This window comes from Perissodus microlepis, chromosome 12 (assembly GCF_051167445.1).
Source record: "Perissodus microlepis isolate ML-2025 ecotype Zambia chromosome 12, ASM5116744v1, whole genome shotgun sequence".
In the NCBI taxonomy this organism is placed as follows: domain Eukaryota; kingdom Metazoa; phylum Chordata; class Actinopteri; order Cichliformes; family Cichlidae; genus Perissodus; species Perissodus microlepis.
In genome coordinates, this window is record NC_140472.1 from 25,187,357 (window position 1) to 25,321,468 (window position 134,112).

Below are 134,112 nucleotides of genomic sequence, written 5' to 3' on the forward strand. Positions count from 1 at the left end.
AAGAGTTTAGAAGAAGTGCTTGTGTGAATGTGTGTGATTGGGTGAATGAATTAGTTGTATAAAGCGCTTTGAGTGCTCAGACAGAGTAGAAAAGCGCTATATAAGAAGCAGTCCGTATACCATGTACGTACGACTACATGCCTCTGGAGAGACAGTCGCAAGTTTGATTCCCACCTGGGGGTGTCTGTATCCAGTAAGGGTCCTAGACTAGACCCGCCCATGCTAACCAAGCCTACCTACCTACCGCAGACATGAGCGAGAGACAGAAATATGAAGTCATATCAGCTCGGATGTTGCCCGGATCAACAAGGTCTGTGTCAGGTGTCGAGGAACCGGGGAACCCGGATCAGAATTGGGCTACTGGGGGCATTGGTGGGCAAGAGATGAAATATATATAATCGCCATAGCATAATGTACATTATTTATGAATAAAAGGACATGAAACATGAGACTTAAGTTTGGCTGCTTTGACAGTTACAGTCTGCACTTTGAGTTGTTGTTTTTTGTGTTTTTTGTTTTGTTTGTAGAAACTGTTCTGTGGTCAACCCACAGAAGGGACACAAAGAGGCAACCTGTATTTTAGACCAGTGTACACCGGTAGCTGTGAATCCTCTTGGTCTTGGCAGCCTCAGTGACTCTGCTGAATTCAGTCACAAACGTCTCACCAACACTGCACATATAGTGATGGTAAAAAATAAATATAGAACTTAAATATATTAAAAAAATACTTTTGTTTTATGATGTTGTCAAAACACCCTTTCCCCTTAGCGTGTCCAGTGGTGCCAGTTAAGTTGAACACTGTTGCTAATGCCTGGAATGCCACTGTGGTATCACAGAGTGAGTATGAGAGCTATTCCTTCTTGGCACTTGCTTCCCAAGTAGACCTTACCAACCGTTAAAAAAAAAAAATCAGTAATTTGTGCACATTTAACTTAACGCAACATAAATGTATTTATAAATAACACTGAAAAACAACTCACATTGCCAAAAGAAGGTTGATTTAAAATGTATTTAGTGAAAGTAATGATTTTATCTTTCTAAACTCTAGGTTGAATGCTTGCAACTGAGTTAAGTGTATTGTTTGGAAGTCTGTAGGCAACCTTCTGTAAGCATGAAAGGTATTTTAATGATGAAAGAGGCCTGTTGAAATATAGTTTCCCATATATATTCTGTTTTAAAAATAGATGCAATTTTGTATACTTGTTACTTATAGTTTAAACAATTTTAACAAACACACCCACACAGAGAATTTTTAAGCATAAGATGAAGCTAAATGTGGACACACAACAGAGAAAAATAGCGGTGTGCCTTGGTATTACCAGGTTGAACCATCAGGGGAAGTAAGGAGCGAAAGGCAAGAAAGGCAGAGCCACAGTGGCTCAAAGTGGCCTCCAGAAAATGCAGTCACCAAGAGGTGGAGTGGCTCAGAGGCAGAGGTCAGCCAGGTCAAAAAATTTAACAGGACGGTCAGATGAACTAGTCTTATTGATTAACGTAGTAGATCCTTTAATCTGCTGTCATGGTGGCATTAAAAACAAGTATATGAACTTGCAGCAATGGAAGACGATACCATGGCAACCTACTGACACACCTGAAACTACCACTGAAATCAGACAAAGGGAAAGAGCGAGTGAGGGACGGAAAGAACGCCTACTTAGAGGGGAGAGGCTGAATACTTAAGCATTTAAAATGGTGTGGCATTTTTCCAAACAACATCCATTTGTGGTTTCCTAACTGGTGAAAGCAGATAAAGCTAAGCTGTAAATGAATTAGAAGTGCCAGTGATTCATCATCCACAGAAGCTGGAGAAACAGGAGATGGGGAAGAACTTACAGTAAACACTCTATATTCACATTAAAAGCAGTAAACAGAATAAACACTTGCTAAATGTATTTTTTTTTCTACAAACTCCAGACTTGGAATTTCGAGAACCACACCCAAGGTTGCCAAACCAATAACCAGGAGATAAACATTTTCCTGCTGTTTCCATAAACCAGCCTGTTCTGTTTAGACACTTTTGGCAAATTTAACTCCCTTATACAGTAATGTACACATATCAACATCATTAAACATCTGGTAGTCATACTGACTTTGGCAGCAGAGGTTTCCCTGAACTTCATCGATTGTGAGAAGACTGCAAAAGAAAAAACCCCAGAAGTGGTGTGCCACCCACAGCGCCAAGATCTTGACATTATTTCCCAGGTTTTTGTAGAGAACAGACTGAAGAGATTGTTTTTCTACATTCTTAATAATTCCTAATAATTCTATACCATTGCCTTAAAATACACATTTATTATTACACTTTGTGTGATGATAAATGGATAAAATCAGCATGTCTGTCCATCAGTCTGCACAGAACAATATAACAAAGATTTTCTTTTTTCCTTTTTTGTATTGAAAATTAAAACTACTTTACAACAGTCTTCAGTCTCTCACTTTAGAACTTTCTAGAATGCATTTGGATTTCGTTACAATTTTGCTTTTGCTTTTGAATCGTTTGAATGGGATTTATGATTTTCTGTTTTCGATGGGTCACGCAGGGCGAATCTGAGACTTTTGCCAGCACTAATTCCATGTTGTGTTGGTTGTATGATTTCGGGTTACCTTTGTCAAGTTTAACACTCACAAAAATCAAAGGTCATTTGTTTTCTGGCGGAAAGACTTTCTTTAAGGATTGCGTCTGGCTTCCTCATTTTTAACCAGTCTCTGGTGCTGAGAAGCATGCCCATGCCATGATACTACCATCACTATCCCTGAAAGGATTCTCATTCTTTATCCATCCCTTACGCTTCTGAGAGCTCTGTCACAGTTTTCTACAGAGAGCTCCTGGGCTTCATACCTTGTCCTGACATCCAGTGTGAATTGTTTGACCTCGCAGGTCTAAAGGTCTCCTTTTTCTAAACTATGTTCAATCAGTCTATTTGGACTAAGCTCTGGTCCAATCTAACAGATAACTAAAGCAAAGAGAATGAAATAATAAGTGGAAGAATTTTGTTTTAGTACAACATTTAGCCTATTATTTCAAATGACTGAAATTTGTGGAAAAATAAAAGAAATGCTTAAAAAATGTACACTTTAAAAAAAACCTCAGTTTTTTTTAGGGTTATATTTCTTGTGTTTAATCTGGTTTTATATGCGTTTTCTCTCTATTCTTCATTTTTTTACTTAAAAAACATAAAACGCCCAAAAGGGTTGGGCTTTTGATTTTGTATTAAAAAACAACAACAAAAACATTTTCATCAGTTTAAACAAAATGTTTAAAAAGTGTTATATGGATGTCTTTGGAACCACATGACACACGCACAAAGTGAAAATAAATAAACAATTAATCAGTTCAATTTGCTGTGAGTTGAAAAAACAGGGATTTCACATAACATCACATCTAAACATCGAGGATGATTTTTTTTTATTATTATTATTTTTGGTATTTTTTGTACTATCATAGAGTAATTGTTTTCTCGGGTTTGTCCTGTGTGTCCTGAACGCGGCACGACAACGCCCTCTCCCTGTGTGAACTGCAGGTTACAAGAATCCTATTGGCTAGTCCAGACGTCTACTCGCGGTTCGCTGTATTCCAGTAATCCCAACCCACTCGGGAGTCACTGGGCACGGTCCAACAGCACGGCAGGGACAGGGGCTGGATCGAGAAGATATCGTGGCTCTTTAATTATTTATCACGTCATTAAGGAGCAGGATTAATTGAATATATATCCGAAACATCAACGAAAACCAGTTCTCGTCGCATCAGAGGTAATTTCGCTGTTATTTGTGTTCGGACGTCCTGCTAGCGATAGTTCGTTTAGGGCAGCTACTCCAGCTAACAGTTTTCCAAATATCGGTGGCCTGTCTGCGTGTGTGTGGTGGGTGGCTTCTAAGTGACTTTACAATGACTGTTGGCTGACTTTATCCCCTGTTATTATCATTAAAACTATTGTTAAGAAGTCAAGGGAAAATGAAAAACAGTTCATATTTAGTTACCGTGTAGTTACATATAATTACAGTGTGTGCGTTTTTAAAGATGCGTTTGCTGTTGCGGTATTCCCCATGCTTCTCACTTGCTAATGCTAATGATGCAAACTGTCCGTCCTGTGATGGTGCAGTTGGGCTGGTCTGTTAAACTGAATCAGCCACAAATTCACATAATAGTTTAAAAACGAATAAATGGATGACGGTTACAGCTTTTGATTGTTTTGCTGTGTATTTGGGACCCACAAATTTGAACTGTGTATGGTGATAATTTATATTTTGTAATTATGGGATTATGGTTTACAGATTGAGAGGTCAGTTTCTTAATCAGGTAGTCAGTGTGTTGCAGTATGGATTGGGTATTTGCCGCCTCTATCTTGTGTCTCTTGGTATAAAACAGGTCCATGTTCATTTTGAAACTAAACTGTGAACAGATAAAAAAATATGCACAGACAGGTAAAGAGACCCCCTATCTGGGAACATACAGCATGTTCTTACAAAACCCTGGGTGGGTATTTTATGATACTCTATCATACCCTACCCAGTAGCTGCTTAATATTACAGGCAACAGTTCATACCATTTGTGACACCTAAAATCAGGGATACAGGCAGCGCACAGTTAAGGTGCCAGTGAATCAGCAGGCGATCCTTCTTAAGTGTTAAAGTATCTGCACATGACAAGTGAGGCAAATGATCCCTTGTTGCATTTTATTTATTTATATCTATTTGTTCAAACCTAACAGAAAGCTGTCACCCTGTTATTTTTAACTTCTTCATCTTTTCAGTGGTAGTAATAAGAGTTATCTTCTGTATCCTCTTCGTACGTTGCTTTTATTAAATTCTGATGGATTTAATAAAAATAGATACATTATTGCATCATGTAGTCTAGTAGTTTTATGACTCAACATGGGACACACAAGCAGCAAACACCATAACAATCTGGAAAAATATGTTTCACCTACCCCTAACTGGGAGGACAATAGGTCCCCTGTTGGTATGTTTGCTTTGCAAATGGTCACTTGGTTGTGTTTCTGCTAGAAGCTAACCTACTGCTAGTTTGCACAGTTCTCCTTTTGGCTTGCTTGATTTAAACTGTAGCCAGTGTGTGTTTATTTGGCTTAAGTCAGAAGCTAGAAAGCAAAAACGTAAAAACAAATTATATGAAGTGAGCTGTACTCACTTCCAGTTGTTTTTTTAGATTAGCATTTTCATCCATAAAGAACTACAGGGAATAGGGAAGGAAGGAAATGCCTTGTGGTTGACATCCAAAAGCTACAAACACACACACACACACACACATACACACACAGAGGACTCAATGTCTTCTTTCCACTGAGGTCAGAGCACCGACATTTCACACGGACATTCATTTGGTAACTTTCCCTGTTTTTCACTTATTCTCTAACAAGCATCCGGTCTTCCCCTCTTCCCATTTAAAGGTCGGACATAAGTAGCTGAAGCTTTAGCTCGTGTTTCAAAATGTCACCTCAGCTACATAGAGCCACTCAGTGCTTACTTCTTTGGTCACAGTGGTCACTGTATGACAGAGTAATGGCAGCTTTGCTGAGCGTAGGCTGAGAACAGGCAGACAACTGTTTCCCTGGATTCGGCAAAGGAAAATCTTATCAAAGGCTTTAATTGCCTTTTGTTCAAATAGTATGCATCTGTATGTACATATGAGCAGACATAAAAATGATAAGCTCATGCAATATAGTCCGCTACCTGGGACAAAATGCCTATTGACAAAACATTACAGCATATAAAAGGTTTATCAAACAAAGTTACATCTATTTAGGTAGGTGTGGTATTTTTCTAAGCTTTTTGTAATGTTTTGCTTGAGTAGTTGCTTTTTAGCTTAAAGCAGTGGTGGTTTGGTGTAATTTTGGCTTTGGCTCTCATTCATTTTTATTTTCGTCCTGGTCTCAGTTCTAGTGGGAACAACGATCCCTTTATATGATCTTTAAACGTCAGGATGTCTTTTGGTACATTTACAGGAGACAGATTAATAACTGTTACTCTTACTGTGAAAAGCATTTCTCATGTTCTGTTGGTGTGGGGAAAAATATTGTTGGAATCTGGAAACTTGTAACTATAATAATCTTATTCTTACTTTGTGTCATATGAAATAAAAAAAAAGGTTTAATTATTAACTCCCCTGGGCAAAGGACAAGTGCACTAGCCAGGACACATACAAACAAACCCTTGGGAGAAAACAAGCAGCCAACTTTGCGTCTGTCAGTAACTGTATTATTTGTGACTTGTGAAATCCCTGAAGCACTAGAAATGGGAAATGGATGTTTGAATATTAATTGACATTTTAACAATTTGATGTACGACATGTTGGAGAAATAGTTGCATCACATCAGCAGCCAGTCCTGCATGGTGTATGGAAGTACACTTGGATATTTTCCATGGCTTTCCCCTAAATGTGGCTTTACACAGCTGCACAGTGTGGTGGTGTGGATAGAGGCGCAGGCTCAAATACAATGGCTTGTGTTTCACTGATTGTTCATTTCTTTGGTCCCGCTGTATTAAAAAGCAATGACAGCTCTGCTGACTGTAGGCTGGAACAGACACAAAGATTGCCTCCACATTTGGCTAAAGATAATACTATCAGTCACAGGGCCTCATTGCTCTTTCCAGTCTGTATTTATAAGGTCATTTGTGCAAATGAACAAGGGCAGAAATCACACAACCACAAAGTATCTCCCATCGCCTGAGGCAGATTAAAGTGTAATTCATCATAATATTTATGTATATAGACAATAAGATTTTTGTAATATTTTGAGGTGTTTCTGTCCAAGCCCAGTTAATTCTGTCTCTGTCTTCTTTTTCAGTTTAGTTTTCAGTTTTTTTTCAGTTTTATTTTGTCTTCTGGCCTTGATTGTAGCATCAATAAGAATCACATAACAATAACAGTTTTTCTTCATACTTTTCTCAGTTCTTGTGTTTTTTTGTTGTTGTATTTTTTGTGTTTTAGTTTGACACTAGAGTTAAAAGAGTCAGTTATGGTGGCCCTGAAAGATCAAACACACTGCAACTTAGAAAAACACCAGCAAATAGAAAAATGCTGCAAAATACACAAAAAATGGAAATTAGCAGAAGTATGTTTTGGGCTGTGAGGGAGAAAATGATGCAAGTTAATTTGTGTTTTAATTGCGTGGTTCATATAATACTGTAGATCCATGTTTGCTATGACTGTTAGCTTATCTCCCCAAAAACACTTCCTTTGTGTTTTGTGAGGCTTTTTATGAGCTTTTCTATGTTTTTTTCTCTTTCTGTTGTGTTTTAATCAGTTCTGTTTTGCTTGCTTTTGCAGCACTTTTCTTTTTTTGTGTGTTTTGCTACATTGCAGTGCTTTTGACCTATCAAGGCCACTACAGTTAGTAGTATCAGTTAGTAATCGCCAAGTTTTAATAGGTCTCTGTGGACAAACATTTGTCATTTACTATAATCACAGATCAGTTACAATCTACAGCTTGTCAGACGCCGCATGTAAATTCCCAGATGGGCTCTCATGTATACATAGATGTACTGATTCTTGCCATGGACATGCCAGTAACTGTGTTTATGGCGCAGTCCCTAAAGTACCAGTAACTGGAGTACATCTCTCCTGTACTTCTTAGAAATGGTAGCTTCATTTGACAGTCAGTCCTGCCTGTGGTATTTTGCGTGGGAGTATACCTGGACAATCTTCATGGCTTTTCAGAGCCTCTTTACACAGCTGCATATACAGCCGGGAGCAAACTGTGGTGTGGAAAGAGGTGGCAACTTGAAGTCATGGTGTTGTCTTTGAGGTGAGTCTGCGCTTTCCTAAAATAGGGTTACTGCAGACATACAGATGAGGTTTAGGCTTAGTTTTTAAGTAACAACATCCTTGTGGTTTTTGTTGTTTGTGGTCACATTCATCACTGCTCCAAAGACAAGAGCCAGAGCTCAGCAGAGAGGTATTGATTTGTGTCCTGATGTGCATTTTTAGCTATCAGTTTCTTGGATGAGATTTCCCAGAATGTACAGACCCCCCCATGCCCCCACTTCCCATCAGTGCAGCCTGTTTAAAAAAAGAAATTGTTGTTGTTTTTGTCTTGTACCCTGAGGCCCAAATAATTGTGTTGGGGCTTGTAAAACATTTCAACGTGGTGTGAAAATTTGGAAAAATAATCCTCAAAGAAAGGCGAATGCCCTCTCATGTGGGAAACCACAGAACTTGGAATAGAACTGTTGTTTTGGTGCACAAAAATGTGTAATAGACTGACTCCACTCAGCTGTATTTATATTGAGCAGTTCCTCTGAATTTCATGTGAAGTGCACATTAATGGCAGGAACAAAACAGAAGATTTTTGAACTGCTATAGCCAGCTCTGCAGAAAGTCCCATTCAATAAATCACATTAATACTGCTGGGTTTAGTGTGCTTTTTGAATGCAGAAGAAGCAGCTGCTTAGAAAGGAAAATGCAATTGCTATGGATGCAGAAAGAGCTAGATTGATGACCGCGAGGTTTATTTATTCACGTGTCATGTCTAAATCACAGCCAACAAACAAACATGAAGATATCTGTAACTGCTTTAGGAGTCAAAAGAAAAAAACTGATGTTTAAAATCCACTGACTGCTGGTCTACTGTGTAGATTGATGTTCCAGTTAATGACTGCCATAGCCTACAGCTTTAACAAAGAACTGTAGTGTTAAGAAACAAACACAAGGCTTTCAAGATTTGAAGCAGATTATAAATTTGTTCTAATTTATTCCCTCTGCCAGGATAAATAGAATCTTTTTCTTATCTTATTTTGAATCTGTCCTTGACACAAAAGAGTTATGAAATCCAGTAGCTCTCGTACTCTTGTTGTATTTGCAAAGTTTGCAGTGGGCCACGTCATGAATTAATGAAACAGCCATCTAAAAATATATCAGCATGATGCTGCACGGTCATACTCAATGTCACTATGGAGTACTGACAGGATCACTTATTTGGCAACGAGGCTTAAGGTTTTGGCAGGAATTGTTTACTCATCTATTTGAAACATGTCACGTTATTGCTGCAAAGGGCTTGGTTGTTTTTCAGAGGCGTATTTTTGTCAAGCTAGAGAGACGTTTGAGGCCTGCCCCAGCCTGTCTCGAGGGAAACCAGATGAACTGCAAATGTCAGTGATGGTTCAACACACAAGAACTGAGATTTATATGCGTATACAACCACATGCAGGTTCATCGGGGTTAAGACTCGATTATTCCGTCCCTGTGCACTGCGACACATTTTGTGTTAAATTATCTAACTTTGAGAAGAAAATCAGGCACCCAATGTACATCATACATGAGTCACGACTTAAAGTTTATGTTTGCAGGTATTTTTATGTATTTAATCATATTTTAAAGGGGATGCAAAAAATATTTTTGTTCTCACATGTTGTGAAATGATAAATGCCTGTCTCATTCTTCTTAAGCTGCTTCTGCCAGACAAGCTGGCAGTTTTATCTAGCAGAATGAATAAGCTGTTTGCTGTAGAGCTATCTAGAATACCAATTTATGTACTTGCATATTTGATAGCAATCTACAATAAGCTTTGGTCAGTGGGTGGAAAGAGTCATGTCTGATTAGCTGAGAAAAAGAAAATCGTCACTCAAAGACAAATTTAGAAGCAGCAGAATGTGTCATACTCTGCAGCGCTGGCCTGTGTCTGCTCTGAGCCTGGTAGAGTACAATGGGGATGTGAACATCACTCTTGATGACAGCACTGCTGTCAATTCTTCAATAGGGACTAGGAACGCTGGCCAAATCTGTTAACAAAGCTGCTAAGTTGGCAACAGAGAAGTCCCGTAAGTTACAGGGAGGTCAGGGGTCAAACTGAAATGTAATGTATTACACAATTTAACAAAAAAAATTAATAAATAAAAAATCAAAAAGTAGAATTCAAAATCCCCAAAATTTGAGTGCAGCTGTGGTTTACCATAACAGCTGTGAACGATTTGTGTGGTTTTAGAGGGCAGCCAAACAGACGGTGAGCAGGCCGAGGTGGTACAGATTTTTGACTGGCAGTACCTGTGGAAGGAGTTTTGTTGACATTAGAATTGAATACACTCTGACATTCCATTTAGTGAAAATAAATGGTTGGGTTGATATTTCCCTGGAAAACGTAGCTCTGCGTGGTTGTACAAGTTATCTTCAGCTCGATCTACACTGCTGCCAGCTGCCTTTACATGCAAGTGTGTCTACTCAGCTTACATTATTTTCAATCAACCCAAGTCCTGGTAGGAATAGTTAAATGGGCTCGTCTATCATAGACTGTATATAAAAGTTGGACATAGGTTGGAGGTCTGTCTGTTTGTATAGAGATGAATGGAAAAATGACCTGTTGGCTCATTTTATCCATGATCTCAGTAAATACCTCCCCAGTGGTTTTATAGTCTCAGCCCGTAGTTTAAAGTTTTATTTAATACAACCTAAAGATCATTTATTAAATTGTTAGAATAAAAAAGGGGATAAAGCAGGGCGTACTTTAGGGTGGACCTGCTTTCTGATTCATAACTCACTTTGTGTGAGCACACATTGGCCCACAGTGGCTCAGTCGTAATGCCCACAAAGCTCAGCTCAAAGCCTCAAGACAGGACTAACTGGTAATGTTGCCATAGCTACATCAATCTTTTATATTGCACAATGATTTTAGTCAATGGCTTTAATCTGTAGGGTCAAGCAATGCAAGATTATATGTAGAGCACCTGTTAAATGCACAAAAAGTTCCAGCTGCATGGCATACATGTTCTTGTCTTGTCTGACCCACAGCTGTGGGGCTGTATGGTGCTGTGGATAACGTGTGCAAAAGATCCTCATTTCGAAACCGGGAGGAGACACAGAGTCAGCCTTGGGGCGTCCAAAGCTAGTGTACTGGTAGTGCCGGTTCCAAGCCTGGGTAAGTGGGAGGTTTGTGTCGGGAAGGGCGTCAGGCATAAAGTCTGTGCCAAATCAAACATGCAGATACGTCCGGCAGCCAAAAGAACCTGCAATGCTGGTGCCACAGTTGTCTTTGTATCCAGTTTGCCTGTATCTTTCTGATTGTTCATAAGTCCGGTTGATAGGAGCAGTGTTAAATCAAAAGCCTCCAAAACGGCTTAGAAAAAATAAAAAACTAGGACCTTTAAGAGGAGGACAAGTACAGGATAACCCAAATACCAGGAACAGGAGGATTTTCATAACCAGTGTGTGTGATGTGTGTGCTTAAACAGCTGCCACGGCAAAGTTTTTGGGGGGGTTTTTCTCGTTACAGTTGACTTTTCTTGGCAGTTGTACATCTGGCTTTGGCAAGAAGTAACATAAGAATGGCAGCTTGCAGTGAGGTATTGCAAAAATTGAAGTCAGTTCAACACATTGGTCCCCAGTGAACCCAGCAGTGACAGAAACAAACCTAAAGCACATTTCTTAAAAACACTGTGCGTGCCAGAATATTTTCATGGAAAAAACATTATGTTTACATGACTTCAACCCAGACAGCTTCACAGTGTCCCCAAGTAACTCTCGGTCATTAGCATTATTTTTTTTTCACAGCCAGGCTGTTATTTTCTTTTTTAAATAATATCTATGTTTTAACATGATACATGATACGTTTATCGTTATTTTGAACTCTGTGCTTCTGGGTTTTTCCACAGGCCTTCCTCTGTATAGGTTTTGCCTCTCAGGATGTTTTAACACGGTAGTGTAGTGAAGAGGACCATCACTTCATCAGGATCTGTAAGCGGACGCTTGGCCAGTAGATAAAAATGGCTCACTTAAGTCTCACTCCCACCTCAAAGCTTATTAGCAGTGGCTTTGTCTGGCTCCTGTGGATTGTCCTGGGGTTTTCGACTTCACACACTCATGCAGATACTGGTAAGAACTGAAACACGTGAAGGAAACCTTAACTTTAATAAATCAGTTATTCTGCTCTGCTGAATTCATCTAATGTTGAAGGTTTCTTTAATTCTAAGAAGCCATTTAGAGTTAAACTGTGTGTCCTATAATCACTAAACCCTGATGGGATTTTTTTTTTCCCCAGGCCTTACAGTACCTCAGCGGGTGACGCTGTCTCCTAACTGGTACACACAGGAACTCTCCATATCCTGGTTGGGCGGAGGCGCGACGACCTTTGACCTCATCATTCTAAGAACTGAATTCAATGAAACTGTCTTCTATGTAAGAGCACTTCATTTTCTATGAACTTGTTTTGTCATGGAATTTTAAAGCAATTCTAGTAAATTATGAGTGTAGGAAGATTTGCTGTACTGGTAACATTGTTTTGAAAATCATCTTTGGTATTTGTATAGTATTTTTTTTTTCAAAAGGGAATCATTATCTTGTGCTGCATATTTTCCTGTAGTGATTGCTTTGATTTTATGTAAACTTTAGGTTTTGTGTGCACTAAGTAGGTGATTTCTTCTCTATGACGGTCGCAATATTTCACCAGTTACTTGTTTTAACTGTGCATTCTGTGTATGTTCTGTAGGAGACAGTCTCTCCGACAGTGAATAAGGTGAGTGGTCTGCACCAGTGGACGTGGACTTCAGTTAACCCTCTGGAGTGTACCTCCCTGTCAGTCAAAATCCGCTCAAGAGATGGGCACACTACAAGTGAATGGAGTCAGACTGAGACACTTCAAGGTCAGTGGCACGGATGTATAGACCATCAGTAATTAGTTAAAACCCAAGTACCCAGTTAGTATCCTGTTGGCATGTTCTCATTAAGGCCTCATTCTCTTAAAATGTATACCTCCTAAAATATTTGCCTTGTGCATATCCGTGTCTTTTTACACCTTACTACTCTCTTAGCTCAATTTTTTTATTCTCTCTCGATCTGTTTTCTATTTCAGGAAAGGATCACCCCAATAGTGAGCAGAGAGTTAAGGTATTTCCCCAGGACAAAGTTTTACCTGTGGGGGCCAACATCACCTTCTGTTGCATTATGGATGAAGGGATGGTCTTAGATAAGATAAAGTACGATGGGAACACCACGAGCGTGACACGACTGAGCAGGCGGACCTATTCCACTACAGTGTCTAATCTGGTGGCCTCTCGTCAGTCAGGGAGCAACATGCTTTGTTTGCCAGAAGACAAGGAAAAACTGTATGGAGCCGTTGTGTTTGTTGGATGTAAGATAAACACGTTTGAAATATGTTTAGATCTAATCTGGGTTAATGTTTTGGGCATGGCAGAAAAATACATTCATTTATATCTTTTAATATTTCCGACTCTAAAAATGTGACTGAGATTTTTTTTTTTCTTTTGCCCACATCCCCAGATCCACCACTGCCCATTGATTTTAAATGTGAGACTCATGACTTAAGATCAGCTGTGTGCCAGTGGGGTAAAGGACGAGACACTCACTTGTATGGCAGTCAACGAGGAACTCGTTACTTTGTGAACAACAGGTACGCAGTCTCACTCACAAAAGGGAACAGTAGAACTGTACAATCACTCATTCACAGAAAACATCTGCAGGTTCTAGAATACATGGACATTACAGGGAACCATTACCTGTATTTTTCAAACAATCCTACATCCGTCCAAACCTGTCCAAACCGCATGTTGGATGTTTCTTTTTTGCCACCTAAAGCTTTTTATCCAGTGTCAGCACAAAAGCTACGCCAGTCTTGAAAAAACGATTTGTCAAGTAGGTCACAGAAGCAAAAGAGTCCAACTGCAGTGCCTTAAACCTCTCTCCTCAGGCAAGAATAACATATATAAAATGTACACGTGTGCTGCTCATCAACTAGCATTACCTGCATGATTATAGGCAGAACTTTTTCAGTGAAGAGCTGCGATGATGCTCTCCACAGTACCGTGCCAGCAGTTTTCTTCCAGATAAAAATGCTATGAACCCAGGATGGAAAGAAAACAGAAGATTGTTTTACAAAGTTAGATGTGAAAGCCCTTTCAGCTTTTATGTCCAAGACTTTGCTTTTAGCCATCATCGGGTCACACTTAGTTTGTATTTGAACAGTGTGTTTATATTATTTATGACAGTTCCTCTGCCTTTCTCTAAAAATCCTTTTTTTTTTTTTGTATGGAAAAAAAAAACTAGCCGAGAGAGGAAGACGAGAAATATAAAACACTTAGGCAAAGAGACCACTTGCCTCTGTGAGTCCATTTGATAGCAGATTGGCACACTTCCAAGCCTTTTACAGGAATAGCTTGAACGCTGGCCAAAATGTTTTTCATCCTGTGCCTTTTCTATACGTTAGAAAGACAATTTGAAGTGATTACATTTTATTGTGAATTGCTATACTTACAGCAAATCTAATTTTTTGTGCCTTTTTTTTTGTTTGTTTTTTTAGGGACTGCAGTGAGGTCAACCAAGATGTGGGACAGAAAGAAGCAACCTGTACTTTAGACACATGGGAGGGTAACTGGACACTGGTAGCTAAGAATCTTCTCGGTCAGTACAGCCTCACGGACACTGCTGAACTCAGTCACAGAGGTAGGTGGCTCAACCTTAGCTTCTCACCATCACTGCACATACTCTTCTGGTAAAAAAGACATATAGAAATCAAAAATATATAAAAAATACTTTTTTCCTTTTCTGATGTTGTTGAATCTTTCTTCCTCCTCAGTGTGTCCAGTGGCGCCAGATCTGCTGAGCATCGTTGCCGATGCCTGGAATGCCTCTTTGTCGTGGCATTGGAAGTACGACAGTTATTCTTCCTTGGCACTTGTCTGCCAGGTTGAGATCACCGCAACAGAGGACGAAAAACTAATAAAGGTGAGAAGTCTGCGCTTGTGTATGTTGTGCAATATGTCAGACATCATCACTTTGATTCTTCTAGGACTGCTTCCTACCACGTTGCCCTCAAGAAATGCGAGGTCATGTAGGATGTTCTCTCATTCGTGCTTATAAAATCGAATGTCTGTTTCCAGCGTGTTTTCTCTGGTGTGGGTCTGAGGTCTGTGTTTCTGTCGGACCTGTATCCTGATGAGCACTACAGTGTTAAAGTCCGCTGCGGTGCCCAGCAGAATTTCTGGAAGTGGGGAAACTGGAGCAAACTGTCTTCCTTCAAAACTAAAACCTATGGTAAATTATTTATTTGTGGTATTGCTTATTTTGGCAGAATTAGGGACGCAAGTGGTTATTATTTCCTAATTTTATCAATCAGTAATTTTTTAGTGATTAATTGTTGGGTGTCTGCCTGAATTAATTCAACTTTAAGGAAATCTAGGAAGTAAATTTGTTGCTAAGTACTGGAAATTTGAAGTCCTTATTTCTATATGACTAGAGTCTCTGAAATGTAACATAACGTTTGTATGTTTTTGACTTTTCTCAGTTCCCGATACCCCAGATGCTTGGATATGGTTGAACACAGATAACACTGGGAAGGTTGTTTGGAAGGTAATGTGTGTTTGTTTGTTTTTTTCATCTTTGACTTGAGCTGTTTTAGATTTACATGGTCATTTTAGACATTTTGCTTTATGCATGTATAATTGTGGAGAGCACAGATTCATCATGTTGACTACAGCTATAATGCACAGACAAGTAACATGTGCATTATCCTGTTTCGTTTTACCACTTTGACACAGGTCACTGTTTAACGTACCATGAAATGTACCCCAATAAGAAGAAAGCGATTTAATATAATTTCTTTCCTGATCTCCTTTAGCCTCTAACACGAAGACAGAGCCACGGTAAACTGACACAATATGAAGTTTTCCTTTGGAGCCCTGAAGAAAATCGAGCACTTGCGCCGGCTGTAACCTTGCCACCGAATACTTGGTCTATGCCAGTCAACCTCACAGAAATCGCTTTCTTCAGCAATAACGGCAGCGTCGTAGCAAAAGTCACTGCAAGGAACGATGCGGGATCTTCTCCACCTGCAAGAGTACATTTGACAAGTATGTGAAAGTGGAGGGAGAGTGTGTGTGAGATGTTTATCTTATATTTCAACAGCACACTTGACCTAATGCGACATTGCTGGCAGCTTCTAAGGAGAACTTTCTGGTGTTTTAGCGTCTGCTTTCACTTGTATAACATGCGTCGTTGTTGAAACCCTAAAGTAGCACTCTGTTGTGTAGAAACAGTGAATAGATGTGGCTTCTACATTGCTAAGCTTGTTTTCGATTTTCCAGGTGTGGAACCCCTTGCTGCGCCCAGGATCGTTTATACAGACCAAGGTTTTCCCCTGTTCTGGGAAAACAATGCCAATGCCACCTGTGGATATGTGGTAGAGTGGCTTGATGCCTTCTGCCCACAAGACTGCCCTGTAGAGTGGATTAAGTTGCCTGCTGGAACCACTAATGTTTCCATTGTCTCAGGTATGCAGCAACTGTCAGCCTGTGAAAACAGAGCATTGATTTCAGTGGATTTTAGCACTGCGCTGTATGTGTTTTGATTGTTGGTACAAACTTTGTTGTCTTTCTGTTAGTATTATTCTTGACTGTGTATAGTAATTTCAGGTTTTTTCAGACACGGAATAGATAATATTGCTGTCTTCTAGTTTTCAGAGATGAGCCATTTTTATACTAACGTTCCTCATAGCTCCATTCAAAACAGCCAACAGCATTGATAGGAGGCAAAATTACTACAGTATTACTACAGTATTATGTGTTGTATTATTATGTGTTGGCAATTATTAAAATCTAACTGTATGTAATTGCTCACCTGATTGAAGTGAATTACACATCAAGTGTTTTCTTGCAATCAATCTTGTCTCCATGTCTCTTGCAGGATAATTTGTTAAAGTTACTGCTCTTGTGCTAGATACACAACTCTCAAACTTTGTTACTGATGGATTCAGGAAGCTGCAACTATGTGATGAATTGTTAACTTGCTAATCTGACCTGTCACTGGTACTGTGACTGAAAGCATGTATCTCGTGGCAAAGGTTTGTTTAGGCATTCTCCAAAACACTGATATGTTTTAATGAGCTGGGAAACTCAAGATGTTGGAGGGACACCCGTGCAGTTGCAGTCTTGTGACTGCAAGTAGCCACTCTTGTGCTAAAAATGTTTGCGTAAAATGTGCTTGGCTCGAGGTTTATGGAAAAGTGGTCAGAGCATGCATTCTGATATGGAGAGGTCACATTCAGATTAACAGGAGAGAGTACGCGTCAGAAAGAGGTTTAAGATATTAATACGATTTTCAGCTTACAACAACCTCAGTTACCTCAAATAACTCTACTGAAAAGGGCTGTCGAATTTTAAATTGTGTTGCATAACACACAATAATCTGTTTCTCTGTCATCAGCTACGTTCCAGCCAGGTGTGAGATACAACTTGTCCTTGTACAGCTGCTCCTCAGATGCCAGGGAACTGTTGAAGCGCTGGCAGGGATACACGCAGGAGCTGGGTAGGGATACCGCTGCACACTGAAAGCTTATCTTTAAAAAACAGACAAACAAGCAAATAAACAAAAACAGTGGCACTGTGTGTTTTAATCGCGGACAACTTTTCTCCTTCTCGCCATGCTCCTCCAACCTTTTCCCACCTTTTGTGGTTTCCACAGTCCCTTCTGTTGCTTTGACTCTGTCAGCCAGTCAGCAGAACGCTGATATTCTTCTCACCTGGAAAGAGATTCCACTGGTGAACAGAAGAGGCTTCCTCCTGGGCTACAATATTTACAACAGCACTGGTTACCAGTTCAAACTACTAGGTATATTTATGATTCTCCTCCTGTTTAACCAATAAAACTGTTACGGTACGATGCTTTAAAAGGACAAAGATCATGAATAATTATGATTTTGCAGTTCATCACAATGTGTGCATTTTGCTTCTGGTTAACACTTTTCTTCTTCTTTTCTCTACTTACTCGTTCATTACCCTTTGAACAGAGAATGTGTCTGATCCAGAAACGATGAGCTACACAGCAAAGGGTTTCACTAAGGGGACCTTCAAATTTACTGTCAAGGCCTACACTGCAGCAGGGGAGAACACAGGCACCACTGCCACTGTAACAATAGAGCCCTACAGTACGTAAATATCTAGTTTTATTTATTATGTCAGTCTGTCAGCATTTATAAAGATTCTCATGTATGATGCATGCATTTATGTGTGTATGTATATATGTATCGATAGATAGCGTAATTTGTACTGAGATGTAGGTAAATTGGTAGTGTAGCATTTCTAATACTCTCATTGTCCTATCCTGACAGCTGATTGGCTCATCTTGGAGATCTTGACTTCTTTGGGGCTTGTAACTTTATTACTGGCCATCGTCACTTTCACTTGCTACAAGAAAAGGAAGTGGTAAGACTGTTGTGCTGCTATTTTTGCTAGTCTTTCTCTCTTGTTTGCATGTATGCAAGAGATGATTTTATAATTCAAGGCAGCAATGCAGAGCATCTTTTTTTTTTTTATTCAGGCACTTGATATTCTAAATGTTAAAATTAAAATTCTGCTCCTACCAGGGTAAAGAAGGCATTCTATCCAGATATTCCAGAGCCCAAGCTTCCCAGTGATTGGCCCAGGACACGGGTACAGTATTAGCTTAATCCAGTATGATCCTTAGAAACTTCCTTGTGCTTCCTTTGTGATTACAAAAGCTCATTCCCTGTTTGTTATGTGTTATTTTTTTATGCTGTCTTGTGAAACAATATCTAACTGACTCTTTGTCTCTTTCAGGGTCCGTTGGACGTGAAGCCATCTCCCCACAGCATGGTGTGTGTTGTAGAAACACCTGAGTATGATTGTATTAAAGAAATGCTTGTCGCCATTCCTGAGGAAGATGAGGATGATGCAGGGCAGGGAATAGGAGATGAGTCAGTTGACACAGATGAACCAACGTCATTACGCTACTATAACCAAATGGTAGATGAGCGTCCCATAAGGCCACGTTTCCCAGACTCGTCTGCTTCTTCTATATCGTCTATGAGTTCAGCTCACACCGATGTGACATACACAGGGATCCAGACCTCAGGGTCTTCTTTGGTCCTCCAGCTGGATCCACAGGGTTCTTCTGAGTGCCACCAACCCCAGCTTGATCGGTCGGTCAGCTATGGAGGAGGAGGCTATCGACCTCAGATGCAACCTAGAGCCCCAAGTGATGACATGGGCCTGCCTTCACCCGAGTCTTTCCTAGAGCCACAGGCTGCCTGTTCTGGGGGCTACAAGCCCCAGGGCTCCTGGCAGTTGGACTCCCCCGTGGATGCTGCAGAAATGGGCAGCCTGGCACCTTCACTGGGATCCCCTACCTCTGTTGCTTCCACTCAATTCCTTCTCCCGGATGGAGAGGAGAATACAGGGGAGAAACGACAGCTGTCGTCTTCAGCAGCATCCTGGCTCACAAACCTGCTGTCATCAACAAAACCATGAGATCATCTCTCTCTCAGTACTAGTCGCCAGGTCAGGGGGTTTAATGTGAAACTATTTTCATCATTACTGTTACCAGTGTCATGTATCGCAAGGCTAAGCCACATAGTCTAGCTAAATATCCCTTCTGATGTAGCACTACATGATTGTTGCATTTCGACAGCAGCAGTTAATAAGTCATTTTCTGACGTTTATGCCAAACACGTAGAAATATGTCTTGTTATTTTCTCGTCCTTGGATTATGAATATAAATCTGTATATTTATAAATCAAAACATTTCTATCATGGCAGCAAAACTCCTCAAATGATTTGTTCATACCTCTTTCTACCATACTATATATGCACCCTCTGGAGACCCGGTGTCTGATCTGTGACTTTGTGTGATGGGCATTTCCAAATGGCATTTCCTGTGTTTAGTGTGCTTACCTTTCTTTCTTTCTTCCTTTCTTTCTTTTGGTGATGTAAGCTTTACTACACTACAGAGAAAAACTGAATGCAAAACAGCTTCAAACTTTATAATGGCACCTGAAAATACTTTATAAATACCTTTAGGAAAGGAGCAGTTTTAATTGTTCATGTCTTCTGCTGTTCCACCATTGGTTTAATCTTACCTGCTTTGAGACAGCTACAGGACTGAAGCTCAAGTCCTCTCACATGTGATTTACAGTTCACAAATAACTGTTGAAACAGGGAGATATCAGTGGAACTATGCACTTATTGATGAGAATCATCTTTAGTTTACACAGATGTGGGTGTGGTGCTTTGTATTATGGTCTGGAAATATATGGGTGATAAACCCATCGGATATACACTGTTATAAGCTAAAAACATGAATACAAAGTGATGTATTATAATGAACAAACACACTAATATGTAATGTTTTCTTGCCTTCTGTTTTGCCTTCATTACCAGTAGAGTTTATTTTAATTTTTTTATTTGGTTTTTTGTTTTTTTTGCCATGAAACGGATTTCACGGTCAGGCTGATACTTGTATTATCCTCCGAGATGATGATTGATATTATACATTTTTAACTGATGCGAGTTAGTTGGGTGGGCAATCAAAGTTTTCAAAATTCAACGCTTCCAGTGATTTGCACCATCAAATGATGCTGTTAACAATGACTTACACTAATGTGATTCAGAATTGACTGAAAGTGCACTGTATTTCAGTATCTGGATCCCACCCACACTTTAGTTTAATGTACAGGAGATGTCATTTGTCATCAGTTTTAGTGAGTGCTATGGCTTCTCGGTGTGTCGGTGTGGATTGCGAAGATTTCTTTGGTTTCTTTAGAGAGTTCTGCACAAGAACTTGATATCAGTTTGGTAGGCTGTGTTTATGTGTTTACTGTCTTTTGGTCTGCAGTACATTTAAACAAATGTTTTATAATAATATATATATATGCCGCCTTTAAAAATTCTATGGTTAGATAAAGGGACCAAAGGAGAGAAATGATAGATAATGACTAGAAATGCTCATTGAATACAAATGAGTATAAAAAGCTTATAATTTGACACAATAAGCAAGATGTATTGTTTTCTTTTCTTCTTTTAGAGTCAGGCCAGGGCTTGCCCGCACGGCAGATGTGGTCTGTTGTTTCTCAGTGCCTCCAGCCAACAAGCTTTAAGCAAACCTACTGTGACATGAATCATGACGTAAACGAACTTTAACTCTGTCTTCACAGACGAACTGATAACAGGCAGGCAGTCAGTCCTCTTTGACTACTGAGAAAATTGTATCCCCCCTTTCTTTCTCTCAGAAAACTGCTCTGAATTTTGATTTATGAGGCGACAGCTTGCATCAGTACTGAATAAGCCACTTTCAGTATTGGAGATCATCATCTTTCAAGATTATTTTAAAGAGGGGATGTAATTCTGAGTATTTAAACGTGGCTGCATATTCTGTTCCTTTGAAGCTTGCTTTTTTTTTTTTAAACAAGCAGTGCTTCGAAGGTTATAAGTTACACAGTGTGTTACAGGATTTATGTTGATTTTGATCAACAGACTGGCACCTTTTTATTGTCCTGGAAATCTTATTATTAATGCAACAAACTGTACATAAGTGTGATTTTCTGTTTTTCCCTTTCTTTCTTGCAATACAAAATCTCCTGATGTTTTATATAAAATGGCATTATATTCCCTCTACTATTTAGTTAATGAGAGGAAAATTCAAACAGAGTCAGATTTGAAATATATATTTGTTGTATATAAAGTGAATAAGAATTGTGATCCTGTTTTTTCTTTTTTTTCGGGTTTTTTTTAAAGCTTACTCCGCTTTGCATTGCTATCTTACCATAGGAGATTCGCTTTGCCAGACAAAGTGTATGTAAGGCTAGAGATCTCTTCCTTGCAGCTGCAGACGAGCAATTTTGCTTTAAAGTTTCCGCTGTTTTCTGAAGTTCATCTTCATTTCTAATGAGTGTTTACACTGTAGAATTTTTGGATATGTGCTTTGTATACCAGTGTAAACTTGCTGCTTTACACATCTTCCTCGCTGGCCTCGGATGTCTTTGTGAAATTGATGCATGCTATCTAAAATATCACAACAAAACAGTGGCTTGTAAACTCCTCGTTTATGTTGCCATATGGCTTGGAAACTAACACTTAGTGTTCTGCATGATAACAGGACTGAAAGTATTGTGCATTAAAAAAGTACCTTATTTCAGGAAATTGTTCTTAAATTCGTGATATCTAGCAGATTATTTTATCCGTTCATTTTATTGAATGAAAACACTACATTTTGTCCGAGTGGAAAAAATAAACGTTAACACTACTAACACAAAATGGTATACTATTTGTTTCAATGCAATAAAATGACTTGTCTGGCTAACTGTTAGTTTGTCGGCGTGGTTCTTTTTTTCCATATTTTTTTTAATAAACATTTTAACCATAATCAACGTGCCCAGTGTGCTACTATTAAGTCCCCATTACAAGTTATTATTTTCCTTTAATGTCTGATGATGGTTATGTAGCTAAAAATACTTTTGTCCCTTTAGTATTAAGTAGCACAGGTTCTGGATCGGTTAGCAGTTATTAATTCTAGTTTTTAATTACACTTGTTTGTGAAATAAAAACTGATCCAGGGTAAGCTATACTGAGGCGTTCTAATAACGCCACCGGTAATGTTGATAGGGCGCCATGGCAACGGTGTACCAGTGGGATATGCTCCGCTGTTTTTTCTGACGTTAACCTGGGGCTAAAATGTCATAGTCTTAGTAGCGTTAGGTGGTGTGTTGTCTGAGTATAAATGTAAGAGCTGAAAAAGTACGATGTCGGATATATTGTGCCGGTGGCTGAACCAGGAGCTCCAGCTGTCAAAGGCTGTAGGTAAGTTTGTCCAACGAACTAGCTGCTAGCTTAATGAAGCTAAAGTTCGGTATAGATGTTGTTATTAGCTCCTGGACGCTAAAAAGACAAAGGGCACGTCCATCTATAAAGTCAACAACCCAAGGGATATTATTTCAAAGTTAATACACAATACTCATCAACACGTTAACTCATTAAGCCAATAGTTTGTCTGGACTGCTCAAAATATATTATACCAGTCTTTGTTTGGGTAAATGACTAAATGTTCATCTCTACAGAGCCAAAGACCATTGCCAAAGATTTCGCCAGTGGTTACCTAATGGGGGAAGTTTTGCATAAATATCAGCTGCAAAACGATTTCAATATGTTTATGAAGAAAGAGTAAGTTGCCCCTTTTTTTCTGTCTCTTAGCTACAGGTGCTTAATTCTGCAATTCATTTAAGGTGTTCATAATAAGTGTAAATCACACCTTTCGTTTTAGCACCTCTGTCTCCAAACTGAATAATTTTACCCGCCTTGAGCCTACTCTCCAATTACTTGGGATCTCCTTCGACATAAACACAGCTCAAGACCTAATTCAGGAGAAGCAGGGGGCTGCCACACGCCTCCTATACCAACTCTATGTCTCACTTGAGAAGAACAGGAAAGCAGAAATTAGTGGGACAATGATGGAAATTATGCAGCCAGCAGGATGTGCAAGCCTGCACAAAAAGGAGCATCAGATCTATTCTGACGTAAGAGGGCTGTTTGTTGAGTTTTGTATGTGGTTATTAGAGGCTTTTTTCCTTTTGAAGCAGGCTTGTTTTGATCGGTAAGAAACATATTTAGAGTTTAAAAATGTTTTGCTTTTTATGAATAATGAAAAATGAAATCTTGATTTGGGCCCTTAGGTGTATTTTCAAGTGTTTTTTCCTTTCACATAGCGACTGCGTCAGGTGGTGAAACGTGATACAGAATTGAAACTTCAGAAAATTTCCCAGCACTATGAGGAGAAATTCCAGCAGTTTGTGGTGACCCCTCCGATCGAGCAGAAGAGACAAGTCAAAGTCCAGGATGAGAAAAGACTGAAGAATATTGACAAGGTGCTGGAAGATTAAATAGAATATTAGCTTACTTAAATTGGTCTATAACTAAAACCCCTTTCCAAATTCTTTCTCATTCTCAGATGGCACACAGTATTTTCCTTTTGTACATTATCTTATATTATGCTATTGCAATAAATAAAGTTTGAGATACTTACTACTCTGAACTGTGTATGTTGCAGTTGCAGGCATTTCATCAGAAGCACAAAGGCATGACTTTTAACCAGACCACTTATATGCAGGTGCCTAAGCCACCTCCATACATTTCACAGCTCAGCCTAAAGAAGAGACAGCAGCAGCAGAAGCGCAAAGAACAGCAAGCACAGGTGTGATAGAGCTAAAAATGCTGTAATAATTTCCTAACCCATAGAGGAAATTTATTTTTGGTCTGTTGTCTCTTGGGTGTTATTGTGTTTTGTTCACATAGATAGTCCAGACTGAAATAGCCCAGTTTGAGACAAACAGGAAGATGGTAATTACTGCTGGGTTATCATCAAGGTAAGAGAAAAGGAAAATATTTTATTTATGAACTAAGCATATTTTTAAATGTCTGTTTTAATGGACATTTGTTCCACTCTTAAATCTTTGCTACCATATAACTTTTTACATATGTTTTTTCTTTCTTTCTATTTTTAGTGGTCAGTCCCCCATAGATTTTTCCCTTGGTAGCAGCAGTCAGGGCCGTGATTTGCTTGGACGTGGAAATAAGGTGATGTTACAGTCCAGCAACAGATACATACAAGAAATCCGAAAGAGGCTGGAGGAAAATGCTATAGCTTGCAAGGAGAGAGAGAAAAGACAAGACAGATTCCTGGTGGAGCAGCTCAAGGTCCATGAAGCTCAGGAGGTGAAACATCTCGCTGAGAAATATTAATAGCCTTTGTTAGATATATTTAAAAAATCCAGTGGTTCTCAAATGTTTTTCCATCCCTCCTATTTTCTTTGACCTCAAATAGTCTGTTATTTGACTGTCATTTGTCATTTTAACCCCTAAATCAGCTAATTAGCCTCTCCTTCCCCACCCTTCAGGAGGCACGACGAGAGGAGCAACTGGTGAAGCGACTGACACGTCAGACTCAGCAGGAGCAGCGTTTGGCAACCCAGCTACTTCAGATACGTATGCAGAAGGAGGTCATCCGAGAGAACCGCCTGTTCAGAGAACAGCAGTACCAGCAGCGGAGAGAGAGAGACTTCCAGGAAGCTCTGGACAGGGAGGCGGTGAGATAGGATGATATATGAGGACGGATGTCTCACTGCTGTTGTTTTGTATTAGGCTTGGTCAGTAATAGTATTAATTGTCGAGTAGGGATAAAAATAAGAGGCCAGATTTACACAGGTTGTATTGTATCAATAGAATTTGTTATCTTGAAGAGAAACAGATAGACTTGAGAGGTATAGCTAAAGGATATACTAAGAGTGTATGAATCATGTCCATTCAGTGGTCACAGATACACTACAGATGACAGATTTAGTGGAAAACAAATTAGTGATGTTCATGGTTCACTATGGTTTCAGTGTGAAAATATAGCTTTTTTAATAGCGTATAATTATTAGCAGTGGTATAGATTTACAGGTTAACTGTTATCACTTTATAACATTATAAGTTTAATTGTCAACAAATCTCAATAAAAGACAAAAAGCAAATATGATGAAACAGTATGGGGGTGGAGCACTGTGGCACAGACGAATAAACGAAACCAGGCTTTGAATACATGAATACACAACAATGCTAAATACTTTAATTACTGTTTTTTTTAATAGTTTTTATGGGATTTGATGACAGTGGCACGAACATAGAGTCACTTAACTAAATGTCAAATATTTTGTATGTTGTCACCATTTTGTGCTGGTTTTATCACTAATTTAATTTCTCAGGGAACATCAGAGGAGAATTTTGTGAAAACATTTTTCAAATTCAGCTGTTATTTACAGAAGAAATGTAGAAAATCATATAATTAAATGTACACAGAATCTCTTATAGGGTCTTTTTGTGCCTTTTTGTACACTAGGCAGTAGTAGTGATAAATTCTCCTTTTTGTTATTTTTTGTCTTTGTCTTCAGAACTCTTTGTGAATAAAACTTAGTACTAAATTTTATGCAGTAAATGATGAAATGTAATATTTAGCATCTTCCCTAATTTCTTAAAAACACTGGTGATTAGCAGGAACCTTTATACCTTCTCCACTGATTCCCTCTTTCTGACTGGGGTCTCATATAGGCTCTGGCTCAGCAGGCTAAGTTGGATCGTGCAGAAGAGATCAAAAAGGAGCTTGAATTCTGTAACAGGATTGCTGTTGAGAGAGCTCAAAGGAAATATAAGAAGCATTTTGAGAACTGCAGGGGCATTTTGGAGCAGATAATGGACTTGGCCACAAAGGTTGGAGAATATCGACTGCTCAATGGAAAGTACGTAACATAGTTGCTTTGTAAAGATGAAGTATAAATGCAGCAAATGGTGTTTGGTTTCAAAACGGACCTCTTGGTCATTTGATAAATGTGTGAAAATTCAAAAATGTGTTATGTATGTTTTCAGAGGGTACCACTAATAAGTTGCAGAAATATTTTTACATTGGCAACTTCATGATGTGAATAATTGGACTAAGGGTGAAAAGAGCACGTACTCTGCTCTATATACAGATTTAATTTGTTTAAATTAGAACACATTTCAAACTCAAAAAAAATTTACAGATTTTTTTTCTGAAAAAGTAAGTGAAATAATTTGGGCACTTTTTAAAATATAGATTATATTTATTTTAGTTTCTTTTTACTCAAAAACAATATAGAAAGTATTTTAGGAAAGTACTGACAAACTGAAATCTGACTGAAATTTTGAAGTTGTTTTTAATGTTAATGCCAAAGCACTGCACAGTATGGTGCAAATGCTGATGTGAGTTTAAACCTGTGAAAAAATACCAATATTGGAAACTGTCATTGTACAACGGACCAGTGGTCAAATAAAATCGGGCCATGTAAATGTCCAGACTGTCTTTTCTCATGCTCATCATGCCCCATATTTGCTTTTTTGATCTATCCGTCTATCTGCAATGCTGTATGTATGTTATACTAGGTTTTACATGTCTCATGTCCTGTGTCAGCGCTCCTACTCATGACCAGATTAAGCATCCCTGCAGAGTTTATTTACAGCATTTTCCACCTCAGTGAACATTGATTGACTAAATGAATACATTTAGACAACATTAAGAAACGTATTACGGTTGAATTAAGAGACTGGAGATTGTTCAGATTTATAGTCCATATCCAACCTCAGAATTCAAGCTTTGCCTCCTGTCATTTTCTGCTATGATGTCCAGTCGGATTCCAGAGAAGCTGATGAGAGAGTGGAAGGAATTGCTGTTCAGTGGTCTTCCACTTTACGAGCCAATAAAGGACCGCCAGCCAGGGTTTGGGTTCCGTGAACCACTAGACACTATAGAGCTTCAGAAGCAGGAGATACTCAACAATCAGGACTATGATGAATACACTGTGAGTTTGAAATATGAATGCAGTGTTTCAAACATATTTTGTATGCACATTTGCCTGCCCTTAGCTAACTTTTGTTGACGAGGTAACTTTATTTAGAATAAAAAGTGGCATGGCGATTGTGCTACATTTTTGACATTGAAGAAGTGTGTATCTAAATTCAAGTACCCGATGCTGTCTGAATGCCTAAGGTCCTCTTTGTCTTTGACATACGTTTGTCAGAATATGGTGGGTGAGTGGGGATGGCCAGAGGAAGCTGTGGAAGTGAAATTACCCGTGACCAACAATGATATTCTTGGGTACATTGTCCAACGACTGAGGAACGTTGTTGATCCACCCATCACTGAACCATCATCATCCCTATTTCCACACTTTATCCTTAAGGCCTGTGTCCTTGGAAAGTTTGGCTCTGGCAAGACCACCTGCCTGTCCAAGATTGCTGAAGGCATGATATAAGAAAAGATATTTACTGCATATACAAACACAAAGTTAATCTCCACTTAAATCTTTACTTATATTATACTTGTATTATAAATGGATATTGGATATAATTGCATGGTTAGTTGTCACTGTATGTATTGTTTCTGCTTCAGCACATGGCATCTACGTCTTATCGACTGATGCTTTGATTGAAGAGGCACTGAATGCTCACAAGAACGGAGAGAAGGTTAGTTAGAGACAGTAAAATGAGTACTGTAACTTTAGTAGCATCCATTCTTATTATAAATAGACTTTAAAAGATTTTTCACGGCAAACATTTCAGTTATTTCTGCTGTCATTTCAAACAATTATTTTGGACAAAATTAACAGGGCACAGCGCAGCAGCGTGAGGAAGACAATGAGCAACCTCTTGCAAACACATCAGTGAAATCTGGTGGGTTACTGAAGGTCTAATGATTTTATTCTACTCTGTTTTGTATTATACACGATGGTGTGTTTCTTTGCTTAGCTGTTATCATCACTTCTTTTTTCATCTTTTTCCAGATCTTGAAAACCAAGAAGAAAATAGAGCTGGTAATGCAACAGTAAGTGCTGTTTGTGTACTGTATGTGTTGTATTTATCATCTTTGAATTTACTTATCATTTTTCTATTTACTTATACTACGTAACAGCCTGTATCCATTTTATAACACCAATCTGCCTGAGGGAAATTGTTTTTGATCTTTGTTGTTAAAAAATACAAATATATATTTGGAAAATCGAATGATTTGGAATTTGGGTAAAAGCTTTTCTTACTTTTCCAGCTTTCGAAGCGAGCCATACAAGGAGCTGCTGTGGAAAAAGAGCTGAGGAAAGGGAACACTATCCCTAATGAGCTGTTAGTCGACATTATAGTAGAGGCGATCAGGTGAGAAATATTGAGGCCATTGTCTTAATTTTACCAGTTAATGTCACGTTGGTAATAGAAATCCAAATATTCATATACAAAATGAACAACAAATCACACTCTACATAGTGAAATAATTATTCTGTCTGCATTAGTCAGCTTCCATCTCAGTCAGGTTGGATTCTGGATGGATTCCCATTTGACATCACTCAGGCACATCTTCTAGAGAAAGCCCTTGGTGGAGCTGTATCCTTAGAAAAGGAAGTTGTTAATAGCAGGAAGAACCTTGCTAAAGATCCCAATCCACCAAAACCTCCACCACCCCCTGCACCTGTGCTGGACCTGGTTTTGCTCCTGGATATCCCTGATGAGCATGCAATCAGTCGTGGATACACTAAAATGGGTTTGATAAACTCTTAGGAGCTTAATAATGTGTATTAACATTCACCCAAATATTAACTGTTAGGCTGTGTTTACATGAAACAAGTTAAATCTTAGTGTAACGTTTATGTTGTGCAGATCTGGACGATGCTCCTAGAACCTCCCAGCATGCAGACAAGAATGTGTATCTGGCACAGATTGGACACAGGTACAAAAGAAGAAAATAGGGAGCTTAATTTGAAGGAATAACCTTTGTTCTGTGTCTGTTAATATCCAACATGATTCCTTCCCTTCAGGATAACAGCTTTTCAGGATACCTGGCCAAAACTGGAGAAATGGTTTGGCGAAAAGCAAAACATTTTGGTCCGTGTTGATGCAGATGTAGATGTTCAGGAGCTTTACAGTAGGGTGGAGTCTATCCTGCATCAAGCTATGTTGAAAACACAGGGAGGTGAGTGGTTGGTGTTTTGTAATTCAGCTCAATTTAGTGAACTTGGATTGTCATCGTCCTTGCCTATGCTTCCAGGATTAGCTACAGTACTTTTATTTATATAGTAAACTAAGTGTTGTAGATCACTTCTTCATAGCATTTACTTTCAAAATTATGACATATTCTCTTATCAGCTTTTTCCAGTCCTCCTGTTGAAGATGCTGTACTAGACAGTGCAAAAGCTCCCAAGTTGTCCTCTTCAAGTGTACCTTCAGATATAGACCAGCCTACAGCTCTCACTGAAGAAACTATTGAGCCCACAGAGTCCTGCTCCAGCCTTAAAGAGGAAAAGGTCCAAAGTCTCAGAGGTGACTTGCTCAGGATTCTGCTAATTTAAACAATTGTGTGTGTCTTTTCACTGACTTGTTTTAGGTCATTTGATATTTTTGACAAATAAGTATTTTAAGGTGGTTTGGCACTAATTTGTGATTATTTACGTATTTTTTCTTGCTTTCTCAAAAGGGCCCAGTAGGAGTGCATCAGTATCCTCAGTGTGCAGTGTTAGCTGTCAAGGAGCCCCCCAAAACTCACCTAAGTCTAAGTCTTTCTGCCCCCGATCATCTGTCCAGCTCTATGTGAATGAGCCACTTCCTCCAGTATGATACGACCCTGTATACATTTGTTGTCTTCCCTGAAAGATTTAGTTTTGTTAGTTAGCGGATATGACTCACTGGAGGTAACTATAGGGAGGCTTTATTACACAATTTAGTCCATGAGCAGTTTCAGAGTTAATGAGATTTATTAGATGAAATTCGTTGCTATATATCTTCTGCTGCAGAGTATTTTGTTTGGTTTTGTCTTTTTTTACTCTGTCCTCTCATACTTCCATTTGATCCTGTCTAGGAGATCCCAGAGTACCTGTGCTCATACTGGGACACATTGTGCGATTCTTATGTAGACGGTGTAAAGACGGTGATGCAAGAGCTGCGCTTGCAACGCTCTGTTATCAACCATCACCTGTTTAATATCAGGTATTCTGCCAAGCCTTTGTTTAAACCTATAGGTCAGAAATGTTTTACAAATAAAAGATGAATTTTCATTGAAAACAATCATTTATGAAAACTGGTGCTATATTAATTTATTAATGTGCATTCTTTGGTTTTTGGTGTCTGCAGAGAGCATTACAAACATTATTTGGGGCGCCCAGACTTAAAGCAGGAGTTAGTGTCTCAATGGCAGAAGAACTTCAACAGCATACCTGATGATATGAGAGAAGATGAGGATACCAAAGAAGAGCTACATCTGAGATTGGATGTAAGACTTTACAATACAAAACAAAACAAATATTCCTAAAATCATGAAATTTGTATTAAAAACCAATGAAATAAACTTAAAAAACAAACAAACATATATTTATGATTTAATGATTTGCGGGCATACAGGAGCTACGTGAACGTTTGTGGGACATTACTGACAAGCGTAAGGAGCAGGATGAGCAAGAGAGGGCTTCTCTCATGAGTGATGGTTGGTTGGAGGAGCACATTGTTGTTCTCGTCAACCACCACTCTATACTTACGCAGGTAACATTGTAGTTTTTGTTTTGGCTACGTCTCTTACATAAAATGTTTCTTAAATATCACCATAATCTTTGATTGTTAATGTTGTGTAGGTGGAGTTGAACCGCTTCCAGGAGATGCTCTGTATTCTCAGGGTGTACTATTTAAGCATGTGTGGACAGATGCTTCCCAAACCACTCTCAACTTTTTTTTATGTTCCTTTAATGGAAAACACAGAAAATAAGGATCAGGATGAGAGGCAAGACAGATATTATTATTAGCCGCTCAGACATATTAATACATATTAATTAGTGAAATGATAGAATGCTAAACATTTACACATAATGAGCACAGAAAGTTTTTGTTTCATCAGTAGTGAACCACCAGGATCAAGTTTGTGCAATCTGGATGAAGGAGAGGACAAGAAGAAGTTACATTTGTAAGGGAGAAGCACACTTGCACTAGTTTTCATTGTTTGTTGTTCAGTCATAGAAACACTTCCCTGTTTTGTTTTGTTTTTTTCTTTAGTACTCCACTCACCAGACATCCTGACGCCTCTGGAAGGGTCTCCAAGACAAAAGGCCAAGATCAGCCAGAACCTGTTCAAGTCAGATTTCCTGTCTCTCTTTATGTGCCCTTTATTTTTCAGCGCACACACACACACACACATAGACACATCTTGCTAATGTTAATGGATTTTAGATGCGGTTTGTGAATTTGTACCTTAACTTACATAAAAATGTTGATGTTATTGACCATTTCACTTTTTAAAAAAATGTTTTTTTATAATAGCCACCACACGAAAAACTGATATCTGGCTATGAGGAAGCACTCACAGCTATCAGCAATCTGGTAATGGTCTATGTATATTTCTAAAAAGATTCATGGAGGTATTTTTATGGAAGTATATACTTGATTTCTGAATGGAATGGATTATATATTTCTATAGGTGTCAGGAGAAACAGACCGGTCGGAGATAAAAGAGCAGGACGAGAAACTACCAGAGAAAGAAAAGGAGAAAGCCTCCACAAGTGAAAATAAAACCAACAAACAAAAGGAGTCATCCAAAAAAGGCATGTCTCATGTAGATTATTAATAAAGTCATAGTGGTGCCCACACAACTTTCACTGTTCATTTTGTTGCTCCAGATCAGTCATCCCCACCACAGACACCCAGCCAGGCAACAGCCGAGGAGAGAAACTCAGAGAAGCCTTATAATCCTAAAGTTAGAGAAAAATTGCACAGAGAATATTCAGCTGCAGTAACTCATGAGGGTATACACACACACACACACACACACACACACACACACACACACACACACACACACACACACACACACACACAACACACACTAAGAGAGGCAGTGGTTTCTCTCTCTGTCTCTTATATCCATCTATTTATGCATTTTGAGTTGTGCACATACATGCAAATGTGTTGATGTCCCTCTGTTTGTGTGCATGTGCCTGCTTTCTAGAGGATGCGGTAAAGGCCCGCATTGCACTGGTGAAAGCTCATGGTCTGGTGATGGTACAGTCTCTGCAAAGCACAGCAGAAGAGATTTTTGGCAACATGGAGAAGTGGCTACACGAACGCTATCTTGCAGAAATGAAGAGGTATGGTACAGTGTGAGCATCAGCTTGAAACAGTCTTCAGATCTAGTAACCTGTCAGTGTAATTGCGTTATCTAAGCCTCACAATTTGCAAAGGGTATCACCACACGTTTGCCCCTTGATGTAATTTTTATTTATTGTGCGACAAATGATTTTAGTATGTCATTGTTACCATAATGCTATACATGTATGTCAATAGGTGCTTTTGCCACTAAGATAAATGTTATACTAATGGTCAACTTTTTATACACTATTTTTGAATCAGAGAGATTTTCTGTCATAAATGGCATAAAAGAAATTCTTCATATTTTATGAGTCTTTCTTCTTTTCTTTAGCATTGACCAATTAACAGAAGTGGTTCACCACCATATAGAGACTGGTGGTAAGTTGAAGAATGAGCTGGTGTTGGTAAGTAATGACTTCTTTCTTATATATATATATATATATATATATATATATATATATCTCACATTTTAATAAATTATTCCAGAAGAATCTGACACTTCCATCATTTTCCATATTCTATTCATCAGGAGTGTTTTGACTTCTATCTGAATGGAGACTGCCGTGTGGTTGCTAGCCCACTTCCCCCTCCCCGTCCACCTCCTTTGGAGAAACCCATGAGGTCCACCCCAACCATAGCTCAGCTAGAGTTACTGTACCAGCAGCTATACAGCATTTCTCCATCAGGTGCAAATTGGAGAGACAAGCTCTGGTGTGGAGCAATTAATTCTACAGTAATGTCTGTCAGTTAATCCATTATTTACTTCTCCTCCCTGCTTACTTTAAGGCTTCATGTCTACGTCTGGGTTCTTCAGTTTGCTCAAAGATATCATAACTACTAACATGGGCAAAGACACCTTGCCTGAGCCCTGGATGGACAAAAGTGAATCGCAGGTACAGAAACTTTTAGAGTTGAGTAATAATATATGACAGTGTGGTTTAAAGACTGCAAAACATTTCTGCCTCATGTTGTTCTGTCATATTATGCAGATTTTGCAAACAGTGTTATTGTCTGTTCTGTTCCCAGTTGATGGAGATTGTGTCTTCATTGACGGACAGCTATGAGCTGGTAGACTGGCGTCGGTTTCTGCTCAGTGCTGCTCTTCCTTGGCCATTTCCTTTGTTAAGTCAGCTGCTGGATGTGCTACAACAGTTCAAGGCAGCAGATACTGGTGACATAGGCTATATAAATGAGGAGAACTACTTGAGAGTAAGTCCATTTGTTGCCTTGTTAACTGTAACATTTTAACTGATTTTTTAAAAATCACATTAAATCATTCTACTCTAGATAAAGCTACCCTCACACTTTCTATGACCCTTCTTGTTCCGTGATCAGGCCTTGGTTTGAGTTATAATATCACATTTAGACTGTATTATGTATTTGGTAGAATATAAAATGAAATGCATACCTCCCTAAAAAGAAGTGATTAAGTAGCTTTTCTTGCCTCTTTGTCATCAGACAGAGTTGTGGTTCTCCACTGAAAGTGTCCAGACTGTTCCCGAGGACCCATCTGAGCCTGTACCTTATGTGCGTCTGGCCAACCTTCGCAAGGTGACTTCCTATCAAGCCTAAAAACTTGGTTGGGTTGTTTCACTGCCACAGTGGTAAATTTAGATGGGCGTAGTGCACAAGCAACATAAATGAAAAAAAACCCCACACAGTGTAAAAACATCAAAGGTGCTATAGAGCATTTTCCAGCTTTTGAAATGTTACAATAAAAAATGCCATTTTGTTCATTTCCATATTGTAAAAATCATTAACCTACAACACAAAAGGGAGTGGATCCAGTCATTCTGATCATTTTCTAATTCTCCATCATCTTTTTTCAGGTTAAATGAGCTGCAGTTAATAAATGAATTAACTGTAAAATGTGGTCTTTTTTCTTTCCTCAGTTCTTTTTCCACATGTTTGCAGACCACTCCTTCTCTCCCTCTCGATTGGATTATGTGTCCATGCTGAAGTACTTTGCTGCAGACCCCAACCCCACACAGGGCTTCATCCGAGCACTTAGCGTGGTCCTTGGTCAAAAACTCACGCATTCCTCACTGAGCCATCTTGTCAAAGTGAGTATGTAAAAGGAAAAGTATCATGCAAAATCACTGCACTGCATTTCACATTATCATTGTGGGTTGTGTATTCAGTCTATGCCCATCATAGAAGAGAATGCAGACCTCTCCTCCTCTGAACTTGACTACAAGGAAGAAGGGGCTCTCAGTGCATCAAGCATTTTGGGGGATGAGCAGGAAGTGTCGATCCCTGCTCTCCTTTCTGTCATCTGCCACAAAATCACTAAGATGGAAGACAAAAGCCACGTTCCCTCCGGCAGCCCGAATCAGAAGGAGCACACTGCGGTATAGATGCCTATGAGAACTCAAACTGAGCATTTAGTAAATTTAATAAATAAAAATTACAACTAAAATAAATGAAGGATTAGATTAATTTGGAAAATGAATAAATGTAGAAAAATAGGTGAGGTCTTATAATTTTTGTAAGTCTTACAAGATCACACACTTGTTACCTTCCAGGCACTATGTTTAGTCTTTTAATGGTACTATGATTGAGGTGCTGTCAAAATAAGATGGACCCCTGAAGAAAATCTCCAGTATAACAAACTGTTAGTTGTTGTATGTGTGTAATAGCAGAACTGAAGAACAGATGCATTTCCAAGGACAGGATTAGGAGCCATTAGGAGCAATGCTAACAAAGCGTATCATGACCATGAGCATAAATATTAACCATAACACTAAGCACTTCTCTAATGATAATACTATTACTGTCTGCTGGCCTGCAGAACCTGGTGGAAGTATTCAGAGAGCTGGGATATGATCCTGAGGACCATGTCCCTTTTTCCATTCTCTCTCAGCATCCTTCTGTTCTGTCGCTGATGGAGAGTTGTACACACCACCAGCTTGTGGTAAGTTTCTACTTACTGACTCACCAGTATTGATCATAGTTTGTTTTTTACTCTGACCCATGGCTTCAGTGAGAGTCCAACATTGCATAACCTTTGTCCTCTCCTACACTGAGTCATGTGTAGGAGTCATGCCTACTTATCTACAGTTGTGGTTTACGTGCACTCATCATGAGTTATTTGGAGCTCTTGATGATTTCTTTGAATTGTTCTTTTACCACGGTGGAATGATTGCACAGTATACATCTTTAATTACTTTAAAAAAATGCGGTGCAAATATTTGGATTTTTAAAAAATTATTATTTTCTCTAATCACACAATTTCAAAAGTATGCAAACAGGCATACTCATATACGATATTTGCCTATTTTTCGCTTAGCAAGTTGCACCTTGACCAAATGACCAAATGCTTTTGATTACCATCAACAAGCTTCTGACATAATTCTGGCTGGATATTTGACAACTTTTCTTGGCAAAAACTTCATCCGCCCTGGAAAAAGAACACTTTAAAGAAATCATTAAATGCCCAAAATGATGATGGCTGTAAACTCAACTGTATATTTAACATAATGTGCAAATGTATTCTCACTGAGTATTCTCTCACTGTCCTTCAGAACATTCATGGAGTGTTACTGGACAGTCAGCATGGAGGAGAGACTAACAGCTCAACACTTTCATAAAGGATAAGATAAAGACATAATTCTGGCCGCACTGTGAAGAACTCTAACTTGGGAAATGCACATGTGGATGCTTTTGAAGTGTTCTAATTACTTTAATGTTTAAAATGCTATGTTAATAGGTGTGCATCCATACACTGGTGTTGTACTACATATTTGAGATGGGAACAATAACATATGGTGGTGGATTGAACTTTCATGACTGAGGTGCTTCTTTTTTAATGAACTCTGTGCATTGTCCAGGATAATTCAGATGTCAAGCCTGACTTGTCCGTCACTTCCTACTGTGGCACCAACAACCCTATCATAGTTCATTCAGGATGTATGTGTTATGGTAGCAGCTTTCCACTTTTTTCATAAACGGAGAAGTATGAATAAATGATATTTCAACAAATAATGTAGATTGTTAGACAATTTGTTTTACTAAAGGCAAAAAAACATGTTATTATACCAATACTATGTTCTAATAATAGGACCTCTCTTTGTAAAAGGATGATTTTGCCAAGCATGAGGCATTTCTGGTTTTATGGTGATAATCCATTTTGTTCTGCTGATATCTTCTGGAAATTTGTCCATTTGTCTTGATCATTACTCAGTTTAATAAGATGCCTGGCTCATTAAATTGAACTTTTCCATAAGGAATTGTTTTAGCAGCAAGGTTTTTATTATCTGTTTCTAATGAAGGAGAATAATTTTGTTACCACATAATACAAACAGCACGGGTAATGTATTTTGGACTTTTTTGCTTCTGGCTATCTCCGTCCTTTAGTCTGCCAAGATCCTGTTTGTCTGATTGGTGAGTAATGGAGTGTCCATCCATCCCTTTTCTTCCACAAATCCAATTCAGGCTGAAGCTTTTCCCAGCTGCCACAGAGCAAGACTTTTGGTACACCTTGTACAGGTCATCAGTCTGTCGCAGGGCTAACACATAGAGACATATTCACACCTACAGGCAATTTAAAATTACCAATTAACAAACAACAAACAAGATTTTTACTGACCAGGTATTACACAAATTTTAGACGACTTGTTTACATATACAAACATGACAGGAGACACAGCTGATAAAGTCTCAGGGATCTTAAAAACAAAACAAAACAAAAATGTATGCCCATTTAGTCTCTGTTAGACTTTCTTTGAGCATTCTTGAGTTAATGGTACTGTAAAATAGAAAGTCATTATAGCTTCCTCTCTCTTTGTCTCAGGCTCAGGGGGTTGGGAAGCGTATCTGTAACCGGAAGGTCGCCGGTTCGATCCCCGGGCTCTCTGTCCTGGTCGTTGTGTCCTTGGACAAGACACTTTACCCTACTGCCTACTGGTGTTGGCCAGAGGGGCCGATGGCGCGATATGGCAGCCTCGCTTCTGTCAGTCTGCCCCAGGGCAGCTGTGGCTACAACCGTAGCTTGCCTCCACCAGTGTGTGAATGCGAGAGTGAATGAATAGTGGCATTGTAAAGCGCTTTGGATGCCTTGAAAAACGCAATATAAATCCAATCCATTATATTACTGACCTTGATGCTTGTAACCCCTGCTCCTTCATCCTGGAACACAAACCCAGTACGTCAGGGTTATTGTCATCCTTTCAACCTTTACATTACCTCAGTAATATATCATAACAGTATATAGGTACTCTCCCAATAGCTCAATATAAATAAATCAGAGGCTCAAAAGCGTTATGTGACTTTTTATATGGTTTCTTGATTCTCTCCAGGTGTCCATTATATAACTTTCTATCCTGGTACTCTGAAGGGTCAGGATCCATCCAGTATCCTACATTCCAGTGATCAGTTCCCAACTTTCTGACCACTCAAACATCTGGGCTCAGGCAATGAACCTTTTTTATTCTTTACTGACTTCTACAATAAAGGTAATATCTGCACATCATCCCTGAACACTTAGTTGTCAGTAGCACTTTAGAAATACTAATATTATAATATCTAAGCATCTGATTTCAGTTATACTTACTCTGTAGTAGTACTTTTAACTTACCTCAATTATCTCTTGATTTACTGAGATTTCTTTGTTATCTAAGATCAAAAACTGTTTCCATTAGCAGACAGTCTAAATACTGTGCTGGTGGGAGGTCTTTTTTATCCTTTCGCTAATAACCAATTAGGACAGCTTTTACTGTCCATTCAGTGCGTTGTTGCCTTTTCTCTTTGTTGTCTAGCAGTTAAATTGCATTCATTTAAATTTGATTTTATTTATATGGGACCAAATCACAACAACAGTTGCCTCAAGGCCAATCAGTGGCACCTGTGCTAGTTACAAGTGCCCCTGGGTCTTCTCTCTGCCTTGTGTCCAAACTGAAACAGAGGGCAGAAAAAACACTAAAATCATGACAGGAGGGGAGGAAACAAGGAATATATAAGAAAATTAGAAAGCTGCTTAAGATTGTAGATGAACAAAGCAGAATCCTGGAATTTCACAGTGCAGAGAAGAAAAACAAAACATAATAGTGATCAGAGTACATGGAACAAACATTAGTAATATATGTCCAAAATAATGTAATAAAAAAAACCCTTCTACTTTATCTTAAATTTTATGTTTTTCATTGCTGATTTAAGATGGAATTTCTGTATTTTGTGCATTTTTACAGCAATTATTATGAAACCAAACCAAATTTACTACAGGTCACCTGCAGTGATAAAGAAACCAGCAAACATATAATGATTTTTAAACAGTAAAATTGTACAACAGAGGGAGTGGAAGTTAAATAATGATTAAAACATTGGAGAAGTTTAATCTCTGAAATCTAAATGTATGTATTTATTTTTCTTTAACTTATTAGAGGTCAAAAGATTAAGCTAGTTTGGACCTTTCTGCCGGCTCATGGTCTGTGCGAGAAAGGATGGACAGCGAGGCAGAAAACAGCAGTCTCTGTGCATGAATCTGTTGTTGACCTATCATTTTGTGAAGTTCAAATCTGGGATGTTTTTGTGTTAGAGCCCCACCTAGTGACGTGAGGTGAAGACTGCACTGAGAGTGAGCCACCTCTAGCAACTCATTAACAGAAATCTTATAACCACGTGTTGTTAAAATAATTTCTTTTAGGAGGTTTCTGCCATCTCATTATTAATGTTATTGCTGTTAGGAATACCTGTAACATTTTTCGTTCTCTGTTAATAATCATGAAGTTTCTTTTACGTCATAAGGATTATTTTGCTACTTTGTTTTTACTCTGGTATATTTCAGAGAGATATTATTATTGGCGTTATGAACAATTGGCCATGGCTTGGATACTTATCAGTAAAGAATAGAAGTTTCGTCCTCCTGGGTAAAGGCATCCGAAGTGTAGAACAGCACAAAAAATATAAAGAGCTTTATTAAATTTGCAGCGTTTGATTTGGTGTTGATTAGATATTTATTTATTAAGCTGCATTACACATTGTTTTTTTCTGTGTTTGTTGAAAAAAAATGGTAAAAATGAAACAACACCCACTGGACACTTCATTAATTACACTTTGCTAGTACTGGATTGGACCCCCTTTTGAGACGACTTTAGCTTTGTGGCATGGTGCATTAACCTGCTGGAAGAAGTCATTATAAGGTGGGTGCACTTTAGGCATAAAGGGATAGACGTGGTAAGCAACAATACTCAGATAGGCTGTGGTGCTTGGATGATGCTTAATTTGTTTTAAGGGGCCCAAAGTGTACCAAGAAAATACCCCCCACACTGTGACACAACCAGTACCAGCCTGAACTGATGATACAAGGCAGACTGGAACCATGCTTTCATGCTGTTTATACCAAATTCTGACACTACCATCTGAATGCCATTAAGAAATAAAGGTTCATCAGACCAGGCAACTTATTTTAAACCACTTTTCATCCAATTTTGGAGGGCCTGGGTGAATTTCAGCCTCGGTTTCCTGCTGTTACCTGAGAGCAGTGGCAGCTGCTGTGGTCCTCTGATGCTGTGGCCCATTTGCTTCAAGGTTCAGTATGTTACCTTGGTTTTAATGAGTGATTATATAAAATGAAAAATAGGACCATTGTGCACAATGGTTACTCCTTAAAAGTATTTTAATTGTGGTGCTCTATTTTCTCCCATAGTGATCTTTTGGTTTGGACTTTTTTTTTTTTTAAATTTAATGCCATGTTTTGTCCATCAGCCGCCACGGGGGCGCAATTTAATTTTTAGAAGGCACTATTCTTATAATCGACGAATCCAATTGGCTCAACTTCTACAGTTTGATTGGTCAGTCTTGACAGCGTGGGCGTGGTTAGATGTCAATGTTTTTGTGGCTCGCTCCGTGTATGTAACCGCACCAAGGACTCTGCAATGTGATTTCCTGACATTGATTTGTTTTCGTATCATTTAACCCGCTGTCTTCACCGCATGATGTACCAGCTTTCAACGTGGGGGATCACTAGAAGGTGAAAGACGGAAGTAACCGAGGAAAAAGCCGGAATGGCAGGCGCCTTTGGCTTTAAAGGCTGCCAGAAAATTCGAGGACCTCAGATTAGAAATCTGCTTGAGGCGAAGGACTTCTTTCTCTTCGACTGCGACGGGGTCATATGGCACGGAGAGAACGCGATAACGGGCGCCGCGAAGGTGGTGAGCTCGCTGATCCGGCGCGGCAAAAACGTGGTGTTCGTCACCAACAATTGCACCAGGCCGCGGGAGAATTATGTGCACAAGTTCTACCGGCTGGGCTTTACCGACGTGATGCTGGAGCAGATCTTTAGCTCGTCGTACTGCTCGGCTCTCTACCTGAGAGACGTCGTCAAGGTCCCCGGCCAGGTGTTTGTCATCGGCTGCGACGGACTGCGCAGAGAGCTGCAAGAGGCAGGCATCCCCTGCGTGGAGGAGGCGGATGATCCGGACGCCACTATCTACGACTGCGCCCTGGCTCCGGACGTCAAGGCAGTGCTGGTTGGACATGATGACAAACTGACTTTTCTGAAACTGGCCAAAGCCTCCTGCTACCTGAAGGACCCGGAGTGTCTGTTCCTGGCCACCGACAACGACCCCTGGCACCCTCTGTCAAGTGGAAGGATACTACCAGGTATAATGGGGATGAGGTTTAATTACCACATAGTGTTGCTCATTCACGTCACGTTAAGATATTCGTTTTTCTGACAGACATGGATAGATTGCTAAAATGGCTTAGCGGTCAAGGGACCAGGATGTCAAGAGGTCAGAGGGCCCTAAAACTTACTTATTCTGCAAAAATAGCTGGGCTTGTGCATCACAGGTTTCTTTTCACATGTTCATCAGCATGAATCTGCAGTGTCAGGACAGGTCTGCAGAGAACCAATGGCTAAAACAACAAGAGCTCCGGCTTGTTGCGTTATTTAAACTTTTTTTTTGTTCACTGCACCACTCTTCAGGGGCCCACCACTGCACAGATACACACAGAACGCACCTGGAAGCTTCACTGCAGTATATTTAACCCACAACCCGAGGCACAGCTACCTCCTGGCCTCAGGCTTGTATCAGTTCATCATAACTTGTTTGCAGAGCTTTAAGATAAGGTAGTAATTGGGTTACCCAGAGACCATAGGGTAAAAGATGCTGGTTCAACTCAAGCTCAGGGCTCTGGTGCATGTCATCAGTCCTCTCTGCCCTCATTTCCTCCTGATATGTTTAAGATAAAAAAAAAAAAAAGCCCAAAAAACATGTAAGAGCAGTTGTCAGTTTAGCTCACTCAGTAATCCATTTTAGATTCCACAAATCTGAAGGGTGATTTTTTTATTTTTTTTTTCCCCCCAAAAACAAGTGGCCCTCTGGAAAATATTTATGGCTTGTACCTACTGACTGCGCAGCTTATATGAGATGCTCAGAACTATTAATAGCATGCAGCTGGAAATGAAAGTGGTTGGTGGTGATTCAGTCATCTTTACTCCGCCTCTCCCCCTGCAGGTTCTGGCTCCCTCACAGCAGCCTTGGAGGTGGCCTCAGGACGCAAGGCCACTGTGATCGGAAAGCCCAGCCGCTTCATGTTCGAATGCATCTCCAGTCAGTTCAGAGGGGTGGATCCCGCCCAGTGCCTGATGGTCGGGGACCGCCTCGAGACGGACATGCTGTTCGGGTCCAACTGCGGCCTCGACACCATGCTCACTCTCACTGGTGTGTCTCAGATCGAGGAGGCCCAGGAGTACAGGAATAGTGACCAAACCACCAACCACAGCTTGGTGCCCGACTACGTGGTGGACACCATTGCTGATTTCTTACCGGCTTTTGAGGAACTGGACGAACAGAGCAACTGAAGAGTCTGTTGTCTCCTGTACAGAGCACAGATTGCTTCAAGTGCAATGTTGAGTCTTTAGTTTCTTAATAAATAACAAGGCGCTGTTTATGTTGTGACCAAGACTGATTTAAGGCAAATCATTTCCATAATCACAGTAATCCAGTGCATACCTCAGTGTTTCTTCAAGTGTTGTGCTCATTTTGTGACTTGACAGTTTCTGTAGCTTTACGTGTTTATAATAATCTATGAATATACTGCAGTTTTGTGTTCACACAGATCATACCGTGTTTGATATTGAGTTTTAAACATCCAGAGGTATTTTTGTAAAGCCATGAATTGTTCTGAATTCATGTGTTTAGAAGCTGGCTGTTTAAAGTTTGTTGCCAAACAGGAGACATGTACTTACTAATGCTGAATTATCTTCAAGTGTGCTTGCCTAGGTGTCACTTCTAATTATAACCACAAGAAGATAAAAAACTAACAGTGTGAGCTTTTCTCAGCTCTGGTAGAGACTAAGCTGACAATCTGCCAGGCAGACAGGTAAAGTGTTCATTCACTTCCGGCCTTTCTGTCATGTCTGTGCTACTTGTGCCAATATTCATCGGAGTAAACGGCTTACTGAAACTCATAGCTAGAAAGCCAATAATGGTTGCCTATCATACTGCACTGTTGTGAACTTTCAGTGTTATTAATGTTTACTATATAGAGCATGCCAGCAATGGTAACAATAAATACCTTAAATTAATTTTTTCTTGAAAAGAGTGGTGGCCTGTTACTAGAATTCCCTTTATGGTCTGCTTGTTTAGAATCTGCACAATCAAATTCCAACAATAAACTAATCCAACATTATTTTAATCATTTAAATCCAGCCGTTCACATGAACTCAATGTAATTTCATGCAGCATTGTTGCCTCAACTACCTCACCAGCCTTTTAGCTCCAAAAACCATCAGTTCAAGTGCAGCGAGAGACATGGAAAGTCTGATTTCCTTCTGTATACTAGAGCCTCCTGCTTGGATTTTAGTCAGCAGGTAAAATTAGATAAACTGGATGAAAAAAATAAAGATGAGTTGATGATTTTGTTTTTAAACTAAAATTGATTAAAAACAAATCTTTGAGAAAAATATGCAATGCCAGGTGAATAAAGACAAACCAAGGCGCTAGTGTGCCTTTGCAGCGTGTTTTACAGTGAACATCTGTTTGTATGGAGTTCATATACACTTAAACAACTAACAATCAACATATATACATTTTAACAGGATCCATGTAATACTTTATTCTACATGTGGCATCGGGTTCTCTTGTGCTGAGGAACAGGATTAAAGACATACTGATCTTCAACATATAAGGACTTTGGCTGCAGTGATGGCGTCACTTCATGTCACTCTGGTCCACCGCGCTGTGGCAAAGAAATGATATAGAATACAAATAAACACAAATACCAGCCAAAATATATACTTAAATACTCAAAACTTTTAGATTCTACTTTCAGTTTCTATAGCTAGTTATGCACCAGCAACAAGTTACAGTAAGTTTTCCTAAGTTCTCAATCAGTCCATACACTTAACCTTTGTACTTTTGAATCCTACTGCTACGAGTTTATGATCAGTCAAAGGTGGGTCATATACTGTTGCCAACTTTGCTTGACATTTGACATTTTTCCGTCTCTTTTGTTATTCCACTCTGCTCAATTTTAAAGAACCAAGTAGTTCTGTGTAAAAACTCTGGGTACAATTAAGATTGCCTCACCTGGATGTAATCCATCTCATCTGCTGTTAACGGTCTCCTGCGGTACCTTGCAGGAAGTAGCTGAATAGAGGCCAGTGTGTCTGCCGTGCCTGGGATTGGTGTTAAAGGTGCATGCGGTCTTGATAACTGAGGCGATGCTGCAGCTGAAGTGGGAGCATTATGTTGAGGAAGGTTTAGTGCTAATGTTTTCAATGCCTCCTGGGCTGGAGGATGAAAAGAAAAAGAGTAACATAATGAAATAATCACCAGGGAAGGCATTGTTAATGATTACATTTGTGATAAATGTGAACCTAAAAGAACACATTCTTTCAGCTGGGAAAAACAAAGGCTCACCATTAGGTCTGGGCAGGCCTTGTCTGTTGGGGAATTTGATCAGGGGAGTATGAGGCCGTATTGCCTGAGAAAACACAAAATCAAGCAGCAGTCAGTTAAAGGGTAGGCATCCTGACATGACAACAAATGGACAGTAGTTTTTTTTGTCTCCCACACATGCTAAAACAGAGTGAATGAGCTTTAAAACAAACACAGCTGCTAGAAAAATATGATGAACAACACTAGGGTGAATTAAATTTTTTATTTATGTATGGTATGACCTGTGACTTGTGACAGTATTTTTGTAAAATCAGGCGCTCAACGTTAAGTTAATGTAGCCTTCTAACAGCAGTTGATAGGAATATACCACAAAACATACAACAGAGCAAACATTATACAAAATACAAGTGCATCTAACACAGTGGTTCCCAAACTTTTTTTGCTGGGCCCCCCTTTGTTTTACAAGAAAAATGTTTGCTCCCCCCCGCACAAACATATCCTCCAACCATACACACCCATATTTTGTTTTCAAACTCCATTGCGGTTTATTTCACACCTCAATCAATTAGTAAACAAATAGGCAAATACAAGTAATCTGCAATAAATTACAGGTAGTAATAAAATAATCTCCAAACTCTTTTACGCTACGTCCACACCTACACTGGTATTTTTGAAAATGCAGCTGTTTCTATGCGTTTGGACCTATTCGTCCACACGTAAATGGCGTTTCGAATCACCGAAAATCTCTGTTTTCGGTGATTCAAAAATCTCCGCCTCTGCCTATGGTGTGATTATTTTACGTGTGGTTGTTTTTTTCCTGTGTAATAATATTCAACATTGCTATCAATACATTTCTCAAAAAATTCCTCTCTATGCAAAATGGGTTCAAAAACATAAACAACTTTGAGATACTGTTAGTCCGTGATTTGAACCAGGGAAACAAATCGTGGCAGGATCGCTCTAACTTTACTGTATAAACAGCTAATATCTCCAAAATGTCAGGAGTAGTTATTTATTACAAAAAGTGTTTGTGAACTAAAAATCAAGAATGTGGGATACTGTTTGTCCGTGATTTGAAGAGCCCAGCACGTGCTCCCAACGCAAGGGAAACTAATTCTGTTGCAGAGACCTACTTGTGCAGGTGAAGCCAAAGGCAGGGCTCTTGGAATGAAGTTGGAATGAAGTTGGTTTGGAAACATATTTGGCGATGCTTCATCTCCTGCTTTGCATTTGTGTGGGAGCCCCGTCAAAAACCTGTCAATTATGCTAGCAGTGTCCAAGCGTTCTTTTTTTCTTTTCATACCGCGCCCCCCCCCTGCAATGGCTCAGCGCCCCCCTCAGGGGGCAGGCCCCACACTTTGGGAACCTCTGATCTAACAGATTAACCCATTAAAGTAGTGTAGTGTATCAGTATACCCATCTTTTAAGTGCTTTTTGGTACAAACAACAGTCTATAGTGACAGAGTCTTAGTTGTTTGTTATAATCAGACAAATTAGCATTACAGTAACAATGACAATAATAATAATAACAATAAATGGATATATTATAAATGTAAATAATATAATAATCAAATACTTTGTTAAGATACCTTCACAGGGAATCATTATGTATTCTGCCTATAGTTTTGTCTTCAACAAGTCAAATATAACTAAACTGTGTTGAGGTCAAATGACTGACTTGTCCACAGCAGTTTATTTTGCGACATGGTTTGGTTATCTGTGCACTCTAACTGTGAACTGCTGTCCAGTCAACAACAGCATAAATCTGATTTTCTGCCTCATGGCACTGGCTTTCATGATTGAGTGCCACTGAGTCTCAGTACCTGTGTTTCATGTGTCTCTTCTCTTTAGTGTTATCTGGCCTTTCTGTTCTCCACAGTGCCAAATGATTTGGACTTTGGAGTGAACCCTCTGTACAGGCTCTAGATGTTGGATGTTGTGAAGCGGTTTTTCCTCACCGTTAACAAATCATCCACCTCGTCCATACAAGTCAAGACCTTACTCATGTTGCTAATTAACAGTTTATTGTGCCGAATCATTGACTTAGTCTGGATTTGTTTTGTTTCTGCAGATGGTAAGGGTGGCCTGCTTCCCTTGCACTGAGAGCTCCTTTGACAGCAAGTTGCAGGTTCACAACAACAACTTTGAAACTTTTTAAGTTTCACACATGAACTCAACTCTGAACTTTTTTAATTTACGAATAAATTAAAAAGGTATAGTCCGCACTTGTCCAAGAAACAGCTTTTGAATGAACTGCGCAGTTACTTATGATTGTTATATATGTTATATAACTATAACTCCAATCTGTGAAAGATATTTCCTGACATCAGGAGTTAGGCATTTTAGCGGCCTAACTGCAGCTAAAATGCAGTAATTCTGATCCGCATTAGTTATGAAAGAACAGACAAGCAGTCATCACAAACGTACTGTTACAAACATTTATTCGGTACAAATAGCATAAATTTAGTGGCTAAATGCAAATTAAATATTTGTAAAGACTATTTCTGTTTTCCTGACATCACAGATCGCTCATATCCTCCAGTAATTGAAAAACGATTAAAATTAGTCTATTAGTAGGAAATAAGCACTGCTGGTACAGTTCCTTAATACTCTGCTGGGCTACTGTGGTACAAAGATCTGTCTTTAACCGACATATAGGCCTCCCTGTGCACCGTTTTATGCTATACTCAGCCATAGCAAGACTGACAACTAAAACAACTAATATTACACCTACCTTAAGTTTTAATTAATTGATTAAAAGGCCGCTATCACAACGTGACTAAACGATATTGATGTGTCCTGTGCGGTTTATGAACAAGGACACTAACAAGGGTATGACGGGTCTTTGCCACCTCAAGAGGCCGCAAGATATAAAGTAGTTTACTGTTCGGAACAGCGGGAAAAGCAGCGTTTTACTTTATAAGCTCTAAATCAGGAGGCAACACAAACAAACCCGGAGAAATTAACATTTAAGTAGTTAACGTTACCTGAACAACTCGAGCGACGGGAGCTGCCATTTTGGAGCTGACTTTACTCCCCATGACGACCTCTCGGGTTTACTTCCGGTTTGAAGCTGCAGAAAGAAAGAAAAACACGCAAAAACACCACATGATGGCGCTATGGACGGCGAGCCAGTAAGACAGAAAGGGTTCAGCGAAGGTGCAGGAGGTAATGTGAAAGTCATAGTAGACAAATAGCAATACATGTTTGTGGGAAGAGCGTATAATTTTTAGGTAAGATTTGGTCGTTAAAATACATTGTGAGTGGAAGGTTGAAGTGCATTAGCGATAAATGCACTGTTATCATGCTACACCTTACCTCTAGCTGTGTCTTTAACCCTCTGTCTATGATAGCAGGTGGCCGGTAGATGTGTTGTCAGCGACTGTCCTGTTAGGTCAGGCCATGTTACAGTCTTCGTTAGCCGTCTCCTGTAAAGAAAACATGAAAAACTGTATCACTAAAAACCTCCAGCCCGCTCTAAAGTAAAATTATCCGATCTCTGATAAGGCCCAGAACACCATTACTGTTGTCAAAGCGACAAAATTGATCGAATATTGTCGTATGACAAGGGAAATGTCAACACAAGGCTCCTGTTAGGTAACGGCAAAAATATCTATCTTTAATTTCACACTCCCTTGAAGAAAACGGATAACCTCGTCACGTGGGCTGTTCTCGCTCAATCACAAGCGAGATAAGGAACAGAGCTCTTTTATTTGTGAAAATATGTCACCAGGAGCAATATCGCTTTTTCCTTCGTGCCGCGTTGCACATACTGTAGTATTTGTAGTATAATATCTATATAAAAGCCAGATTACACAGCAATTAGGTTATTAATATTGCTGTTCCTTAATAGTTGGGGCTCATAAGAGAGGAAAACCCAGCACATATTGGGTATCTGACTTTTTTTTTCTCTCTCTCTTCTCATAGTTTATATGTCTCAGCAGTTCTCTTAGTAAAACGTATTAACATCTTTCATTACAGGCCTTCTGGAAAACAATGTGCAAATGCTGTTAAAACCACAGGCATCTGGTTTAGAATGCAGACTTTCTGATGATGGGAAAACATAAATAATAGCTTGTAATGGGGTAAATAGACAAATTCATGTTGATTAAATCTCAGTAGATTGTTGATATGTTTCTTCTTTTTCTTTTGACTGCAACCTTTAGGGGTCACAACAGCAGATTATCTCACTCCATATCACCCTATCCCTAGCATTCTCCTCTGTTGCGCTTACCCTCTGCATAACATCCTTCATTATAGTCAGAAACTTTCTCTATGGGCTGCCTCTTTTCCTCTTGCCTGGCAGCTCCATATTCAACATCCTTTTTCCATGTCTATATATAAATATATATTTATATATGTATATAAAGAAAATAACACTGTCAGATCCTATTTTCCAATTAAGCTTTGTCAAATTAATTAATGGGAAAGATGAGAACAGTTTAATAATGGGTAATAAAAACCATGTCCAACCATGAGACTAGGAAGTTTCCAATCCTTTCTGGTATGTTCTAAAGTCATCTTGTGCTTACTGTAGACATATACTCAGGTGTTATGTTGGTAAACATTAACTATGCTTTGAGTAACAGGCCAACAGTTAATCAGAGAGTTCAACAGAGCTCACTGTTTATTCTCATTGCAGGAATAAACCATAGATAGCATAAATCTCACTAATTTTAGCCTTATTATTTAATGACAGGTCTTATAGCATTGAACAATGACTCTATTATAACACTTTTAACTCTGCTTTGCAGATTATTTGTGGATGCATAGACACAAGTAGTAGACACAGAATATATGTGTACACCGCCCATCATCAGAAAGAAACTGAGAAGAAACAAACGATTTGTATTTTATCTTTTTTATTAGATATTAAACAAAGTGGTCCAGGGTCGGTGAAACCAAACTGGTCACTCTTACTGGGTTTACTGGGTCAGCTCCCACTTTTGAGACGCTGTGGCCCCAGTTTTACAGTCTAAAGATACACATAACAGTGCTAATGTCACGACAACTGACACTATGTTTGTTAGATGAAGCACTGTATATAGATACTATGGACTGCTGCACATCAGTAGCTCTGTACGCAGCTGTTCCGTTTATGTCGGCTGCTGAGTCTGAAACAGACTGACTCAGTGGGTTTTTGATTTGTCGAACAGCTGTTCGAGTTCTTCTTTAGAGGTTGCCTCTTTCTGCTGCATCAGATCAGCATGGCCCTTGGTAACACCCCAAGAATCAGGGACAGACATGGAGGGACACTGGGGACGACCGGAGGCTGGCTTCAGGTTCTCCCAGTAATCCCGTCGGGCTCTAAAAGTCAACAGACATCAAAAACAAGAGTGATTACTGGTAGTAAACAGCGAATATGTCATATTTCACAAAGTATTTTTAAGTATAAGAATTAATAGTTGCTTCTGTTCTGACCTGGCTCTGACCCAAGGCTTGGTGTGCATTTCCAGACCAGCACCCCAGGAGCCATGTTTCTCTGATGCACTTGGAAGGAAGCCTCTCTCAGGTGCCAGTTCCTCTGCTATAGCCCTAATGTGATAAGCCTCAAAGCCACAGCAGCCACCAATGAAGCGAATGCCAGCATTGTAAGCTTCTCTGGCATACTTGTGCATGTCCCAGCGAGTCAGAATCCTGGGCTCCAGGCCTGAAAGAGAAAAAAAACATTTTTTTATGCACATTTAAATTACAGTTTTGTAGTTTGTGGTGAAAGCTTGCTGTTCTGTGTTGGCTGGCTGAACTTTCTGCAATGCAGTGTAGCATATTCACCAGCAGAGGGCATATATAAGGACAGTGCGTATCCAGAACAGTTGGAATGGCAGATTTATTATACAAGACAGTATCTTGTTACCGAAGGGGAACTCTGGCAGGTCGATAAATCCCTGGCAGTTGCAGTCAGGAGTGTGGTATGCCAGCGGCTGAACCATGTAGTGAGCCTTCAGACCAGCCTTCTCCACTCCCTCCTTCATCTGCTTCACGGTCTCCACACAGGTCATGGGGTCAAAGTGACAGTTGACTCCCACAATCTGGGCACCTGTAGAACAAAATACACCACATGCAGTAACATGAACTGTGTGTGAGAGTGTAAGAAAATACATGGCTGACACCTAATCAACTGTGGTTTGCAGTTGTGGGTATAAGGTCTTTGAATGTATTTGTGTTTAGTGGGAACATTTTTGTGCATGTTACTGAATAAAATAACTATTGGCCACTGTTTTGGCCTGTACAGGCTCATCCCAGAAAAAAAAGGAAATCCTAACAGAAGAAAACCAAGTACAGGTATCATATGCCATTTTTATTCCTTATAAATTAGTTACACTATGGTGGCACAGATGCTGAAGTTTTGTTCATTTTTCCTGTCCAATAAATTGCTGTCGGGCCAATAGTCACTCACTCTTGTAGTAGAAATATACCAAGTGACCTCACATGAATGTAAAGGTATATAAACCTCAGTTGATAAGAAGTCTTGAACTTTTTAGTGTCTGATAAGGCTCACAGGGAGACAGTCTGTAATTCTTTTCTGCTGAAACAACATAACAATTGACAAAGATAACTGTACTCACCGGCTTTGACCAGCCTGAGTGCACACTCTCCGGGTGAGACACCGTGCATGTCCCCCTTTGGTCCAATACACAGAGAAGCAGCCACAGGCTTCCCTGTCTCCTTCATCACCTCCACAGCCCACACGGCCTCTTCAACATGCTCAAAGTACTAAAGGACAAAAGCATTGAAGCTCAAACAAAACTTCTCTCAACAAGTAAGAAACACTCAAAACTGGTTCAATGGCAGTTTTACACCTTTGGAATCCTCCAGAAAAAGTTTTTAAAAAATGCCAAAGCGTTCGGTGTAGCTACCTCAGCAATCAGGAAGTCCACATTTTTCTTGATGAACACATCCAACTGTTTTCTGAAGATGGCCTTCACATCTGCCTTGCTCTTGCAGCTCAGGTAAGATGGAGTTTGGGACACTCCTCCAGCAACAAGAGCATCACCCTCATTGGCAACCTCACGGGCTAAATCACAGGCAGCCTCATTGATCTGAGCTCCCTGTAGAATGAAGCAAAAAAAAAAAAAACTAATAATCAAAGAGACTCTTCAGATACACATTTAAAATATTTTTGTTTTGATAAAGAATGAAACGTGCTGTAATTTCCCTTTTAACTTACAGTCAGTTTGAGGTTGTTGCCTCTGTTCTCAAGTTTATCATCACTGGCGTAGAATGTAAAGGTCTGCATAACATTGGACCCGGCTCTCAGGAACTCCCTGTGCAGCTGTCGCACTGAAAATCATCAAGAGGTTGCATCATAGGACAAACGCTGTGCCAAAGCAATCTAAAATGTAACATACACTGCCAGGTATTTACAGGGAGACCCAGCAATGGATAATGGAAATCCCATTTTAAGATGTAACGGAGTGGCAGTTTTGGTACAGCAGTATGTTCTTACCTGCATCAGGGTACTGTACAGCAGCTTCAGGCGTCCATGGTCCGGCCTTCACGTACCCCCTCTTCTCCAGAGCAAACACAAATCCTCCATCACCAATCACCACCTCACCAGCATTGAGACGTTCAAGGATGCCCTGTGGAAACAGAGGGATCCATGGACAAGCTTAACCTGTGCTCAGTGGATCATTTTGCAAATATCACTGTGGAGCCAGTAAAGCCAAAGAAACTGCAAACTGTATATTTTAAAGATGAACGCTGAAAGTTTGTTTTTAAAGGTTTGTTCCTTTAAAAAGCTCAAAAAATCCTGTAAGAGTTGCAAAAATCTAAATCAAATAATATTTTGAAGTCTTGTTATTTTTAATCTACAGGAAAAAGTCAAAACCTAGGGTAATATCAAAGGAGACTGCAGTGAACTGAGCAAACACATTAAGTGTTCCTAATATAAGATGAATGCATAATGAAGAAAATGTTTTTTATAATCCACATTTTATGAAATCTTATTTTTAAATGGCAAAAAAATCCAAACTATCTCATTAATTATGTGCTACTTTGCATAAATCCCTGCTACAAATTGAATAAACACCTAATTGTGTGTTTTGCACACATCTTTAGTCTAGCAATAGAAGCAAAATCGGCTAAAATATTAAAACTGACCAGTGGATAATATAAATATAAACATGCTTGCAGTGTGACACTCTAAGATTTTTTTTTAAAGCTGCCATTAATCCTTATACAAATTAAGAATGGAATAAATAAAATGAGCTTCATTGGTCTTTCTGTATGCCTAATAACATAAAGAAAGTTCAGTGGTCTGAGAAATGACCTGATGTTCTACACAGAATACACACCACTCAAAAAGACTACCATAAACATGCAGTATGATACCCCAGCCTCACAACCTTTCACCCACATTTAACTTACAGCGTGAGATGGGAGCAGAAATCTCAGACAGAAATACTAACCCCACTTTGGATCATTATGATTGCTATTAGAATTTCACAAAACTATCAAAACTAACTTCTCACAGCATAACCCCACCTCTGGACAAAAAAGTCTGCACATACCTTTTTTGCTGGTGCCATAATCTCACAGCTGTGTGGACCGCTGACTGCTCAGACCTCGAGATGCTGAAGTGACAGTAGAGTGGGGCAGAGGGCCAGATTAAATCTCTCTGAAGAAGGGGAGTGTTCTAAGTAAGAGCTGCTCTGATTGGCAAGGGAAAGGTTATGCAACTCTTTGAATGAGAGTATTGTGAATGTGCGATACTAGTTTGGTCCGGATTAGATGGTTCTTGGTGTTGTTGTTGGATTCCCTCCCAGTTTTTGGCCTTTTGTTTTCAACCTGATAGCAGGCAGGCATTAAAAGAAAAACAAAAAACAGTCAAACACTAGACCACTTCACATATGTCTGCATGGGTGAAATTTGTAACAGACATTTTTGAGTAGTTTGATTTGTTGCAGCAGTCCAAGCACATGCTTCACAAAAACAACACGAAGCCATAAAGTGAAGTAAAAAACTCAGGTTTATTGTTTTGGGGGTTTTACAGTTTAACACTCTACAGTCGGAGCATTGCTGTTACAAGTGCTTTTCATCGTCTAACTGAAGTGGGAAAGACCTCACTCATCCCCCTGCCCCCCCGTCTCTCTGTTGTTGACTGACTGGAGGGAAAGGTGCATTGATTTTCTTTATGATCTCATCCTCATGCAGTGGACTTGGACTTCTGCACCTCCAGCACATGCTTCATTTCCTGGCTGGTGGTGGCCTCTTTGTGCTGAAGCAGTTCAGCATCACCCTTGGTCACACCCCAGCCTTCTGGTGTGGACATGGATGCGGATTTGGGGCAACCGGATGCAGGTAAGATCTTCTCCCAGTATTCACGACGGGACCTAGAAAAAAAAGGGCAGGTTAGGAGACAGACACTAAAGAATTTTATTGCTACAATTGTGTGAATCTGTCTAATCCTTTAAAATCCTTCACCTGGCTCTGACCCAAGGTTTGGTGTGCATCTCCAGACCACTACCCCACATTCCATGTTTCTCTGATCCAGCGGGTATTATGCCTCTTTCAGGGGCCAGTTCCTCTGCCAAAGCCCTGATGTGATAGGGCTCAAAACCACAGCAGCCACCAATGAATTGGATGCCAGCCTTGTATGCCTCCCTGGCATACTTATGCATGTCCCAGCGAGTTAGGATTCTGGGTTCCAGGGCTGAGAGGAGAGGGGATAAGAGGATGTGAAATGATGGCCACTGCAAGATAGCCTGCTTTTTTCTTTTTTAAATATGCACAAAAAATATTTTACCAAAGGGGAACTCTGGCAGATCAATGAATCCCTGACGGTTGCAGTCAGGAGTGTGGAATGCCAGCGGCTGAACCATGTAGTGAGCCTTCAGACCAGCCTTCTCCACTCCCTCTTTCATCAGCTTCACGGACTCCATGCAGGTCATGGGGTCAAAGTGGCAGTTGACTCCCACAATTTGGGCACCTGCAAAACAAGGGGAATTTGATTATTTTTGCCTTTAAGTAAAAGGAAGAAAAAGAAAACATATGACTATAAATTTGCGTACCAGCCTTCACCAGCCTGACTGCACACTCTCCAGGTGAGACACCATGCATGTCTCCCTTTGGTCCAATGCACAGAGAAGCAGCTACAGGCTTTCCACTAGTCTTCAGCACCTGCACAGCCCACTCTGCCTCCTCAACATGCTCAAAGTACTGGAACGACAGCAAGAGAAGAGTTAGGCTTTATTTGCGCTGCTAGTAATTGCCCCTTTTATGAGACTTAATCGGACATGACTCACTTTAGCAATGAGGAAATCCACATTCTTCCTCACAAACACGTCCAGCTGTTTCTTGAAAATTGCCCTCACTTCTGTCTCGCTCTTGCAGCTCAGGTAGGATGGAGTTTGGGACACACCACCAGCAACAAGAGCGTCACCCTCATTGGCAACTTCACGGGCTAAATCACAGGCAGCCTCATTGATCTGAGCTCCCTATAGAACGAACCTGTTGAACTTACAGTCAATTTGAGGTTGTTGCCTCTGTTCTCAAGTTTGTCATCACTGGCGTAGAATGTAAAGGTCTGCATAACGTTGGACCCGGCTCTCAGGAACTCCCTATGCAGCTGTCGCACTGAAAGCATACATTGTCGCGTTAAAGTTAAAACTTTAGTGAGTTTAGGTGTGGATGATGCATAGGAGACTCAGCATGTATGAGTGTTGGCTGTCTTACTGGCATCGGGGTATGTGACACTAGCCTCGGGTGTCAATGGTCAAACCTTCACGTACCCCCTTTTCTTTGGGGGTACATGAAGGCCATTGGAAATCCCATTTTAAGATGTAACAGAGTTGCAGTTTTGTTACAGTAGTATGTTCTTACCTGCATCAGGGTACTGTACAGTAGCTTCGGGGGTCCATGGTCCGGCCTTCACGTACCCCCTCTTCTCCAGAGCAAACACAAATCCTCCATCACCAATCACCACCTCACCAGCATTGAGACGTTCAAGGATGCCCTGTGGAAACAGAGGGATCCATGGACAAGCTTAACCTGTTCTCAGTGGATCATTTTGTCTATGGATTTTTGTACATTTATGGATGTGGAGTAGCTTATTCTACATTTTTAAAAATAATGACAAAGAACACACAAAGATGGTTCCATACATAATGTACTGTGGTTGAGAAATTAGTTATCTCTGTGTGCAACGACAATTTTATGATTCTGTAAGTATTACTGTTTAAGTACAAAGGTGTAAAGATAAAAAGCAATTTTTAGCTTGAGATTCTCCAGCACTGAGTGCTCCAGTCTGGACATTTCACAGACCACATGCTCACACATGCATGAAACATGCACTGGCAACATTTCCTTTACAGCACCACAGTCCACTAACCAGCACTGCATATTGCACTTGGTGTGTAAAACAATACACAGTGGAGCATAGTGTGCAGAGGGTTTATTTTACCTTCTTCACAGGTGCCATGTTCCCCGTTCTAGCTGCAGCACAAAGCACTTTGTAACAGCGAACCCCTCTTTAGGCCTGAAGAGTGCCTGAGATCCCTGCGTCGCTCTTTTTATACTGTTGCAGGTCCAGGACGATTTTAAGTTTGAACCAAATTCATGCCAAATTGCCCCGTGTTTGTTTGGAAATTGCATAACAAAGTCAACAATTAGCTGGGTTGAGTAAAACAGGGAAAGAGAATGAAAGGGAAATCTGCCTGTGTAATGATTATAGCAGCAGGCTAAACCTTCACATTAACTCACTCCCGTTTGTCCCGAGCATTTTTTTTGTTCATGTTTTTATTTTTCTGTTTTTTCGCTTTTATTTTCCGCAGACTGCAGATCACGTAAGCGCGAGAGCATATGCCTATACTTCTGCTTTTGACATAATTTTTCTCAGGGTTTACCTTGAGCATGCAAATGCATTTACTGCGTGTACATGTTTGCAACCTCATGTGTTTGTGTGAGTGTGCACATGTTTGTAACAGCATGCATTTGTGTCCTCAAAGACCTAGCTTTGGGATGTCCCAAATTTAGTCTGTCCTGGTTTTTATAAGCTTCACACATTTGAACATTTGTTAGTGCCGAGACTCACAACATATAATACTGTAAATGTTTGCAGCTCAAGCCCCAGTGCAGTGCTCATGCAGGCATGCATGCATGTATAGAACTACTATAGAACAACTAGTTTATGAAACAGTTTATTTCCACACAGTGAGTGGGGAAATATTTTGATAATCATTGTCTAGAGATTTGATGACTTCTGGCACTTTAACAATAATAATGTAGTTATTTTTTCTGTTTTAGATCATGCAGATAAATAGGGAAATAACAGATTAATAGTATTTAGAATGATAATAGATTAGGTTGCTTTGATCGTGCTGTCTGGAATGGAAAAAAGCTGATATTTGTGCAGATTTAAAACCGTTCCTACGTGTAGATCGTTTCATTTATCTGGGTTAACCATTAACACCTCATTTTCTTCACACGTCTTGATTTTTTCTATGTGCTGCACATAGACACATAAAAGTATAGATGCACAGGCACACACACATGCACAAAGACAGACGGATATGGAGAAACTGACCTTTAGCAGAGTGGTGGTGTCGTGCTGTTAGATCTGGGTCTATCCAGTTTCAGGAGGAACGTTACAGTGAGGCCTTCCCAAAGTGTTTATCAACAGAGTCAAAGTTCAGAGAACCACCTCCAAAATCTGTAGTTTATGGAATTTCATTAGCTTGTATTTTCTCTGCTTTTTATGCAAAAAATGAATCCCAGCAGCCATTTGAGAAACGGCTGTGCATTTTAAACTAACCCCTTTTCCTTGTTGGTTTCAACTTAATGCCGTCGTGCTGAACCTTTTATTTACAGAAAGATTTTAGAGGTAATACAATTTTTTTCCAAATAATACATTTTGCTGGTTTTGGGGGGCAATGTAGTTGTATTGAACCTGTGGGCGTATTTTGGTAGGAGCTGCAAATAAATGTATGCATACCTCCCTGTTAGTCATCAGACTGAAATTCATTTCTTCTCTAAGTCGTCTTATTTTGGGGGTTTGATGTAGATGTAGAAGTTTGACTTGCAAAGACGACACCTAAATGAACCCTCTGAACTACTTCTCTCAGACACAAGACTTTAGGTACACTTTTATTGAACCTTAGTTCACGTGTTTGTATATTTGTGTCTAAGGGCAAAAATAATTTCAGTGCACTGCTGAGATACCGATTCAGGCAGCAGGTCTCCCAGGTGAAACCTTTAAATTTCTAGGTACACGTGCACCAGAGAAAGTGCTGCTTACTGTGCCCACTGACTATGTAGTGTAATATTTCAAGGACACATGAAGCTTGGAATAATTACAAAAAGTTTTGCATTCACCTGATTTTTTACATCTTATTTTTCTTTTCACCTCCTCCTTATTAATTAAGGGGCTCCTGCTCTCCTCTCTTTCTTCATTTTTGATCCCATTCAAGAAGGGTTACAACAGCTACATCAAGCTTTACTAGTAATCTAAATTTGTAATGAATATGTATGATATCCAATTTCTTCTGAATTATTCCAGCTATCCCAGTCGGAGTATTGAACACTGACCAGCAGGTGAACAGACTAACATTGTCCTCTTGTAAACACAACTAGTTCTTTCAGGCTGAGGCTGAAACTGAGGCCATTCATGGAGTTTCTGTAACAGAAAGCTGACGGTGAAAGAGGGACCAGGGACTGGTGAGTAGAGGGGAGGAACTCTTGACAGTTGGCTTGAGCTGGATGGGTTCAGAAGTGAGGAGTGGAGGTGAGTCTGAAGTGAGGCAAAAAAGTTCATATTTGATGTATGAGAGCTGACGAAGAGAGTGAACGAGCTTGGCTCATACTGATAAAACTGTGGTTAACTATTGACTCCTGACAAACTGATAACGTCTTGAATTTGTCACATGCTACTTTGGTCAGGTGGCCACACAAATATAAAAGAGAAAAGCTGACACAACACGGGAAAATGTTACTCTTGAGATGAGCGTTTGTTTTTGGAATGGCAACTGCAATATTGGTCACAGCACATTGATTATTTTCCTGCCAGTATTATCTGTGTTGTTTCACTATCTTGTAACTGGTTATTGAGGGACACCCTGCCTGTGCTGCTGTAACCCCCTGTTTACCTCCTCCCCTTCCTCTGGTCCAATCACAATTCAAGCTGAAGAAGATGTTCAGCTGAAATTGTATTGAGGCAGTCAACGCAAAAGAGGGAGTGCATTGTGTGACCGAATAATCTCACTCATGTATTTGTAGTTTTTTTATTCTTATTTTGTAATTATGTTTAATAAATTTGTAAGAGATTGCATTGTGTTTAGTCATTAATGATTCTCATTCTACATTGTAACTCCACTTTTAGACACAAGAGGGCAGAAGGGTGCTCTTTTCTTGGTAACAGCGATGGCCCAGTACTATATGAGAGGTTCTGATACAAGACACAAGAGGTCACTCAGTGTTTGCTCCATTTTAGAAAGATGTGAATGTTATATTTTCCAGCTGAAAACTCTCAGGACAATTTGGACTTAAATGACAGTGTTTGTAAAACAGGGATTTTAGGGAATCCTGAAACTGTGAAACTCTACATGCCACATCTGTGTGTATTTCTTATGGGAAAGTGGTGACAGAATTCAAGGGACACCTTGACACTCAAGACAACTGTCTATTTTCCCACCATATTTACCTGTTCCTGCACCTGCTGATTATTAAAGGACCATGGGGAAGACTAAATTCATGATCCCTCCTATGCATAAGTCATAAGATTATAATGTCACCTGAGGTGCCATTTCTGCCAGTGTGGCAAACAGGTGCTGTCCCACATGCAGGTTTCGTAATGCTGCATTGAATGTTCAGGCTATTTTGCTGCAAAAAGCAAAGTATGAGATCTAACTGGTAATGCATGTTGATAATTACGACGCTGTTATGAGGATCTGTTTTCTTTTCTTCTTTTTTTTTCTTTTTTTAAATCAAAATCAATATTTAATGGTTGTAATGGTTATACATGGTTAATTAAATTTCAACAGCTTCAGAATGACGTCTCCATTTTAAATAAAACTGATAAAAACATCAGTTATCACACAAAAGTCATCTATCTATCTATCTATATACAGTGTGTGTGTGTGTGTGTGTATATATATATGTGTGTATATACATATATATATATATACACATATATATATATATATACACATATATAAACTAGAGACTAGAGGCCAACATCAAAGTAGCACAGAGCTGGAGAAAGGAATAAGCCAGCTGTTCTTCACTGAACCAGCCAAGGTGTACTTTCAGTGGGAGGGGAACAATATAACATCACCACCAAGGCTGGAAATAGAGAAATACTGGAAGAGCATATGGGAGAAGGACGCAAACCATAACAGCAATGCTCAGTGGCTAGTGGATCTAAGAGCAAACAACAGCAACCTCCCTGAACAGTGACCAGTAACTGACACAGTGGCAGACATCCAAAAAAGGGTCTCCTGTATAAGAGTTGGACAACACCAGGCCCTGACATGGTTCACGCCTACTGGCTGAAGAAGCTGACTGCACTCCACGAGCGTCTGGCAGCACAAATGAACCAGCTGCTAGTTGACGAGAGACACCTACAATGGCTAACTGAAGGCCGGACAGTCCTGATCCTGAAGGACACCCTGAAGAGACTGGTCCCATCCAACGACCGACAATAACCTGCCTCAGTACCACCTGTCAGGCATCATAGTGGCTAAGATGAACAGGCATATGACACAATAAATGAGTGGGGCACAGAAAGGGATTGGGAAGAATACCAGAGGTGGAAAAACACCAGCTACTGGTAAACCGAGCAGTCAGCCGAGACTGCAAGACTAGGCTGACCAACCTGTGCACTGCCTGGATTGACTACAAGAAGGCCTATGACTCAATGCCCCACACCTGGAATGCCTAGAACTATACAAGATCAAAAGGACCCTAAGACCCTTCATCAGGAACTCAATGGGAATGTGGTATACAACACTAGAGGCCAACTCCAAGCCCATAGCACAAGTATCAAATGCGGGATCTACCAAGGAGATGCTCTGTCCACACTGCTGTTCTGCATAGGCCTGAACCCCCTCATTGAGATCATTAACAAGACTGGAGTCTAGGATGAGGCAGCAAACATCCAGGAATACATAGGAAGATGGCCCCAACCGACAGCGTGCTCAGTGAATACCTCAGGCAGCAGAAACCCAAGACGGCCGTAGTGATAGATGTAGCGGTTCCAAATGACAGCAACATCAGGAAGAAGGAACGCGAGAAGCTTGAGGAATACCAAGGACTCAGAAAAGAGCTGGAGAAGATGTGGAGGGTGAAGGTAACAGTGGTCCCAGTGGTAACTGGAGCACTCGGTGCAGTGACTCCCAAACTAGGTGAGTGGCTCCAGCAGATCCCAGGAACAACATCGGAGATCTCTGTCCAGAAGAGCGCAGTCCTAGAAACAGCTAAGATACTGCACAGGACCCTCAAGCTCCCAGGTCAGGTAGAGGATCCGAGCTTGAAGGATATATGTTGTTTGTATTTATTTTATTTGTTAAGGATTAATGATCATTTCTTAACTGTTAAATGTGTCATTCAAAATTCTGTATAAACACTTAACAGGGAATTCTTGGCCCTGTGATTTCATGAAGTATGAACTGCCTGTATGGGTTAAAGTAAAGACAGAGTGAGCTTACAGTTCACTGTAATATAGCTGTTGCAGGGCTTTTCATTATCTTCTTCTTTTTATTACCCCTTAGTGTGTACTCTCTCTGTGTCTCTAGGTTTACGGTAACTTATCTTTTAACTTTCCCTCTAATCTCACCACAAAGTGCCATAGAATGACAGCAGGAATCGCTCAAAAATAATGAGCACTGGGAAATATGTCAATATATTATTAGCTGAGAAAAACAATAAATTCTGGCTTAGTATAGCTTGAATATTATTGTCTGTATGGATTTTAGTATGAAAGAAACAGTTAAAGGATAATGAAAAACAACGATTAGCCCTGTTTGTGCATTTCTTATTTGTTTTCTAGCAACTGCAGATGTGGTGTTCAAACACAATTCATGAAGTCACCTGCATCCAGGAGCTGTATTTCTTTTGGCAAAGCAGACAGCAGAGTGCAGCACTGTTAGGTTTGAATGCTCAATGGGATTTTGCGTCTGGAGATACTGCAATGTTTCACTTCTGTCCTTGTGACTGTGGGACGTTTGGTTTGCTGAGATGAGTAAAATTTGGATAAGCAGCAAGTCAAAAATTTGAAAAAGAAAAATCTCCTCAAAATGACCAAATAAGATGATTTAGTTTATGCACTGGTGTTCAAATGTATGAGTCAGACACAGATCGAATGTCTGTTTTTGTTTTTAGATAAAATGAGAATGTAATTATCCATCAGGGTAAAATGAGTCTTTAGCCACAGCGGGGACATGAGAGCGTTTTCTTCTCTGCAAAGTCGTCATCACTTCTTTTCTGTTTTTACATGAGCCAAAATCTTGTGTCACCTCTATGTCATATTTTATTTATGTCTTTGTCTCTGACCTCATTTCCAACATCAAACTGTATGCTGCTGGGAAACACCGCTAAACAAAACTGAATGATGTGTTCTCCTTTTTTCTAAATGCCAGGTCGTTGACCACACTGTCGCCTGCTGTATGTTTATGTTTACCTCACTAAACCTTCAATTAACTGGATTTTTTCCTAAAGGACTGGCTGGATGAAAAAAAAACCATTAGTCTTTTTGCTACAGTTACATTTTTGTTTACAGTATTTAAGATCTCATTGTTACTATGAAAGTAAAGCTTCACTTGTAAGATCAGCTGATCAAGGGGAAATGAGTGTTAACATGTTGTTCCCTTAGTCTGTAAGTCTGACATGTTACAGCCTGAAAATATATCTCATCATCTCTTGAAGCCCCAGAGAGTCCTACGGGGTAAGTTATTCCCCTCTAAAGTCTGAAGATACATGCAACATGCCATGTAAAAAGTAACGTTGTCATATGACTATAAAAGCAGAAGTTTGGGGAGTTTGCTGCACTGAAAAATTAAGTCTTGTTTTAATGCAATGCCACAATTTTCCCAGGAGTGCATGACCCTGTAAATTCACCCTAATGTCAGACCATGCAGTGCTCTGAGAAACTGCAAAACATCAAAGACCTGCATCTCAGACTCTACGGGCCTCAGTTATCATGTTAATTATTACATTTTACGACTTTTCAAAGTTGCAGTCCTTGCAGTTATTGAGTCAGCCATAAACTCCTCTGCACACCAAAGTATTCTATAGTGAAATGTGAAGCCATCTGTCTGACAGCTGGACTGAAAGTGGATCATGCAACAGGACAGTGATTGCAAACACAGGAGCAAATCAACAACAGAATCATTGAACAAAAAAAGAAAAAGAATCAAGGTGTTGCAATTACAAAGGGCAGACTTCAACCTGACTGAAGTGCTGTGGCATAAACTTAAGAGTAGGGATGGGTACCGGTATCCGGTTCTGACATAAACGGTAGCAACCAGACCGAAAAACAGCGCACATTTCGGTGCTTTATTTCGGTGCTTTTTTTTCCTGAGCTGTGATACACTTTGAATTCTAGCCAATCATTTTACGTTTCCGAGGATAGTAGGGGGGTCCAGGTACGTATGTTCTTTTAGAGCAGAGCTACAGATTAAAAATGCCCAAAGCGAAGTGGTCAAAAGTCTGGCTGTACTTCACAGCAAAATATGTAAACTCAGCAGCCTGCAACAAGTGCTTTAAGCTGATACTGTGATACTGTCAAAGGAGGTAACACCTCGAATCCGATGAAACACAGCTTGCTGCGAGACCTCACACCGAGCACATCTACTGCGGGTGTGGTGCCTGTTATCGGACCCGGAGTTAGCAACATCCCCCAAAAACCCGAAGAGGAGAGTCCTGGCCCCTAGCCCTGCCAGTGTAGCAGAAATGATGACGGATGATGATGGCAGCAGCAGCCGTTCTTCTCTGCGTGAGTAGCTTAATGTTGTTCGTGTGTAATTTACGTTGAGTAGGCTAACCACGTTATTACATTAATGCACGTAAGGTGAACTAGCAAACACAGTCGTAGTTACATGCGGCTGTCTTCTTGTTTGATGGCAGATACTCCCTTCACCCTGACCAAAAAGGCTAAAATGACCAAAGAAAAAGTGGAAAACAGTTAAACATGAGAGGTTTTTGGACAAAGTTTGTGTTTTTTCCATTGTTTAAGCACTGCTTCCAGCCAAGAGTGATACCATATATGCCCTATAGCTGCAGAAAAGGCTAACATTGTTATCTTTTTAAAAAGACAACAGCTGAACATGAGAGGTTTTTGGATCAATTTTGTGTTCTCCATTCTTTAAGCACCGGTTTGAGCACCGTTTAAGCACCGGCACCGTTTCAAAAGTACCGGTTTGGCACCGGTATCGGATAAAACCTAAACGATACCCATCCCTACTTAAGAGAGCTGCGCATCAACGAATGCCCGGAGACCTCAATGAACTGAAACAACGTTGCAAAGAAGAATGGGGGAACATTCCTCGACAGTAACGCAAGAGGCAGATAAAATCATTGAGAAATGTTTTGCTTGTTCTGCAGTCCTGTGACTGCAGACAGTCCTGTGAAAGCTTTCTTTTTCCTATGACTGTATTCAAAATTTAATGACAGATAATGTAATACATTCAGTACCAATGTGCATGAGGATTTACTACAAATGCTTGCTTGTATTTGGTATATTTACTGGTATATTTGCAAGTAATTATAATTAACATGCATAATTAACTTATAAAGGAATCCTAGGAATTTGTTTTTACAAAACTTTTCAAGTCGTTTCCACTATAACACAATATAAATCATGAAGTTGTGGATTAATAGATATAATTTTCATAGTTTTGTGCCATTTTACAACCTTAAATGAGATGAGAAATTGTCAGATTTAGGGTGAAGGATAGACAAACACTGTCCTCAGTGGGGTAAACAAATAAAACATGTGCAAAGCAGGTTATACTTCTGCAATTTCATAATAACCAGCTACTGTGGTGGTCCTGGATTTTTGACTCAGTTTTGTGTAATTTCCAGTTGATTCCTATTGTTTGTTAGTATCTTCCGTTTATCTTCTGTTTGTTTCGTGTCTTTAAGATTCTTAGTCTTCATTTTTTGTTACGCTGTATTCTGTTTGGTGTTTTCACTTGTGATTTATCTTGGATTCCTTTCTCCTCCTCCTTTACTTAAGTCTAGCATCCCTCATATTCCCTAATATTGTGTTGTAAGAGTCTTTGTCTCTGTTGTTGTGAGTTGAGGTGTTCCTCTGTAATGTTGCTTTCTGTTTTGATTTGATAGGCATTTGTCTCTTGTTTTAACTTTCCCAGGTCTGTGTGTAGTTTCCTGGATGTCTCCACTCTGCCCCAATTACCCTTTGTCTTTTGTCAGATTTGAGCCAGTTTACCCTTGCGTTGTGTGTTTTGCTGTTGGCCCCATGCCATTTTGGACCTTTCTGAATTCAACCTCAGTAAAAGTTGATTTTTTTTGTTACCTCCGTCTGTTTCCAGCAATTGGGTCCAGCTTCCTGCTACACATCATGGCAGCAACATGAACAAAACCTGTATCCACATAAAGTCAGCTTCTTATAAGAAACTTAAAAACCACCAGTTATGTCTGGATTTTTTGGATTCTAGCAAGATTTACGCATTGATAGTTTTAGAAAGAGTGCAGCTACACTGTAAAAAAAAAAAAAAACTGTCAAATTCACGGTAAAATACCGGCAGCTGTGGTTGCCAGGAATATACCGTGTAAAAAATGTGGAATCTGTAAAAGACAATACGGTATACTGGTTTTGTAACCCTAAATTTTAAGGTAGACAACGTATTATTTTACCAAAATCATGATAGAAAAAAAACAAATATATTTGTCAATTATACAGCAATTTAATGTAAAAAAATGCAACTTTCCATAGCTTTTTACGGATATTTGCAGTAAAAAAAAAAAAAAGTTATAATATAAAATAATATTTACAGTAATTTGTTGTTAATTTAACAGTAATAGGATAGACCCTATTATTGTAAATAACTGTAAAAATAACAGAAATATGTTAAACCTTATTAAAACCTTTGACAGTAAAAAACAGTGAAATTGTATAACAAATTACAGCATTTTATTTTGACCAGATACATTTTACGGTAAATTCCTGGCAACCACAGCTGCCGATATTTTACCGCTAAAAATACAGTACAATATGAGGAACATAAATGGTTTACCGTACATTTTACATTTGCAACCGCTAAATATAGAAAAATCTAAAGATGCTCATATATAACCAAGGTAGTGAATATTACTGATAAACAATGAGAAAATTTGACATACCATTTGAAAACAGACTAAACATATCATTTTCTCTATTCCTACAAAACAGCATAGATCTTGAGAATACAGCATGTGTCCATATATGTGGCTGGTAATCCATGGAGGAATGAATAAACATGAAACAAAATATTACCTGCCCCTGACCTATCAACAGTAATGAGTCACTGGGTCCTGCCTTGGTGAAGGAAAGGACTCAGTGGAGTTTCTAATGCGCATGGTGTCGAAGATACAAGCTCTGCAGGAGTACTTCAATGTCCATCAGGAGTTCACTTTGGACTGGCAGGATCCCCTCTGCAGCAAAAAATGGACAAAGTTTGATCAGTGCTTGAGCAAAATGCACAGAAATGAACAAAACGTGCTGCCAAAAACAGATCTAATGATAAATGATTTCTTAAGTGTAAAATATACAGTTCGTAAAGGATAGCTATTGTCAAAATGCAACCTGGGCTGTTTTTTTTTTTGTTTTTTTTACTGTAAACGAGACAAACATATATATAAAAGCATAATTACGACAAACGAGCCGTTTTTGAGATTGACCGTGATTTTGTTTTGTGGTCAATAGCCAGTGAATGGGAATACTAGGGGGCCGGGGCATAAATTTGAGCGCATCAAAATCGATACAGTAAAAAAAAAAAACAGCCCAGGTTGCGTTTTGGCAATAGTTATCCTTTAAATCTACTTATGTAAAAGTGATACATAGACAACGCAGCCCTAATCACAATCATAATTTGTTGGAAAACGTATTTAAGTTTCCTATTGATTTATCATAGAACTTGAAGTTAATGGCTGAATGCATGGTGATGAGACCTATCATTCAATCTACATTTTATAGCGTATGAAACTGCTCACCTGGACATGAACCTGAGCTCGGCTGATTAAGATTAGTGTCTCCTGTCCATCTTTCTTTAGCAAAACTTGAATAATACCACTGCTTACCTCTCATTGAATCTTTGGGTGCAGACTTAATTGAAGAGCCTCGTATAAACAGGCAGGGTGTGATGTTTAGGGAAACCAAAGAATACAGGCGCCATCATTTCTGCCAGAAGACTCATGGGGTGCAACGAAGCTTTCATTGTGGACTGGCTAGATACCTTCTGCATTCAGAAAGAAAACAAGAAGGGCATACACCATAAACAATAATAACTGACAAAAATAATGAGACAAGAAATTAAAGTAACAAAATAAGTGCAAATCAAGTTTCCCTGTGTTGCAGTGTAGCTGAATGTTTTTCAACAATTTGATTTACGGTAAAACACATACCAAATATTTCCAGCCAAGGTTTGTTTCAATCTTCAGCATGTTTTTCCTGCCATTGTCTTGAAACTGTTTCATCTGTCCCTCTCAGTTGATGCTGTTTACAAAAACAAAATATATTGTAAAGGGAAAAAGGAAAATGAATTTAATGGGAAAAAAAAGAAAAAAAGATTATGACCTGAAATCTCACCATTTCCTGAGAGTCACAGGTCCTTTGAGTATCCTTATGGTTTCTGCTCAAATTCAGTGTCTGAAAAGGGCAGGAACAAAACAAACCTTTTTAATCATAATAAAGACAAAATAAGATTTAGAGACAGACAACAAAGAAATGTGTAAAATATCTTCTTGAATCTGTTTACTTTACTAACCTTGAAAGAGACTCTTGGGTCTTAGCTGTGCCACCACCCTTAAACCTTAAAACAGATGGAGACGATATGCTGGCCTGGCTTGAAATTTCCATATTTGGTGCTGTAAAACAATATCACAAACAATAGATTAATTGTACTTTTTGGACCTTGGCCAAAGCATAATAGAAAAAACCGAAAGCCCTTCATGGCTATTGTGCAATGAAATCATAATACTTACTGGTTTGTTTCCAGGCAGCCAGCAGTTTTCTTGCCTGAACTGGTCTCAGGACAGAGTTCAGATCAGTCTCACTGATGAACTGCAAGTCCTCAGATGTCTCCACTCCTAATGATTGTAGTGCCTCCAGTACAATTTCAAGGATTAAGGCAGACAGGTCCGGCAGCACCTTAGTAATGGAACTCCTTATGCTGTCCCCCATTTCTGAGATGTCTGATAAAAGAATGTGAATAAAGGTCAATTTACACCAAGTGGTACCTTTGGTCTTAAAATATGAAGCTGATCTTGCTTGATACTACACTTTTATACAGTGTTTCGTAAGTACCAAACTAACAGCACCATTATTGTGACAGCACACTGTGTTTCAATGGAACCATTTGGTACCCATACTTCATGTAAGATGTTAATGGATAGAAATCAATTAAGTCAATGATGTTCACACACTGCATCTTTTCTTTTTCCTTTCTCACTGAGTGCAGATGATACTGAGAATGGTATTCTGTCACGTGCACCGACACCAGAAAATAAACACTGTCATTCTTAATCAAAATGAGAACTACTTCACCAAACTCAGAGTCAGAGCCCCCTGTGACAAGGAAGTGTCCTTTCTTGTACTGTGTTCCCTTGTACATCATTTCTACTGTGACCTTTGTATTGGTTTCAGTAAAGTCAAACATTTGAACTGCTTCTTGAATGGCTTTACTGTACAGCAGTGAGTAAAATGGAGAACCATCTTTGACTTTCAAGACAGATTGACACAATGACCCTGCTGCAAGATAGGCTTGAAACATCTGATGTCTTTCAGAGAGTGTATGGCAGAGGTTTTTGAAATTTTTCAGATTTCTGGCACACCTCTTGAAATAACTGTGCTTACTTTCAAAGCGCATTGTCCATAATCTTATCAGTGGGCCAAATTTCAGAATCAGTGCTGGGTAATGGCGTAGAAAATGGTGTTTTGGTCTCAGGTTGCATTCTGGGAACAGAGCTTTTCTTGACTCTAAATATTCTTGAATAAGAATATCAAGATATGCTACCTGAGCCACTGAAATTTTCTGAGCACACACCATGTCTACAATATCTTTCAGCTGCAGAGTTAAGTTCCACACATCATCTGTGGGGTCTGTCACTATGTCACCAACTATGAGAGGCAGCAATCGGAGGGAGTTCCAGTTCTGTACAGCCTGTCCTGAGAGTTTAGCTGCTTGAGGACTGACCTCAGATGGCTTTGTAGAAGCATCAGAGGCATGGTAACTAAACTGTTTGATGCGTCGGTTCAGAGTGGAGTAAGTGAACCATGCTTTTTTCTTTATGAAGTATTTCAGATACAGTGCCACATCATAAGCCAAAACTCCCTCAAAGATATCATGACCTAGACATGGTGGCAAGCCTGGCATACAAACGTTGAAGTATTTCAGTGAATTGAACACTGACCTGAACTTCACTCCTTCGATGTCTGGTGTATTGTCAATCTGGAGGCGATCAACAGCAGAGTTGTAGTTCTCTTTGGTACGTTCTGGTCCACACAGATTTGGGTCAGCACCCTGAAATTCAGATTTCGTTATCAGGCAGTACCTGCAGAAGTACTTTGAAGAACTAAAGTTTTCAGTGAAGCCACCAATACAGTGAGAACCCAGATTATCACCAGCAATGCAAAACAAAGTTCCTCTGACTCTAGTTTCATCTGATGCAACAATCCCACTGTCCTTCAATTCTTTCAAGTCTGCCAGTAATTCAGAGAACACATTAGCATGACCAAACTCTTTAAAATCTTTCTCCCTGCACAGTAAGACAAGAGACATGTGATCTGTGTCTGAGCGTACATGAAGTGGCAAGTTTGCCACTGATGCATATACAGCTAATACCTTGTGTTTTGTCCTTGCAGAGCCTAAAGGGTTAACGACTTCAAAGGCATCCTGGTAGAGTACTAGCTTGAGACATGATGGGTTTTGACCAAAAAAATCATTTGATTTAAACAGCTTACTATCACTTATGTCACACAGAACATCAGCAGGAGGCTCAGTAGAGGGCTCTTCTGATTGCTGCCACAGATCAGACTCTAGCAGACATCTCAAAGTCTCTCTTAAAGGCACATAATAGGCAAACCTATCTTTTCTGTTTTCATCTCTCCCTAAAAATATTTTCTTTGGTTCCACATAGTTGAAGGCTTTTTTAAAGGTCTGAGCTCTGGAGTGCACTGTCCTCAATGGCCCGGTATGACATGCAGAAAAAAGATCATAGCTTTTGACAGACTCGCAGACTTTGTTGATGTCCTCCTCTGATAATGATGTGTCATCTTTTAACAGTGATGCAAGTTTACCCAAACTGTATGTCTGTCCCAACTCATGCATGTTCTGCATTTCCTCCACAATGTTCTGTATGGTTGAAGCAGGCAGTAGAAACTGACCCTGCAATTTTAAGTAGAATAGTGAAACGTTTCTCAGAAAAAGATCACAGAATTCAGGGGGCATTTCCATGTTATCTTCATCTGTAATAGACTGTGCAGCAGGCTCAGAAATCAAGGGTACAAAGTCATCTGATGTGGTTGGAACAGATGATGATTGACATGCGGACTCTCTATATAAATCACCAATGCTGCTGTCTGAAAACTCTGTGATTACGTGACATGTGAGCAGTAAAAGATGATTTAACTCTAAAGGTATTTGTGCATCCTCTTACTGGACAAGTGACCACGTGTCCTTCCACAATATGGCTCTTCAGATGAGCTATTAACTCTTTAGAGTTCTGACACTGACGTTCACACATCGCCATTGCACATGTAAACGAAGAAACCACCGCCACACCAGTGACATGGGTGGGGGCAGAGTGTCTTCGGTAAAAATGAGCCTTAAACGCGCCATACCTGGTGTATGTCTGCTTGCAGCCTGCTTCAATACACCAAAAGAAACAACGTGGCTCATTCCGATGCAGTTTACAATGAAGCACGTAGCCCCCTGATGACTGAACTACCTTACCACAGAAATTACAGGTTAACATAACTCCATGTACTTTGGTAATTCCTCCCTAGCGAATTAAGCACGCCAAACACAGAAACTAATCCAGAGCAATGCTTCCCTCGCGACAGTAATGCTAACTCAACTCACAAATGCTAACTAAATTCACAACCTCACTCATAAAAAAACGAACTGCTAAAATTATCTATAAATGCTGGGCTGGTGGATTTTTATAACAGAGATAACTTGAAGGTGCATGTACTTACCTCACCTCAAACTAATTGTAAGCTGCCAGGATGTCTACAAATTCCGAAGATGCTGTGGTCCAAGCAGCAATAAATGGCGCTAATATACGAGTTCAAAACTGTGTCCGTTAGCGAAGCCAACTTGAGTCTCCTGCATGAAAAAAAGAGCGGTTGGCACACAGCTCAGCAGCGCGCCGCGCTATTGGTCATTTTCAGGTGACGTCATCCCGCAATGTAACGTCGCTCTTTGTTTCTTTAGGAGGAGGTTCGAATTTGATCAGAAGACACGTCTGCAGACCGCTGCAGCCACGTCTTGCCTTGCTTCCCCTTTTTTTGGTGAAATGGTTCGCTCATACTGCACAATGTTGCTACCAGAATTTTTTTTTCTCTGCAATTCGAACGTAAAACGCCTGTACACAGTTTACCAGTAGTTTAGCTACCAATCAACAGCGATCACACAAACTCAAAATTTAAGGCGGACCCACTTAAGGTGGTCTGATAATATGGCGTGAAACACAACAACATAAAGTTGTTTTAAAATAATAATTAAAAAAGATTATTGAAATCAATTTTATTCACAACCATGAACTTTATTTTTAACATCTTCTTTTGCTGTTGATTTTTTTTTTATCAGAAGGTTAACAATGATATACTGCAGGCCTAACTTTTAATCTGTATATCAGTATCTGAATTTTAAAATAAAAAAAAATACTATCAATTTTATTGTCTTTCACTGCTGATATTTGCTTCTTTTTTAAAAAAAAATTTATTTACTGGTTGTATTATTACGGTGGACCCTATTTTTTAACATCTTGCTTCTGTAAAAATGAATGTTTTTGTTTGCTTAAAAATCTACAGCTTTATACTGTGAATTCCAATGTGCACAACCCCAAAAGATGTAGTTTTACTCAAATAATACCGTAAAATCTAAGTTTTTCAGACATTTTCAACATTACAATATTTAATTGTAAAATGTATGCATATTTATTTGTTTTCACAGAAAATATTTATAATTTCAACATTTTATTACAGTAAAAAACAAAGTTTTATCCAGTCTCACAATTAACGGTTATTCAATCTATTTAATACAGTAAAAGGAAGTTTTTGGTTTTACGCTCCATTACCGTTGGAATTTGACGGTGTTTTGCTGTATATTTTACTGACTTTTTTTACAGTGTATATATTAAAAGCCCAACTGCAATTAACACAAATATACCAGGCAGCCGTGATTTTCACACACACCCACATACAAATCTGTAAACACATGCACCAGGAATGGCATCATCATAACTTCCTCCCCACAGTCACTAACCATCAAACCCACTCATCTTTCCCAGTGTCTCCCAAGTCCTGTCTGCATTTCCCATGGAGTTACCCAGCAGCTAAGAACGTCTTCCTATGTCATGACCACACGTCTCTATTTACAGACTTTTCTGCCTCCCACAGTGTTCTCACCAAGATGAGACACACAAACAGCACTGGTGTGGAAAGAGGAAGTTCTGAAGGCAGGGCAACCCAAATGATACAGTGGCTCGGCTGCAGCGCAGAACTGTGGCACTGTGTGAGTGAGGAGACAAACTGTAAAGTGTGAGTCTGTGAAGAGTGCCACGAGGGCGGCAGCTCTTTAAAAAAAAAAAAAAAGCTCCCACTGCATCACTCCAGAGACGAAATGAAAGCTGGAGTTAGCAGGCCTGGAAGAGGAGTTTCTTGGCTTTATTTTTTTATTAGGTTTTGTGTATGGCTTGTTCAAAATGTATGCAACAGGAATGCAGCGGAAAACAGTGTGGTCGTCACAAACACCCAAAATATAGAAAGAAAACCCAAACAGTATATATCATAGTGACACATGTAATACTAGAACATACAAACTGGACTGTGTCGAGACTGTATGTCGTCTTTTCTTACTAAAATGAGAAGCTTTAGAGCTTTTGTCTTATACTGAATAAGAAGGGTGTATGACAAATAAGACAAAAAACGCAATCCCGTGAAATTAAAAAAGATTTAAGTTGAAGTCAGTGTTATCAAACAGTGTAAAGTGGCTTGAAGCTTGAGACTACAGCGGTCATCTTAAGGCGCTTTCTATCATAAGTTGAACTTAACAACACTGGGGAGGAATAGCTCCTCTGTAACAGACAGCAAATTCAAACAAAACTACTCTGAAGGAGAGGCAGCAATCTGCTGTAACCAGCTTGCAGCTGGGGGGAAAGAAAAGGCAGAAAAGAGGAGAACAATGAGCCCGCTGAATGCATAAACTACAGGAGAGAGCAGGCAAAACTTAATACAGATCAGTGATGGTATTTAAACTACATGTGCAGTGCACTGTGGGAGGTCATGCACTGTAAACCCCCCCCCCCCCCCCCCCAAAAATCCAACAGGAACAAAAGAAAAGAAAATGTTCTGGTAATTTTCTGTTACTATGTGCAACTTTCCTTAAATGTTTCCTTAAATGGTAAATGATAACATTCATTGTATAAAACATACGGAAAAATTAAAACTGAAACTACATTTTCTTTCTCTTTTCTCTTTCTTTCATTTATTTTTATTTTAATTGTGATTTTAATTGTGCCTGTTGCAGCAGTGGTTCAGGGTTAGGGTTATCATGCGACATGATGGTATTTGATAATTTAGGTCATTGCATGTTAGGAGAAGCCATTTTAATTAAAGCACAGCTATACAGTATGTAGGCCATAATAATGATGATGATGATGCGCCTTTCTGATGAGCAACAGACTTACAGTCAAACATGCATATGTATTTTAAACATCATTAGACACACCAGAAATCAGTACAGGGATCTGAGAAAAAATGGCTATGACAGCATGAGCCTGTTTTTACAAACACACTTATAAAATAATTTAACTTTCAGTGCACAACACTATCGGTGCACAACACACAGTTCTTTAAAAACACCCTGCAGTGCATTTGTTCCTTTTATAATTTTCGCAGAGTGAAGGTCTTCCTCAAGTTTTAGCAGTTTGATTATACCTCACTGTCATAACATGTTTAAGAGTGGCTCTAGGTCAAACTACTCTCAACATGCAGAGGGAAGCTTTTAAGGCTCTTCTGGTGCCTTAAATGTCTGGTAGTCAAGGCTATCTTAAGTTATACGTTGATGCCAACCTGATCCAATCTATGCAAAACCATTCACAAGCATCATCCGTCGAGGTTCTCAGTCTTCCAGTTCAGTCATGTTAAGTCTAAAGTACTCAAATCAAAGGCAACTAAACTTCTTTCAGGTTGTTGAAGATGTTTAGTCTCTTATCTGAAAGGCATCTTCAACTGAGAAAAAGCTTGAAGAAAACATATACAAGAACCTAAAGGGAGTCCAGCTGCCTTCAGCTCAAGCGCTTTAAACCATTTATAAACATTCAAATCACAAACCCTTACTCCTTAAAGATTTTGGTAACAATGTTATGCATTTAAAAAAATATTTGATAAAATGATTAAAACAGTTATCGTGGTCTCATAAAAGCCAGTTTAAAACCTTTTGTTTTTCTGTTTTTTTGTTTACACAGTGTTTTGTTAAACTAAACCAACAGCTAATGGTTTTAGCTCCATATTTGGCAAACTGGTTTCAGGATGATATCTTGTTGCTGAACTGTTGCGTTAAAGTCAAAATCCAAATCACAAGTCATCACAAGTCATCTGTTGTCAGCTTTTTAAGGAGAACTTCTTATTCTCATGTACAGCTCCATATAGTTTCCCTTTTTAATAATTCCTTATTGTTTTCATACTCAGCCTCAGTGCTGCCACCCAGCTTATCCTCTCATCCTGTGTCTTAAACCACTTTAGCAGCTCTCTTTCTTTCTTCTTATTGGCCCCTCCTCATAAACAAAAGCTTTGAACAGCTGCTGCTGTAATCACAGCCAGAGCTGTGTGTCTGTGAGGCCAATATTAGGTATATCGCTCTGTGTTTGTAACATCATACAGAGGCAACACCAAAAAAAGGCTTTTGGCTTTCATGGATTACTCAAACGTATGTTGACCTCAACATAAAAAGCATGAAAGGCGCACTTTAAGTATGTGAGGCAAAATTGTTTTTTCATAATGATAATATTTATCCAGGACTATTTCATTGGTTAGACTGAACATAATTAATCAAATATCCCAGTAAAATAACATTATGTAAAATGATATCTCACCTAAATATATGCAGTATGATGGGTCACTGATATGTCTGTAGATTCGATGTAAATCCCGATTATTTTGCTACACAGCTTTTATTTCACACCTGCACACTGATTTATGTGGCAAGATACACTTATGTGTTTTTAGCAGTACCCATTAAGATTTAAAAAACTGAATTTCATTGCACAGACAAAAAAGGAGTGCGTAGATCGTTCTGAGAAGAGCTGAGAATAAGAACATCCAGGAAATAGTAATTTTCTTTCTAATCATCGCTACAGCTTTTCGTCTACTTTCTCTGTGGCACACGGCGGGGGTGGGGGATGGGAGAGAGAGAGGGGGGCGAGAGAGGGGCGTAAACGGGGGGAGAAAGGATGGCGTCAGATGGTAGCGGGGCGGGTTTGTGGGAGGGAGAAGGAGAGAGTCCCGAAGAAAGGAGTGAATGAGTGCTTGGAAAGCTGGGCTACCCCGGGAAACGAAGCAGTGTTTCAAAACTTCTCCGCTTTTCGACTTCGGTAAGTAGAAGAGTTTGTAGCAATGACACAGCTTTTGGCCGGCAGATGTGAATCTCATTGCTGAAAATACCATTAAAGCACAGCTGTAAACCAATCGCTGCTCAGCCTAACGTTCACGTGTCAGCTGATTTCTTTCGTCGGAAAGCTTTTCATTGATTATTCGCAGCTGTACGTTTTTGGAGTTCGCATGCTTCGCTGAGTTGTAATACACAGGCATGTTGCCACTTTAAGACTTCTTGGAGGATTGTGCGTTAAGACCGCATTTATTCAAAGAGTGAGCTATCTGCACTTGCAGCTGGCTCCGTGTTCTGATACAGCATGTGGCAGCGGTTGAAAACGTCAATATTTTAATGGTTTTCACATCTTTATCTGTATTTCGCACATGTCCGCACAGCAGCCCTTTGTCCCCTTCCCTTTCCACCACAACCCCGTGTCCTTGAAGTGCGGTGCAGGGTGGAGGTCCATCTTTGGAAAGCCACCCAGGGAGTAATATTCTCTCTGCCTGACACACTGTTGCACTGTGAGGGGAAGTGGTGCTACATCATAAACCAAACAAATCAAGAAACATCTGCAGTGTTTACTCAAGCTGACATCAAGAACAAACTTTAGCAATAGTAATGACAAAAGTGAGTTATGACTAACTTTCAGTGAGGACTTCTCATTGTGACTCATATCGAATGATCAGTACTGCATTTTTTGCACTTACACGTACAATGTTCAACAAATTCCAGTGACCTTTTAAAAGATTATGTAGTTCTGCCGTAATTTCCTTCAGTGTGATTGCTCTAGCCTGCCCTCTTTTCCTATGAGTGAGTTTTGACAAGCGCAAACTTGTTAGGTGTCATTGAATGGAGCAATGTGCTGATGATAGCCAAGGGAGATGTCTTTTTCTTTTCTTTTTTTTTTCAGTGAAAATACAAGCTGTGCTTCTAGTGAATGCAGGAAATATCGTAAGTCATATTTATTTATTGAGGTTTTTATCAGGCTGTGATAAAACTAGTTTTTAACATAAGCATAAGTGTTGAGTCAGGGTCACGATTGACGGACTTCTAATTATTGTAGATAAAACCATTATTATATCCAGTTAAGCCACACAGTTCTTCACATTGTTGCTGTCCTTTAGATTTTGCTTCCTTCTGGGAGACTCCTGTTCTCTACTGAGTGTGATTGTAAACTGTCCTTCATGCATTCTTTGATATGTAAACCTTTAGAGGCAGCCACAGCTGGATACTCAAGTTATTTATGGAACTCTTTTCATAGACTAACATAGTTGTGTTGTGTGGCCTTTTTTAGTTTTTACCTCCTTGTAATTATTGTTTTCGTCCGTGTGTTTTGATACATTTCTTATTGCTAACTGAATGTAAATCTCAGAGTGTGAATGCAGTGAGAGGAAATGTCACATACATATACAAACAAGGATTTGAAGGGATTTTAGTATTTAAATCCTTTCCAAATGGATATATTAGTGTTTATAGTAGTTTTATAGAATACAAATCTAATTAACATGCCAAAGCTCTTATGATCTTTTAAGGAAAGGAAAAAATAGAAAAGAAAGGAATAGATTGTGTGTACGTCAATCATCCTTTCAGAAAAAAACTGGAGAGCAGGACGGCTGAAGGGGTAGAGCCAGCCCGCGTCATGCATGTCTTTGTGTAAGTGAAATGTGAGGGTCACTTACTGACTTTGTGCATCACAAACTGTGAGGCTACAACAGAGTTTGCATGGGGAGTGAGAGGCCGGGGTGTTGCACAGATTGAATAGGTTAGGGGCCATGGCGACCTGTTTTTGAGAGTGAAGAAGTGCATTCTGGGCCAACGGTGGCATGTCTTGGAGAGGTAGAGTGAGTAAGGGGGGAATGGTGTCGGCATGGCTTTGTGTTGCCTTTGTTGAGTTGAATTCTACCAGATGAAGACGGCCGATTTTTCTTCTGTTTTTTGGCACATCCACACACACACACACGCGCACAAATGAGCCTGGCTGATACTTTTCTGTGGGGAAGTCATGTGTTTTTTGATGCGATTATAGCCAGGTTGAGTGAGCACAGGCTGGGACCGTTTATGATTGTGTATTTGTGTTTGTTTGTCAGTGAAGTGGGATCTATTGTTATGGCATGATGTTGGAGGGCTTCTCGCTGTTGACTTATTGTTTACATTTTTGGGCCCCTCTATTGTCATCGAAACCTTAGGTCCAGTGGTTGTATATGAAAGTTAGAACTGCTGGCGTTTGTTCATCAGCAGTAATAGTCTTCTGCAGCTTGAAATGTTTTATTGTGTTTAATCTGGGCCTGCAAAATAAATCTAACTCACTCTGGAGCGCTAAACATGCATTTGATGGTGGCAATCACTCAGTGGCAGACGTTATGAGACACAAATTGTGGTAAATGCCTATCCATGGGAAACATTTTCTCCTCCTGCAGCTCTTTCATTCCGCTCTTTATGGAGGGCAGCAAAAGCAGCAGCTCACATGGTTATGGTTAGCAAGAGAGAATTCTTGATGAGAACAGCTCTTGTTTCATAATATCTGGGACAATTGAGCAAGTAAACCAAAGAAATCAAACTTATCTTTGCGCTTATTGTCTTTTATGCTTGGTATGCCTTGTGTGACTCACTCTTGGGTGCTCTCTGTCCTCTTGTTGAAGCACACACTGCAGTAAGGTGGATGGTTAATTCCCTGAGGCTATAAGTTTAGGTGTGGCAATCAAAGGACTAGGTAAAACGTATTAATTCTGCTTGCAACATCTCCTCTTATTTTTCATTCTTAATTTTTTGTTTAAACAGCTGACATTTGCGATGGTAAACATGGTCTTGGTTTCACAAGTTTGTTGGAGGTGAAGAGAGCGTGCCGTTGATGTGTTTTTGTTCAGCAGATAAAAATGAGCAGTGATAAAAGTTTACAGGTCTACACTGAAGGCCACAAGTGATGATGAGTCTTGATGAAGCACCAAGAAGCTTTTATTAATAATGTACTGGAATTAATTGGAAAATAAAGACATGCGGTTAATATATATTTTTTCCAGCGTGGGTGGTGGATGCATTGCTCCATTCTCACTTACGTCATATTGAGCTCAGCTGCTTGCATTCTTTTATGGTAGAAGGACACGTTTGATCCCGCCCAACTCTGACTGGCATCAAACTGCTTTAGTATCATATTTATTTTTCATTTTCCTAATTTGTGATGATGCAGACAGAAAGTTTTATCATTTGAGTGTGCTTGCTGTTCACATATCGTATGAGCCCTTGTGTTGCCCTAAAGATAGTGAGTCAGCCTTTTATGAGGCCCTTACTTCCAGATGAGCAGCGCAGAGCAGAGCTCGACTTGGGGCTTATGGTTTAGGTTATGAAAAATTTGCTACTGGGGGATCTCTATCCAAATTAAGGGGGGGGGTCATCTGATATGGGCGGCTGATCTACCAGCTCAAACATGCTTTTCTAAACAGGCTCATCACAGAAAAACAATAGCATTTTCATCGTCTCTCACATCTTCAATGAATGGACTTTGTTTCCCATTTTAATGGCTGTGTCTATCCTCCCTTTACCAAATAATCTGGGTCAGCATGCTTTAGATCTCTTAACCACCCACGTTCAGTCCTCATTCACTTTTCACCCTTCAGAACAGACTACAGTGGCCTGCACTCATTACCTCAGCACCTTGGCATGATACCAGCACTGTTGCTGATATCTCAGACCAATTAACTCCTCAGCGGCTTCCTCTAACGGCTAGCTGACTGACCCACATATGTATCTGCTGTTTTATCCGGGGCTTGGAGTCAAACGGACATTTCGTTTCATTAGTAGAAACTTTACTGGGCATACAAACTGCTTGGACAACAGGTTTCATGTCTAACCTGTGGTCCACATGGCTGGCTGTTGGCCCACAGACTGCATTTTTTGTAAATTCCATGAGAGAAAGTTTGTCTCATAGCAGCAAGGAGACTGTTCATGTTGGCTTGTTGAATGAAGTATTAGAAGGCTGTGTGTAAGTTGGCTCGGGGCCCTCTCTACATGCTTGTAATGCTGTGCAGCAGGCTTGGTTTGTGTCAGGACGGGAGAGCAGCATGGGATAAAGCAGGTCGAGATCAGATTCAGAACCACATTACCGCTGAACATCTTTCATCCTATTGCATATCTACCGTAACATCAAACTCTGCATCAGGGAGGATTCATGAAAGAGTCTCCACGGTCTGTCGGTGTTGGGGATGATGCATATGAGAGCGACTCCACAAGCACAGAGAGAGCTGCAGTAACAAAGATCTGGCTGTTTCAAGATATGTATCTATCAAAAGCAACGGGGAAGCAAAGGCCTCTCACCCACAGTGCCTTGATCACTGGGTTATGAATAAGTCATAATTCTGAGTGTCTGATGTGCCGTTAAGTGTAAAATACTCCTCCCCAGTGCTCATATAAACACACAGAAAATCTTGACCTTGCTGAGGAAGTGCTGTTCAAGCGCTTTCCCAGAACAACCACCAAACAAGCGGAAAGTATTCATCAATTTCAGGATGTAGTGACCTTTATGCTCTCTCAACAATACTGCAGTAAGCACTCTTATGCACAGAATGTGCATATATATATACATGCATACATCCACAGACTCAGGCAAATGCCTATCAACAAGTTGGTACTAATACACAGCAAAATCTCCAGTGTTAAATTAACACTAGAGAGTGTCTATATTTTCTAACACTGGAATATTTCTAACATTTTGAGTTATTTTCCAGTGTTAGAAAATCAGCACTGCTCAGTGTTAGTCTTTGTTAATCTTCAAAACTGGACCCATATAGACACTCTCTAGTGTTAATTTAACACTGGAGATTTTGCTGTGTAATAATAATAATACTAATAATGGATTGCATTTATATAGCGCTTGTATTAGTATTGATCAGCCAAGCTTGGTAACCCCGGAAAGAAACGGGCGATTAATTTGTATGCTCTCTAAAATTTTGAGTTAAATACAAGCATAGATAATACTTCAAAATACTTGGTCCTAATAAAAGTGTAACATTAACTTTTTAAGGCTTAATTCTGACAGCACTCTTTGAGACTAGAGAGCGGTAGACGAGCTGTGAGTGAAGAGGTTTCCTGTAGTAGCTGAGAGAGATCACACGGTGCCTGCTGACTGCCTCGACGAGGTATGTTTTGTAGGCTCCATCTCTGTACAGAGCTGCTAATTTGTGGGCATTGTAGTCTTAACAGAGAGCACCATGCTCAGGCTGGATGGGTTATAATCAGCTGCAAACAGAAGGCTCAAACTCCAGAGGAACTAAAAGTGTAGACTGTGTAGCCGAAAACAAAAGCTCATGCAAACAAATGTACGCACATGGTTATGTGCGCTTGAAAGAGCCACATTAACACACATTGATTTTCTCACAATGCATACGCACTTAAAAACGACATTTCTGTATTGTAATGATTTCTATAAATAGAGCTAAAAAGTTGCCTGTGCGGTGAGTGCTGTTGTGTGAAATGTCTGCAGAATGGAATAAGGAGCCATTGTGTGTGAAGAGGCCTGGAACAATCTCAAGGACTGTAATAGAATAGGGCACTCCCTAAACCATCCTCAAACACATAAACACACTTCAAATACCTGCTTATATTGTTCTCGGTCTTTTCTTTACAGCTACAATTCCCTGAAATTAGGATTCGCAGCTCATTCAGACACACTGTGTTTAGATGGGTAGTTTGACAGGTCATCCTCACAATGCATGAGTGAATCTCTAAAACGTTTGCACAGACACTGATGCTTCCTGTTTATTTCTGCCATTTCCTTACGGGGCTGAAAACGACCAGTGATGTTGGCGGATCTTCTTCATCTCTACTCAGCCCAGTTGTAATTGAAATGCACTCCCTCTGTTTAACCTCCCTCTGGGTAATTATTTGTAGACAGTGTATTTTAGCTGGAATTTTGTGTGATCTCTAATTAGTGTGTGAGATAGTAGTAAGAGAATAAAGTTCAAGTGTCCTGAAGCACTAAAATTCTGCTCAAGCGCAAGCAGACGAGATGAGATTTAACTAGGAATCTTTAAGACGGCTTCACTGTCCAAGTAAAATCAAAGCAGACTTGTGCACAAACTACAAACACATCCTGTCATGACTTTCAAACACAACAGGGGACTGCAGACATGACTGAATCCCCCTGAACTGAATCATGGCTTAACCGTTCCAAATCTCATACCTGCTACTCAAATGTCGTCATGCTTCGACTTTGTTGTTATGATCTGGTTAATCCTGACTTCACGTGATTCAGTGTATGGGTAACAGATAATACTTGGTCTGGAAATTCCTGAAGTGTTTTGCCTTGAAATGACTTGGATCGTGACAGATGTGGTGTAATGATTTATTGCCTTTAATTGAGTCTGGAGGGTTGATTATGTGATTCCTGGTGCTGTACTTGGAGTATTCCTGGCAGGTCACCAGAGTGACTTATAGCTCTTAATTAATTTTTTTTGTGCTGAACTTTTCATCACTGGCAAAATGACACATTCAGCAAGAATTAGAGCAATAACATTGACTCCTATTAGTTAAACAAGCCTCTCCTCCCTTCTATGTGAAAGTTATGGCTCTATAAAGTGCTTGACTAATGGTTTCTCATAACTGATACAGACGGGAGAACCCCTTCTGTCTTAACTCCAGTGGTGCCAAGCTGTGCCAAAAATATTCGTTTGGTTTTATGGTTCCAGATTTTGAGATCTCTGAAATATCTCCCGCTCCCTTTGTACAAAAGACATGAATTTTTTTTAGTTCTTTGCTTTTGCAGAACTAGAAAATGAATGAAGGTTTAGTTAGTTTAGTTTATTTATTTTTTTTTACAAAGGGACAAGTATGTTACACGAAATACAGTTGTGAAATGCAGGGCAACACTGTGGTGCTTTGGTTATCACTGTTGCCTCACAGCAAGAGGTTTTGTGGTTTGAACAACTGTGGCTTCCTCTTACAGTTCAAAGAAATGCTTCTTAGTTTGAAATCGGCAAACCAAGCTGCACCATTGGTTAAATGCTATTAATATCTGTTGAGTTTAGGTCCTCAAAACCTGCAAGTAAAGCATTCTGTTTGTGGCTACGTACTAGCAGAGATGAATTAAAATAATAATTTATATATTATATGGATATAATTTAGGTCAATATAATCTTTAAAGCCTGTCTGGGGGAATGCACAGACACAGGCTTCCCTTGGCTCTACCAGTGAGATCTGCCAAGATGGTGAAGATAACACATCCTGCATATTTTTCTGTATGTATCATGCAGCTGGTTCATGACATCAGAGGGTTTCCAAGAAACTTCATTGCTCCCCTAAGACCAAGGATGCGTCGAGGCCAATATGGTCACAGCAAGTAAATCATAATGCAGCAACAGTGCCATTGATTGTTGGGACTTCTGCCCATTGCACGAATACAGATTTTATTTCTGTTGAATAAAGAACAAAGAAATGCATTTTGCTTTGCTAAGCTTAATGAAAGCCAGTAACTAATGCTGATGTACATTCATTTATTCAGGCTGTAATTTAAGCAGTGAACTGAAGGATCCCATTGATGTTGTGTCTGCCTGTGACAGCGGCGAGGATATGGCACATTATATTGTGTGATCCTATCAGTGGTTCCATAGTGTAGTGGTTTACACATTTCCCAAGTGAAAGATTAATGGTTTGATTCCAGGAGGAGACACAAATTCCTCGGGGGTTGCGTCAGGAAAGGCATCTGGCCAAAAATAAAATCTACCAAATCAAAAATGTGGAGCCACCCACTTTAGTGAATACTGAAAGTGGCTTTTGTTTGATTCTGTCAAATGTGGCATGCTGTAACAGAGTTTTGCACTGCTCTGCGCTAACACCTGCTTAGTGGCAAAACGCACAGTTTCTATCCCATTGCAGATAAAATCAACCAGCCAGATGTCTACCATGAGTAAAACGAGGACAGAATAAACTCTGCATTGTGATTCATCATGACTGTTCTAGCACACACTGGGAAGTTTGCCTTATTACACACTCATAACAAGCTGTTTGTGACTTTAAAGTAGCGCTTTGGGAGTAGGTTTTTGGTAAGGATGAATGTTTGATGACAGAGGTACAAATTGGACACTGTTTGTCATCTGGAAAGCCTAAGGAGGAGCGTGATGATTCATAGTTGCTGGAGAATCATTTGTAGATGTTTCTTACACCCTGTCCTTGTTGTGTTGCTGACTTCAGTGTGTCTCTGTTCATTTAGGCTTGCTGTTCAGGCGGTATCATGACTAAAGGAAGCTGATTTGGTGCGCTGTTGCCATTTGGGATGTCTGAAGCCAAACATTACCTCAAAGAGGAAGAAGGCAAAGAAGAGGTGAGAGAAGGGACAACATCTGCTCTGAGAGGATAAGATCAGCAGCCCTTCTGGATCTGCGCAGGGAACCTAACAGACCTTTCTCTTTCTAAGGAAGGGAACTGAAACTCTCCAATAGCTTAAAGGGCTTCAAGAATTTTTATTAAGTTTTTCATCATTTTACCTTCTCTGAGCTAAAGCCATGTGCCATGTTATTGTAACATGCCGTTCCATGCTGTGGACCCTACTCAGCATTGTAGTGGCCTTTGCTGAGCTCATCGCATTCATGAGCCCGGATTGGTTGCTGGGATCGCCTCGGAATGACACCAGCGGGACCAGGGCAGGAGTGGACTCAGAGTACCGGCCATCTCTCGGCCTTTACAACCGCTGCCTTCGTATTGGGACCTCGCAGGTGAACTGTGGGCCCTATGCCACGACATTTGGAGAAGTGGCCAGCGGCTTCTGGCAGGCTGCCATGTTGTTTCTGGCAGCGGGGACATTAGTGCTTGGGTGTGTGGCCTTTATCTCCATCTTCAGCCTGTGTTTTCAGAGCATCCTGAAGAAGAGCATATTCAACATCTGTGGACTGCTTCAGGCTGTTGCAGGTAAATTGTTAATCTGTATGTATGTGTTAAGTATCTTTGTTACAGAAAGTAATCATGTGCCCCCTCCCACCTTCATATATATGTAAACTATGCTCTGAGGACAGCTTCCACTAAATTGAAATGTTTTTTATTTTATGACATAAATTAATTATAGTATGAAAGGGCATATATAATAAAGTTACTGGAGTAAAACCAGTTACCAGTCAGATTAAGGGATCACCCCAGAGTATACTAGCTACTGTTTACCAAATATCAATGAAAACAGATTTCAGAAATTACTATATATATATATAAAAAAATGTAAATACAGAAACTTAAAAACAAGGAAAAAAATACAATTCCCTATGTTTTCTCAGTGAAAAAAATCATACCACAATCCAGCAAATGGCAATAAAAATAAACAATTAATATACTATAACACAGTCAGGTGTCAAATAAAGTAGTAAAATAGCAACATTATGAACAGAAGGACTTATTAAAAAGACCAGTCTCAACCAAGACAGATTCATTTTTGAGTCCAGAAACAAAGTTTCTGAGTTTCAGTATATTTACTCTTAGAAAAATAACAAGCCTGCCCACCAACCCTCCATCCATAATTGTTTATTGAGTTTAGGGTTGCAGTGGGCTTGAACTTATCATAGCTGACTTGCCATGAAAGGCTACAAACATACAACAAATACATGAATATAAGTTTTTTTTTTTTTTTTTCATTGCCATGAATCTACTGGGTTCATTCACCATTAATACTAGATGTTGTATGTTACAGGAACTGATTTCAAGAATAGCATTGCTGAATCATGGTCAAATTCAAGAAACTGAGAAGCTGCATATCACTTGCTCCAGAGCTAATACTAATATGCCAGTATAGCGTCTATCACATCAAGTCTGTGCAAGCAAGGCTGTTCGAGCTCAGTTTTGAAATCATGCCATAGTCTGTAAGGAATGTCAGTTCTGCTTTTGTGTTGGCAAGTTACAACATCTGACTTTACAACATCTGATGTTCATCATACTTTCCCAAGTTTATTAATCTTACCACTGTATATTTTGCAATGAATCACACAGGCGGGTTTGACTGCCCAGCTTTATTGAGTAGGTAGTCTGTAATTACGTGATATCACCACTGAGGATGAGGGTCAAAGGAGTTCTCTCCACCGATTACAAATCATCTCGTCAGCTGAAAAATTGGTGTTGTCTTTAGCAAAGTTGACTCACTATTCTCCCACCTGCACTGCGATTTGTTCAAACCTTCAGCTCTGACATGACTAAACCCCTCATATCATCACCTGCTCTTCCTCCAGGCCTGTTACTGATGGTCGGCCTCATGCTGTACCCTGCCGGTTGGGGTTCAGAGAAGGTGAAGTTCTACTGTGGCTCCGATGCGTTGCCGTTTCGACCATTTAATTGTTCACTTGGCTGGGCGTTCTACACAGCGATAGGAGGAACGCTAGCAACCTTCTTGTGTGCCGTTCTGTCTGCACAGGCCGAGATCGCTACTTCCAGCGATAAAGTTCAGGAGGAGATTGAGGATGGGAAAAGTCTGATCTGCCTGCTCTGAGCCTTTAGAAACCCTGGGAAGCTGCAGAAGATCACCCACGGTGTAATTTCTCTGATGTGGACTACAACTTTGTGGAGGGAGGACAGATGTTTCTCAGTGGGGATTTTCCCCCCCCCTCATGATAGTCTGGATAAAATCAGCTGATTGTTGTAAACGGCCTTAATAATACCCCCCCCCCCCCCCCCCCAATGTCTTTTTTTTTTTTTTTTTTTTTTTAAATTACTCTCTTGTGATGGAGACTACCTGATGAGCAGTTGAAAAGGGAATAAAATGCTTCCCCCCTTTTAGAACTTCAGTTTAAAAATCTCTGGTAAAGCTGGAGAAGGAGGAATACTTATATACTTATACGTTTTTTTATTTTTTGCTGGAATAGCAGGAGGTTAGTGAAATAATTTGGATTGGCAGTGGATAAGTTTTTAGATTTAACATGTTAAACACGGCCAGAAAGCCAGTTTATTTGTTTTAACCATCATTATGTTCATTCATAGGGTTCGATCACTAACCACTACCAGATTCATCAACTCAAACACCCAGCAACGCTCTTGTACAAATATTTTATTATTTTATTAATATAGCATAAGGTTCTGTTACCTTTTAACAAAAATGGTTAGTAGTCTTGAGCTACTTTACTTTCTTACTATGAGTACATTTCAGAGCCTGTACTTTTTTACTTTTACTCAAGTAAAAAACTTTTATTGGAGTATTTTTTATTTTTTTTTTAACATGGGTTAAAAAAAAACTTCTGCTTGAGTAAAGAAAATCTGTACTTTTGCCACTTCTGGTGATAGACATTAACTTGAGGTTTCTTAAATGCCTATGTGCTCTGATTCTGTGGTAGCAGGACATTGAGACTCTTTTTAAACGCTTTAAGTTGAAAATCACCACAGAAGGGATTTTTAGTTTCAAAGGGAGCTCCTCCTGTTTAACTGATTGTGTAGCTTAATAACTGTTTGTGTGTGCGTATGCAGAAACAAACAAAAGAAAACAGAGCTCTGCCAGATGTTTCATTGTGTGTGGCTTTGTGACGGGCTAAAGCAGCAAGATAAAGCAGGTGGTTTATCATGAAATACCGTATGACATGCAGAAAGCCATAAACACAAGTTCTGGCTTTGTGAAGGTGCCCAAAAGGAAAAGATAAGGATTGAAAAAAAAAACCTCCCACTGGGTCATTACACTTCATTCCCACTCGTGAGTGATTTGGACACTTTTGCAAAGCTGATTAAAGTGAACCTCCATTACAGTTTGATGGTTTTCCAATTGGAACCTATTTTATTTTGCACTCGGCCTTTAAATCATTTCACATTGCTGCATATTGTATTCATTTCTAATTCATCCATTTAAATGTTTCTGTATATGTTAGGATTCATGTGATGCAGTGCTTTTATTCATTGTAGATGTGCAATAATTCCATTAGTGTTGTTTTCTGAGAGCAAGTAGGCAGAATGAAAGTGAACTTGTGATATGGATTTACATCCAAACACATAGTATGACTGTGATTAAATATATACTGTCTGCTATTTTTGTTACATTAACAAAAGAGTATAAGTGGAACACTGTATGAGGCTTCATGTATGAGAGGGTGATATATCTGAGGACAGAGAACCTGTGCTTAAATAAAGCAGGACTTCTTTACTCTGTGTTAGAAATGTGTCAACTCTGTTTCTACTGTGCCAAGACTTCCTGATGAAACACTGACCCCTGGAGATGGACGGTGGACATTAGCTCATAACAGTGTTAAAAGAGGCTTGTGAGGTAAATCTGAAGTGATATGAGATGATTAACAAGGTTTTTTTTTTTTTTTGTTTTACTGGCAAATTTTAAATTTTATATTAAATCCATTTGTTTAACTTTTGAAAATCTCGTGAATCTTTTCATCTCTAAGCATGTATGTATGATACCCTGCAAACTGTGTCACAGGCTTCGGAGTCCAAGTGGTTCTTAAACTTTTTTAGTATGCCACCAAAAAAAAGTAATTTGTATTCAAACATGACCAGTAAAATAAATGAATGGATGTATGAATAAAAAAAAAACTGTGACATCTGTAGCACATCTGCTTCAAGGTTTAATGCGTTGTATGCTCAGAGATTATCTTCTGCATACTTTGGTTCATTATAACAAGCAGTTACAACCAAGATGTGAGAGTTACTGTTGCCTTTGGTCATACTGCTTCAAGCTGAATCATTCTCCACTGACCTCTGCATGCATCAGCACAATCTTTGCCTAGAGAACTACGGCTCACCGATTATTTTCTCCTTTTCAGTCCATCCTCTGTAAACCTTAGAGATGGTTGTGTGGGAAATTCCCAGTAAAATGGCAGTTTCTGAAATTCCGAGACCACCTTTCCTTCCTCATTTTGACACAGTTTGAATTTGAGCAGATACCCTTCTCCATGGTCATTCTTAATGTTTTTTTTTTTGTTTTTAAATCACGGCAAGAGGATAAATTTGTAATTATATAACAAATCCACAATCGTTTCTTTGAAATTTTATTTCATGTTAATACCATAAATATACAAAACTCAAACTATTTCACATGCGACAAAGGCCAGACAAGAGTGCATTACTTCTTTTTACACGTGATTTGATAATGGGGATCGATTTTTCAACTTTACAAAATATACAAGTGTCCCTTTCTGGATGAGTTTTTTTTTTTTCTTTTTCTCTGATTCAGTGAAATAACATAGTCACAGGTCCAAAACACAGTTTTGTGTTGGCAAACTTCAAACACATTGTTCTGTACTGCTGACCAGCTCATCAAATACATCAAGAAATTACCCACTGCAGCATGGCTTTGTAAAACAACTGTTTGAAACTATAGATAGATGGGACTCATGTAGGTGTATGTAAGAAAAAGAATACCTCAAAGTAAAACATGGAAAGGGATCACACCACAAACTGAGATTTGAAAACAAATCTGTATGGACATTTGGTAGATTTCTCACAGCTTTTCAGGACATAGAATAACACTTGAGGGAGCTTATTTTTATTTTTTTTCCTCTTTCATACCAACCATAAACACACATCCTCGTACGACAAGCACACCTCTTGCAAGGTCAAGTTGCAAAGTCATTAAACGCTTTAAAAAAAAACTTTAAATCTAGCTGATGCTATGACAGTGTCATTAAAAAAAACCCACACAAACCAAAAAGGAAACAAAATGCAAACAGTTTAAATTACACCATAAATAAAAACACTTTTTCTCTTGCGCTACGTTCAACATAAAACAAGAAATGTGCAATGAATTTCGATGAAATTACGTCCAAATCAAAAGAATACTGCAGAGATCTAGGCTTATTCTTTCAGGACAAATTACTGAGCCTCAGCTAGCTAACACTGACGGCATTTCGTCCACGATAAAGTTCAGGCTATACATTTTTAATAACAGTAGTGCCAGTTATCACCCGTCTTCTGCCATGCACATCTTCACGCACTCACCAACATCATGAGAGGTGCTAAAGCACAAAGAAAAAAAAGAAAGAAAGAAACCCACATCCATATTTCACATCAGTGACAGTAGTCTGTACAACTTGGTGCTGGATAACACTGTTATTATTGTAGATAAATTAGTGTATCATAGTGACGGCACCCCAAGTCCAATCTTCTGTTATATTAATGCTTATTTTGGCTATAAAACTTCAAATGCCAGTAATTCACTACTGACAGAGGAAAACAAAAATGGAGTGTTAGCCTATGTAGTGTACATATACACGGTGTCAATGTTTTTTTACAAGTTTATGTATGCAGGTTAATCTCAGGAAAAATGATAGCTTTATCACTTTATCCAGAACTGTGGACAGTGATTCTTCTGTGAGAAAAGGCAGGTCTGATCCCTATGAATGGTACGCATCCTTTTCAATAGGAAACACGACAGCGGGAGGCCACGACCGAGCGCCTCTGAGATTCATAGCAGCGTTAGTTTTCGAGTATGAGGAGCTACAAAAACAACCGAGGGCCACACAGTTTTTGCGTTAATACACACATAAGGGGGAAAAAAAAGCTAATATTCAATTTTCATTCCCCTTTTCCTTCCAATTTTCTTCTCTTAACCATCATCTTCTGTCAGGCAGCCACCGAGACATGCAAACAGCCCTCACAGCAAAACCGAGGGAGAATAAGTAGGCAGACATTCACCGAAAACCAGCTCCTTGTAGCTGGGACCAAAAGGAAGTGGGAAGAATGACTTTGCCAAAGACTTAGCTACCTTGGGTGTGCTAAACATGCATGCCGCTATCATGCTGTCAAATCTAGAGATGCTGACCCAGCCCACGCTGTCAATCAAAGTAGCACACAGAGCAGGAAAAAAATGGCGCACCTGGCAGGTGTTGTTGGGAGGGGGCAGGTCCTTATATAAGAACATACAGACATTTTCCTATTCTTGTGATTTTTTTTTTTGTTTTGTCTTTTACTATAACAAGAATGGTACTTGTCTCACAACAAAAGCACAGATATAGGACAAGGTACCATTTACCTTTCAGAGCTTAATGACGGAGCACTGGATTATATTAAAAAAAAAAGAAGAAAGAAATCAGAGCCACAATTTTCTTAGAGTGAAGCAGACATTCGCACAGAGGCCCAGCCACTTTCAGTATACGGGCAAGAAAACCAAACTATGTGCAAAACACCACGGTCAGATCACTTTTCATTTATCAGGCAGGAAGCTGTTTGGGGGTCATCACCCTCACAGAAATAAGGTATGGTCGAGCTGCGACCTTTACCTGACCTACGATCACCTCGAGGGGACAGACGAACAAGGAGAGTAAAGGAGCGCGCAAGCGTGTGCGATGAAATCTCACACAGTCGGAGCACACCTTGAGTCACTTGCTGGATGTTTTGTGGGATGTGAGCAGATAGTCACCTGACTGAAAAGCTGACCAGGTGTGTGCAGGAGAGCTGATATATGATTTAAAGTGAAGATGGACAACTCCGATCATTTTTTTCCGTTATTTTGCTTCACACTTTTTAAGCAAAGTGTGTCGGTGCAGGGCAAACATTCACAAATATTATCAATTTGATCCGAGGACCAGCAGGGCCAGAGTTGTGCATCTCCATTTTGTCTGTTTGTGTGTGTGTTTAAGTATATGCGTGTGTGTGTGTTTAAATGAGCACTGAGCACGTGTACCACATCTGTTTATGGATGAGCTTTGAAGGCCCCGCGAGCAGCGTTGGATGCAGCATTGGCTGCAGCGTTGGCAGCTGCAGTCTGAACGGTCTTGTTAGACATGACCCCGGTCGCAAACTCTTGCTGGGCTTTCTCAAAACTAGCACCGGTGGTGCGATAGAGCGCGTGCACCTGTGGAAAGAAGACAAGGAATTAGTTGCAATCAATTTATTTGGTTTAAATTTACCAAAAGAACTGCAGCACAGCACAGCATGCTCGATAGGAAAGATGTTTCTCTTCCTGTCCAGTCATAGCACTGATTCTTCTTGGCATACAGCACTATGCTTATTTCTAACACACTACAAGATGATGTAGACCAGGGGTGTCAAACATAAGGGGCCAGAATGGGCTGGAAAAAAAATACAATCTGGTCCACTGGACAGCTCTGGAGAATGTGGAGAGTGGCATTAATTTCAGATTAAAAAAACAAAACAAAACACCAGCAAAGTAAAAACTCTCTGATCTTTCACTATAAACTAAAAAAAGATTTTAAAGAGTCTTTTCTGCAAATTGATAAAAACTTTTGAAATTTTGTTGATTTAACAGTCAAAAAAGCAGTTTTGTAACAGATTTGTTTCATTTACTACAAGAACATTTCTTTATCAAATAGAAAAACTGAGTCACACTGTGGAGACTGCACTTCTTTTTCTTTGTTCTAAGCTATCACAAGGATTAAATTTATAGTGAGAGAAAGGAGGAGATACACTACTAAAGGGCCAACTTAGGATCATAGTGGGCTGTAGTTTTAGATCCCTAGTTTAGATGTTTCCCTCTTCTCTGTCCACTTAAGTCCTCGTAGAAGCAAGTCTTCTTTATTGGCAGCCATCCTGGCAACATTTGCGGGCACTTATTCCAAGCTAATAAAGCCCCAATTAAAATGAATGGAGAACGAGCCATAACTTTAATTTCGGAGGTCAACTTCACATAAAAACTGAATTGATTGAATTTTCATTTACATTTGATTTGGTGACTTTGCCCAAAATGCGAAATACAGAACATCATGACCTCGTTTAGGTTGCAATCCAGAGAGCAGATATTATAGAGTACACTACCCTACCCTAACTCTTTACTACAGTTACAAGTAGATCTGTCTGCCACTGCCCAACTGGCTCTCATATTTCCCGCTTCAGCTGTCGATTTGCTCGGCACTCCTGCCATCTTTGGCATTCCAAAATTCTCCCACTGATTTCTCAGAGTGCCACATCTCACTTTTACAGCGTCTCTATGTCCTCTCCCCAATATTGTCACAGCAAAACCTTTTACTAATAATATCCTTTGTCACTGTAAGGATGCCGTCTTTGTGTTGTGTTACCTTTTTAAACATAATGAGGGAGCCCACAGACAGAGCAGTAAAGAGGGCTGCGATGAGTAACATGATGATTCCTACAGGGATACTGGTGTTCAGGCCAGTTAGAGCTGCGATCCAACCACTGGCAAGACAAAGGAAAAAACCAAGATGACAATGTGATCTTCAGTGCACACTGATCTACGGTGCCTGGATCAGCTCAAGTACAAAATACTCACCATGTTCCCCAACCAGCGATGCCAATGGTTTGTAGAACGTGAACTCCAAACTGACAGATGTAGACAAAGAAGAAGACAAAGAAGCGGAACGAACTGTCGCTCCTACGGTGGAAAAAAAAGAAATGGTAAGAGAGCAATGTGGAGGGAATAAAGTCAAACTGTGCCACTAGTTCATCCTCCATTAAACATTAATTACTTAATCCTTCCCTCATTCTCTCAAAGCCTTTATGCGTGAAATAGTCGAGTGCACGGTAAGAACATGGCAAAGTCAGCTGCCCAACTCTTTTTACCAGTTTCATATTTGGAACACTATTAACTTTATCTTAAGTTAATTTATGTGTGTTAAAAGGAAGGTGCACATCTGTTCAGTTTTTATAGAAGCTGTGAGAGTTTGTGATGTTTGAGAAATGCTGTTTGAGCTTGTTCTTCTGGGCACACAGGTTTTCTGTAAGGGGACTTTAAATCCCTGAGCTGCTCCTTTAAGAAGAAGACAGGCAGTAAGTGTTTTTATTTAAGATAGCCGTGATCGGCCACAGACACAGGAGATAAAGCAGAAATGATTTTGGAGAACATACCTGTAGGTCTGTGTTCACTTAGACCTACTCTCCTAATCTCTTTTTTGGTGTCTTTTTCCAGCCTTCCTGTGTATACAATTTATTGTATTTCAACTATAAAAACAACCCACATATTTATAGAGACTTGGACCCCAAATATCAGTGGAAAGGCAGTGTTTTTCTTTTTGGTTTTTCATGTTTCAGCTTACCTGAAAGCCCCGTAAAGCGGTCTGTACCAGCAGACGAAAGAACATGGGGTAAAAAGCAGAAACCAGAGCATAGCCAGGCCAAAATCTACGCCACGAGTTGGATCCACACAGAACCAGGCCAAACAGCCAAACATGTTCACAAAGAGCGTGCCTGCATGGACTGATAAACAAAGATGACAAAGAACCTCAGAGTAAACCTAAACTTATACTAAGCAACATTTTCTATACAGATTCTTGTGAATGACCAAACGGTTGATGTTTCTTAGGTGACTTGCATCTAGGGCTGCCACGATTAGTCGACTAGTCACGATTACGTACACTATCAAAATCGTCGATGACTAATTTAATAGTCGACGCGTCGTTTGAAGCTTTGTAAGATCCCAAAAGTCGTAGGAATTAGTAGGATTTAAGAGTGTAATAACGGACTGAAACAGAAGATGGCAGCACTGCATGTACAAGGATGCCAGCTGCCGTTAAACCCCGAAGAAGAAGAAGCTGTGTCCCAGAATTCATAGCGCGGCCCAGCTCAGTTTCCAACAATGGCGGCAGCTAGCTAGTTTTAATATTACTCTTATTATTCTTTCTGGGTCACAAAATAAACGTTTAACGTGTTTTCAGGCGAGAATGTAGCTGTGTAAACCTCAAATATCTGCTCAGTTTATCAAGACACCACATATTTTCAAAAGCGCTCCGACGTTTTCAGAGATGTCTGTTACCCACTAGCTCGATAGCTAGCCGGGGGCAAGGCTCACCAGAGCAAATCGTTTTCAAACCCACCGCTGTCTTTCGCTACTCAGGTTAAACATGATATATAAGTCACTTAGATAACTTAAAAATGTTATTGTTTGGCTTTTTTCAGTATTTTGAGTAAATCGGCTGAGTTTATTAAACTCCACCGAAACAATCTGCACATTTAATTAAAATTTAATAAACTACCATCTTGTCTTTATTTTTAGTTAGCACATACCTTAAACACTTAAAGCTGCAATCTAATGATAGTTATATAAGAGCAGATGCTGCTGGTGCAATAAGCTGTCCGTTTTATGTCCAATTGATGCATGATCTGATTAGTCGACTAATCGCAAAAATAATCGGTGACTAGTCGACTATCAAAATAATCGTTTGTGGCAGCCCTACTTGCATCTTGTAGACCCACTTGATGTGGTTAATTTAGAAAGAAATTGATGAGGTGTGCTAAATAGTACACTTACACATCCAAAGGTTGTACATAATCTTTACAGTCTTCTGGAACTCTACAGGGATGTCCACTGCAATGTCGTGGTAAAAACATGGACCAACAGGGAACTTCTCCGGCAGTGGAGGCCAGTTGTTCTTCCGCCCTGCGGTGAGAAACAAAGCAGTGGTTGGATGTTGAGCTTTTTCATCTAAAGCTAAAATATTATTAAGGATACTAACAGATTTGTTTGCAAGAATCTTAACAAGGCAGAAAAAAATATGTTACAAGTTATTATCACCACGGACATTATCCTACAATTAGTAAATGTGAATAAAGTATGAGTGATTGACATGAAATGTTTGTTTCATTCAGTCTATTCAATTCTACTTCAATTAGATTTGTCCTATGTACATTTAAACATGAACATGCACTATAACATTATGCCTTCTTAATTCAAATACAGAGAAATACTTTCTTTTACGTTTTAAAACGGTGTTTGTCAATCACCATTTATTTATTTTATGCAACTTGTATTAAATCTCCAATTTTGTAAATCAGACATTCACTAAGATATATAGCTTGTGTGTCGCTTTCACTCCCATCCTGCACCACACGCACCTACACATGCACTCACACACAGCAACACACTTTGGTCCATTTGATCAACTGGACATTTTTTGGCTCAATGCAAAACTTAAACTGGAGCATTTCCTGTTCCATACTTATGTAAAACTGTACCTGCACAGAATTAAAATGCTCTTCACAAATTGTGCGCCACGCCTGATATGTTAGTGTCAAGGTAAGAAGTCAACTTTTAGATCAGCGCTGTTGCTAGTCCAGCTCTGAGTGGGACCCAGAATTCAGACTTTGAGGTTGAAGCGTGCGAGTGATTCAAATGGGTAACTGATGGACTGACTGACCTCCGACGGCTCCGTGGGACTGTAACTCTCTCTCTCGACGATCGAGCTCTGCTGCTTTCTTCTCCAGCTCTTCCTGCCTTCTCAACAACTCAGCCTGAGCACGCGCTTGGTCCTGAGACAAACACAGATGTGATCTTAAAGCTCACAATCCAACATCTGACAGAGGTCCAGTATGACACGAAGTCCAATGATGTAAGTAAAGGTTTTGTCACTCAGGGAAAGCTCAGACATGTTAGTTTAACAAGGGAAAATACGGGCTCTGATTTTAAAACGTATCAACAACTGCAGTTCACTCACTTGCCTCTAACAGCTAGTTCTATACAACTCTAAAGTGATGCTACAGGTGGAAAAGGGTCATTAAATGGATCCACACTATTCAAGACAGTGACATAAAAGGGTGCAGGAAACATTAAATGAAAAGGCAGTACCTCATTACGCCGCTGATGGGCCATCAGAAATCAGATAAGTATATGAAGAACAAGAGGAAAGGACAGAGTGTTGTAGTGTTGCAGGTATGGGGACAGTTGCACATTTTTGGTTCTTTTTCAATTTTGATCACCTTTAACACAGAGCCCAAAGTCTAGGTTGTCTGGGACTCGCTAGCCACCTTTAACTCTTCTTTTTTGTACACAGGGATCTACAGAGCTAGCTAAAAAAAAGGACATTTGAACACTGCTGCTTTTGCTAGTCTGCAACAGAAATGCTGGTTAACTAAAGCGACCCACCATAGAAAGCAGCGCCTCTCTCTTTCTCTGATGGGAAATTGTAAACAAGCAGGTGGGAAATGAGACAGACAGCTGCGCAAACTAGTGTGAGTTTGCAGCCCACTCGTATCTAGGCTGTGTCGAGAGTACGGTAGCTTATAACCACTTGATTGGAAAAATGTACAACTACATTCTGCACAGACATGTAAGGAAAGACGTCTGCTGTTGGAGAGACTGCTAACATTAGCCCATGTTTTCAAATGTATCCAGCACTGTGTGTAAGATGTGCAAAGTACCACTTATTCAGCAAGATTAAAAATACTAGTTTATTTTCAAAGAATGTGATTAACTGTTTAAAGTAGCTCTTAAAAACATAAGCAGTATTTCTATTAATAATGTTTAAGTTCTACAGTCCTAGTTGACTCCCTTGAGTTTTTTCTCAGACCAGTAAATTAATCTTTCAGAAAAGTCTTTAGTCTGTGGAAACTTCAACATCTTCCCTCTAAAGTGCATTTTAGCTGCTTTGACTGTAAATTCAGGTTCATCCCGTTGCTTCTGTCAGCAATAAAATCAAAGATTAATGTCAGAGTTAGAGTTCCATTGGGAGCCGTATATACCCCAATAACAAAACCTCCACCATTCTTCACAGATAAAATTTGAGACTGAAAAAAACAACGCCATCAAGCCAAAGTTTTCTTAGATTTTTTTGCGTCCTTCTGGACCTTCTGTTAATGAGTATCCTCAGCGGTTTGTATCTAGTGCTGAACTTGCTCCAGTTAAATAAACAAGACAAGACGTGATGAATGTAACAAGACAAGAAGAGACAGGAATTTTGCAATGATCTACAGATTTGTGCTTCTTGGCCTAACAGGTTACATTTCCATTTTTCTTGTATAGGCCTGCTTTTACAGAATAAATCCAGCTGTTGATGTCCACCTCTGTCTGACAGATTTTTCTCTCTTATCTACCTCACTTGCACTCTGACCCTCCATTCTGAAACTCCATCTCTTCATCAACTCCAAGCTAGACGTTAAATGATGTTAACACACTGCTTCCCAAGAAATGTTTCACAGCCATGTTTTCAATTACTTTTCAGCACTTGCACATTGGGCACTGTGTGTTTAATGGCTATAACACACTCACGGCTCTTTTTATATTATTAACTTAGTAGAAAGATGAGAAAAAACATAGTGTGACTAACCAAATATGTTTAGTTTGAATTGCAAATGACAAAAACATGTTGACAACCTAACTGAAACAAAAAAATGAGAAGAAAACTGGATGTGAAACATGTATATGAATGCTCCTGTGTGTTTTACCTGAGTCTGTTGCTGTGAGTAAGCTGGCGGCTCTTCTGTGGGCTTCATGATGGCAGGCTGTGTGTTCTGGGAAGGTGCTGGAGTAGATTTGGGGGTGTTTCTTGGGGCTGCCTGTAACCCAGCAGAGATCCTCTATGTTAATATTTGTGCAAGCATTAAGAAAAAGTGTAATTAGGCCACAGTCATATTTTGTCACTGAAATCCTCTGTGACTGAGAGGAGGAGGAGGAGGAGGAGAGAAAGAGGATGAGGGTAAGGGATAAAAACGAGGTCACTGACTAAGAAGCACATAAACTGCATGCACACTACTCATCAATGAAGTTGCCCTTAAAGCTGACCGTTCTGGCGTCTGTGAAGGGGTTATACTCCTCCAGACCACCAGGAGGGGCAGATCGTGTCACCTGGGTCACCGAAGGATCCTACAGGGCAGAAAGGTCCACATAGGAATTTAGGGAATTAAAACTAAAACTGCAAGACCAAAAGCTTCATTCACAAGATGCCGTTAGACGGCCTTTAGTTTCTGAAAATCAGCGGTGTGAAGTTTACATAAACAACATGTAAATGTATCACTTTAATGATGGTATTCTACTAATATTAAGGCTTTCCACCATGTTTTGTGAAAAGCTAAAAACACCCTGATAAACACAGCTTCAAGTAAAGGGGACTCAACAGTTGCTTGAAATTAAAGCCTTAAGATTTCTGGAAGCGTGTGGTTTATAAAAGGTGGAATAAAATACAAGCTGTAGCAGAAATTAATATCTTGTTCCCTTGCTTAACATCGAAAACAGATGTACAGTGTCTGTGTTGCCAAAATATTAGTCTACATGACTGCAAAGGCAGCCAAATGTTTGCTGGATACTGTGAAAGTACATAACACACTGTGATATGAGCACAAAAATGCACCTGTCCTAAGCTAGCCACCCGGTAAACTGTCCATCAAGCTAGCAGTGGCCAGCGAGTGTTTACAGACGGTGGGCAGAGCTAATGCTATCCAGCTAGCTAACGTTGACATAATGTGTCTTTGTTCTCAAATGACATAATTCCTTTAAATTCGTTTACAATAGATATCCCCAGCAACAGTGCATTGTGACCATGTAATTATTCGGCACTCCCTCTACAAAACTATCGAGGTATAAAATTTGATGATTAGCTCATTCTGCAAGCAGGGATGCTAAAGTGAGATTGGCCTCAGTGGGTTTTCAAGCGTATACTAGCTTGCTTGCTTGCTAGCTAGCCGTGTCAGCTACCTGAAAAGGATTGCTGAAATCCGGGTCTGCGAACGGGTTGCTGTCGAAATCGGACATTGTGTAGCCTTTCTAACAAGAGTTTCCTGTGTGCGGGAACTCCCCGATTCTCCAGGGAAGGCTCAGGTCCTTTGATTTGACTGCTTCTCTCTGCCGCCTGCAGTCTTCTCCGCCTCCTGCTGATGGAGACCCCTTGATTAGCAAGTTAGCCAGTAGCACAAAAATGGCAGGAGAAGAGAGGATGCGTGATTAACAGAACGGTCTACGTCACTGTTTCAGCACCGCGGACAGCATGATGCCCGGGCAGGTGCGCTACCTCTGAACACAAATGTGCAGTGCACTGCACGACACACCTCTGGTGTATTGTATTGTTATGTACTGTATTTGTGTGTTGGACTGTGTGTGAGTATTTGAGACTTAAACATGGACGATTACAACTTCACATGTTGCATTCAGTCTCCGTATTTCCAGAGTACAATGTGCAAAACATACTACATGAGAGTTTACTGATCACAAAGTTCATCCAGTCCTCAAACTATACGCAAAAGCTACTGCCTGCCTTTATGACCTTTATTTTTTGTATTTGTGTGATGTTATGTAAGTATACAGATGTTTACTTACTGTCTGCAGAACAGAGGATCCATCTGCATCATGCTGAACTGATACAAATTCTCTGACTGATAATATAAGGAAAATCTCACTCTTACATTGTAGACTCCATATCATGGATTACTGTACTTAACCCATTGGAGCATCTATTTGAATCGGAAAATTTGCTATTTTCTTTGTTTATTTTGACTTTTATGATGTGCTCCAATATGCCATTATCAGCAGATTGGGGCACATTCACTTAAAAACTGTCCCTTGTTTTTACTGATTTTTTACTAAACTATTCTAAATTATCTCACAAATATTAACATATTGTAAGTGAATTAGTGCTTATATAGTACTTACTACATTTCCCAGTCACACAAGTCCCTTTTTCTATGCCAAAGCACTTTTAACCTAAGATTCTTACTTTGATGGATGCATCAGGGGCAACTCAGGGTTCAGTATCTTGCACACAGATACTGGGCAAGATAGATGAACCACCAACCTTCCAGTTACTACACAAACCAATTTATCTCCTTAGCCACAGCCACCCCAACTGCCAGAAGTCAACCAACCTTCGACCTGCCAACCTGTTAGCTGTGGTTAGATGGTGCTGATTACTCTGCTGGGATGATGATAGTTTAGTTATATGTTTCTTTCTGTGTGTGTGTACTCTCCTACGTTTTGCACATATGCATTAAAATGGATGCTCCAACCATCCATCCATCCATCCATCCATCCAAATTTATCATTTTCTGGGTTGTGGTGAGGCTGGAGCCTATCCCAGTTGTCATGGGGCTGAGAGGTGGGATACAAAATTTGCCCTGGACAGTTAGTCTGTCACAGACTCAGGCCCAAGCCAGGCAGTGGATTTAAACCCAAGACCTTTTTGGTGTGAGGCAACATTGCTAACCGCCTCATCACATGCAACAAGTCTTTTTCACTTATTAAAAAAATTGTAAAACTTTGACCCACTACAACATTGGTGTTTATCTTATTATCTGTAAATAATTAATAACTAAGAATGATCCAAAGAAACCGACCTTTTGCTTTTATTTCAAGTGCACCTTACTTTTCTAATTTCTTCCACACTGAATTACATTTTCAGTAATGCTATGTTGCTTTCAATGCAGTACTTTGAAATTAGTTATTACTTTTAAGCTCTCGAGATTATTTTCATAGTGTGCCCATACCCACATAGCCATACAATAAGTTGTTTCTATACAGTTAGTTTCTATACAATTAGTTTTTTTAAATTATTTTTTTTCAGTTGCCAAACAAAGAAGTCAACCTAAACTTGTGGGGCTGCTTTTACTTGCGTTTTACAATTTCCACCTTTGTACGATGTAATGGCCAAATCTTTAATTTGGTGTACTGATGAGAATGTCTTCCCAAATTAAAACTTCACCACCTCAGCTCAAAAGTGGAACTAAAAGGCAAAACCTGCACACACGGGCTAATGTGAGACAAGAAAAGATTTTTTTTTCTTACATCATCCTTGTGATCATTCAGTAAACTACAATATTTGAGCTCCTGTAGGTCAAATACCAACGCAATCTCCTCCACTTGATGATTATGATGATTACGTTAATGATGATAATGATGATGAGGATGGTGACATATGGAAGTGTCTGCTGCTCACTTGGTCGCTTGTGCCTGTGTGAAAGAAGTAGAGAGGAAAACCTAGACTGCCTTTTTCATGATAAGTAACAGTGACCTCTTTATCTGGAGCAATCCCAGACAATTTACTGGAAATCATTTTATCTCTCTTGTCCACATATAAGAAGTATCAGCCCCCCTGAGAGCTCCTGTGGTGTGTGTGCGTGTGGGATTTTCTTCACTGGCTTCAAGATTCAGTTATATGTCAAAAATGCCCACTTGGGGGAGCTACGATCCAAAAGGTCTCTTCAACCCCGTTTTGCAGAATCCTTTCTCATTTTCCATCAATTTATTTTCATTCAAACCAAGGGTGACCATGTGAAGAACATCAGATCAGTTGACAGCCTGTAAATGTGATTTAAACATTTAAGCACCATTTACCCAGATTAAGTTTCAATTGAAGAACAAATGCTATTAGGTTGAAATCTTACAGTATGTTGTAAATGATGGTGGTTAAAATATTCCCTTTTCACTGTTTGAATTCAGCTGCTCATTTTTAAACAAAGGCAGCACGTTTCTTTAGTTTTATGGCTGCTTATCATACAACCGTTAAATGAAACTAATGGGTTTTTGTTAATAAGCAGCTAAACATTTTCATGGCAAGTTAATGTGCTTTTTTGCTTTATATACTGTACCTATATAATGTTTGTGTGGATGAACTCTAGATAAACACAAAGTGAGAATTCATTACAATTCAACTTCAGTACACACACGCGCACACACATAAATGAGCATCGGTTCCTCCCCTAATCTTGTATTAATGGACCCAATCACAGAGTCTATGAATAATCAATGGCCAGTGGTCTGCAACCGCAGTGCTGAGACCTTGAGTGAAACTGAATTTTCCTAATAAGACACACACACACACCCACACACACACATACAATCACACCTTGTGGACCTAATAAGCTCTAATGCTCTGTGGGTTGAAAATACGTCACATGGTTTGTTTGCTGTAGAATGTGAAAGATAAACATGCTGTGCCAGGATGTGCAAACTGTGTGCATGGACGTACTCTATATGTGTGTACAGGGGAGGAAAAAGGTGTGAAAAGAGGGATCTGTCTGTCCTTGTCCACTTGTCCACTGGCCCTCTAATGCTGCTTTCCATAGATGACTCTGTGAGGAAACAACCACTTTGGCTAATAGCTGCTACATTAGTCTCTTAACCAGCTGGTCATGGCCATTTAGAAATGTTCATTAGGTCGCAGACCAGAGTGGATAGGTGAGATAGTTCACTCCACACTGTTGACTGTAGAAAGACAGGAAAGGAGGCAGAGAAAGAGGAGAGAGAGAGAGCGAGGAGAAGGGCGGACAAACAGACGGTGAGGGAGAAACAGAAGCAATTTACTGGCCAACATGACGACCAAGTGTAAAAAGCCACAGATGCAATTATCGTCATATTGCTCTGAATAAGAACCTTGTGCATAATTAGATCTCATTAAGGTCTATGAGTGTTATTTTAGGGCTCTGAAAGGTTGGATAAGCAGCACTTGATATTATGGCTTATTAATGCCGCAACATCTGGTGCCATTCTGGCAATGGCCTGACAATGTCTAAAGGGGCTGAAAAAATTCAGTATTCAACTGATGTTGTGACTAGATGGTAAAATACAATGCACGATCTGTTATGCGTATCCAAATATAGGGCTGGAGATATACTGTATATAGATATAGGGTATTATGGCTTTATGTATGCTGTGTGTATGCATGCGAGTTTGTTTGTGCTGATGACCAGTCAGAACACATTACACACCGCAGAGGGAAACAGCCCTCTGTCGCCGGAAAAGCGATTGATTCTCCATTTCCATATTAATGAGCAGATTTGTTAAGAGCCTGCAGGAGTGGGAGAAAATAACAGGGTCTTCATAGGGCACGACATTTATAAATAAAGCTGATGCAGAGAAAAATGGAAATTAAACCTTTTAGTTTAATAAATTTGAGGCGTCCGCAGCAAAGCGAGCGATTTGCATTTCCATTTGTGGCCAAATAATGAGAGTGCGGGTCCATGATGAGGCTGCTAGTGCTTCTTTTGGGTCTCAGGCAGTCAGACAATCACTCCAGCGTGCAGCCCTCCACATCAATGTCATTAGCTCAGGCCTGTTAACTCTGCTACTTGGCTTTCTAAGATTATTTGGTGAACTAGAGATTCCTATTGTCGCTTCGAGTGAGGAATAGAAATGCCGTCAAAGTAAAATTCATTCACTTCTGTATCTACAGCATTCCCCACCTTGGACGTGTCTATATATTCCCTTAAATATTCAACTGTGTCTATACATGCAGACATAACTTTAAAGTGATATTTTGTTGTTCTAAAACAACCCTGTCAGAAATCATAGCTTTCCTTTGCTCTGCCATTCTCATAAACACTCGCACCTAGATGCACACCCACATGTGTCTGCACACACACGCACACACACAAAGCATCACTGATTGAATTTATTGGGGAATGGATGTTGACTAGACCACTCCAAGTAGGCTAGATTGTTGTTGTTCCCAGATTGACAGACAGACCCAGAGCGGCTGATTGAAAGTGCCTTTTAGCTTGCTCTCACTGTATATTTGATTTGGCAAAATGGAAGGGGAGTCCAGTCTTTTCCCAGGATGCAAACACAAGTCCCTGTGTTTGTGTGAGAGTATGTGTGTGTGTTTGTGTATTTATGTGCGCTCTGCGTACGTTGACTAGTGGATGCTTTTGTAAATGCTGCATAAAATGTACCCTTTCAGGTATTAATTGAATAATGCAAGCACTCCCCTTGTCAGCTATCAAGTGAGCCACTTTCTCGGTGGCCTGTGCCGTTCTCTTTGCCTGTGAATTGACTAGATTTATCTGTGTTGTTCCAGTCAATGGATGCCATTTGTTCCAAATATTTGACATAAACATGCAAAGAGCAGAGGCGTGCACTCATAAAATAAGCTTCTAGACTGTTGTTTTACAGCCCAAAGAGACAGAGGGCTCTCGGCCTATCAAATCATGTGGAGCTCTTGCTGAGCCAACAGCGTGTTAAAGTTCTTTTTCAACCAATGATGTGATGAAAAGGAACAATTGCTGCCATAAAAAAGAGGAGAAAGAAGAACGGGAAGAAGGAGAAAAAGAACATGACGAGAGAGACTGAGTTCTTTGGTGGTGCCAGTGCGCAGCTGGAAAGAGCTGTGCAGTGTCCTGCTAAATATGCATAGTTATTTTCCATGCCTTTAATGGGACACATCTCATTGAGTGCCTTATGTCTGCTTCCAAACTGTAAAAGATATTTAGCTTCACACCTGCAGGAAATTCCCCGTAATAAAGACAATATTGGCAGAGTCTTTGCTGAATCTGCTCGATGCTTCCTAATGGCAGTCAGACAACTTCTGTGTTAATGCAGCTTGTAAGAAAATGAAAATTAAAGTTGCATTTAACTTGTATCTTTGCATGAAAAGGATGTGGAATTGATTGTGATTAATCAGGGTAGCCATTTATTTTTATACAGCATTTTTTTTTTCAAATATAGAAATTCCCCTTAGATTTTGCCTGTATTGCTTTTATGGATTGGACGTGTGTGTGTGTGTGTGTTGCCAAACAGTGAGGTTCGATTTGCTGATTTAGCACCTCTCTAATTTTCTGCACGGTAATATTTGCCTTAACCTACCTGCCATCTGTTTTTATTATCCAGGTGAATATGTTTGTCTAAGGATATCAATAATCATAAACAAAGCAATGACTCTTTCACCTCTCCCCGTATAGTCCTCACAGTACCTCTGTCTGCCTCTCACACGAGGCTGCTCTCGCTTCATGATCTGCCTCCATGCAGTCTACATATTTCAGTGTGTAATTGGTGAAAATCAAACATTTTCAATCCCAGTTTCAGTCAGTCAGTCAGTCACACACATACAGTACATAACTGCACACACATGAATTCACATACACTGTGCCCGTGGCTCTCATGCCTTGACAGAGTGTGTGCTCTCCTATTACAGACAGTAATTACCGTCAGTCACCCTGTGTGTCCATAACAAGCCAGCATAATGCCCTAATCAGGCCTGGATTAATCTAACCCTCTCTCTAATCACTCTAAAAGTGATTTATATTGTTTTTCCTGTTCGGAACAAATGAAATCTGTAGCCTAAATTAATACTGGCTTTTCATCACTGGGAAGCTAAAAAGCCAGTAACCGTCACATTCTTGTCATTAAGACTGCATCTGTGGAGAGATGTACACACACACACACACACACACATACACATACTCACAGTCATGCATGCATATTTAGGTTGGAAAGAAAAAAATATAATACAATATTTCATTAACTAAGCATACTAATAACATTAGCGTTTTGTAGAAAGGCTCTCAGCCGCACTAAATGGGGTCATCAGAACAACAACAAAACGTTTTATTGCTGCTGTTTCATATTACATGTTCTTCTTTGATTTAATCATTTCTATTAGAAAATGGCTGCTGATGAATTACACTTAGACTGGAGAGATGCATCAGGCTTTTTTAACATTAACTTTCTGAGACGTGAACTACGCGCACAGAGTTTATTGGTCAGCCTAATGTATGTCGGCACAGGTATAATTTTGCACTGTAGTACACGTAAAATGTGTTTTTATCCATCTTCCAATTACTCTGATGAAAAATGCTCTATATCATTCTGTACAAGCCGTTTGTTAAATTGTATCAACCACAATCTTGCAATTTCTTGGTCTCTAGCTTTCATTTCAGATAGCATGCCTCTTGTTTTGGTCCATGCCTCCTACTTTGTTTCATTTCCATTGTTTAAACAAATCAATTCCAACCCTGACTCACTTCCCACTGTTTTTCATTATGAAGAACGAAGGCCGGACACGAATCGTAACAGAACCCTGAAATTTCCTGCTCACCATTCAGTTTGTGCTCAGAATACAAACCAACTCACAAGATGCACATTTAACAAATGCAAATTGTGAGCCAATCTAGTTGAGCTATCTGGGCTCCTGCTTCCATATTCATTTCCTACACCCCACTGTTCACAAACTCAAGAAACAGTCCTGGGGTTAACCTGAAAGGGATCGGAAATGAAGATCTGACAGTGTCCACTATCTCGCTCTTTTTTTTTCGTCTCCTTTATCTCTTTCTTTTCCACACCGTCTCTCACCTTTGCTCCTCTCTCCTTCCTCCCCTCTCCCCCTCTCCTTCCCTCGGTCCCCTCTCCCCTGTTCTCTTCATGCTGTGTAATTCTCATCTTACACACTCTGTTGCTCTGGACTATGAATAATGCATGGTGTGTGAGAAATCCTCAATCTCATGCTTGGCTCCCAGCGAGCATTACGGAGCTTGCATCTCTATTACGGAGATGAATAGGAGAGAAGGGAATATCACATAGGATACGGTCTAACTTCATTGTTTGTTTTCAGCATTATAGCCCCAATCTGGGATTTCTTTTAAGTACATATGAATTATGTATATGAGTGTACAAGGGTAGCTTGTTGATGAAAATTAATATTGTCAAAACCTTCATAAATCACTGTATTGTCCCTGCACTCTTCTCCAGTGTCACAACACAAATAAATATATACAAGAAGAAATGTTTGCAGCTTCTCAGCAGATTTAAAATTCATGTGTGTGCATGCTGCCAGCTATTGAAAAAAAATCATTTATTTGTCCTAATGAAATTTTATAGAGAACTGCTTTAAAATCCATCCAGCAAAGCTATAAAAAGCAACACCATAACAATTTCGCAGTGTGTGTTTTAGTTCTGTTGGGTCTTTGCTTTCGCTCCCTCTCTTTTTGATTTGATTTTATGGAAATGATAAGATGGCAGGGAACAGAAGGGAAAATGCATTTCTAAATACGAGAGCTTTGTTGGATGCGTGTCCACAAGGATCCCTCTCCGTCTCTCCATTGCAATATGTTTACAGCCGAAATACGGCAAATGCTGATAACAAGAACGAGATCCGGTTACCGCTGTCAGAGAAGAAAAAAGGCTCAACACTTTAACAATGGGTCAGCTTAAAATTCTTTTTTGTTGCCATATGGTGTCATCGCGTAGGAGCAAATGACTGCTTGAACCTTTCCATGGATTTTATGGGAAGTATAAACCTAGTGAAGTGGTAGTGTTATGCCACCCGTGATGTGAACTTTCAACATTTCCAGCAGTTTTACAAGCTTTTTTTCACGTCCTTCTGCAGTCTTTTTAAATAATTTACTTTTCGCAATGATGACAACACGGAGAGGATGCTTATACACTAAATTGTTCAATAAAAAAACAAATGAAAAACATTTGGTTCAGTCCGACAACCTTCCTGCTTCTGAGATAGGCTTATGTATACGTTATATGTGCTTCGGTGTGTGTGTGTGTGAGCTATGCTGCGACACAAACCTATGTTTTATGGGGTGTGTACATGTGATAAAAGCACTCAAGAGTTAAAGTGCTTTTCTACCATGCTCAAAGCCATGTGTCAGCACTAGACCACTAAATCCACACCATTCCCTTGAACAGTTTCCCTTCCTCTGATAGTCTATCATTCCTTTGTTTCAGGTGGCTGGCCACTGTGGCTGACAGGGCCAAGTCCTTGAGGAGATCATGTGTCTGTGGAAAGTACAGGACAAGCACTGATGTTTGAGCTTTCAAACCAGTGTCCCCGGTGTTGCCTATTTCCCTCTGCCTTCACTGCATCTCACATACAATGTCTCTATGACAGAGCGCCGTGGCTTGGCAAGTATTTGTGATTCGCGATTTTGCATCGTTTGAGTCCTCTGAGGCGTTGTACACGGTGCAGGAGATAATATACCATCTGTGTCATCCATTCTTTCTCTGTGTACATTTCACCCATCTTTTTATCTTCCATCTTTATGTTCTGCATTATCTAGTATTATACATCATTTGTAGGGATAGAGAATGTTATGAATAAAAACCTCCCTATTATTCCATAGAGCTGAAATCTTACAGAAATATGCCTCCCATTTTGGTAGACATGGCTTACTCTTTCGTCTTTTTCATACCCATTTTGGATGAACCCCTGATGAATCACGCTAATGACCTAGGCCCTGTGCTGCAGCACTGCTCTGAAATTAATATAGTAGAAATGGAGATATAGGGCAAATAGATGAGAATAGGAACCCGATATTCACTCTTGGGTACTACGTGCTCGGGCAGAGACACACACATACATGCACTCGCATATACAGCACACAGAGCCTGACAGGCAGGCTATTATCCCCCAGCCTGCGCTGCTGTAATTGGCTATCGCTTTTTACAAATGTGGCTCCGTCTGACTCGCATATCAGCTCGCGTCTCATCAACTGTGTAGGGGTCACCATGTCCGTGCTTGTGTGTGGTGGTGCATGTGTCTGTATACGTGCAAGTATATATGTAGGGGTCACTGGTGTGCCAATCCCTCTCATGTCTTCATTTCACACACTCATTTATGTCCATGCTAAACGAGCCAACGGATGCTAAGTGTGTCTGTGGCGGGCTCCTCTTTAGCAGTACCGGAGTATTTAGCCATTAGGGCTGCTAATAGCATCAAGATCATTCTCACACTGGCTAGGTGATGATGAAATATTAGCTTAGCTCAGGGTGCCATTAGTTAGTCTGGGATTGCCTTGGAGGTCAGATTCCTCTTATTTCACACACGCGCATAGATCAAACCCAGTTATTAACTGAATGCGCAGATTAATTTCTTAATTTTATCACATTGTGAAAAAGCATGTTTCAAAGCCTACTGCAGCTTTAATACAAAGCTTTCTGTTCGTTTGCTCTTCGACCAAACTGTTGAATTATTAAATGTCTCCTTTTATCTGCTCAAATTGCCCTGATGTACTTTTTATGGAGTTTTTATCCTTTATTTGATAGTTGACAAAGTGGAGGGAGAAACTATAGCTGGAATTATACAGAGGGCATTAATTAGTGAGGACGTTTGTACACATTTTAAAACTGTATATTCCCATTTTCAATTTACCTTTAGTCCAGCTGTGTCTGTAACGTTATTTTTTTAGAGGTAAAAACACAGACATTAGTCATCACGCTTTACTCCACAAGTATTGTAAATGCAAATATACAGCTAAGATTAAATTCATGCGTCCTGATAGAACTAATGAAAAAGTTTTCTTTGGACTTTTTTTTTTTTTGCAGTTTTCATGCACAAAATCTTCAGTAAAATTATAGTTTAAACATTACATTTACATTTCCCGAATATAACACAATTAAATTGTGAATTGTTTCTTGATTTTAGATCTATGTTTTAATATTTCCAGAGGCAAATTGGGTCTCAGACATAGAAACAAGTATCATATGTCTGTCTATGTACAGTAAGATTACCTTTATGATATTTACATCTCTAAAGCTTTTCTGTATTATGATCTGGTACAGTTAAATCATGACATAATTTATATATTCATTGTACACTGGAAGACTATCCCAGCTGTCATAGGTCACCAGTCTATCACAGGGCTAACACACAAAACCATTCACGCTCACATTCACACCAACAACAAAGTATCATCAGTTAATCTAACCCCCCACATGCCTTTGTAGAGTGAGAGGAAGCTGGAGTACACAGAGAGATCCCATGTAATTAGATGCATGTTTGAACTCAGGTAAATTCACTACCTGGGCCCATGTCCTCATTTTAGGTTTGACAGCATTTTAGTAGGTAAAGGTGAATGCTTGGACATGAATTGAGCTGTGTTTTGGGGAAGGCCTTGAAGGGGACTGGCGACAGCTCCGGGGCCTGGCAGATCCCCATGCACTAAATAGAAGTGAAGAAGTTAAAGAATTGAAAAGGGGCAGGGAGGTTGGGGCACGTTTTTCAGAACTGGGGGAACCTAAATAGATGAGAACCAGAAGGAGCGTGCTTGGAGGCGTGGTCCCACTCCTGAAATTCCGATACATAATGTCCAATTAAATAAGCATGTAATAGTTCTAATAACTGAGTGTGCTTACATACTGATCTGTATGTATTTACAGCACATTGTTTTTTTGTGCTATCACACACTTACCTGTTTATGTGACTGATAAATATTCATAACATTATGTGCTTTGTTTATGTTTAACTGTATGGATAAAGAAAATTAAATCACATAATCCTGAGTAAGGCTGACTGTAAATATTGTTTGAGTGTACATTGTCAATTATAAACGCTGCAGCATTTCAAAATATTCAGCTGAATAAAAACAACAGGATCACAGAATCTCATCATGTGTATAACCTTTCACTTAGTCTGGTATCCCCTGTCATGTGACAGACTCAGTAAAAGCAACAACTATATAATATATATAATATAAAGTATTCACAGACATGTTGCTGTTGATGTGTTTGCCCCTTGTGTGTGGCACATACACAATAGAATCTATTTTATGCATAGATTAATGGACACAAAACACAATTTACACTGGGTTAAATGGCTTTCACACAGACTTAATTGTACAGTGTGAGATGTTTTATGGTGTATGAAAAGGGAAGATTAGAGAAGGAGACAATGGAAATGACTGACTTGTGTTTGAACTCTTGGCACCAGCGCACCACAGGTTTGGAGTTGTACTTTAAGAAGAGTCCCTAAAGCCACACCATAATTACTTTCCCACTAGGCAGGGCTCTGGAGCTGAAATTACATCACACATAATGGGGCTGATTTAAACCTATATTCGAGAAGCCAACTGCTTGCCTATCATATTCTTGCACCTTGTTAATCCTTAACCAATGAATTAACCCTCATTACCAGCAATGGAATATAGATGAACACTCTCTCTTCCCCCGTCTTGCTCTGAATCGTCTTCCTTCTATCCCATTCTTAGCCTCCATCTAGTTTCCTGTGATGGGGGACGTCTGGGGTCAGTGATTCGGTCCCGTGTCGCCCCTGATAGTTCTTCCTGCATTCAGATTATTCTGACCTTAGATCAGCCCTATCGGCTGACCGTTAAAGCACTTTAAACCCCAACCTATCCAAAAGCCAGCTGCTCCCCACAGAGTCAAGATTGCCTCATATCTCTCAGCTTGTTTGTCTATCTGTGTCTGTCTCATATGAACAGAGTGAATAGTGCGACTAAAAGAAGGAGCCCATGAGCAAATGCTCTTCACAATGCTTCAATTTCACATGACAAAGTAGAGACAGAGGGCTGAGCGCTGGTGTGAGATGAGCTTTATGCTCAGGTGTCATTTAAACCTGGCCTCCTCTAGACTGTAAATAACATGCCTCAGCTCCACTTTGCACACAGGAGCCGAGTTCTTTGAGCAGAGGCCGGTGTTCGTGCACGTATGTGACTGTGTGGTTTTTACCCACCTTCAGGTATTTGTTTTTTCATAAAGCACACAAATCAATCCAGCTCCAAGAATTTGATCTTATCATGAATAGTTGAGCTTGACTTTGTTGTCTCAAAATCCAAAATTCTTTTGGGTAAGAATCTATTGGATCAATGATTTATTACCCACGGTATAACAGAGCTGTTCTCTAATGACTGTGTTTGATTGACACCTGACACTGACACACTGTTCACTGCAACCAGTCTTTCAGATCACAGACAAGAAGCTTCAGATCACTAGGACAAGCATGTGGACGGCATTTCATTACCATATTTACAGAAGAGATCATATATAAAATTTAAAAGCTCTGAATTTGTGAGTTCTGTTTTTCTTCACATAGTTGTGTTGCAATTCAATTCAATTCAATTTTATTTATATAGCGCCAAATCACAACAAAAGTCGCCTCAATGCGCTTTATGTTGTACAGTAGATCGCACAATAATAGATACAGTATTTACTCTATTTTCTTTTTTCTTTCTTTCTTTTTTTGTATTTATTTTACCCATGCATCCTGTGAGAGGCAGTATGCCTGTGCTTGTGCATTCAGATGAACATCCGGTCTTATTGTGTGTGACCTCCGTCTCTCAGGCTGTTTGCTGTCTCGGATAACATTTTGACATTCCAGTCTCCTCTCTCAGACACTGCGATACCTCGGACCGAGGGTGGATGGGGGGCCCAGTGATAAGGCTTCACTCACAATTAGCAGGCAGGAGCAGGGAGGCGAGAGGGGGAAATTGAACTGTCAGGAGAGAGAAGAGGAGAGAGGAGGAGTGGAAGAGAGAAGAGGCCGAGATAGAGGGGAGGGGAGAGGGGGAGGGTGACCCCATCCTGCAAAATGGAGCCCGTCATAATTTGTTCATTTGGTGCCCATCAGGCTCTACCTTCCCTCTCTAACACTGCTCTACTGACCTCCCTCCCTGTGTTTCGCCCTCTCCCACCTCTTCTCTCTTCATGCTCTCATCTTCTGTTTCACCTTCCTGCTTACCTTCGCTTGTCGTGGCATTTGCTTCTTGTTGGTACTATTGTGCTCACTTTTGCCATCCTCGCACTGCTATTAGCAACATTATTCTTATTAAATGCATCAACTGGCTATTTAAGGAAAAATTACCCAGAAGAGAAAAAGAGCTAAGAAGACCAAGGCCTGTGCCTGCCCTGTCTCTCCGGAGGATGCGGTGGATGGTAATGCTAATGTTAAATAAGCAGAGAGGCTTTTAGCAGCTCTGTATTTAAATGTCAAATGCTGATGGGCCCTAATGAGGTAATACTGCTGAGTGCAATTAGCCTGCTAGCTGCAGAAGACTATTCACATCAACACAAGTAGACTCACACATGTAGCAGCATGTATACTCATATACACACTGTGTGCTGAGTGGAGAAAACAACTGCCACTTTAAGTGGAAATAAAGGTTGCTTTTAAAACGTGATCATTGTTGAAGTATGTTGATGTAAAGGATATTTTTAGGCACTGATTAAATATGAAAGCATAAAACTTATTAAAACTGAATTCCCACACATGTAATCTTGCTTTTGTTTCTTAGCTTGTTGTGCTAAAACGTTTCTTTATAGCTTCTTTCTTCTACAAGTTATTTGTTTAGGCTAAAGGTTTAACTGAGAATTCAGCAAAGATTTTCATCTCTTAAAATTTGATCTCTCACTCTGTACACAGGACAATATGTGTGAATTGGTATGTGTCAGCTAAAGTGTAGTCGGTGCGTGTGTGTGTGTGACAGAGAGGATACAGGTGTTGTTAGCAAGCTCTGAAGGTGACTGCTGGTCTCATCCATCAAACAGGCTTTCCTCGGGCTGATCCCTAATGGATCCCCTCAATCAGAGCCGCTCACTGTCACTCGCAGTGCAACAAAATGAGAAATCAGGCAACTGGTCGCACAGCCAAGGTTGGGAGTCATATAAAGGGGACAAAGTGATAAAGACCAGCTCGTGTCCAGCCTGTTGATTAGTATTGAGTGATCTCAGCCTTCCAGTCGGTCATGACGGAAGCAGGACATCAATCTGGACAAAGCTAGTTCTTTAACAACTATAATTCAGCTGTGCATTCACTATATCCAAACCTGCAAACAAGACTTCATTGTGAAGTAATTTGTTGACTATGCATTAGTGGATATGTATTAGTCTGTACCTTTAAAAAAAAAAATCCACTTTAGTCCTTCAAATGAGCTTATTTTAATAAATCAGTGTAATGTGATAACAGGCTACAGGCTGAATATGCCAGTGGTTTTGATTTTATCTAGTCCAAAGTACAGCTACTGGTTTAAAGGAAATGATAAATGGGCTAAATCCTCTCTGTATGTTGAAGAATAGTATCAAGCTAATGTAGTTAAAAGTTTCAACACACTTCATTTTGCTGTAGGCCATTAAAATCTACGAAGAGAGGACAGATTCAAAACAGTGCATTTACCTTATTCTTCTGTGTCCAAGCTTCCTCTTATATTAAATGCTGGTTCTGTCTTCTCTTCATGGTGATTTGATTTGAGAAGCTAATATCCTGAAAGCCCCTTCTTACTGTATGCCTCCAAGTACTCATTCTCCCAACTTTAAAAGCACCAAACCTTTATTATTGAAAAGGCCTGTATTTGGTTTTAGGGTCTAACAAAATTGTGTACCACATTTTCCTCCTTGAACACAGAATGAAAAGGGTTTGAGTGCTATCCGAGCGAAATAGATTTATTATACAGCATGTCTGTGTTTGACTACTAAATAGACAAGAAGGAAAGAAGATGTTTCATAGAAATATGAATGTACAGTGAAGTAATCACACTAAAAGCTCTCAAAACTGCCCATTTTTAGTCCCAGTAGACTTGTAGTCTCTACAAACCATATAGGACTTTCAGACCCTGTAAACTGCCTGCAAACTGTTTGTTCAGACGCTCAAGGCTGGATAAACAGCTAGTCCAAGCTGAGAAATGCCCCAGGTTCACTTTGTCTCTTGGAGTCAGTAAATTGTGTTTTTAAATTAAAGCACAAATATTTAATTACCCTCAAATTAACAAATATTCTGGTAAGAACAACTGGTTATTTACTGCATTCTTAGGTGAAATATATTGTTATTATGTCTAACCTGTGTATAGCTAATGCAGCTGACTGACCCTATATAAGGAGCAGGAAAAATAGGCTGTCATTAGGGACTGTTTCAGTGTAATTAACCAAGTTAGTCTATATGCTTATTGTGTACACCTTTAATTCTAAAATGTAAGGCTCCTTTAAAAAAATCCAATTCACTGGTCATTATTTGCACGCACAATTTCAAGCTCGTGAGACAAACACGAGCAGGTAATTCAAAGTGTCATAAAAAACGACCTGTGGTGTCTATTTTTGAAGAAGACCACAGGAGAGAGAGAAAATGCTTCCCGTTTTATTTGTTTTTATGTTTTGAAATAACTAATAGTGGTAGTAAGTCATATCCATTCCATTCATTCTTATTGCAGACAGATACTCGCCGGTCGACATGCACGCTGATATTAATTTTGGTAGCAATATTGATCTGGAGGCCTGCACACAGTCATACATACAGCTGTCCGGTGGTGGGCTTACCAATCACCATAAGTCAGTGTCAAGCTGGGAACACCAGGGGTGGTGTGGGCACCCATCAAAAATTAATCAGAGAGATTTAATGCAGCCCTTGTCTCTGCTATTTCTGGACTTCACGCAGTCCTCACATGTATACAGTCTTGATATTGTATCATATAGTCCGACTAGAAAAAGGGCTCCTCTTTTGAAGAAAAATCTAATGGGAATTAAGTTTTATAGTGGGATTACATTTGGCCAAAAACTGATTTCTGAAAGCATAAAAGGTTCTGTACCAGCAATGACATAGATTTATTAATAGGACAGCTGCTTTACATCTGTTTGAAGTTTTCGTACTTGCTTGCTGCTTCTTTGTTTTACCCTCTATGTTCTCTTTCTGTCTCTTAAGCTGGGGAAAGCTCTTTGACTACATTCCATGATTATCATACAGATAGGATCATATCCCATTGATTTTATGCAGATGATCACCTTTCTGTGTATGCAGGGCTGACGGTGGTAGTAATTTACAGAAGAAAATCAATTACCCTTTTCGTCTGCAGGAGTAATTGTTTATTATTTTCCTATTAGACAAACTGTGTTGATCAATGTTATGGAAGGATTGGCCATGAATATTATCAACATAAATAGATTTGCCTTCGACATTAGTACTAGTCTTCCTTTAATGACCTGTACAATGACAAACCAATGCCACAGGCTGAGATTTAGCCGCTAACTATGTGATGGATTCATGTGTGTGTTCAGTGTGTGCTCACGTTCTCTGTTTCTTGGTCTAAATAATTCTCAGATTTTAAAAAGGATTGTTAAACATTCTGAAACTATTTGTAAACCTTAAATTGACCTCTTTGTTCAGGGATATATCGTGTTATCAGCTGTTTGATAAAATCGTGAAACAAATGTATTCAAAATACTAAGCACAGGATCCTGTTGTTTCACAAATCCGGTGTTGATGTGAATAGTCATTGGTTCCCTTGGCTCTGTCCACAGGCTCTCTGCCTGCATATGTGTGGATTGATCTAGACACAAACTAATCACTATTACTCACTGAAGTAATTGGCCCAGCCCGGATCACAGAGTAGCAACCGATCGACTGGTCCAGGGATCAATTCTTTGATCAGAGGAGGTGGCAGCAGAAAGAAGGGAAGCAGAGGCAGGAGGAGGAATGTTTTCTAATGTGGCAGATCAATCTGGCTGAACGGCACAGTTTCTGGGTGTGTTCTAGTCCACCTATCACATTCAAAATGGTAACCATGTTAACTTTGCAGCTTAACTGCATTTCATCAGCTGCAGTGTGCAGCATGCAGAATTCAGAGGTCAGAATCACAAGTCTATCCGAGATTGCATGGTGACATCTTCTGCAACCAACAATCTACTTCTCAGGTTGAACACAAATGTCACAGATTAAGGAAATTAAAAATGCAAACTGTCTTAAAGTTAAACCAATATCTTGGAAATCGAAGATAGACCTATGTATCAAACAGACAATATTAGAGTAATCAGGAGCAGGCAACAGAGACCGAGCTCATTGGTGTTTCACCATATCTGCTTCCAAATGTTTATAAAAAAGCTGTACAATTTACCTTGACTCACTTATGAAAATCCACATGACCCAGATGTTTGCAGGCAGCCCAATAATTTACTTTAAAATTCAAATTCAAGAGTATTAATTTTCTTAATAAATTATTAGTTGATGTTGACATATTTTGCTTTTTTATCTTTATAAAAACAAAATAAAAGTACATTAATCAAGAATAACAATTAGAAACAAGATAATCATTAGCTTCACTGACTGTATATACAACATAATGCTTGCAGTGCTGTTCAAAGGCATGCCTCTATCAGCTTTAGTAAGAGTCACTTTCATTTTTAAATGTAAGATGATATATGGATTTCAAAGATAAAGCCCATTATTACTACACTATAAAGTGAAAACAAACAAACATGCAGAGACCAGGAGAGAAATGTGGTTCCTTAACTGCAATTGCTGGCGACTCTGATAACACAAAAAAGCACCGGGATAACACTCCTAACATTTGGCCTCAGTCGCTGCATTCCCCTGATCCGCCTATTTCATGGGCAGAGCAGGTGGTCCTAATATTTCATGCGTTCAATGTGTTTGCAACCCTTATCCCCCCCACTCTGGCCTCTTGTTTATTCCTCATCCCACGAGAGCCCATTTCTCTTTCATTCGTGCTGGTCCTACTTTTAGGAGGTTCCTGCTCGGCCAGACAGAACGCTGAGCACAGTTCCGGAGCACTGGCCTCTTCTCACCATTCTCATCTCAGCGTCTCCCCTCGACGCTGCTCCTGTGTCGCTTTCTCCTCAACTCCATCTCCTTCTACCGCCCTTCTCCCCCCTTTCTTCTTTCCTCTTTCTTATCCTTCTCCTGTCCCTTTTCTCCTTCCCTCTTTCTTTCCCTCTCACTGTGGTTGTTGATTGGGTGTCTGAGTGCTTGTGGCAGCTGTGTGTTGTGTGTAATAGAGCAGAGAGGCTAGTCTGAATACAGCGATGGGAGAATTTGTTTATGTGAGAGATGCATAGATGGAGACAGGTCTCCAGACGCTGCGGGCTCTCTCTTGCTGTCATCCCGCATTCAGGCCCTGACAGGAGATCTGAGATGGCCAAATATGCTAGACGCTCTCCCCAAATCCCCAAGCTGCACCCCGCAATCCAACCGATGTGTGCTTGTGTTTATTCAGATTTGACAGAATGATTCTGTGTGTGAATGTGTGTATGTGAAGTGTGGTCATGTGTTTCTAGGATGGCATGCTTGATCAGATTCCCCTGCCACAGGCTCGGTCCAGAGTCCATTACCACTGAGCGACAGAGGGGAAAAAGTCTACCAGCTATTCTCTTTTTATCCCATCCCAGTGATCTCTTTCTCTTTCTGATATGTTAAGGCTGTTCAGCGGTGCAAGGATTCAGCATCCATTGCTTCTCTGAGATACACATCCCGCTCAAACAGCTCATTTAGTATTTTCATTCCTCTCTTTTTGTTGCACTTGTAGTTGCATTTGTATCTCATGTTTGCAGCAGTTTGTCCAAGTTAGACGTGTCACTTCACCCTCGCATCTTTAGGGACTCTTTGCTTTGTCTTTGTGTCACCATGATATGTTACAATTTGTTATTTAAGTCAAGTGTTTAAATTGAATAACCCCTGTTTTTTGGTTCATACGGGGCTTACTTTGCCCACTGAAGGACTATAACACAGCAGTACACTGTTTGGTCTGGCACAGCCCTGACTGTTGCACTCTTCTACCTAAATGAAGACAAACTCATGTATTGGAATAATATGCTTAGAGGAAAGACTCTAAACCACAATTAATGAAGACTGAACCTGAAGTGGCTCTTTGGCTGTAAGGCTGTTGTTGCCATTAGAATCTATGCTTCCATCAATGCAGCTTGACTAAAACGCAAAGGCTGCATTCTGAGAGCAACCCGACTCGGCATGTTGTGGCCTTTTAACTACCTTCAGCAATTTGATGCTCCTTAATTATCCAACCCCCCCCCCCCCCCCCCCCACTGCCTTGCTGCCATCTTTCCGCTCAGCTGCAGAAACGGCGCGTTTGCTTACCAGCTCTGCCTTGCCTAAGTGTTCGCCTGCATGTAAATTAATCTTGATTCACTTTCCCCTGCCCTGCTGAGTGCTACAAATTACCCTATAGCAACGAAACAGCACAAGTGAAAAAAGCCAAATCACTGCACTTGATAGGCTGTTGCTCCTGTGCTTTATGCCATTACATTAGAGCTACATAATGAATGCTCTCTTGTGAAAAGTAGTGTGTTGTAGCTTTTTAATTCATCATGAATAGGGAATGTTTGTGCATCTCTCTCACTGTGTCTGCCTGCTTGTGTTTCTCCGGAAGAAGCTTTAATAAGGGGTGGGGGGGGGGGTGCTCGCTGGGTAACCACTAAGCGTACATTCACTCACATTGCCCCCCACACCTCACGTCAGCATCCATCATTCCATTTACAGGAGCTTGACAAAATTAGATGCCTTTGTGCCGTAGTCGCTCTAATTGGCCGAGGAACAGAAACAGGCTTTTGACACAAACACAGGCAACACATTCACTTACCACAGCACTTGTCTCTCTGTGGATGTTAATGTGGAGGAGGTTTAGGTTTTAATTCACCAGAACAGAATTGGCTTCAGCTTGAGTGCTTCGTTTTCTGCCCTGACGGCTCTTCACAAATTTCCCTGCCGTCTTTTATTGCTTTTAAACCTTAGTTTTATGGGGGGGTTTTCTGATGGATGTTCACTGTACTCTACTTAGTTTCTTATGAATGTCTCCTTTAAGAAGTCACTCTTTGTTCTGTCGTCTTGAACAAAAGTAATTTTTATTTGCTGTGTTTGATCTTAGCATATTAGTCAAATATTTTGCTGCATATGATATAACCTTGACTATTGACAAAGCAAGGACACTCACTGTGGGTATGTTCTTGTGTGTGTGTGTCTGTGTGTGTCTGTGTGTGTGTGCATTTGTGCATTTGTGTGTGTAAATCAATGACAGTGAATGGGAGGAACCCCTCTACAAACCCTCATCTTTCATCCTGAATAACCGATATCATAAACAGACGCTACTCATCAATCTCACCTGTGTTCCCGATACAAAGATGGGAGGCAGGCCTATTTCCCTCTCTTTCTGCAGACCTGATGACATTTACTAAATTGCTCTGTGTGTATTTGTGTATATATCTATATGTGTATATAGATATATACAGTAATTGCACAGAGCACTCTGGTTGTGAGAGTGTGGTTATGTGAGTGTGCTGTGTGTTTTCGTCCTTGGCGACATTTGTGGAAACTTGATGCTGTCTCTTTGTGTTTCACTATTATTGTAGATCAGTTTAAGATGAGCGGACAGTTTTGGTAAGTGAGCTTTGCCTTTTTATTGGTGGTGTTGGAAGCCCTGCAGCTCTGTAAGCGTCCACAGAGGGGCAGTGCAGCAATTTGCAGCTGCTGTGGACCAGGAGAGAAAATAAAATAAAAGTGGGGATAAATCAGCAAAACCAGCACACATGAAGAAGAGGTAAAGATTGAATTATGTTTAATGATGTCATTTGGAGAGGAGTGTGCTATATTATAACAAATGATAAAAGCGTGTTTTAATGAGTAGTCATAAAGACTCGGTAGACAGTCCTATTCAATGGGCCTCTTAGCTTGCAAGGTTCCTCAGGGCTGAAAAAGATCAAAGTGACTTTGGGACAATTATTGCATGTGTGTTTATTATTACTCCAATTCCATGCCAAATTGAGTGTGTTGTAAGTATGTGTGTAGCCCAAGGTCATGGTAAACATTGTACATCTCTAGCCTTAGGCAATAGTGATAATGCTTGGATAAATAATAGATGAAGTATATAAATCTATTACCAGAACAAGGCCGATAAAGACATTTATCCCTGTGAAAGGGGGATTACCAAACAGACACACTGTGTGTCTGAGTGCATGAATTCAACTGTCTGTTTTATACTTTGAAGCAGGCAGGAGAGATTAACCGATTTTCAAAAATCACAGCACATTTGAAATGCCCACAACTGCCTTCAAGCTTTATTAGTGCTCCTCTTTGATAAAACATTTTTTGGTTAGATTTAACTAAAATAAAAAAAAGAAGAAAGTTTGACTGTGATTAAAAGACTTTTTTACTGAAATGTTTCAGGTTTAAATGGTGCTTAATGAAGTGTTTTTGAGCCAACTGTTCCTTTCTGAACTAAAACTAAACAAAGTTCCCACCAACTGCAAAGCAAAGAGTGCCACAACAATTAGTTGATAACAATTAAATATCATTATGTTATAATTAATCTGCACACAATTCATTAAATACTAATTCCATATGAAAATTGGGGGGAGAAGAATGCCATCAATACGCTGCTTTAATCAACATGTGATTGACAGCATGCTGAAATGGAAAGTTTCTGAATAGGATGAGACACCCTCACTCTCGCTCTCTCTGTATGTGTGCGCTTGTCAGTGAGTGCAAAGTGGATCATCTTAAGTGTGTAAAGAAAAACTCCCCTCTGTCTGTTGATGGTAATTAAGTTCCCTCCCTGTGGGGTTGCTGCTGTGGCCAGGTTGGAGGAGACGGGTGGGAGGCATGATCTTGCTAATTGTTGTACATGAGAGCCTGTTTTGGCTCCTGTGTATGTTCATGAACTGTGAAACTGAATGGAGCCATATGACTACAGGTCACACCCTGAGTGCCGTTGCTAAGATACAGCATCTGAAGCATCATGGAGGGGTGGTACTTGGGTACTCCATCTTCAGCCCCCCCCACAACCTCCATCCTGCTTCCTCCCCCCATGTCCTCCCTGTGCCACTTCCCCCTGGGGTTTGGCTGAATGGGCTGGGCTGACAGGGGCTGAATGGTTTGGGGTGACAGAGGGTGGTGTCCTATTTGTCCCTAAATGCTTCTCTATAGACCCCTGATAATAGACTGGCTGCCTATTCCCCTCCCCGCCTGCCCCACCAAACCTCCGCTGCTTCATCCACCACCTTCACCCACTCTGTCTCTGTCTCCTTGTCTCATTGTCTCCCCCCTCATCCTCTCTGTCTCGTTTTCCTCCCTATCATGTCTCCTTCTCTTTCTATCTTTTTCTCTGTCTCTCTTTTTCTTTTATCTTCCTGCTGCTTCACTTCTTCAGGCATGGCGATGTTGGGCTCAGTTATTCGCTGCTGTTTGTTATATTGCTGGTGCTCAAGTGTTGGTGGTGCACAGGGAGAGGGTCAGTGCCTATTATTCACCTCTCCAGCTCCTCTACATTGTCCGGCCACTCCAGCTCTGTCAGCGTTACTTGGAGCTTCTTTTGATGCTGCTGGTCTTTCATGCTTTGTTTGGGGACATAGCTGAGGATATCTTTTGATGACTACAGGCCTGTTAGTCAAGCTGTATGGTAAATGAGAGCAAGCAAGGAAGGGTCTTTTAAAAGATTCATCTGTGAGATGAAAAAATACAGCAATGAAAGCGATGCAAAAATAAAAAGGGGGAAAAAAAACAACCCACAATGATCGAGTGTCTTTCTGTATTCACCACACAGTCAAAAGGATAGTACACTGAAGAGGTCACCGCCTGCATCTGGATCACCATCTGCTTAGTGACTGCATCACTGTGCTTTCACAGTGGGGGAAAAAAATCTGTTTACTAATTTGAATGTGCATCCTTGATTTTGTGTGAGTCTGTATGTATTTGTGTTTATAAGTATGTGTGTATCTACGCGTGAGCTTGCATGCCTGTATTAGGGGTCAGGAGTGAAGATGTTACCCTCTGGTCATTCATCACAAGCATGACACACTCTCCCCTGCGCTCTGGTACGCAGAGGCAATGTTTTATAAAAGAATAACACGTCAGCGGGCACCCACCGGCCATCCATTACCACTCTGTGCAACCTGCAAAGACGTAAAATGGGCCCATAGATTTCATGCATTTTTCTGGCTGCAATACTTGTTTGGTACATATGGAAAACCACTCACTGTCCTATATGTTCATTAACTTGTAGGATATTCAACTGACCTATAAAGAAATGTTGGGGTTGTGTTGTCCTGCAAAGACAAACTAAACAAAGTCTTCCTCTTACACCCTGTACAAGGGTCATCACTCATCTTGCTGACAGCAGCTGCTACTGTTACTACTTCTGTATTTGCATTCACACAAATGTTCAAATTGCCGTCATGTTTAATAGCAAATAATGTAAACAAACTGACTGTGTAAATATTTTGGAAGGCACGTTGTATTTAGCTCCAAATTCACCAAATTGTGGTGAAATATATTCTGTTCAGCCTCAAAAGTAAAACCAATAACAGGCTTAGTAAAAAACATTGCATGACAAAACAACAACTGTGTTGTCATGCAATGTTCTGTTGGGAAACCTGGTCACCTGGATGTTACTATATTAGGAAAGTGGCGTATCGTTTTTGTGTAATACATTATTGATTAAAAAAATACTAATCCAATAGAGCAGTTGGGAAAATGCCTATGTGCAAGACAAAGAAAGACACAAACATGTTTCAGGCAGACAGCACACAATTGAAATTATTGATTTATTACATTAACACCGTTACAGCTGACTCAAAAGTCCACAACACAAGGCAAAACACAACACCAGTTTAGTCTCTAATCAGCGTCATTTATTAGCAAAATCATGCAACAAATAAAGGGGTCCAATGTGATGGCTAGGTGCAAGGCAGGGGAAGAGAGTGAGGATAAGGACACTGAAATAGGCATGTACTTCACAGATAACCTGACCTGTAGTAACATTTAGTTTAACATACATATATATATATTTTTAATCCCCATACAAACCAACCAACAAACCAACCAACAAACCAAAAATGTCCCTTTGGTTGTTTCTGGACTGGTAGCGGCTGTCATTGTTCAGCTGTGTACCCAAATACAGGATTCAGGAAACAGGAATACATTTTGTAAAAATCAGCTTTATTTTTATTCTGGAATACAAATAGTTCAAAACATTTGCAGACTACAGAGTCTGATCACCAGAAACACAGGACAAGGTGACACACAGCTATGAGAAACAAAGGACAAGGGGAGACTCAGAGAATATGTACAAATCTAGAAAATAAGACAAACGACGTAAAATCTAACACAAGACAGAGAAAACAATTATCAGCATAAAACAGGAAGAGGGGCACAACTGAAATATGGAAACAAGACTAACCTGACACAGCTAAACAGGGAGACAAGAAACAGACAAACATAGACAAGACTCTAAAGAAAAAACATACAGATGAGACTAGAACAGAAATACAAATGAGAGCTAACTAAATATTACAGAGACCCACCCTAAACATAACCTAAGATCTAAGACTTAGACTGCAAACTAAAAGCAGAGACCACTGGAAGATATAAATGGCGTAAGGGCAAAATATGCGTTGCAATCAAGAAAGTGTCTGCCTTATAAGCTACAGAACTCACAAAATGATTATTTAAAGATCAACAATGTCAAAACAATCAAAAAACATCACATCATCAATAGTGGCTTTATAGTGTAGTGGAAAGATTTCCGGTTTCATTCCAGCCAGAGACACAAATCCCTTTCAGGGTTGTGTTAGGAAGGGCATCCTGTAAACTCAGCCAAATCAAACGTGCACAGTTGCCTGCTATGATGATCCCCTGTGACAAGTGACCAGCCAAAAGTAGCTTTACACATCAGTCTGTAAGGTGGTGTGTGGGCGTGGTTATCTTTGAGTATAATATATGAGAAAAACCTTTCCGTATTATGAGGCAGAATTCAGTCATCTCCTCAAAGCCTGGACAGGAAGAAACCTGAGTCAAATCCACACTCACAGAGGGTGATAACCATCTATGACTGGGAGGGGAAACAGGAAAAGGAAGAAAGGAAAGAAAAGCACTTTAATGGTTCCATCTTCAGACTTGATATCAATCAATTTTCTTTTCCACCAGAAAGCAAGGCAAATGCTAAGCCATTCCTTTAAAGGTTTGAGTCACACAGTGAAGCACATTGGTTTCTGTTTCTCAGACTTCAGTAATGCAAGTTGTATGTTTTGTTGGTGATGTAAACAATTACAAACATCACCACTGTTAAATCTTAAATCTAAGTCTTTAAAGGCTGTCTGATATACAGCTATGAAAAAGAAAGTACACCGTCTTTCATTTCTAAGGTTTTAGATATCAGTCCAAAATAAAAAAAACTGAAAAACTAAAAAACTATGGTTGGTTTGGAAGGTTTACCATTAGAAAGCCTTGTTTTTCGAAAAAGAACTAAGTGGCACGAACAAGCCACAAGACCTGGAATAATGTCCTTTGGACCGATGAGACTAAAGTGGACCAAAGTACACAGAACCACAACCAAAAAGCAAACATAGCAGCACAGTGCTATTCTGTGTACCAAAGTATTCTAGAATCTAAGATATAAAACAGAAAGGCTGAAAAAGAAAATAGTCAAGGTGTTGCAATGGCCCAGTCATAGTCCAGACCTCAAACCAACTCCAATACCTTGGTGAGAGTTTAAGGGAGCTGTGCATAAATGAATGCCCACAAATCTCAATGAACTGAACAGAACTTGTAAAGAAGAAGGGGCCAGAATTCCTCCACAATGGTGTGAAAGACTAAAAATGTACTTCAAGTTATTGCTGCTAAAAGTGGCTCTACAAGCCATTTAATCATTACTGTACTTAGTTTTGATAAATTTTTTCTGCATTTTCTGGGGCTTTTTTGGTAACGTTTTTTAAATAAATAATGGCATGGTGTAATATTAAGACCTGGAAAGCAGCAGATAGTCTTTTTTACTATGTCCTGATGTATCAAATCATAGGATTGAAAGAGGATGTGCTTTAGTTTTAACATGATTGTTTTTGAAATTTTAGCAGGATTTGGTTTTGTATTTTTCTTTTTCGGGTAAGGATCATTTCCTTTTGTTTGCATTTGCATTGCAGTTTGTGCCTTTGGGCCATCAGTATTTTGTATGTGACAGCTTGTGCTGTGTAAGACAGAACAAGTCGAGGACGATTTGAGTTATAGAGCTCTTAGACCAGTTTATGAGGACTATTATCTCTCAGTTAGTTTCAGTTTTATGTGCATTTTCTCTGGGCTGGCCTGGAACCATCAATTTAATGCTTTCATAAAGCAAGGTTAGATAGCACTGAATCAAACAGAACACTCGCTGACACTCTCCTCTGCTTTAGAGCTAAAGTCACAAAGAGGAGACGAGAGAAGAAGATGAGGAGAGGCGATGAAAGGTGGAGAGACAGTTTTATGATGTCTTTTTAAAGCCAATTTACAATAAAAGTTTTGTTTCAAGCTGCAATAACAATTGAAAATGTAGTCACACGCTGAATCCCAAACAAATATATTTCCCCTTGTCCATCCGAGTGTCTGTTGCACGGACACTTTATTGTCTGACATGACTCTGTGTTCATGTATCAGACAGGCTTATGTGTTTTGTGGGGCAACCATTTCTGTGGTGCTTATTGCCTGTTTTATAGCAGGCCATTCCTTTCCTGATGTTGGTCTATCACCTGCTGTTTCCTGTCAGCAGTCAGAGAGACAAAGACTTTCTAGTTAGTCCAAACATGTACGCGCTATTCACTGGAAAACAAATAACAAGCAGGGATCGTTACGGGTTGAAACTGAGTATAGTGCTTATGGACACCACAGAGTTTTTCAAGCAGGCATTCAATAAGACTCTGATTCCATTTCAGCTCATTTATGAGTTGTGCGTGTGACTCTGTGTATTTGTGTGTAATCCATCTACTCTAGTGTGACAACTTAATTTTCAATGCTGGTGGAGGCACAGCAGGCAGAGGAGAGGGAATGGATGGAGAAACGAGGAAAAGGAGAAATGAAGAAAGAGTTGAAAGAAAAGCTAAAGGTAGTGGTTACAATTTTGTTGCTTTGTTGGTGTGAGCTGTGAGTCTGAGAACGCCGTGCCAGCACTCTCTGACAGGGAAGAGGAGATTTGTCATTTGTCAGTGGTACCTTAACCCTGACAGAACCCGAACAGAGAATCCCCCTGACACACACACACACACACACACACACACACACACACACACACACACACACAAACACAGATGTACCCTGATGTGTTGACTGCGTCTGTGTTGTGACAGGCATGGTGGAGCAGGCTGCGGGGTCTTTTGTCTGGCGTTGACGAGCATGTCATTAGCAGAGACGAGGAGAGACACAGGGCCTCATCAGTATTTAAATAGTCTGACATCTCTGCCACCACATTTCTGCAGGGGCTTGCTGCTATCCACTTCCATTTTTCCAGCTCTCTTCTTTTTCCTCCCGTCCTTTTCCTTAACTTCTATCCATCCATCGTCTTCTTTCACTGCTGTTCTGTCAATTGCATTTTCTTGTTTTTGAATCAGCGACTGGGAGACTTATTCACTTTCTTTTCTTTGTTTTGTCTCAGTGTGTGTTGGGATTTGTCACAGAGTGTTACCTGCTGTGTCTGACTACCTGGTGTAAAGTATTAGATTCTCTTTACTTTGGCTGCGCCCAGTGAGTTTTGGCTCTTGTGAAATGTAGCCTGTCACCATGCAAAAGTCTAAAAATGAATTCAGGATTGTCTAAAAATTTTCTGCTAATATTCCATAGAAAGTCTGTGTTTTTTTCTGGGCTTCTACTTTGCAGATGGAGCTCTCGTCGCAGCGTTTGAACGATACTGACAGTCGTGCTCACGTATAAACTACTTATTACAACCGTGAGTGCAAAGGAGTACTCAAATCTACAGGAGAAAAGAAAAAAAAAGAGCACAAGTCAGGACTGGCTTAATTGTGACTCTGATTTGAATGAAAAAGCACCTTTATAAAAGGGCCATTGGAGGCTGAGAGGTAAAAGGTTTTACCTTTAACAAGAGCTGCACTAAAACAACTCTGAACCTGAAGAGGTGCGCTCTCAAACGCATGTATAAAGCCCTTTGTACGTGTCTGCTTTGAATGTGCGCACCACACACAAACACACACACACACACCGGGGTGATTTATTCCAAGCACAGGGCAGGTAAATTGAAGCAGGCCTTTCAGGTTGGTTTTCAGCTCCAGGTCTAATGAGAGCAGCGTTTCCCGTCTCTCCAAACAATGCGCTCCTGTCTCTTAAGAGCCCTTCCACCCGCCTGCAGCCTAGCCACTCTACATTAGATCTGTGGCCTGCAGCAGCCACTACAGTGAAAGGCCTCAGGCTCTGAAATGGCTGTTTGATTCTCTCCCTGCTTTGCCTCTAAATGAATGATTTATTGGCTGTCAATGAGGAGGCCAAGCGTAATGGACAAAAGCAGCACTGCAGAGCCCCAGTCAAGAGGATGTTGTTGTGGATGTTCTCTTTGAGGATCTCCCTGCCTCAGTCTGAAACTGTAATGAAGAGTAAACAACCTTGCTACTGCTAGACCAAAGGTAGTTGGGCGACATTAGGAAGTGCATGACTTCAAGTTGAATGTTGACATCTTGCACCTTTAACTCTAATAGAAACATTTTTCAAAAAGAATTAATTCAGTTTTAAAGAACGGGCTCAGGAAATGTTATTCATCGTCACAGTGCTGGAGGAGTGTTTCTTCTTAAACTGCCACCAGTTGGGTAACATTTTTTATTGTTGTGTTACTCCATTTGGCCCACAATTTGAGTTAAAATTTCAGTTTCTATGTCTCAAATGGTTCTTTATAAATACCGTAGGTTTCCAAGCCACAGATGCGGTGCATCGTAGACTATCAGATATAGCATTGGCTCCTTCTGTTAGCACAGGGCTTCAATCAATTAACACTGCTGAGTAACCTACCACACACACTGTGACTAGAGTGGCCACAGGCGGCAATGGAGACGTGTTATTTAAAATCCCCGCTGCTTTTGTTCCCGTAAAAGGGGACATTAACACCCGCTCGTCCTTTGGCCTCTGCTTGTCATCCAAACGGCTAATTTCTGCAGATCCCTCTAATCTCCCAGGAGAGACGGCGGGGCTCAGAGCCAGCAGGGACGAGGGCCTCAGAGGCTGGCCGCAAGAATAGAGAGTCAATGGGTGCTTTTAGAATTGACGTTCTAAAACGTGCCTTTGTTTGCATCATGCTCCCTGGTGTCCCGCCTTTCTGCAGTTCTAATGATAAGTGACAGGCCATTAATTGAAGCTCTTTAGGAAGCCATCATCAGACACACGTCTGATCCTTCCCCACTGAGGCCAGGAGAGCAGCATTGTAGGGTGGTAGATGAGGAAGTTGTTGGCTTAGGTAGTTTAATGTCTTTGGTTTTATTGGTGCTAGTAAATCAGTTGTTATAAAGGAGAAAAAAAACAAGGATATTATTGGCTGTAAAATACTCTTATTTCTCTTCTGCCTAACAACTGATCGCTTGTTTGAGCGAGCAAAAGTGGATCAATTAGAATTTAATTTCTGTAATTTAAAAAATGTGATGCTTAATGCAAGCTGCATGTATAATGGTCTATTTTAAAAGACCATTGCCACAAATCAAGGACGCCTTTAAGTAATGCTGCAGTAAAACTTTTATTTGTTTTCGTGATTGCTTCTTTTTTCTTCTTCTTCTTCTTTACTAAACAAAGTGAAAAGTCTTGTCTCGTGTCAAGGTCTTTTGTTGTTTTAATGAATTTTGAAAGAAACAAGAAAATAGAGAATTAGTAAAGAGGTAAATACTCCCTTATGCTGTGCAGCAGGCCAGAAGTACCTCGCGTTCCGCCGTCTTTGCTTTCAGACATAATATATTACATTCATAAAACACTGTGTGGAGCCATCAACTGTTTTTATTTTGTTTCGAGTGTGCACTGCCACTATGAACTTCAGTCTTCAGCCTCTCAACATGACATTCTTCAGAAAAAATAAACAACAGGAGCGTTTCACGCTGTAGCGGTGGCCTACAGTAATTTGGGCAAATGCTTCTACTGCTGATGTAGAGATGATAAAAAAAATATTCCTTATATAGTCTTACCGAGCTCATGATATGAATATAAGAAGAGGAACATTGCAAAGTAATTGTCTACATATCGTGATAAAAACATTAATTTAAGGGCACCACATGCACCACAAGTAATATTAGAACTGGGATTCAGAGGGAAGACAAGAGAACATAACAAGATGTTTCATGTCAGCTTCTTTATTCTTCTCCCGTGGATCCATTAGCTGCTGTAAAGCGTAAGCTAACTCAGCTTTGCAATTGAATCTTGTCATTTTTTTCTGTCTCTGAGCAGAGGACAAACATAAAAAAATATCTTAATAAATTAAAAGTACTGAAAATACACACAAAATATGTTATCACAATAATATCTTAGACACATTAGGTTTTGTTGGTTGGTTCTTTGCATTTCTTTGCCCACAAAGAAAACAATATGAATATAAACCACGTGAGAATTAGAGTACAGAATAAATGGCAAACATTATAAAACATTCTATTAAATAGAGACTGATTCAAATAATTGCAAACAAAATCTTCTTTTTTAAAAATACCTTACAAACAAAAAAAGACCAGTCTCACCTCCTGTTTGATCATGTCATAATCTACAAGGTCAAAACCATCACTGGCCAAAAGAAGAACTGAAACCTCATTGAATTTATTCTACATCCCGAAGTCCAGTCATCCAGCTACAGTTCATTCCCCCACTAACCAATTTACCATCTGTGCATCTCTCCATCTTCTCCCTAAAACAGGGAAGGAAACAGTTGTCGCTGTTTGGGTTTTAGGGCTAAATGATGTCGCTAATCGCCTGCTTTTAGTGGAGCTGATTTATGGATGGGACATGAATTGTTATAGGCTGACTTATATATGTGTGTGTGTTTGGGTAGGTGTCAGAGAGGCAGCCTGTGCGATAGGCTAAATAGTCCTATTATTTATTGTCTCAGAGCGGCCTCTCTGAACGGAAGAGCGGCTCTCCAAATTGAAATATAGCTGAGTTTACCCTTCTGATTACCACAGTAGTTTACTCCCAGAGCCCAAGGAGATCATTAAACAATGGCCGCCACCAGCAACTCAGCACCCCATTATGGTCCAGGATAAATGCTCAGACTGAGACATAGCTAACCCGGCTGACGGACAATAAGTGTTCCTCTAAGGCATCATTTTTCCCCTTAAAACTGCAGCAGTTGTTGCCTCAACTGAAGCTGGCATCACAACAGCAATGTGCCTTGACGGATATAGATTTCTACCAGAAAGATTCATTGTTTTCTAGATGAGAAAAGGCACTCTAAATCCAGCTAATGCGAGGCGTTATTCTGAAAGTAAACTGGCCAGCTAATGTTGCGACAAGCTCTGTAATTGTTTCAAAATTCTAACAAGATGATTAAAATATGGTAATGGATTATGAACAAACAATGAGCAACACATGAGCACTTTACTTTCCTTATCATTGTCCAACTGAATGAGCTTAATAGATGCTATTGCATTGAGCCACCAAGACCAGAGACTTGGCACTGAGGGAACTTGTAAAGTTAAAAAATGAAAACAATTATATTGATGATGCAAAGCCTTCTTTTTGTGAGTATTATCAGGATAAAGCAGGAGCATTAAAGAGTTAAGAAAGTGGCAAGTGTGTCGATGTGAGGAAAAATAGGTTATCACAGTGGAACCACATCTCATTCCATCCCAGCCATCACCATCATCCAGCATTTCCACAACGACCTTTGCCGGCGTGATGATGGCCGGGGTTGCAGGCTGAGTCCTTCACACACTGCTGCTCTGATTACTGCAACATCTGTAACATAAACAGTGGAGCAGGACATCAGTACAGCAGACCTAACAGCCATGACAATGAAGTGACAGTGTCAGCTCAAGACAAGATGACAATGATGTTTCTGTCTCAGTGTGTTGATTATGCACTGTTCAGTGTGTCTCATGGAGCTCGAATCTGTTCTGAATAAATGGGGAATGAAGCTCCAGCGTACACCATGGCAGCTTTTTATGTCACAAAATTAAACCTTGACCTATGATTGCTTCTATGATTAATAGGAACTGCACAAAAACATTTCTGAAAGGACCGTGGCGCTGGCTGGTTTATGCTGCAACATGTTACCCCCAGAGATGTCCGAGGCTTTATTAGAAATTAGTATGTATGTCGGTACACAAGTCAGCCAGGAACGGCTGGAGAATCATCACCAGTAATAATCAGCCTTATTCGATAATAGCAGGATAAGAGAAAAATAGGCTTGCATACTGCTGAAACTGGAGCTAATATGATGAGCTGACTCTGGAGAGGAATAATATCGAACAGCTGAATGGAAGGCAAAAGCTCTGTAAAACTGCCCAAACAAAGACACTGTTTATGAAGTTTGTTGCCACCAGCTGCTAATGAAACTATATTTAAATCTTAATAATAAAAAATAGCTGGATGATCTATAATTGCTGTGCTGTTTAACATGCACACAGGTCTGTGAGGAAAAGGAGCAAGTTTCTTCTGTTGAGCGGCTCTACATTTCTCCCATGTAGCAGGCTGTTTTTGTGGCTGTTGTTGCTGTCTGTCCTAACACATTTACCTTAAGCCATCAGCACTCATTAAATGCCTGCTGGTGCAGGGAAACAAAAGGCTGCCCGGCGAGGCAATATGCGCCTCTGACACGTCAGCCAATCCCCAGACGGTCCGCAGAGCCTGGCTGCGCCACGGAATTCTCAAACATATTTTTCTAATTTATGGATGGATAATAAATCAACATTAAGGCTTGGACAACGAGTTATACATCAGAGGGAGATGGCTGCAAACTGGGCCACAATGCAGCAGAGGAGACCAGGCGCACATCTGCACTAAAGTCACGCTGTGTACGTGTGTCTGGGTGTGATTACATGTAAATATGTACGTCTCTTCCCTGCCAGACTCACTTTAATTTCAACCTTTAACTTGGTGGAGATGCAAACATTTTTTAATGTCACTGCTTAGAGGTGGCGAGTATGAATATTATAAATCGGGAATAAGACCATTAGGATTTACTACTGGAGGGATGGTGCTTTAAATGCTTCATAAAATTTAACACTATGAAATATGCACGCGTTTGCATTTTAATGTCCATTTATTGGCCTTTCACTGACGTGGTAGGTCACTGCTGCTATGCTGGGCCTATAGCCCTGCATTTAGTAGCCAGGACTTGGGAAGGAAACTCATGTCCTACTGCCACACGAACATGAGTTTTCTTGAGTGTCATCAAGAAAGCATGATTACTGTTTCAAAATGAAATTAGTTGCAGGTCTTTTACAAATACCCCTGGCATGCATCTGTAATCTGCCATAGCAGATTGGTGGCATGGTTTAAGTATGCTTTGATGTTGTTTCTTTAAACCTGTCAAGAATAACTAATATTATTAGTCTAGGTACACATTTTTATTTAATATATTTTTTGATATAGACTTTAAAAGCTTAAAAGCAAGCCTATCTTGGTGATTAAATAGCCAATGACTGCAATTTGAGTGAAAATGATCACTACAGTCGATGCATTAGTTTCTTTAAACAGGGACAGGGTGCAAAAAATATGTCCAGTATACAGACAGTTATCAGTACCTAAAACCTGGAGTAGACATAGTTGACGTGTGAACACATTTTTGGACTTTATCTCCTTGACTTTCATGTCACCATCACAGTGCTGCTGGTAAGTTTGTTTGTTGCTGCTGGCACTCGCTCGCTGTTTTTGCTCTCACTCTGTTCAGCGTTTGATGTATCATGTGGATAAGCTAGAGCTCCACTCTAAAATTATTAGACCTAATCATTCATTAACCTCTATTACACTGATAGGAGGGTAAACCTAACGCCTGATTACATTCTCAGAGTATGTGTGTACAAGTTGGTGTGTTTATGTCTGAGTGTGCATATATACATTATATTTATGATGAATATGTAAGTGTGAAGGAATGCAACTTATGCATTTCTCCACATACTGGACATGTCTTTATTGTTTTGGTTAACAAACTATTTCTCTCTCTCTCTCTTTGTGTGTGTGTGTGTGTGTGTGTGTGTGTGTGTGTGTGTGTGTGTGTGTGTGTGTGTGTGTGTGTGTGTGTGCATGCATGTGCAGTGGATAAGGTTTGTCATTCATTAGAGTGGAGCACAATCAGAGCTAAACTAGCCATGGCGGCCTGACTCATTATAAGCTGAAGGTTTATTTAAAATCTCACACTGCCTCATTCCCAATCCACTCACCGCCATATGCATACAGTAATTACACAAGTGAGGAGGAGGAGAAGGTTAGTGAGCTGCTGCTGTGTGTGAGAGAGAGAGGAAGAGAGAGAGCGAGCACACAAGCCTGTGTGTATGATTATTTTTCATTCCATGTTTCGCCTGAGTTCTGCCCCTATAACTGAGGATCTAATCAATCTGCCGGCTATTAAGTTTGTTAATTGATAATGCATACTAATTAGGCCTGGCTTCGTTACCACAGCGACGACGGGAAGGTGATTGTAGGCAGGAGTCCAAATGGACTTTTAAAGCAGAGAGTGTGAGGTAGAAGGCATCATGCCAGCACATGTGCACACACATGCTCGTGGACTGACCCCTGCAAGCTGAATAGATCTGTGAGCATTTGTGTAATGTTGTTATGAAAGAAATACTTTATTTCAGCCCATTTTGAAACATTTATTTCACAAAAGATTTACAGAACAAACTGTTGTGGAGGAATGTGGATGTAAATATGAACTATTTTGATCTTTTTATGCCCACTCTATGTCAACAGTTGTTGCTTCTAATCGGATAACATATTAGCAGTTTCTTTTCATATTACCTTTACCTTATTGATCAGTTCCAACACCACACGGCAATGTTTCTTTATGTCACCACACTAGAGTTTTTTCATTGCATTTAAACACTATTTAAAGGTTTATAATATGTACCTACTATGTACTTATCAATCATCAATATTTCATAGCATTATAAATCATTAATATTATTGTACTCAGAAAACTAATTTTGTTAATTAAGTTAGGTCTCCATCAGCTTGTTTTTTTTGTCTTTATCCATCACAGAGATAGATTTTATGGCATATATAATACAATGTTATAGTGTTTACATATGAATTTAAGCTACTATTCATCTTAAAATTACTGCACATATTTGCAATTTATATAAAAACCAAATGATGATGCTTTAAGAGCATTTTGACTTTTTAAAAACTTTTTTAATAATAAAATTATTAGTAGTCTTTTTTATACTACAATATTGCCACTTCTACTTA

The 134,112-nt window shown here is 39.9% G+C and overlaps 7 protein-coding genes, 1 long non-coding RNA gene and 1 pseudogene across 11 annotated transcripts; 4 read left to right on the forward strand and 5 right to left on the reverse strand.

Moving 5' to 3' along the window:
- The first annotated feature begins 3,575 nt into the window (after positions 1–3,575).
- Positions 3,576–22,048, forward strand: lifra (LIF receptor subunit alpha a). 2 transcript variants are annotated; one of them, XM_084945957.1, is made up of 19 exons: positions 3,576–3,750; positions 10,739–10,865; positions 11,599–11,818; positions 11,985–12,121; positions 12,432–12,585; positions 12,795–13,073; positions 13,223–13,352; positions 14,259–14,401; positions 14,535–14,683; positions 14,839–14,992; positions 15,243–15,307; positions 15,576–15,807; positions 16,042–16,227; positions 17,159–17,260; positions 17,417–17,563; positions 17,742–17,879; positions 18,063–18,156; positions 18,318–18,384; positions 18,532–22,048. In XM_084945957.1, exons 3-19 carry the CDS (start codon positions 11,710–11,712, stop codon positions 19,219–19,221), a joined length of 2,976 nt encoding a protein of 991 aa, XP_084802083.1. In that variant the 5' UTR covers positions 3,576–3,750; positions 10,739–10,865; positions 11,599–11,709; the 3' UTR covers positions 19,222–22,048. The 2 variants fall into 2 exon arrangements, with proteins under 2 accessions (XP_084802083.1, XP_084802082.1); XM_084945956.1 differs by lacking the exon at positions 10,739–10,865.
- A 120-nt stretch (positions 22,049–22,168) lies between these two features.
- Positions 22,169–36,626, forward strand: spef2 (sperm flagellar and cilia associated 2). The gene is made up of 39 exons (XM_084945955.1): positions 22,169–22,545; positions 22,803–22,905; positions 23,006–23,258; positions 23,448–23,606; positions 23,789–23,932; positions 24,034–24,104; positions 24,243–24,453; positions 24,636–24,824; positions 25,825–26,012; positions 26,918–27,089; positions 27,309–27,531; positions 27,680–27,753; positions 27,897–27,960; positions 28,071–28,111; positions 28,331–28,434; positions 28,569–28,816; positions 28,933–29,002; positions 29,091–29,245; positions 29,419–29,592; positions 29,747–29,880; positions 30,128–30,255; positions 30,400–30,538; positions 30,667–30,804; positions 30,894–31,039; positions 31,154–31,219; positions 31,309–31,387; positions 31,573–31,632; positions 31,730–31,853; positions 31,929–32,054; positions 32,258–32,396; positions 32,729–32,801; positions 32,927–33,083; positions 33,184–33,290; positions 33,424–33,606; positions 33,856–33,948; positions 34,290–34,460; positions 34,539–34,748; positions 35,189–35,311; positions 35,922–36,626. The coding sequence occupies exons 1-39, from the start codon at positions 22,488–22,490 to the stop codon at positions 35,985–35,987; spliced, it is 5,163 nt and encodes a 1,720-aa protein (XP_084802081.1). The 5' UTR covers positions 22,169–22,487; the 3' UTR covers positions 35,988–36,626.
- A 3,552-nt stretch (positions 36,627–40,178) lies between these two features.
- On the forward strand, positions 40,179–42,925 carry pdxp (pyridoxal (pyridoxine, vitamin B6) phosphatase). The gene is made up of 2 exons (XM_084946684.1): positions 40,179–40,995; positions 41,853–42,925. Exons 1-2 carry the CDS (start codon positions 40,398–40,400, stop codon positions 42,197–42,199), a joined length of 945 nt encoding a protein of 314 aa, XP_084802810.1. The 5' UTR covers positions 40,179–40,397; the 3' UTR covers positions 42,200–42,925.
- Positions 42,926–43,016: 91 nt separating this feature from the next.
- On the reverse strand, positions 43,017–47,905 carry kgd4 (alpha-ketoglutarate dehydrogenase subunit 4). The gene is made up of 5 exons (XM_084946686.1): positions 47,559–47,905; positions 47,228–47,313; positions 44,262–44,325; positions 43,929–44,131; positions 43,017–43,578 (listed from the first exon to the last, which is right to left on the reverse strand). Exons 2-5 carry the CDS (start codon positions 47,279–47,281, stop codon positions 43,561–43,563), a joined length of 339 nt encoding a protein of 112 aa, XP_084802812.1. The 5' UTR covers positions 47,282–47,313; positions 47,559–47,905; the 3' UTR covers positions 43,017–43,560.
- A 1,180-nt stretch (positions 47,906–49,085) lies between these two features.
- LOC146376377 (betaine--homocysteine S-methyltransferase 1-like) lies at positions 49,086–52,860 on the reverse strand. Its single transcript, XM_084946579.1, has 8 exons — positions 52,751–52,860; positions 51,688–51,820; positions 51,409–51,521; positions 51,098–51,289; positions 50,807–50,954; positions 50,095–50,277; positions 49,662–49,890; positions 49,086–49,547 (listed from the first exon to the last, which is right to left on the reverse strand). Exons 1-8 carry the CDS (start codon positions 52,766–52,768, stop codon positions 49,370–49,372), a joined length of 1,194 nt encoding a protein of 397 aa, XP_084802705.1. The 5' UTR covers positions 52,769–52,860; the 3' UTR covers positions 49,086–49,369.
- A 325-nt stretch (positions 52,861–53,185) lies between these two features.
- On the reverse strand, positions 53,186–64,657 carry LOC146376378 (betaine--homocysteine S-methyltransferase 1-like; annotated as a pseudogene). Its single transcript, XR_014801835.1, has 7 exons — positions 64,621–64,657; positions 55,062–55,223; positions 54,485–54,815; positions 54,251–54,398; positions 53,986–54,168; positions 53,664–53,892; positions 53,186–53,572 (listed from the first exon to the last, which is right to left on the reverse strand). The product of XR_014801835.1 is annotated as a betaine--homocysteine S-methyltransferase 1-like (transcript).
- A 633-nt stretch (positions 64,658–65,290) lies between these two features.
- On the reverse strand, positions 65,291–69,044 carry LOC146376379 (uncharacterized). 2 transcript variants are annotated; one of them, XR_014801874.1, is made up of 7 exons: positions 68,802–69,044; positions 67,374–67,583; positions 67,157–67,256; positions 66,967–67,038; positions 66,795–66,885; positions 66,471–66,628; positions 65,291–65,825 (listed from the first exon to the last, which is right to left on the reverse strand). It is a non-coding gene; the product is annotated as an uncharacterized LOC146376379 (long non-coding RNA). The 2 variants fall into 2 exon arrangements; XR_014801873.1 differs by having other exon boundaries at positions 65,293–65,825; positions 66,979–67,038; positions 68,802–69,043.
- A 6,061-nt stretch (positions 69,045–75,105) lies between these two features.
- On the forward strand, positions 75,106–85,822 carry LOC146376380 (LHFPL tetraspan subfamily member 2a protein-like). The gene is made up of 3 exons (XM_084946095.1): positions 75,106–75,206; positions 83,403–84,097; positions 85,396–85,822. The coding sequence occupies exons 2-3, from the start codon at positions 83,695–83,697 to the stop codon at positions 85,650–85,652; spliced, it is 660 nt and encodes a 219-aa protein (XP_084802221.1). The 5' UTR covers positions 75,106–75,206; positions 83,403–83,694; the 3' UTR covers positions 85,653–85,822.
- Positions 85,823–88,121: 2,299 nt separating this feature from the next.
- Positions 88,122–98,730, reverse strand: LOC146376381 (secretory carrier-associated membrane protein 1-like). The gene is made up of 9 exons (XM_084946094.1): positions 98,463–98,730; positions 97,554–97,634; positions 97,217–97,327; positions 95,194–95,305; positions 94,308–94,436; positions 93,097–93,256; positions 92,334–92,435; positions 92,122–92,239; positions 88,122–90,941 (listed from the first exon to the last, which is right to left on the reverse strand). Exons 1-9 carry the CDS (start codon positions 98,517–98,519, stop codon positions 90,780–90,782), a joined length of 1,032 nt encoding a protein of 343 aa, XP_084802220.1. The 5' UTR covers positions 98,520–98,730; the 3' UTR covers positions 88,122–90,779.
- Positions 98,731–134,112: the final 35,382 nt, after the last annotated feature.

Bases quoted from the DNA above. Each gene is read 5' to 3' on its own strand.
- lifra (XM_084945957.1), top strand. From the start codon at position 11,710: ATGGCTCACTTAAGTCTCACTCCCACCTCAAAGCTTATTAGCAGTGGC. The intron at 12,122-12,431 runs GTAAGAGCACTT...TATGTTCTGTAG, and splicing joins TCAATGAAACTGTCTTCTAT to GAGACAGTCTCTCCGACAGT. The intron at 13,353-14,258 runs GTACGCAGTCTC...TTGTTTTTTTAG, and splicing joins CGTTACTTTGTGAACAACAG to GGACTGCAGTGAGGTCAACC.
- LOC146376380 (XM_084946095.1), top strand. From the start codon at position 83,695: ATGTGCCATGTTATTGTAACATGCCGTTCCATGCTGTGGACCCTACTC. The intron at 84,098-85,395 runs GTAAATTGTTAA...CTCTTCCTCCAG, and splicing joins ACTGCTTCAGGCTGTTGCAG to GCCTGTTACTGATGGTCGGC.
- pdxp (XM_084946684.1), top strand. From the start codon at position 40,398: ATGGCAGGCGCCTTTGGCTTTAAAGGCTGCCAGAAAATTCGAGGACCT. The intron at 40,996-41,852 runs GTATAATGGGGA...CTCCCCCTGCAG, and splicing joins AAGTGGAAGGATACTACCAG to GTTCTGGCTCCCTCACAGCA.
- LOC146376381 (XM_084946094.1), bottom strand. From the start codon at position 98,519: ATGTCCGATTTCGACAGCAACCCGTTCGCAGACCCGGATTTCAGCAAT. The intron at 97,635-98,462 runs GTAGCTGACACG...TCTGCCCTGTAG, and splicing joins ATTTCAGCAATCCTTTTCAG to GATCCTTCGGTGACCCAGGT. The intron at 92,436-93,096 runs GTAAGCTGAAAC...TTTCCACCGTAG, and splicing joins CCGCTTTACGGGGCTTTCAG to GAGCGACAGTTCGTTCCGCT.
- kgd4 (XM_084946686.1), bottom strand. From the start codon at position 47,281: ATGGGGAGTAAAGTCAGCTCCAAAATGGCAGCTCCCGTCGCTCGAGTT. The intron at 44,326-47,227 runs GTAACGTTAACT...GTGTTTTCTCAG, and splicing joins CCGTCGCTCGAGTTGTTCAG to GCAATACGGCCTCATACTCC. The intron at 44,132-44,261 runs GTGAGCCTTTGT...TTCATCCTCCAG, and splicing joins AGGCCTGCCCAGACCTAATG to CCCAGGAGGCATTGAAAACA.
- spef2 (XM_084945955.1), top strand. From the start codon at position 22,488: ATGTCGGATATATTGTGCCGGTGGCTGAACCAGGAGCTCCAGCTGTCA. The intron at 27,961-28,070 runs GTGGGTTACTGA...ATCTTTTTCCAG, and splicing joins AAACACATCAGTGAAATCTG to ATCTTGAAAACCAAGAAGAA. The intron at 28,112-28,330 runs GTAAGTGCTGTT...TTACTTTTCCAG, and splicing joins ATAGAGCTGGTAATGCAACA to CTTTCGAAGCGAGCCATACA.
- LOC146376377 (XM_084946579.1), bottom strand. The intron at 49,891-50,094 runs GTAACAAGATAC...TTTCTCTTTCAG, and splicing joins CCTGCCAGAGTTCCCCTTCG to GCCTGGAGCCCAGGATTCTG. The intron at 49,548-49,661 runs GTCAGAACAGAA...GTTGACTTTTAG, and splicing joins AAGCCTTGGGTCAGAGCCAG to AGCCCGACGGGATTACTGGG.